Source organism: Sebastes fasciatus, chromosome 7 (genome assembly GCF_043250625.1).
Source record: "Sebastes fasciatus isolate fSebFas1 chromosome 7, fSebFas1.pri, whole genome shotgun sequence".
NCBI lineage: Eukaryota > Metazoa > Chordata > Actinopteri > Perciformes > Sebastidae > Sebastes > Sebastes fasciatus.
The window spans coordinates 8,005,653-8,127,954 of record NC_133801.1 but is presented as its reverse complement, the minus strand read 5'-3'; the positions used below and the strand labels follow the sequence as shown (position 1 = coordinate 8,127,954).

Sequence of the window (122,302 nt, the reverse complement as noted above, 5' to 3'; positions counted from 1 at the left end):
GAATAAACTGGGACACATTTAGAATGTTTACATTTAAAATTATGTCCAGGGTCTAAATATTGTACATTTGTGACATCAGGAATGGGCAGAAATCCTGACAGATTGTTTCAAATGAAGAGTGTCTGAATGAAAATGAAAATCTCACTTTTTTATAATATGGGACCTTTAAGACAAAAAAATTAAAAAAAGTATAGAAAAGTATATTTCTTTCTGTCTTTATTTATTTGTTCTTTATTTTTAGAGGGCGACCAACGCCCCCAGAAGGTGGCGCCCTAGGCGAGCGCCTATATGGCCTGTGCCTTAAGCCGGCCCTGGTTTTGGGACTGTTAGAAGTGGAGGGGGTCCAACAATACTGCTTTCTGAAAAAGTATGTGAGACATTGTCCATCAGTGTGAAACAATGTTTGTCACGCAATGTTATGCCTTAAGCTAATTTTATATAAGAGCCATTTAGCGATCTGTAAAGGTTACTGGTACCACTGCAAGTCTATTTTAGTAGTATTGTAGCAGCATGAAATATGTTGTTGGGTCCACGTTGTGATGCTCTGTTTCTACACAGGAGGGCGCTAGATGAGCAGAGATATTGTAGCTGCACTATAGTAAATTATCCATGAGACCACCTACTGTTAACTGTCCGGGGTGAGTCCCAGCAGGGGATTTTTACTATAAAGCTGTCCTATTTCGGAAGTCAGAAATTTGCATCCTCTCTGCCACTAAGTTATTCATGTTTCAAGAAGCTCATCTTCATTAGCAGAGCCGGAATGACAAAGATGCTGCAGAAGAATGTATTAAACTACAGCTGTAATGCACATGAGTCACAGGGTAAGCCAGCAGAGGTCTGTGTATGATTACATACATGTAAGTCATAATGCATCATCACCATCATATACTTATAGGAGCTTTACATGATTACATAAGTATAAACAGTATTAATACAGTTTAATCAGAGCCCTACTCAGTGTAGCATGATTTAATAGACAGACATATTGTATATTAGATATTATGTGTGATGCCAAACAGTGAGTGAGCAAGTGATCACGCTTGTGACTAAGAACCCGAATGACTTAATTTTCAAGACTTGTCATCTCCCTCTCATTTAGGCTTATTATAGGTATAACACACTGCATACAGGATGTTTCTGTGCTGTAGTAAATAGATGATTTACATCTCTGCTTGAATGATTTGAGCGAATCAAACAATGGCTGAGTGAGAGCAGACTGACTCTGGTCCTCTCTGGCACCCAGCGCTGTTGAGTGACAGCTGCTGGCAGGGGGTGGTAGACGCTGACACTGTGTGTGAGTACACACACACACACACACACACTGCACTGCAGTTCTGGGCAGAGATGGAAGTCTCGCCTACGTTCTTCCCACACCAAACCTTAACCAACCATCTGTAATCTTACATTTTTTTTTTTTTTTTTATCTTTAAACCTTAATATAATTATTTCATGTGTCTTCTATCTTAAAGGGATAGTTCAGGTGTTTTTGAAGTGGGGTTGTATGAGCTACTTGTCCATAGTCAGTGTATTACCTACAGTACATGACGCTCGGCACGCCCCCAGTTTGGAGAAGCAGACAGGAGTTACCACACGGAAACAAAGTAATGTACTGCTGTGGACGGGGCCGGCAGCAAAACGTATTTTAACCACCTTGAAGAAACAATATCAGTTTAAGTGTACGCTATATTTAGATTATTTTCACCGGTTTACCTTGCCGTCAGACAGCTATACAGTCTATGTTTCAGACGGAGAACTGAAGCCGTTATCTATGCTCTCGCCAAAGCAACCAGACGCCATTGAAAAAAAGTATCTACACGGAGGCAATGCAATGTACTACAGTGTTAATTACAGCAAAACGTATTTTAGCGACCTAAAAGAAAGGCCCAATAAAAAAAATCAATATCAGTTTAAGTGTACGCTATATTTAGAATATTTTCACCACTTTAACTTGCGGTCAGACAGCCCTTTCCAACAGGGAACTGAAGCTGTTGTATCCATCAATGCTCTCGCCAAAGCCACCAGACTCCATTGAAAAAAACAATAATTTGACCTCGCAGAACACAGCAGGAGTTGCTGGTCGTGCTTTAACCACAAGGTTAGGCGGTTCGATCTCCGGTTCCTACTGCCTGCATGTCGACGTGTCCTTGAGCGAGACACTGAACCTCAAGTTGCTCCCCGGGCGCTTCACAGCAGCCCACTGCTCCTACAATGCTTAGGATGGGTTAAATGCAGAGCTCAAATTTCATGTATGTACCTCTATGTATATGAGGAATATAATAAAGGTTTTTTTTGTTTATTTGTGCTATTGTGTGATTTTGGTGAATCCAAACTAATCAAAGTCAAATGATAAACACAAACAAATTCAACGATCAAGGCAGCAGTAGACCAGCAACTCCTGTGTTCTGCAAGGTAAAATTACTGTTTTTTTCAATGGCGTCTGGTTGCTTTGGCGAGAGCATAGATAACGGCTTCAGTTCTCCGTCTGAAACATAGACTGTATAGCTGTCTGACGGCAAGGTAAACCGGTGAAAATAATCTAAATATAGCGTACACTTAAACTGATATTGTTTCTTCAAGGTGGTTAAAATACGTTTTGCTGCCGGCCCCGTCCACAGCAGTACATTACTTTGTTTCCGTGTGGTAACTCCTGTCTGCTTCTCCAAACTGGGGGCGTGCCGACCGTCATCTACTGTAGGTAATACACTGACTATGGATAAGTACCTCATACAACCCCACTTCTAAACACCTGAACTATCCCTTTAATATCTGCCGGGCCAATCACAGCGTTTATGCCCACAACTCTGATGGGATTCATCATTTTGCGATGTGCCTACCATCTCATAAGAGACAGCAACGGTGCCAACATTTTGTCTGTGATAAATACCAAAGACGGACACAGTTAGGATCGTGTATTTGTGTGTGTATGTGTGTGACCTTGCCCTGCCATTTGAGGTTGCTTCAAACCCCGAGGGCCAAAGTCAGTATTTCTTGACGTATGTGCATATTTCTACACACACTCACTCACACACAAACACACACTGCATGCAGCCCCTTCATAGAAGCCTGTCATGGCCTGTTTGCTCCGTACACACAAGCATTGAAATGGCTCACGTCTCTCGAGCATTATCCTTAAGATTTACATTACCTCCCGTGTCATTGCTGCTGGAGCCAGCTGTGAACTAAACAAAAGGCAAGCTGCTGCTCTAATCAATAGCAAACACATACAATTAATCAATGTAATTACTTCCTTCTATAGCTTCAAGACCTGCAAGGTCACGTTGCCAACATTTTATTCATTGCAATTAGCAGCATTAAACCAGTGTGTGTGTGTGAGTGTATGCATGTGTGTGTGTGAGACAGAGAAATAGTGCTTATATCACTTAAAATGCAGATGTCAGGGTAAAAGGGTATAGTATGTACAATGCAGTGTGCATGTGTCTGCAACTAACGATTATTTTCATTTTGGATTATTTTCTTGATTAATTGATTAGTTGTTTGGTCTATAAAATATCAGAAAATGTGTTTGAAAAATGTGCTTCCCAAAGTCCAAGATGCCGTCCTCAAATCATATTTTTTCCACAACTCAAAGATATTCAGTTTACTGTCATAGAGGAGTAAAGAAACCAGAAAATATTCACATTTAAGAAGCTGGAATCAGAATAAAGACCTATTTTTTTCTTTAAAAAATGATTCAAACCGATTAATTATCAAAAATAGTTGGCAATTAATTTAATAGTTGACAACTAATTGATTAATTTATTTGCCTGGCAGCACTACAACTGGGATAAGAAGACAAAGTGTGGCTGTACAGGATCCTAGACCTCCAAAGTGGATTTATTTAAGTTTACTGAGGCAGTAAATCAATGTCAGTCTGGGAGTTAAGAATTTAAACCTGCTAAAAAGCATTAATTTGGTGAGAAAAAGAAGATTTTTACATAACGTAATTATAAAACCAGACCATCGAGGTCAAATTCATGCAAAAAAGACTTAAATTGAGTCAGCTTGTGGTCAGGTTTGTCTCATAACTAGGGCTGTAACTAATGAATATTTTCTCGATTAATCGATTAGTTGTTTGGTTTATAAAATGTCAGAAAATGGTGAAAATGTTGATCAGTGTTTCTTAAAGTCCAAGATGACGTCCTCAAATGTCTTGTTTTATCCACATCTCAAAGATATTCAGTTTACTGTCATAGATTGATTATTAAAATAGTTGCCGATTCATTTAATAGTTGACAACTAATCGATGAATCAATGCAGCTCTCGTGTACCTTTGTGTGATGAAGTAGCGATAAGAAGCATAAGTGTGTGTGTGTGTGTGTTGCATAGATGCATTATCCAGTGCTGATCTGACAATCTAGGCATGGCCCATTACACAAACACCATTACTGAGTCTACTACGCTCATCATACTGCTATCAGACGTTGCCATCACACACACACACACACACATATCCTTCGTTTCCATCTCTATTTAATTACATACATATATAAACAGTGATGCAAAGAGTTGAAAGCGGCAACAACCTTCATTTTGCAGACATCCACTAAAAGCAGTGGATGTACATTGAAGAGAGAGAGAGAGAGAGAGAGAGAGAGAGAGAGAGAGAGAGAGAGAGAGAGAGAGAGAGAGAGAGAGAGAGAGAGAGAGAGAGAGAGAGAGAGAGAGAGAGAGAGAACTAATTGGAAGTGAGACAATACAGTGATGTTTTCCATCTCTGCCTCGCTTCGTCTAGCTTTATTACTGTGGTTGCAATAAGTCACAAAGATCACACACACCCTCCTGGTATGATTAGCTTGAAGTAATCTGTTCTGAGTGATCATAACACACACACACACACACACACTTTCACGCTGTATGTGCAAAAAAAATGGGCTTTTTAAAACACAAATAAAGAGCAGGGGACGTCCTCCTGCCTTGAGAATCCATTAGGATGATATTGCAATTTCAGCTGCTATCATTTCTTCTGGCACTTTAATTTTTACATGTAGGAGGCAGTTTTTGCCGACTACGGCACTTTTTCTTTTCAGCCTTTTTAAATTAATCTTTCACTGTGTAGCCATGACAACCAAGCATCTCCATCTCCTATACGTAGACTGCTTCAACTCAATTGACTTTAGAGTACGATGCACGGTGCACCGGTAGGTGGAGGAACTGTGGTTGTGCAGTGGAACAGCAAGGTGTTGTGGTGGTAGTAAATATAATTAAATATAACTCAAGTTTTGTATAAGTTAGTTGTGTTTCTATGGTATATTTTCGTTGAGAAGATCAACCATGTCACATTGAAAGTATAATTATATGTGTATAATAAGGAGGATAAAAAGGAAGAGTTCATTTTTTAAGTATTATGTAGTTTTGCTCCATAATATGACGATAAGATCATTGATGAGGAACGTTCTTGGTTTATTTATATAACAGAAACTGTATTCGCTGATTTTTAATGGTGTTGCTGTTGTTTTTGAGTTGTATCAAATGTTTTTATGGTGTGGGTACTTGTTGTTTTTGTCATTGTTTCTTGTAGTTTGTTTGTTTTTTGTTCCCATTTTGACTAGTGATCATTTGTTATCATTGTCATTGGTAGTTTTATTTTTTTGTTTTGTTAAGTTTGTTTTTTTTGTTCCCTTTTTTTTGCTTTGAATTTTAATTAGGTGTTTGTTTTTACACCGTGATGTAGTGTTTTTGTGCCGACCACAGGAAGAGTAGTATGTACCTTGGTAGTTAATAAATAAATACATTTAAATTGCTTAAAGCTGAAGTAGGCGAGATTGGAGCAAATATGATTAAAAAAAGTTATTTTTATAAAACGGTCGTTATATCGTCACAGTAGTACATGAAACAGGTAACCTGAAAAAAATCATGTGCCTCTGTGTCCTAATGGCATCGCGGATGTCCTACGGATTTCACTTACCAGAGGAAAACAAGCAGTCAGAGCTGATCTGAGGTCTGCTCTCCACTGTCACTAAAATAACCCTTTGTTGTTGCTTAAATCAAGACACTCAGATGTCAAAGCTCAGACACTAACATGTGTTTCTTTTAGTAATTTCTCACTGAGACTTACTGAATAAACTCATGTCATACAAACGTAAACTACCTATTCACAGGTTTTTCGTTGTCAATGTTCATGTTTCTGCTAATAAATGTAAAGAAAAAACCTCAATACAAGAAGGATTTCACATCCTCCCTCCTGATCAAAGAACCTTCATGTCTTTTGATTTAACGTTATAAGCAGCACGGTGCTCAATGAGCGAATTACAGAAAACAAGTGTCCGTCCACAGGAGTTTTACAACCGTTATAAAGCTCTGCTGATCGTCCCTCTTTGACTCCTCAGCAGCTCACACTCACTGACTGTCCTCAGATCAGAGGACAATGGCCGGGTGAGAGTTACTGCTACCACCGCTCAAGAGCTCAGTGTGTGTGTGTGCATCCGCCTCGTTTCTCACGGCCCTTAAGAAGAAAAGAGGCCTTGTCTGCCTCCATTAGTGACCTGAGCTGCAGCAGCAGCAGCAACGATCAGCCCGGCCGACTGGAAGACAGCGCTGGTTAGACAGCAGATACATCCAGGAGCTGGGAGGGTGGGGGAGAGAGACAATAACGTATACACAAATAAGGTGATGTACAAGTATGATAAGGTTATAAGGTGTCAACTGTTTCAATCTGTCATCACGACCATGTCTTTGTTCCTGTCTTTGGATGTACGTATGGTAAATGGCCACAGTAGCTGACACAAAACTGTAATTTTACCTTGCAGAACACGGGGGGTTGCTGGTCTACCGCTGCCTCGATCGGTTAGTTTGTTTGTGTTATCGTTTGACTTTGGTTAGTTTGGATTCATCAAAGCCACACAATAGCACAAACAAACCAACTGATGGAGGCAGCGTTAGACCAGCATCCTCTGTGTTCTGTGAGGTAAAATCACAGGTTTTTTAAACGGAGTCTGGTGGCTTTGGCGAGAGCACAGATGGATACAATGGCTTCAGTTCCCCGTCGGAAAGGGCTGTCTGACGGCAAGGTAAAGCGGTGAAAATATTCTACAAATAGCGTATATTTAAACCGATATTGATGTTTTTAGGTGGGTTTTTCTTTTATGTGTCCAAAATCCGTTTCGCTCCCGGCCCCGTCCACAGCAGTACATTACTTTGCCTCCGTACAGTAACTCCTGTCTGCTTCTCCAAACTGGGGGCGTGCCGACCGTCCTCTACTGTAGGTAATGCACTGACTATGGACGAGTACCTCATACAACCCCACTTCAAAACACCCAAACTATCCCTTTAATCTGTTGTACTGAAGGTTTCATGTCCATCCAAGCAGTAGAAAAGCTGGGGGAAAAAGAATTGGACGTTTACTTCTGGAAACAGGGGCGTCCAAAATAGTGTCTCCCACTCTATTGCTTTACACCAATTAGCTTTTAAAGCGTTCCACCGTGTTTTAAAGACATTCAGGAAGATGTTTAACCTGCATCAATCCAGTTGATGGCAATGCACCTGTGCACGGATCAATAACAAAAGAGAGCAGTTGAGATCCCAGAAGGCTGAAATGAAAAGAAAATGAAGGTGATAGTCCAGGATAGAGAGATAGATTGAAAGAAAAGGTCATAAAAGAATGGATGGAAAAGAAAAAAACTTCAGTGTGAAAAGCTAAAAAGCCACCACCTACCAAACATGAACAGGAGTAATATTATATTACTTTATTTATCTTTTGTACAATGTAATTACAATACAAATATGTAGGTTTAAATACAAAAATTCTGTAAATAAAGATTACAAATAAATCCCACTGGTTTGCTTTGTTACCATCACTAAACTATGGTTTTACAATCAAGTTTATGAGGTCATTTAGTTTGCTTTAACGCGGAACACAATTAACCTACATTTATAATTTTGGAGGGCTAAAATATACTTTGAATGAAATAAAAGCATCGGTTTTATGAGTGAACCAGTCTGGTCTTGTAGAGAGAGGAGGGCAGAGAGAGGAATTTGTGTTTGGTGAGGGATGAAATATTGATTCGTCCTAAAACAAAGGACAAAAACCCTGGGAGGATGGTATAAATTAATAAATTGAAGTTCTCAGAGACGGCAGACGGGTGGGCTGCCACAGGAAGAGACCTAATAAGCTAATTAAACTGTGGGGAGTTAATGAGCAGGAAACCTAATCAGTGGAGGTCCACATCCATACAATTCAATTCCCCAGGAACATAACCGGAGCGTCTCTGGTCAGATTACAGTTTTTATATAACATACAGGACCCACCTGTTTGCTACACGTCACGTTGGAGAAGCCCTTCTTTAAAGAACGTTTCTGCTTCCTAATGTTGCATCAAGTTAAAACACAGAAAGCTGCAATTATATAATAAGCAAACGTCTTTTTAAAATATGATCCAAAGTGTTGATTGTGAGGTTTTTAGGAGCCGAGGAACATGATGCTGAAATGGATGTTTTTGACACAAAAACATGTAAAAACAGCAGACAGTGCTCGAGTTTGGGGGCGACGTGATGAATATGTCTTTGTTCTCTCTATTTTTTTTTCATATCTTATCTCCTTTTCCTTTCTTCAGACTTCCTCCATCTCTTTTGCTTTAAAGGTATGACTCCATTCTCTCCTTCAGTCTCTCACATACTGGTTCCTTTTTTTCCTCTAGCGAACTATTCTTCTTTTTCTGCTCTTCCTGTTTATCTCTCAATCAAATTCTGCATCCAACATATATCTTTTATTTCTCTCAGTTCTTTCATTTGCCACGCCTCCTTTTATGTCTCTCATGTTCCTCTTCTCTTTTAACCTCCATTCATCAATCCAGCCCTGTCTCCTGTAAATAAAGTTCCTATACAACTAAAGAGCATTATCAATTATGTTTGGAAAGAATCGTAATACGTTTGTCTTTGACGTATCACAAATACGTTTGTAAGTCCGTGGACGGCCGCAGCAAGTGACGTAGTACGAGCCAAAACGAGCAGGTGGCGCAGTATATCGAGCGACCGTTAATGAAAGTGGAATAACAGGGAATGAGAATGTGAGGTCACTGACAGCAAGTTGGCCATTTTTGGAGGATAAAGGGTGAGACTGCCATCCGCTGGCTGTTTAGTGTCAAAAGATAACATCAAACACTGCACAGCGAATAAGACTCAAAAGCTGAATTGTAGTATATAAAGTACACAAAGGTAGACTAATGTTATGGGTTAAATTTTGCAAGATACCGGTAGATTAAATATGAAGTCTAAGCCGTCATTTTCTTAGTATTCAGTTAGCATAACATTAGATAGCTCATCTTTGTCCAGATGATTGAGTAGTTGGCATTTGGCTTGTAGATCTTAATGTCATATATCTACTTGTTTGTAAACTGGACTATCGGCCTCTAAAGATTATCATATTCTGAACTGCTGACGGGTGTTCACTAACGCCAAAACACAACAACGTTAACCACGTGTTTAAAACTGTTTAAAACCGCGACAGTAATCCAGGAGAAAATATGTTTCCCTTGAAACGTAATTGATAATGCAGTTTAGTTGTATGAGAACGTAATTTTGTTGGAGACAGGGTTGATCAATCCCATATTCTGTAATGAGTGCAGTACTACTGCATACAGTATACAGTAGAGCAGGTGAATACACAATCATACCGTGCGTGATGAGGCTATACCCTGTTTGTGTGTTCGAACACGTTAAAGGATGATGAATGCTGGAATGTAGTGCATCGTTTTTTTTAACCAGTTCCACAGTGTTGTTTCGTGTTTCCACTGAGTTGTTAAAGTCCAACGGGTTTGTCTGGAGAAGATGTTGTGCTGTATTGTCCAGAGTGTCTGTGTGCTGGATATCCTGAAGTGGTCTCTCATGTCCCAGTAAAACCTTGAGGGTTGGCGTTAGCAATAGAAATGGACCGCAGAGTCAAAGTGACGCCATATTTGACTCCTCAGCAGCAGAGCGAATATACGTGAGGGCTAACGGGTGGAAGAAACATGCCGCTATGTACACTTACTGTCTCACATGTCGCGCTACACACTGCTGCACTGTCAGCTCGGGCTATTTGGTTCCTGTTAGTTTCCCACAATGCTTTTCCTCTGATACCTGTCGTTTCCCTCCTCATTACGGTTCAACAAAAATAAATATAGGGGATAAAAAACAACTTTAAAAATTTGATTTTTAAGTATATATAACTTGTTAAAATAAAAATGAAGTACAATAAATAAAATAATTTGGCCATAAATCTCTACTATTAGTCAGTAAGTCCTTTTGGGTCGGTAGAGTCGGGTCTTACATCATTGGCTCGTCCTTTCTGGGATCCAAACTTTTGCTGTGCTTGGCTTGGATCAGCATCGGTCTGATCATCACTCAACGAAATCACTTCTCTGCTTCTCTTGTGATGACGCCATATCCGCTAACTTCTCCACCAGAAAAACAAAACATCTCATGGGTTTGGAATGCATCTGAGTGGAGTCCCTTTTTAAAGAAAGAAACCACTGAGCTGTGTCCCCCGCTCCACCATGTCCACAGGGGGGCACATACAGTACATCCAGGGACTTGCAGCAAGTAAAGTAAAGCCAGAGTGGAGAAGTGAAAGCAGGGAAGAAGAGGTGGGTAGCGGGTGGAGTGGAAAGATTCAGTCCATCAAGTCTAGTGAGCTCGAGACCTGATCCTCCAATGGCAGCCCAGCAATCTGCCTACTTCCTCCTAAGCTCTCACGGGAGTGTAAAGAAAGCAATTAAGATCATTATAACTCCTATGAGAGCTTTTAGCATGTTGCTGGGCCGCCACAGGTCGGATGCGAGGCTAACTTTAAGGACCTGCATCCTGTTCTAAGCCCGCCTTTCTCGGGCTTTAACTCCAGGGCGAGAGCTACAGCTTTGGGAGGCCAACTCCGGCTTAAAGCTCAATTTCAAAAGTCTTTTGAAGATTGTTGGAGAACGGGTTGGCTGCTGCAGCTGGCGTCTTATTCCCCGGCTGCTGAGGAGCTGGTTTGGCCTCCAGCGCCGCCCACTTGGCCTCAAATCGATCGTCTTCTTGGAAGTCGCCGGCTGCCGGCGCTGTCAACTGGCTGCCCTCTGGCGGCCAGCTGCTACTGCCAACACCGCTGTTGGAGGTCCCATTCTGGAGGGCCATCGTGGCGCTGCTGTGCGGTGGGAGGCCGTTAATGGCGTTTGATAATGCCGGAAGGGGAGAGAATGGCGGCGTGGAAAATCCTCCGGGGTGCCCGACTGCACTAGGTACTCCTGGGTAAGAGTGGTGCTGCCCGGCTGGTCCAAGCACCCCCACTTTGGGTCCTCCTATAACCGAGCCCATGGCTCCGCCTGCACCAGATGAACCTGTGGCGGTGCAGAAGACGTTAGCCACCATTTGCGATGGTGTGATGCCTACGACGGGCACGCTGGCGTTGGGATATGTCATACTGCTGGCCAGGCCGGGCATGTAGGTCTGCATGGGCACGAATGCCGGTTGGACAGGCTGGCTGGCGAACATTCCCACAGGAGCAGGGGCGGTGTCAAAAGCCAAGGGGAAGGGTTGCATGGTGCTAGGAAGGGAGCCCGGGGGTCCAGGGAGGGAGGCCTGGATCATGGAGGCCCCGGACATACTCGGACCGGACATGGTGGGAATGGACATGGAAGGTAGAGACATAGGGGGGCCTGACACCGGAGGGCCTGGTATTAGGGGAACTGATGATATTGACATGGGCGGGAGGGGCATCTGCGCCTGACCTGAGAGAGCACAGGGGCCCGAGAGGAGAGGTTTGGACATGGTGACGAGGGACAGAGGGACAGCGGACACTGGGGCAGCTGATATGACTGCCTGACTGGACATGGATGGCGGTCCAGGGATGCAGGGGATGGCGGGGCCTGGGGGAGGGGTCTGCTGAGCCATGACAGCCTTGGAGACCTCCTCCAGCCATCTCTCGGCCTCGGAGGGCGTGCGCCTGTGTCCACAGTGCATGTGCATCTGCATCGCCACGGAGACCGGCGGAGGAGAGTGGAGTGCCGCTTCCGGCTGCACCCAGGAAGGATTACCTAGAGGGATAAAGTTAAAGATTTAGAGTATGCACTATAAAAACTTAAGGTCCTTTAAAAACGGACCTTAAGTGGGCAGCCGCAGAAGATCGTTGTTTGGGTGATCCTGTTAAATCAATCTTAAATAAAAACCATAATAGCTAGACCATTCATTCTCTCTACAGCGGAAAGCTAAGGCTTCTGTCTTTCGCATAAATTTAGGTAGTTTTCTTTAGGTAGTACAATGTAGGCACTGGGATACCATTTGTATTGCAGAGTTCAAAAGGTTAAAAAAGATTGATCCGATGCAGTCGTTCTTACCATGCATTGGTCCAGGTGGTGGAGGCAGAGCAGGTACAGTGCAGGTTGGAGGTCCATTTGCAGACAAAGACGGGTTGCAGTAGAGCTCCTCTGAGGGATTGGTAAAGGAGTTGTTGATCTGGCTGCACAGGGCGTTGATACTACAGTCTTCCTCATCTGGCAACCCCATATCCATATCTGGTACTAGCAAGAAGGGGACACACAGAGGGGAGGCGAGGTGGGAAAAGAGAGAAAGACGAGATGAGATGAGGAAAATAATGAAAAGAAGAGGAATGGGAGATGAAGAGGACAGGAAAATGAAAAAAGGGAGAAAAATATTTATTCATTTGTGAAACGGAGCCAGTTAGCTTCAAAAGCACAGAAACTGGAGCTGCTATTGACCTAAAAAGCATCAAAAACACAAACATGGCATTGTGCTAATCCGGACCTTCTTACTATACAACTATATGTAGCGTTATATTCTCTGTACATTTCAGCCTGTGTGTGTCTTGTGCTTTGGGACGACTCAGACAGAGGTGAATTTACCTCATCCATGTTTTTTAAACCAACTGTAACTGATCCGACCAGTGAGGGATTAGACGTCATAATGTTCCTGTCTGACTTTGGTTTGGACTACAGCTTTAAACCTCTCCTGCACAGACCGCAGATATAAATAGATATAATATCTAATTCCCTGTTCCTTGTCCCCTGGTCCCTCCCTTCACAACGAAGGCATCAGAGACGGAGGAATTTTGGTTTCTTCCTTCTTTTCTCCATCCTTCCTGTTTTTGCTGCCCCCATCCAGGCTCTACAACACTCGACAAAGAGGAGTCTGATGATGACATTTATGACATTGTGGTTTTATAACATGTAGAGGAAAGAATGTATAGAGGAGTGGGATTAAAGTGAAGTAGATTGTGGGTCAAACCCTAAACTTTTACAAGCCCACTCTCTTAATACATGTATATCTCTCTCATCTGTGGGCATTGTGCAGCTACAGGCCTTGAATTATACTGGAGGGAGCAGAGGGCGCTGGAGGCATGGGTAAGGTCTCCCATTAAAGGTTTCTCTGTGATCCTCCTCTTTCCCTGTTCTTGTTAATGTCCCGCAGAGTTCAGAAGCACTCTAAGCACGTCACATGTGTGTCTATACGGCTACATTCACATTACAAGGCTTAAAACACAATTCAGATTTTTTTGCCCAGATCTGATCTTTCTGCCTCGACTGTTCACATCCTCACAAACGCCTCACACGCAACCAATAACGTCACACACATTGCCATACGACAACCCATTGTTCTGAAAATACACACTGGAGTTGTTGGGAGTCCAGTCACTGCCAGACTCCATTAACATATTGCTCAATTTAACAGATCTGGGTTCCCTGTTACACAGATGTTACTCCTAAATCATAACGTATGACTTCATATGACTCCGCTATATCGTGACAGTAGTTCATGAAACAGGTAACCTGAAAAAAAATCATGTGCCTCTGTGTCCTCCGGTGCTCCTAACAGCATCTGCAAGATTTCACAGACCGGAGGAAAACAAGCAGTAAGAGCTGATCTGAGGTCCGCTGTGCAGCTGCTGTCTATGAGAGCCGGCTGTCAATCACTCGCGAACTCCGACCAAACGGTCAAACTAGGCAGCGCTGATCAAATATGAATCAATATTATGTTACGTTAATGCCCATTTCTTGCCTCTAATGTTTTCAGGATCATCTTGTAGTGCACGGTTTAGCTGTAAAATGAGAAAGTTTGTGACGCCGCCAACATTGTGAAATCTGGTGAAGGAACGCCAAGCTCTGGTCACATGACCGGAGCACAGCCAATAGCAACGCTCTCTCAATGAAATGACCTGTGATTGGTCAAAGTCTCCCGTCACAGACTAGATTTTCTAAAGCCTGAAAACAGAGCCATGAGGAGGTGCAGAAGTCTAGTTATCTCTCAGAACACTTGAATTACAATATGCTGAAAGGTTATTATGGAATTTTTGCCCAATGATGCCCAAAATATACTGCCTACTGCCACTTTAACTAAGTTAAATGAACTAAAGTAAGAGGAGTAATGTTACTGTTTGACATTCTGAAACACCTCCAGTCAGCAAGTCCACGCAATTTTTTATAACATATGACTTCATTAAATCAGAGTTCTGCTTTGTGAAACATGATGAATTCATGAGAAGAAGTGAGTGAATTCTGAAACATCTGTTTGATAAGTTAATTTACATTTTAAATGACTGACGAGGCCAATAAAATCTTCAGCTGTTGCCTACTGTCAGAGGAAAACCTTCGAGCTCACCGGTAAACATCTACTCCTTCTAAAAGATCATTTATGATTTATTACGACTCATAAACAGACACTAACTCATTTGTCGAACATGATTTAACTAAAGTGTGCCACATTTATTTATTTGTAATGTGAACGTAGCCTAAGTGTATGTGTGTATAAGTGTGTGAGTGTGTTTGTCTCGATGCAGTTGCAGGTTAAGGGCTGCCAGAGGGCTTTCTGAAGGCTAACCAGGACAGCTGATTGACCGCACAAATCAATACACACATTGTTCAGAGAGTCACAAGGGAGCAGGGAGGCTGTGTGCATCCGTGTGTGTGTGTGTCTGTGTGTGTGTGTGTGTGTGTGTGTGTGTAGAGGTAGAGAGACAGCATATAGGATTCAAACTGCATCAAATTTACCACCACCGGATGTATACACACACTTACCATCCCGGGAGAATAAGAGACGGAAATGAAAGTGAATATGAGTGAGCGAGGGAGTTGAATGTTGTGGTTTAGTATTCCAGTCAGAGGAGTACCCCAGTCAACTCTCTCATCCCTCCTAATGACTATAATCAGCTGCTGAGCGATCTGATCCTGTGGCACCACACTGAGTGGGTGTGTCTATGTGTATGTGTGTGTGTGTGTGTGTGTGCATACCTGTGAGGGGTAAGTCAGTTATTATTAATTGTCCTTAGTAAAAAAGAGCTCACACAGGCAACGCTGGCGCTGATAGCAATAATAACAGCACTTCACATAACTGCTTCTTATCTTGTCTTGTATTCAACGGAGCGTCGGGATTAAAGTGAAGAACATTGTCTGCATGAAGACATGAATAAAAACACATCTGACATGAGCTGAAGGTTTATTCTGTAATATGTTTGCTCAGACCTTTTTCAGATTGAGGTCAGTGATGCCAAATGGAAAATGTAATAATGTCTCCGATCTACAAACAACCATGACGCCAGCGGAATAGAGAGTCCCACATGTGTACTCTCTGTTTGTGTGCAGAGGCAGCAGCAAATGTTCCTTGACGTCTTTGAAATGCCAAATAACAATTTGGGGATTTGAGTTTGCAAATATCCTTGTTGTCATGTGTTGTTGTTTTTTTGCATTTGCATTTGCCAGGGAGAGATCCCATCTGATTTCACTGAGTACCGGAGAGGCATTTTGACACCAAGTGTAAATTAAATGTGGATCAATCACCTCTAGAAACAAAGCCAGTGTTAATGAATGTTAGTTGATGTCATGGCTTATTATTAGTCTTTTGCGTCTGCCAGTTAATATCATCAACCTCCCATATTTAGGTTCCTCTCTGATTGCAGCTAGTAAAAGTGCTTTCATTTATTTTAGACAAGGCTGTCAAAGTAAATGCGCTAATGCGTTAATGTAATTTCATTTTCACACCACTAATTTCTTTAACGCATTAACTTGTGATTTTTAGGTTGTAGCAGGCTCAGAGTGAAGATACAGGCATCATCTAAAACTAGAAAAACCTAAGGAATCCATCGGTACCAACCATGTCATACTAGCTTGTCGCGAAGGAGGTTAAATAACGCTCCAAACTTACGCAAAATTTTGGCGAGGAAAAACTGGCATGGCCATTTTCAAAGGGGTCCCTTGACCTCTGACCTCAAGATATGTGAATGAAAATGGGTTCTATAGGTACCCACGAGTCTCCCCTTTACAGACATGCCCACTTTATGATAATCACATGCAGTTTGGGGCAAGTCATAGTCAAGTCAGCACACTGACACACTGACAGCTGTTGTTACCTGTTGGGCTGCAGTTTGCCATGTTATGATTTGAGCATATTTTGTATGCTAAATGCAGTACCTGTGATGGTTTCTGGATAATATCTGTCATTGTTTTGTGTTGTTAATTGATTTCCAGTAATAAATATATACATACATTTACATAAAGCAGCATGCTTGTCCACTCCCATGTTGATAAGAGTATTAAATACTTGACAAATCTCCCTTTAAGGTACATTTTGAACAGATTCCTACAGTCCCTCCTAACCCCAGCTCTTTTGAAAACCAGCTGAATCTAAAGTAAGTAAACTAAGTCGCAGCAGCAAAAGTTTGGGACCTTCTGACCCTAGTAAACAGAAGTTGCTAGGGTCAGCAGGTCAGCAGGTCAGCAGGTCAGCAGGTCCTGTCACCAGCAGTTATGAGTATAACTTTCTCAACTCACCAGGGTTCTTGTCCTGGAAGTCAGTCTTGCGTTGCAGTGTGGATGGCAGGTCGTTGAGGCGGAGTGACAGCTGCCTCTTGAAGGGGGAGTTCTTCTGGCTGAGGGCCGGGAATCCCCGGAACGAGCCCTGACGCACCAGCTGCTCGATGGGAGCGTGGCGGCGAGGAATGGCGTGAGGCCCGCCAGGCTCTGGCCGCTCCATGGGGGACGCCGCACCCTCGGGTGGGGAGGCAGAGCCAGGTGGGAGGGCTGGGATGGCAGAAGGTTGGTCTGGAGGAGGAAGTGCGCTCATGGTCATATCTATTCAAATGCTCAGTATGTGATTGACTTAACATGTTGACATTTCCCACTCTATGAGCAGTACTTGAAATGCCCTCCTACCTTTCTTCTTGTCCTGCATCTTGTCATCTCGGTCGCTGCTGCTGCTCTGCTGGCAGGCAGGGTTGGAGCGGAAGGAGCCCTCACGCACAAATGAGGTGCGACTGGCGTCAAAGGAAGCCGTCACGCCGCACTCCTTCTCCCTGCGCTGCTTCCTCTCCAGACAGGCGGCGAAGGCACAGCCAACTGCATGGCTCAGTCTCTCCCCCTGGTGGAGCAAAAAACACACATCACAGGTCACATCTACACTTGACCTGGATTGATCTTTTTCAACAAAATCAGAATTAGCTTTTACACACTTTAACAGTCTTCATTGTCAGCTGTCTTAACTGTGACATTGCTTTTTTTAATGTTTATGTGCATCAAGTGTGATTGTTGTTCAAGTTAACCTTCAAATCAAGCTCATACATCACATTAAATACAGCCGTCACCGTGAAGGTCGGATTAGGGCGCAATTATCAGCCTCAAATCTCTTCTGTTGTCAAACGTCAACATGAGTTCATGCTCCGTGGCTCTGATTAATTCCTGCCTGCCTTTTGTAATTTATTCCTACTTTCCCCCCACCTCTCCCTCCTACCGTCACTCCTTCTCTCTTTACAGACAGCCATGACTGCAATGGGAGAGACAGATGAGCAGATAGAGATATGGAGAGTGCGGTGGAAATAGAGACAGACAGAGATGGACAGATAACTCCACAGGCTTCTGTCTAATCCCCTCTCCTAATCCCGCAGGTCTGTGCTGCGCTCTCTTCTGTCCACATGAATAATCCAACTCACAGTCTAAGCTGATGAAACCGCCATGGGATTGAAACCACAACGCACCACGGCGGCATTGTTTCTATTGCAGTTGTCTTCAAAGTACAACCTCCTCATCCCAAGGTCAGTCAAATGAAAACACGAGGGGTTAGAAATCACGGTAACTCCAACGGATAAACACAACTGTGCTTGAACGATCGGTGCTACAGAACGGGTTGATGTGGCTGAATGATAAAACCTAAAAGTAAACACTTTATAATCATAGAAATGTCACAAAATCCTCACATTTTAGAAGCGTAAACAAGAAAATACTGAGATTTTCATAAATCATAAATTGACAATTAGTGTTGATTATTTTTTTTAATCAACTTATCATTTCGGCCTGATCTGAAACAAACCCACAATTTTAGGTAACTAAAACTACAGCCTTGAAAGAGTGCCTCACTCAATACTATGTGTGTAGATAATGACAGTAATTTAAAAAAATATATATAATCTTAATTTTTCATTCAGTAGTTCTGTTTTGAGTAGCCTTAGCCTTTGCTCTGCGTTCATGAGAGCTCTTCCCGAGGCAAAGTGCAGTGCAGGTAATATGTCATCAAAAAGTGTGCAAGGAACGCCATTGACTGTTTCTGGGCAACAACAACAGTTGTAGCTGTTCTCATTGGTTGCGCTTTGAAAGGTCAGCTGTAACCCAGGTCAAAGTTGCCATAATTTGAAGTTTGACGCAGCACTCGGTAGCGCTTCTGCCTAATCGCATGGCCCAGCTCTCCCCATAGGAAAACAATGGCAAAGCCAGCAGCGCGATTTCACCGCTGATCATGTGTGGGCGGCTGTAAACGAACACCGTTACCCATAATACCTGCTGTAGACCAGGGGTCTCCAACAAGTAGCTCACAAGCTTAAAGGTTCAAAGAATATGTATACACATTTGATGACACAAAGTCACTTTTTAATCCTGTTTAAACGCTGAATTGATTTAGAAGAAAATCCCTGAGGGGCAGATGGGAGGTTAACTCACCGAGTCTTTGAGAGCCATGAAGCAGTGGCACATCCACCGTCTGGTAGTACCGTCTCGGCAGATGTAGGAGAAGGCCTTGTCATAGTTACGATCGGGGGCGCAGAATGAAACCTTCTCTATGGTCTGGTCCACAATGAGGTCCTGAGAGAGAGAAACAGAGACAGAGAGGTCAGAGAGAATCCGATTTGACAGCAAAGTCAATCGAATTGTTCCAGCAGGTAGATTGCATCAAATCACATCCGACATGGTTTAGTATATTGCTTCAGTGCTGAGCGTACCAGCATGTAGACTGATCCAATACTTGACACACTGCTTTCGACCTCAGCTAACCCCATGAAACCCCTCTCACTCTGACCTATTCACACATCCAGAAAGAAAGTGACTACAGACTAATGACACTGAACCCTCTTTTCATCTCCGGGATGTTTCCACCACTTGCCCTTCCTCCTATAAAAGGGTTATTCAGCCTGTGTCAGTGTCTATAGTCACTACAGAGGAAACTGAAAGGGGGCCCTTCTCTTTCTCTGTGTACATTAAGGGGCCCCCGGCTCACCTCTTTGACTCACCGAAAAACAGAAAGAGAAGGAAAACAAGGAGGCGAGAGGGAGAAGAAAGGGAGGAGAGGCGAAGAGGGTTCACACACTCATCCACGCACTTCCTCCCTCTCCTCCAGTGTCGCCGAAAACAAAGAGAGGGGAGGATGAGGAGAGAGGAAGAGGGAGGACGAGGACGGGAAAGGAGGAGAAAAGAAGGAGAAAGACAGTCCATTCATTGTGGGCCAATTAGTGAATGAAGGAGGATGCTGGTACCGAGGTGAAAGGCTGAGCAGAGAGCGTCTTGGTACAGAAAGTTGCTCTGTGTTCCTAGAAACACGTATTACTGTATGTATGATTCTGTTTGCTCGTTTGAGGTGTATTTTTTGACGCAAAGTGCAAGAAGAAAGTGTGTGTTTCTGGGTAAAGATGACTCAGCTCTTGTCCCTTTACATCACTGACAGGAAGAATACCACGCAGCAGCAGCAGCAGCAGCATGTGACTCAGAGTGACTCCGTCTATGCAGACAAATCTCTGCCTTCAACACAAAAAAGACTTCACCGTTTCTTTCTTTTGATGCATTATGAAGGTCATGCGGAACTGTGCCTCTATTGTGCATTCACACATACATACAGTACATTCACTGGTGGTGGGAAAGTGTCTGAATAGCCGCGTGGGCGTTATTAGGTGATGACAAAAGGTGATGAAGAGGCGAGAAAGAAAGAAGGACTGTAAGGGTTATCGCTGCTGGGTTTCTAATCTAATCTTAATATGTTAAACCTGTTCACAGCTAGTCACCAGCTGTGTCTGTCTGTCGTTTGGTGCCGTACGGTGGGTTTAGAAGAGCTCTTTTGCTGAAAACAACGGGGTGCATTTGGACATTATGCTGATGAGAGCAGTGAGAATGAATCAAAACAGTAGAGTTGCTGAACATAAAACCAAATCAAAGAGATAAAAGACGTTAAAGCCCAGAGGGAGCGAGCCAAAACTTTTTTGGCAGTCATTTAAACACAGTTTTTGTGGTATAAAGAGAATCTGATGATGCTGAAGACATTCATGGCACGTTATAGTGAATGTCTTGCTGACACCTGCCTCCTAAATTTGTATAAGCACGTCACCGCGGCACTGAATCAAAACAAGACCGGCCAGGCAAGCCGGAATACTAGCATCAGTTTGTCACGTTCACGATTAAAATGACCGAGCCAATTAGATTTAAACAAAAACGAGGATCAGTCCAAATTGTGACTTTAATTTGTAAATTTAAACTTGTTAGAACTCAATAAGGATCTTTATTACTACGGAGTATTAGGGCCATATTGAGGGAAAAAAATCTGAGATTTAGAGAATAAAATTGTAATTTTTACGAGAAAAGAAGTTGTAATATTAGAAAAACATATTACCAGCAACCAACAAAAGGAGGACAACGCAGTTTCTTGCAAAATCTATTTAAGGTCCTGATACTGATGATAATGTGGTGCTGATGTGCCAAAAGATTAAGTATTTCCTTATTTGTGAAACCTAAACTTAAGTATAAATTCACAAGATGCTCCACGTTCCTCATTTTCACACAGGCGGCATGCTGCTGTACTTCCCCTCTAAAATAACACATTCAACTTATGACTTTATTCTCGTAATAATACAGCTTTTTTTCTCGGAAAATTACGAGAATAAAATCTTTTTTTCCAGCGTCTGAAGTCCGCCTTGCTGAGAAAAACTGCAGCTCTCTGTGGATTTGTCATTATGAGTGATACTTTTCACATTACACAGTTATTTCATCTATTGTTTATGTAAAAATATGAATCATAGCAGCTTTAACCTTGATACACTGAATAGACCCTTTTATAACCAACGTCATCAAAAATATGCGCACATACGTTGGCAACAGAAGTGGTGTTTTGCCTAAGCCATCCAGACGAGTTGGCAAGCTTTAAACATTGAATTACAGCTGTTACCAGCATCAAAACGTCTGGTTGTTGTTGCGAGTTTGGTTGTCAGAATCGATATTCCAAGTCATTGTTGGTTTGGGAATTTAAAATATAATATATTGTCAGCCTTATCCTTTAATATGTATAGATGATACACATCACTGAGGGGAAGAAAGGAGGGAGATTAAAGTGGGGGGATGTGACAGGAGGAGTGGGAGAGGTGGGGTCATGTGTGTGGCCTCGAAACATAAAAAGAGGCTGCTCCATTGGTCTCGCTCTCTCCTCTTTTCTCGGCTGCTCTTTATTCTGCTCGGCTTTCAATAGAGCTGCACTCACTCTGCAGGAGTGTATGTGTGTGTGTGTTTACTTGATATCCCCCACCCCCCATGAAGCACCTTCAGCCATGAGTCACATATGTCTCACACACACACACACACACGCCCAAACTAGCCTGGGAGCATCAAGATAGTAGATGCATGGTAGATCCTTCTGTTGTCAGCCTTAAGGTGGTGTCATCAAACTGGGACAGAATGAGACTTTTGTGGGTCTCTGTGTGTTAAAGGTGCAGTGTGTAGGATATGGCAGCATCTAGCGGTGAGGTTGCAGATTAATACTGATACTTCTTGTATATTTGATACTTGATACTTCTTCTTGGAGAACTACAGTGGCCGACGCGAAAAGATAAAAACGCGAACGACCCTATCTAGAGCCAGTGTCTAGTTTGTCTGTTCTGGGCTACTGTAGAAACTGGGGCTGTCAAAGTTAATATTTGTTTCTGCGCTACTAATTTCTTTAACGCATTAACGCAACTTGCGATTTTCAGGTTGTAGCGGGCTCGGTTTGAAAGCTAGTGTGAAGATACTATCATCATATGAAACTAGAAAACCTAAGAAATCAATCAGTACCAACCATGTCACACTAGGGGGAAAAAGGCTAAATAAAGCTGACTTTTGGCGAGGAAAAACTGACATGGCCATTTTCAAAGCCGTCACTTGACCTATGACCTTCAGATATGTGAATGAAAATGGGTTCTATGGGTACCCACGAGTCTCCCCTTTACAGACATGCCCACTTTATGATAATCACATGCAGTTTGGGGCAAGTCATAGTCAAGTCAGCACACTGACACATTGACAGCTGTTGTTGCCTGTTGCATAAATGCAGTACCTGTGAGGGTTTCTGGACAATATCTGTCATTGTTTTGTGTTGTTAATTGATTTCCAATAATAAATATACACATACATTTGCATAAAGCAGCATATTTGTCCACTCCCATGTTGATAAGAGTATTAAATACTTGACAAATCTCACTTTAAGGTACATTTTGAACAGATAAAAACAGTGTGATTATTTTGTTATTAATTATGATTAATCATGGACAATCATGCAATTAATCGCGATTAAATATTTTAATCGATTGACAGACAGTAGAAATATAGGTGCCGCCTCCCTGAAGAGGACTCGCTCCATATGTAGATATAAACAGCAAATTCAAAGGTAACAAAAACACAACTATTCTTATTTTCAGGTGATTATACACAAAAGAAAACATACTTATTAGCTAATAGGTCCCCCTAAATGTTACACTGTTCCTTTAACTGAATATGAGAATATAAAAGAAAGAAGATGCTGCAAAGATGGATGTTTGTTTTGCTATCTTGCTATCGTCAGAGACTGAGATTCAAGCCATAGATAGATAGAATACCTGTGTGGAGTTTATTGTACATGACTGTAGGACACACACTTCCCTCCTTGTCCTTGTTGCCGGGTGAGTAATGAGGTAGATAGAAAGAGAAGACAGAGGGGATGATGGTACAAGGAGACGGACCACAACACACACACAAAAAAAATGTGTTGCCTTACCTTAGTTTTGTCATCCACCACCCTGAGTCCATCTGCTGAAACCCACAATACTGCCTTCACTGTCTTTTTCCCGCTCTGGAAAGACAGAAAAGTAGCAGAGTACATCATTTATAACTCAAGAGGCAAGTTGCATAGTAAATGTATTTTGCCAGATGTTCCTATATTCTTGCAGAGGTGCGATCAACAAGCAACTAGCATGTAAAAACCCCTTTTACTACTACTCATGGTTATGTAAAGTGATCATTACATCCTCACAGCGGATGAGGTAGTGGTGGGTTAAGACCGGAGAGGCGGGCAGAGGTAAAAACTGTGCCAGCTGGCACTAAGAATCATTTCTCCAGAGGAGGGCACCAGGCAGAGCTAATAACACACACAGCAATGGCCGGGCTAAAAATACACGGGCTAAAAAAGCTCCATGTGAGTGTGTGTGTCCATGTGCACATGAGTCTGCATACGAGTGTGTGTGAGTGAGTAAGGGAAACAGAGAGCCAGAGCACTGCAGGAAATGGCTTTGAAACCCACAGCGAAGCGACAAGGAGCCCCGATTTTTGCATAATCCTATTGAGAGCAAAACAGCGGGAGTGAGAGTAGAGGTGAAGAAACTGAGGAGGGGAAAAAGCTAAATTAGGAGGTGGAGCGGGGGAAATCAAAAGAAAGAGATAACTTTGGTAGAAAGTTTTCAGTGTGAACAACTGTGGAGAGGCGCTAAAGAAAGATGCTGATATAGATGGAAGATGGAAAAGAAAACAGAGATGATCCAGCGCGGAGAATCAAAAGAGAAAATGAAAGGAAACGGTGGTGAGAGGAGAGGGAGACGAGAATAAATGCATGAAACGTTTCTCCTGTATGCATTAAACTGTCTGTGATTCAGTTAACTCTCTGAGCAAAGCGGTGCTTTTTGTTAGATAAAGTTACATTTGTGGAATCAGGTTTAGGATGAATGTACACCGAATACGCTGATCGGCAGTTTTGTCAGGCAGCCTGATTTTTAAATTAAAGTTTAATTCCAGCCTCATCAAAAAAGCGAAAGCCGAGCTCACAGATGTGAAGACACACACTCCTGTTTTCTTCTCTGTCGAATGTGTGTGTGTGTCTGTCTGACACCGGCCGGTCTGTGTCACTCTGTTCACACGCTCCCTGTCCGAACCAGCTTCCCAGGAGGGCGAACTGTGTGTGTGTGTGTTTGTGTGTGTTTGTCAGTGTCATAGAAATAGATTTAGAAGTAGAACAGACATTCCCATTCAAACGTAGCAGGATGGTCAGAGCTACAACTAAAGCTGGGCATACACTGTACGATTTTAGAAATGTTGTGTAATTCCTACTCCTACTGTACGAGTAGATCGTGTGCGATGTAAAGCCAAAGCTCACGATTTATGCGTCATGACCTGAGTGCTCACACTGTACATATAAAAACACGTCTGCGGCCCATTCAGGCTGTTGACAGCTGTCAATAAAGATTGGTTTAAAAGCTCCGAGGCAGGTAAAGTTTGTTTGCTGGCAGAGGACTGTACGGGTCACAATGCTTGCTGCTGAAACGTCTAAACAAAAGAGGCAGCGGCATTTATGGACTCGCAGGTGGCGAGGAAGACGTGGACAGTATGGCTTGTCCATTTTGCAGAGAGAATAGGAGGTAAGATAGCTACGTTTTACTATATCTATTGTACATTGTTATCTTGATAGCTGCGCTCTGATTACTAAATAAATAAAAGTAGAAAAAAGGCACTGACGTTGCGGAATCGGCTCGTGGCTCTGCTTCAACTGCGCGAGAACCTGTGGTCGGCCGCCCAAAATTTCTGATATGTCAGAAATTCATCCGACACTGTACACTGTACAATGTACACTGCGCAGCAAATGACGCTCCACGAAGCTGAAATTCAGTCTGACTCTATGAGTCGTGTGGCACAAAATTCGAGCCAGAAACGGGCTAAAATCGTACAGTGTATGCTCAGCTTAAACCAACTTGCGTCAAGTCGTGGACTCATTGAGAAGGTTTTACAGTAACGACTACAACCAGCAGTGGAGTAGTAACGTTACGAAGCATAGAGAGCAAGAGTAAATTAGTCAAATTTAACAGCTTGATGCTTCATCCACACACTCTCGTCACATCTGCTATCACCAGATGAGTGACAACTTTGCTCCACTGATTACGGAAAATGAGCCGAACAGCGGGCTGGTGGCCAGCGGCAGCGCGGGGTCTAAACGGTCCTTCCGCCAGCTGTCTCCGGGAGCTGCGTCGGTTCTCTTTCTGGCGAGCTGCGACCACACACTTTACGGCCCCACTGACGTGTGTTCTGTTGACACCATTTACTAGTCAAATTACCACAGTAAACAGTTCAATAACCATTCTACCATGATTTTATTTCTATGGTCAGAGTGCCTTTGCATGTGTTTATGTTCTCATTTTCTGCTCTCTTGGGCGTAGTGGGGTCAGACAGATAGAAAGACTGATGAGCAGACAGCCAGATATGGAATAAGACCCACCAGGGAGGGCGATGAGGGAGATGAAAGTGGTAAAGAAGAGAAAATAACAAGAAGAGAAGGTGCAGTATTGAACGTGTGTGTGTTTGTGTGTGTGTGCTCCTTTGGTCGATACTTTATTGCATGAGCTTTGCGCAACTGGGTCTGTAATGAGCTCCAGTGAAGATCCTTGGGGTGAGTATTTGTAACTGCCTCAACACAACAAAATGAACCTCCAGTGCTGCAGCAGGGGAGGTGTGTGAGTGTGTGTGTGTCTCCATTTGTGTGGTGGGATACTTACAACTTTTAGCTTCTTCACCGCTTCCTCGCATACGTGCATCCCTCTCGACTCCTCCACCTCCACCAACCCCAGGTACTGCACAGAGAAGAGAGAGGAGACATATTAAAAAACCACAAAGATGCTGTTATGAAGTTTCACTGTATTTTCATGGTGGAGTAATACTCATCATACTCATACTTCATCTAACCTTCATGCTGATGAAGCAGACTGAGCTGAACTGAAACTATGTCAAAACAAAAGAAAAGAGACAAAGTGACATAAAAGCCTCATTAGTCCCCATCAGTATTTCTCTGAGAGCTATAAAATTGACAGCTATTAAGCACCCATACTGGATTTACAGCCGCATGTTGCTAATAAAAAGGACAGGAAAGAGAAAGGGACTCTAATAATTTATAGCCTCACATCCCCTTTTTGTTGTCTCTCCAGTGTTCTGCTCTGTGGTGTACGAAGAGCCCCACAGGGACACAATTAAAGCTCCCCACAGCTCCAGTCTGAAGCCAGGTGGTGAAGCAAGAGGAAGACACGTTTTTAAGAGCTCTGAGTTTTGGGGATATTGGTCCCTGAACTAAAATACCTGTTGTAAACAATATGTGAACAAGTGCGGCAGAACACGAATAGTCACGAATAGACAGCGGGGAGTATAAAACAAACCAGAATTAATGACAGAGAGCTTGTGAGGATGATCAACATGCTCAAATCGCAAAAGCAATGGGTGGAAAATGTTCAGATTGCATGATTAGCAATTAAGATCTAGCGATATGGTCAGCTGTTACTGTGTGTTTCTGACTGTTAAATAAATATTGCATGAATATCACTATGATCAAGGCTTTTTGATCAGTTCAACGTATCCTCATACAGCAGTTCTTATGATATCTTACTAAAAGTTACTCCTCATTTTTGTGCATTTTCCTATAAATGTCCAGCAACACGTGTCAATATCCGCTCCTAACATGCATACAATCTTTACAAAATAAACTTCCGCCTTCACAGGAAACAACTTAGGTTTAGGAAAAGATCAACTTGATTAGGATTAGGCAACAAAACTACTTGGTTAGGTTTAGAAAAACATCATGGTTTGGGAAGTGGAAGTGGTGTTACTTTAGTATGGAAGTAACGTTACTCACACGGGGTATGAACAGCGGTCTCCTGGGTGAAAGTCTGATGTTTTTTGACCCACTCATCCACCCCAACCTCCTCCCTACGCAGCATTTGTTGCTTTTCATACTTCCTGGTTCACAATAACGTGGATTAGATTCGGATTAATTTCGTGGGGTATATATATATGAATTACAATGCATTACTTTTCATAGTTATAGCTATGAACGGTGTATGAGAACAGCCTCATCAGTTTGACGTCTTGGTGACAGCTGATAGAGGTTAAGACTGATGGTTTTCACTTATAATTTTTCAGAGAAACATGGCTGTGAATAATACTTATAAACTTCTGTACTGACACAGGCTGTTGAGTGAAGTTTTGCCTGTATACACTGCAGTCATCTAGTATGAGTTTTTGCTCTAAAGTAGACATCTACAGTATATCTAGTGTCATATATGCTAACGTCACGAATATAACATCCAGAATAACAGGACTTCTATATGCTCTTAAAACAGCAGGAATCTCTCATCACCTGCAAGAGCTAACTTGCAGCTGCTGTTTCTCACTTGTATTTCAAGTGTCAATGTTTGCTATGTAAGAGTTTATTCTGCTAAAACTTTTTTTGTGCAATTGAGGAAGTTTTATAAAATTTTGCAGTTTCCATACAGCTTTAGTAGCTTTTACAAAATGTGCATAAAAATATGTGAATTGAAACACGGCTAGTGAAACATACAAATTCAAGTTGGTAAATGGAGAAACCCGTCTGAGGCCCACTACTTTCTATATCCAGAGGAAGCGGAGGTGTGAAGTGCGAGCTAGAGAGACAGTGAACATGTAATATCGGTGTCTGTTTGCTTCAAACTTTCCAGCAGGACATTTTCCCCGAACTTTCCAAACTTTCTAAAAGTCAACTTTTCTCTTAGTATTGAACTCAAGAACTCTGTTTTCTTTCCTCTGGTACAGTTCAGCAGCTCTCGGAGAGGCATTAATTGTGCATGACTCGTGAATACATTTGGAGAGGAGGCAGAGATGAACGGGGGGAACGAGGAGGAAAGAAAAGCTACAATAAAGAGACTGAGAGGTTTTTTAGTGCTACCATCCCTCGCTGTAAAGCTCTAAGCTCCACTTGGCTGCCCATCTCATCGCGGAGTCTGCGGAGCATTACCATCAGGACCATTTTCCATTAGCTCGCCACTCACGCTGCCTTTTCTTACACTCTTCTCTTCCTTTTTTTTTTATCTCTCTCTGCTTCTGGTTTCTCTATTCAGTCTGCAGCCTCTCTTATCCAGCTCTCTCTCGCTCTCTCATTTCATATCTCGCCATGTCTCCCGGTCCCCTCCGTGCGCCATCATCCCTCACCCTGTCATTTCCTGTGGTGTCCCTAATCTACAACATCACCTCCATGTCATTCCTCCCTCTCTGTCCTCCATCTCTTACCGTCATTGTCTCTTCAGCCCTTCAACAAATCATTTCGGCTCTCAGCGATAGTCGTTCAGCACACACTCAGACTGAGACAGGTTATCAGTAAATTGGGCCATCAATAACGCTTCTTATTTGCACTTATTGCATCTGAGAGCTAAGAGTCTGTGCTTTGCTAAAGGCACTTTAATTACCACACAGTTTCTATACCCATTTAAACCCATTAAAAGCTTCAAAATCAAATCAATTGTCTTGTGTTTTTAAAGGAACAGCTCAACATTTTGAAAAATACGCGTATTGGCCGAGTGTAAGATGAGACGATTGATACCTAGCTAGTTTATTGTCTCTTGAATCCAACAAACAGAGCATCCAGTGCATCGTTAAGCGTCCTTAAACAGGATGCACTGACATGAGTTGTGATAAACGTACTGTGTTCTAGGCTGCCCTCAACTCAGGACACTTTCATTTGCCCTCTTGCGTTGCCCTCTGACTTATTTAGCCGAGGATCATGTCACTATATACGTAGAGTAAAGTTACTCCTCACCTAAAATAGGAGATTACATTCATGACCTCGTGACATTTTGACACTTATGTTCAGTCAAACCTATATACACCTTTTCATAACATAATGTTATTACCATTTTTATGCTGACAACTCTTCATGATGCAGATTTATAGTGTTTATCATGGTTATGTCAGACGTATGCTGTGGGTTTATAGTAAATGATTCCCTACTGGGGAAGAAACACATTAAAATATGTTTTGTTTAGGGCTGCCCCCTCTTAGCCGATTAGTCTACTAATCGGTTGTTTTGGTCTTAGTTGACTAAGATTTCTTTCGTCACTTTCGTTATTTTTCATGCTGAATGACTTAGTTCTAAGAACCTTATGAGCACATCCCTGGTAAACACAAGTTTAAAGTTTAAAGTGGTGCTTTTGTGAGATTATTTGTGGAGAAACTCGGTTTCACAGATCTGTCGATTAAATCAACTAATCGTTTAATCGACAAAATCGTATGAGTGTTAGTCGACTTAGAGTTTCTTTGTTCGAGGACAGCCCTAGTAATGTTATACTGTTGCAAGAATGGACCAGTGCTGTGGTGGTTTTGGATACTCACCCGAACAGGGAAGTTACATTTGCCCTTACGTACAGCCTCCTCGTCAGCCTGCCACTGATGCGGTCTGCTGGCCTCTGGCACGTAGGTGGGCTTCTTCCTCCTCAGGCTCTGACGAAGCTTGTTCATCTCCGGGGTCACGTGCTCCCTGGTACTGTGGACACAGGAAGGGTTGGTTTAGTGGCGTAGCACAGCCTAGAGGGCCTCTTTTCCTGAATCTAACTAAATAATTTTGTTGCCTAAATCTAACCAAGACTGTATATCATACGAACTGTTGTATGACGATACGTTGATCACAACCAACTGACTCCCTTTAACGCACACAAACAAACAGCATTCATTTACTCTCCATTTAACAATAATGCTCATTAAAGGCTAATTAAATGCAACAAACAACTATAATTTAAAGAAATGCCGCTTGAGAGCTTTGAACAGAAACTGTAGTCCTATGTCTCATACCGGATTATGAGTGAAGTGGGATGGATTTCATTGATTAGCTCAAGCTCATTATGCAGTAATCGTCCCTAACAAGGCAGTCAGTGCATTAGCGTCATGAACACTTCCCGCCATGATGCTCCATTGATTCTCCATTCAGACACATGCTGTACAAATCACACAGGTAGACTGTTAGCGCTAATGATCACAAAGCATAGGGTGTGCTTTCATCTCTCCAAGAAGCATCAGGAACGCTGAGCGAATGTTGATCACCCCACACACACACACACACACACACACACACACACACACACACACACAATCCTCTCTGCGCTGCTTAATTAGACCATTCAGCCCGCTGGCCTGTTTAGCGATGCTAATTTCCCAGCACAATGAAACGTGACGCCATCGAAACATGACCTGCTTAAAAATGATAATTACTGTTTTCATTCCTCCACAGTCACATCCCCCCTCAACAGAAGTACAACAAAAACATCTCTACTGGCGTGCGTCCTCTGTCTTTATCAAGACTGAATTAACTGCAGCGCCAGCTCCTGTTAAAAAGGTTGAAAGTCGACTTTACCGTCCCTTTTCCTCCCTTTTTCCTACGTCCACTTCATCCACACCAGTCTCTTTTATGTCTCTCTACATGTTCTTTAGTTTTAAGGTATTTTTCTGGTCTGATAAATAAGAGATACATCAGCAAGCTTCAATTCCTTTTGTAAAATTCTTCTTTTGAAATAAAATAACAACCGTGGAAGGATATAAGTAATGTTTCTCTTCAACCGTGTCGCCCACAAAATTACGTTCCCATACAACTAAAACTGCATCATATTTTATGTAGCGTAACTTTCATTTACGGTCGCTCCAAATATTACATCACCAACGCTCAGTGTACTTCGTCACACGCTGCGACAAAATTAGTTTCCTTCCAAACATAACTGAGAACAATTTAGTTGTATGGGAACGTAATTTTTAGGAGACAGGGCTGTTCTCTTTGTCCCTCTCTGCGTTCAGTCTTCCATATCTCTTATGTTCATCTGAATAAAGAGTGTTATTTTCTTACCGTCTGGTTGCCCCATGAGTCGGCATCCAGGCTAAAACAGGGCGTGAACACGTACAAATATTACACTGAAGATAAGTAATGTCCATGTGTAAGCAGTGATCTGTACACTGAAGGGAAGAAATCTTCTCTCTGCTCTGCCACACACTGAGTTTACAAGCAAATATATATACACACAGACACATCACTTCTCATAATCACTGCTATGCTGCTGGTAATCTGGGGGCCAAAGGCAGTTAGGCGTTCCTGTCTGTTTCTCACACACACACACACACACACACACACGCACACACACACACTCAGGCGTGTGTGTAATGCAGAGTATTCAAATGAAACAGCTCGAGTGGCTTTACTCATTTCTGGCATGTGAGGCACGCGTCCTCTGCCAGGCAAACGCACACACACAAAAACACACATACAAGCCCCTCTGCAGCTCGACGCACCCACACATGTCGAGGCTTGCGCCAGTCATTTCTGGGCAGAGCGCCACCTGACTGGCACCTGGCGGACAGCAGGTGTGAACGTGTGTGAAGGGGCAAAAGCTAGCCGGTGTGTAATATCCCACAAGGGAGGTGGAGGGTCGTGTTATACGGGACGGGGTGCTGGTTGGGGAATACAGGATGCCCTGTAACTGCCCTCATATGGTTTGGGACAGCAGGGGAGGAGGAGTGAGCGAATAAGCATCTGATGCCAAGCCACAGGGGAACAACGCAGAAATGAAATGATGTCAACGGAGGGTAAGGGGGACAAGAAAACTGACTGGAAGAAGTGGACGAATGAAGGAAATTAGTATATAACCATAGACTGTATATAAGATGTGGACGTAGTCATCATGACGTCACCCATTGGTTTGTGGACTGCCGTTTTGAAGCCTCGAGTTCTGCATTTTGACCGTCGTCATCTTGGTTTTTTGAAAACCAGAAGTGACACGAGAGGATAGAGCTAAGTACAACCGAACGCTGAATAAGAAATTTTTTTTAGGCAACCAAAAATTTTATGATTAACTTTCATGAACTGAAAACACAGACAACTCCCAGACCGGACAACGCCATGGTAGCGACCTGTCAACCACAATGCAGCAACGCCCTAAAGCATCCCCTGCTTTATGGTCTACTTGACTCTAAATGGGACCATAATTTACTAAATGAACATCATGCTGTATTGAAGAAGACTTGAAACTAGCGATTGAGACCATAAACTCATGTTTACAATGTTTACTGAGGTTATAAATCAAGTGAGAAGTAGCCCCCTGCTGGCTATTAGAGAGAATGACAGTTTAAGGCACTTCAGCATTGGCTTCACTTTTAAGACCCGGAGGTTAACCACTGTTGAAAACTGACTGGAAGAAGTGGACGGATGAAGAAATGACGTGAGAAAATTAATCAATTATCTTGTTGATCCTCCATTAGTCATCCAGTTCTAATATAATAGAAATGTGAGGGGGTTGTGTGGTTTGGCAGCAAAGTTTAACAGGCCAAAAGACCAGAAGGATAGAACAGAAAGAAAGAAAGAAAGAAAGAGTAACAAACCAGCAATATCGAGAATAAAGAAACTAAAAAATCCACTTCATGCTGAACAGCCAAAAGGAGAACGTTTCTATTAAATCAACAAACTCAGATGATCCATTTACATCAATTTGAAGATCCTTTATCCTTTTATTGAGTAAATCGAATTACTTTAGAGCATATTTTCACGAGAGAGAGAGAGATTTATCTGTACTGTAGGTTGACACTGAGATTAATATAGAGTGTAATTACATTTATCGGACACATTTTCCATTTTGGAAAGTGACAAGAGAGGTCGAGCACTTAAATGTTTCAGGTTAAATATAGAATTGTAAATCGGTTTGGATGTTCAAGACAAATGTCTCTTTCACTGTAAGATTACATTTTCCATTCAACGCTACGGACCGAGTCAGAAAAACAGAACCTAAATTAATCACCACACCAACCACTTCAGCACCACAACACACACATTCACAGGTATTTATTTAGTGATTGTAAAATGTTGTTCCACATCACCACAAACTATGGATGTAAAGCCTGAAGAGTATATCCTCTATAACCCTTATTAAATCATTACCTATGTTGATTAATGTTCTTAGTGCCTTTGTGAAAAGCATTAACCTCGACTTTATTTTACAAGGTAGTGTTTATGCTAATGTTCCTCCATAATTACTACCCTATATTAAACGGTTATGCTAATGTGGTTATTAACTCGGCAAGACACACCAGTTAGTCCATTAGCAACTCATATTTTTAACTCTAGTGTCAAAGTTTCCAAAGATTTTAAAAATACATGGTGTAAAATATGTATATATTGAATGCTTTACTCAGTGTAGGTAATGCGTAGCTTCAATGAAGTGTTGGAACAAGTGGATATAAAGAGGGGAGAGAAGTGGAGGAGTGAAATGAGGAAAAAGAAAAAAGGAAATGAGGTGAGAAAATTAGTATTGTGACACACTCAATTAACCTGTTCCACAGCCATCAGTCATTCTGCTTTAATTAAATGGAAATATAACGGGGTTAAGTGGTTTGACACAAAGTTTAACAAAGCAGCAATGTGAAGTTACTGGACATACTCTACTGCCCCACAATGCATCGCAGCTCTTCAGACTAATGTACTAATGTACAGATAATGACAAATGATGGTGAGTGACGTTAAGGTGGAGTTAAGAGGAAAAGTGCCAGAACTCACGTATATAATGTACTGTAGCCCGGGGCCCACTGACAGGCCTCATTTTTAAAGCTAGAGTGAAGGTACTGGCATCATATGAAATTAGAAAACGTAAGGAATCCATTGGTATCAATCATGTAATAATAGCTTGTCGCGAAGCAGGTTAAATAACGATCCAAACTTGCGCAAGATTTTGGTGAGGAAACACTGGCTTGGCCATTTTCAAAGGGGTCCCTTGACCTCTGACCTCAAGATATGTGAATGAAAATGGGTTCTATGGATACCCACAAGTCTCCCCTTTACAGACATGCCCACTTTATGATAATCACATGCAGTTTGGGGCAAGTCAGAATCAAGTCAGCACACTGACACACTGACAGCTGCTGTTGCCTGTTGGGCTGCAGTTTGCCATGTTATGATTTGAGCATATTTTTTTATGCTAAATACAGTACCTGTGAGGGTTTCTGGACAATAAAAGTCATTGTTTTGTGTTGTTAATTAATTTCCAATAATAAATATATACATTCATTTGGATAAAGTAGCATATTTGCCCACTCCCATGTTAATAAGAGTATTGAATACTTGATAAATCTCCCTTTAAGGTACATTTTGAACATAAAAAATGTGAGATTAATTTGAGATTAATTTCCAATTAATCATGGACAATCATGCGATTAATCGTGATTAAATACTGTAATCGATTGACAGGTGTAGAAGATACCTGTGGAAAGTGTTTCGTTCATTTGCACAGACAACATTAAGTCCATAAGAGGACATAAGAATGTGACCTGAGCCAGACTGAAGTGAAAACAAGTTGATAATCCTTCTCTTGCTGAGCAGCACAGTGTGAAATGAACAGAAATGTGGTAGTAAACACTATTTGATGAAGAGACACATTAGGGTGGAGACATTACCCAGCATGCAACGAGTAAAGGCCTTGCATGGCTGTGACCTCACCACGCACAACAAGAACCATCTGCACGAGTAAAAAAAAAAAAGAAAAAGACAAGAGGCAGACCGAGGGGGTGGACTGGCAGGCACGCAACATCAAAATAAATCTATAAATCAACGGCACAAATGAAGTCCCGCTCTCGTCATAAACCCACGCAAAAGCACTTCAGAGCAGACTACACAAACAGGAGGCCCACCGCCAAAAAAACACATAGTTGTTTCGCATCCAGCGTTTGAGTTAGCAGCCATCTGGAATGCATTGTTGCAGAGGAGATGGCAGGAGAGACGACTTACGATCATACGATGTTATGTCGTAGACTTTCAAGTCTGCTCACCCGAGCTGACCTCCCTTCATCGCCGCTTCCTCCCTATTCCTCCTCTTCACTGGTGTTTATACTCCGGATCTCCTCTTTTGCTCTGTTCTTGTCGGACGCAAGAATGGCTCCTGAAGCTGAATGTCTGCAGCGCTGGCCATGTGAGGAAATGGGTTTCACAGGGATGGATTTTAGCGAGAAAGGTTCGCCTACGCGTACAGACTAATAAAATGTGGGGGAAAGTATCCAACATTTTGCTGCGGCTTGTTAAGTTCGTATTAACTGTTAGTTGGTTGAGACAATTATCATTAACAATGTGTGTGTTTAATATCAGTAACATCACTTTCTTAGTTTGTATTTAAAGTGTTTCACAGTTAATATTGATGTCATTCTGCGTTCGTACGTGTGTCTGTGTGTCACCTCCACATAATCTATGTTAAGACTGCATGAACTCATGTGTGTCCAGCTGTGTTGTGTGCTTGCCAGATGTGAGTCTGATTGATATCTTTGGCACTCTCCCACTCTTTCACACACACTAATGTACGCACACACACACACACACACAGACATATACACAGTGTTCCTCCCTGATCCAGATGTTCTGTGTTCAACGGCGGCTCAGAGATTTTGGCAAAACGGGACACACTCCTCCCTCGCACTTCTTCTCAACCAGATGCTCGCAGGACACACCTCGTACACGGAGGGAGGAGGAGTGATGTTGCCTCACACACACACACACACACACACACACACACACACTTGCACTCTCACGTAACACAAACACACACAATGAGTCATTGCCACCTCGCATTACGGTAAGCCATATGTCTGTGGAGCTCCGGAGAGACTAGGAGGGGACAGCGAGAGGCAGAGCAAGTGTTCAACAGTGTGTGTGTGTGTGTGTGTGTGTGTGTGTGTGTGCGTGTGTGTGTGTGTGTGTGTATGTGTGTGTGTGCAGGGGATTGTCTGGGCTTAGTCATTGAGCTGACCACTTTATATGGACACGATGTACCTCTCTCCGTTTCCTTCTCTCTGTTCTGTTGTGACTTATTGGCTAAACAGCTGAGGAGCTGTTGTGTTTTGCCAAAACCTTCAGTGTGACTGACGGTCAGTAAATTTAAAGTGGAGAAAAAAGCCTTGAAGTTCGGTATTACTACAGTTACGTACAGTGCAAAGTGATTGTTCGGCATACAGCTTTATGGCTTTGGCTAATTTAAACCATTTATAAACAACCATCTGACAAGCATCAACACATTTAGCAGCAAACCAAGTGAATTATTTCTCTATTTTAGAGTTTTTGCTCCAGACAGAAGCAAAGGAAATATAGTGACATCGTTTTTATTCTTGACATTTCTTCAGCATATTGGCGACACACACTGCTGCTGACATGTCACCAACTTTGTGGCCATGAAACTGAATTTCTCCACCCTACGATCAGATGAGAGTTCTTCTTTCTGTAATATTGTTCACTTTTCTGGGGTAGTGTGAAAAAGTTACAATAATTTGGCAGTAGTATTTTTAGGGTTTTGAATGTTACATCAGTACTTAAATATAAAGCCTGGACTAGGTTTGCTGTGGCAGTTGGTGTTACCGGTACATACACCAATTACATTTCTTGCCCACCGCCCGCACCGTTTTTTTGCTTTTTTTTTAGAAAGACATAAAACCCCTTTAGTTAATTTTTGTATATCAGTGTCCACATTCATCAAATAAAAAAATCTAATTTGTTAAATACTTAGCGGTTATCAATACATAGCTGACAACGAAGGCTACAAACTGAAAGTGAAAGTGTCTGCTACATACGGCGTCTCGGCTCAGAGTAGCAGGAGTCAGACTTCACACACTTCTTGACAGACAAGACGATGGTGGAGGATTTTGTGACAAAGCAAAAAGCAAAAGTATTTGGGCATATTTCAGATTCAAACCCAATGCTATTAGGGAAGCATTAATCTGAAATCTTTTGGTAAGAAGCCGTGAGGAGGACGGAGCGGTCACAGCCGGTGTGCGTGGCGCAGCGGCGGCAGGTGGAAACCTGAAGCCCCGCAGCAAAAGCTGGACCGGAGAGGCCAGACACACAGTCATCCAACGTCAAAGTATGCGCTCTACACATATTGAGCGTCGATTTCCTCACCGTAAGGTGCTGATTGTACTTCTGTTTTGAGCATTTGTTGCTGGTTCTGGTGTTTTTCTAGAATAAAAGTCTATGAAATTCATTAATTTGTTCAAAGTTCACTTTTCTTCACATTTTCAGCTTCATTAACTTCTCGATAGATTATCTTTCATACTCGCCACGTTACAGACAAAAGAAGCATGTGCTCAAATAAACACACACAAATTTTCTCCATTTTACAAACAGCTTTAAATGTCACTTCAATAGTGACTCATCTCTGGGCTAATCTGAACAAACATCATTAACATCAACATTAATGGAATTAAATCAAAACCACACAGACACAGGCACATTATGCTGACACACACACACACACACACACACACACACACAGTAAACTGACCCAGTTTCTGAGCCCCGCAGACTACAACTGACACTGAGTGACCCGAATAGGGACACGACTCTTACTATCATCCCACACAGTCTCATCCTCTTCCTCTCTCTCTCCCACACACACACTCGACAAGTGACAGGTGGTCTCTGTTTGTGTGTGTGTGATTAAAAAATAAAGGAGTGTGACGTAGCGGAGATAAACCAGGGCACTTGTGTTTAGACTGAAGCCTGACCCAGGACAGGATGGCCTTATTCGTTGCAGTGGTTTATGAGACTGTATAGGACAAAGTATGAAAGTGAGAGAGCGTGTCCCTTCCTGGAAATAACTTTAATATATACTATAGGGTGTTTTTTTGGCAGTCAGAATGCACCACAGCAGAACCATTGCTACATACACAGATGTTCACATAACCCACATGCATAATTCAGTGTGGATTGAAACCCTTTCTTTCTTATCGCCAGAAGAGAATATTGATATCAGTTGTATTAGTGTTCAGCAGAACTGTAGACTTGAGTCAGACTAGAAAATAAGAAGTTGCGCCTTGACTTGGACTCAACTACTGTGAGATTTGAGAATCGCTAAAGACTTGACTTGATTGTGCAAAAATACATAAGACAGCTTCAAGCAAGCCTTGTAGCACTGAATATTTGATTATTAGCTAAATAATTATTCAGCAATATAAAAATGCTTTTGACACAGCTTTGAAAGGAAAATGAAGGCTGGCCCACACTAAAAGATTCTCCAGATCTTACGTTAAATAAACACTCATGTTGTTGCAACAAATCAACATTGGTCCTCCATTTCTGAGGTTTATCTTACTACTACTTTATGCTTCACGTTTTGCATTAGCTCATGCATTAGCCGCGGCCGTCATGACGGTGGTTGTTTTCCTTCATTCTTCAGTCAACTTGGTTCTTAATTGGCTATCGTTCTTTCCCACGCGACTGCGTCATCGGGTGTCCTTTGGGTTCCCCACACACAACATATCGATGCGGCCAGGATGGACTTCTGAGCCGATCAGGGATGTAAAAAACACTCTTAACATACCTCACACCACAGGAACATCTGGAAAGATAATCTTTAAGGCCATCAAAAAATTGGGGCTTTACTGACGATTGTCGGGAGGGGGAATCTGGGCCAAAATCGTCTTGATTCTCGTGCAGTGTGTACCCGGCATTAGTCAGTAGTGAGTCATTTTAGCCTTCAGGTTTAGAGATCTGAAATATTTACATCTTTATTTGCAAATTGCCAAAAAAGACCTGCAACTAAATGACTCAGACTTGATTTGGACCTGCCCCCCAAAGGGCTTAGCCTAGCTTAGCAAAAGGTCGTGTCTATATTGTACCCCGCAATTTGCAAAACTCTCACGAGATGGTTAAGATTAGGCATTGACCTGGAGGTTAGGAAAGGTCGTCGGGCAGCAAGTCTCACAAGAGTTTTTGCAATTGATGGGTTAACATCTAGACGCGCCCTGAAAACAGAGGGAAAAAGCTTAGTTCTGTCAAAAGGTGCCTTCCAACAACTTCACAGCTCTCAATGTGTTTATAAGAACGTTTTGGATATGTTGTAAGGTGGATTTTTCTCTTGCAGGCTGCTGGAAGTTGTTAGTGTGCTAAATTATGCTAAAAGCGTTCTGGACCAAACTCTACTGAACACACAAAGATGAAATTGATATCAATGTTTTTCTCTGACCTTTAATAAGACAGCAAATAAGCATATTTGCTAAAATCAAATCTGGTCTAAATCCTGAAACTTATTTCAATCCTAAAAAGTACAATGAGATGCCTCCTGCTAAAAATAACATCAAGACACAACACATTAAAATGTAGTCTGTATCTCTGCTGCTGATCATCAGACGGCCAGACAACCACATCAGACTGGTTACAGAGTAGACGCGCGATGAAATGAAATTTTCCACGTCAATATCACAGCTGGAAAACAACACAATCCCACCAATCATTCAATCACTATGTTAATAAGTTATTTCCAAAGAAACAGGAGGAAACATAACAGGTGAACTAAAGTCATAAAGACAGAAGTGTAAGTCTATGAAACATAAATGCCCTTTGGTGCAGCAGATACAGTGAGCAAATATAAAGAAGAAGCAGCACATAGAGATCAGTGGAGAGCTGTATATGGTAATGTGTAGGTGGCTTATCAAGCAGCATACTTTTCTTTCTGTAAGTGAATAGGCATACAGCTGTATTGCATCAGTAATGGTCCTCTCTGTCAAGACTGATGTACAGTGACAGCTGAAGCAGCGCCATGTGTTTAACCATCAGCCTGGCACCCACTGAGACTATTGTCTGTCTCCCCCTCACACACCCACACACACACACCCACCCACACCCACACACACACACACGCACACACACACACACACGCACACACACGCATGCCTCAGCTTGCTCCATAAAGCAGGTCTACTCTATATAAAAGGGGTCTGTGGGTTCATATATCTCTCTGTCATTGAAAATCAGGACCAATCCACAATCCATAGTCATTTGTAATGCAGTACAGGTCAATACTGTTCAGTACAGTACATAATAAAAAATGTAGGTATGTCCTTGAATGATTTTTCATACTGTAAAATACATTATTTATGAATTCTGTTTGCCAATAGAGCATTTCCTGTAGTGTGTGTGGGGTTAATACTTTCCAAATGTAACAAAGAAAAAGCAGAAATATGACTAGAATAGAAGAGTTACACTTACTGTCTGTGTCTAACTTTATCGTCAGTAAATAATTAAACATCCTGAAGCACACCAGCAATAAGAAATGTCATTTATTTTTTATTATAATGTGAGGAAATGGCATGGCAAAGTCATTTCTCGGTACATTTGACTCAGCAAGGAGGCTGCAAACGTGACAAAAACGTGTCACAACTGAGGCTAAGAACTTGTAATGCATCGGTGACTCAAGAAAACCAAACTAAACACGATTATTTCTTAACTTTATGAATTCATTTCCAACTGCACTGATCCAATTTCCAATGACAGATGGTAGTATTTTCAGGTGGCAACTAACACTCATGATTGATATTTTCTTTTCCTGCCATTTGCTCTGTCCCACCCACCATGTTGGTCATATTGATTGTGCTGTATTTGTCACAGCAGTGTGGGAGCTATGGCTTCTCATCAGTGTCTATGAGGAAGATTAAAGGTTAGATGGATTAAAAGTAAAATGAGAGAGAGTGTGTGTGTGAGTCACATTGCCAACATGGTTACATATAGATGCCCATTACTGTAACTTGACATTGACGGGTCGGGTAGACACATCCTGTCCTTCCTCTGACCCTCTAATGCAATATGATCTTTCAGGGGGGTTCTGGTTCAGGGTGAAGCATTACAGAAAGCAGTCCTAATATAATTATAGTCTGTGTGTGTCTGAGTGTGCAGGCTGCTGGTCATCTTCCATAATGAGATTGAATGGCCCTCTGTGACTCAGGCTGCAATGCAGTGTGGGAATTTAGTGCGTTATCACAGTAACAGGTGGATAGAAGGTGAGAAAGATGACAGCGCGATGATGATCACATGACTGGACGAAGAGGTGACTCAACCTGCTGATCAGGGATCAGTTCTGTCACTGACACTTTGTTCTGAAATCAAAGTTTGTCTGCAACAAGTGACTCAAAAACAGACAGGACGGCGAGTCCGCCTCCCCACAGTGTTCAGGCAGCCTCCCACTGCGGATTCAGACCGTGCCAAAGTTACTAATGATAGTGTTTATCGCTGCGTGTGCGACCACACTCGATCGTAAACAATACAGAATTAAAGCATTTTTGTCAAAGTGTTTTGAGCCCCACTACAATGTGTGTATTTCAGTCAGTCCGTTATGCCTGCCTTCAACAAACGAGCACAAGCTACAGTCCAGTTCAGGAGTGATCAACAGGTCAGAGTATGATGCATTCACACTTCAAAAATCATAAAAGGGGTGTTCATTTGTGAAGATTATCTTGTCGAACAAAACGTGTAAGTATCATAAACGTTTGTTTGCCACAGATCTTATTTTCTGCAATAATCCAAAACCCAATCCGTACCGTATCCGTCAACCAAAACAAACCGCAGCCGGCCTAGCGAGCCGAAACTAGAAAGTAGAAATCGCCGTAGGGTCTGCATGGATCCAACCTGCACCCTCACATTTTAAATCCAAAGTGGTAAACACTACACATACTGTAAAGTATGGAAACACTTTGGGTTTCACACATTGCCAGGAAAAGCAACATTGCGGTCAAGCCAGCTGTCACTGTCATCTCTGTGGTCAAATCAGCCGACGCTACAACTGTAGAGCACCCATATACTGACATTTATGTTAAATACATTCAAACGTCCCCGATGGAGCTGACTATGGATGTATAAAGAGAACGGAGCTGACGGGACAGCTAGTGACAGATTTGGCAAAGTTAGCAGAAGTATACACGTGTGACTACGTCTAGTTTTCAAAATAAGGTGTTAACAAAGGAACTGTTTATACAAATTCATATATGGAAATAAGATTGATTGGAATATATTCACTAGAAGTATAAAACTTTACATGTACCTTATATTCTTATATATTAAAAAGAAAATACCACTAATTTGTGAAGGAAATTTCTTTATTCTTTGATTTTTGGGTTGCTCGAAACTTAATAAATAATGCCTGACAATGACTGATATATTCGACTTCAGGACATCTCTGACTACATACATGCTGAAAATCAAACATTTTACTGTATTAATTTAGATATTTCCCAAAGTAAAAGTCCCAGGAGGTGTATGATTCAACTTTTTCCAGTGGTCTAATGTTAAAAAAGTTTTTTAAAAAATCGCAATAAATCGTAATATCAAATAGCAATACTTTAAAATCGCAAAACATATCAAATCATCACCCAAGTATCATGATAGTATATCAAATCAGGAGATAGGCGTATCTTTCCAGCCCTACTGGATTGCACGGAGCAATGCACGCTGTGTCATGGTGAAGATGATGTCACGGCAGTTACGTGCTATGTCGCTATGACGATCAGGTAAGAATCCTGCCTACATCAACAGGGACCTATCCGCAGTGGAAAACAAAACTGAGAAAAGCACCTAGTACCAAAAGTGGGTGGAGTTGGGGGGAACCATGCAGTGGAAATGAGGCATTAGGCAACCTTGAGACAAGATAAACTCTAAGGAAAGTACTTGGAATGAAATGAGATGTCAACACTATGAAGACGGATTGATCCAGGAAGCAGCACAGGTTTCCAGAGCCGACTCTTGTCATGGTTTGACTGTAGCTAATGGAGATTTAGTGACAATCACACTGTTAAACTGACACTTAATATCATGCTCAAAGACACTAGCACATGTGCACATGTAGGAGCACACTATCCTAATTTTTTTACATACAATTCTCACAGTGGACACATCATGTTCTCGCTCCTCCCGCCTCGCTCATTCAAGGAACAAATCGAATAAGGGGAGCGAGGAGGGCAGTCTGGCAAAGCCGGGAGTCTGAGAAAACATCCTGCAATTAAAATTATCTGCTTCCCGGTCTTTTTCTGCAAATAGGATTTAGCTGGAAAACTTCAAGTGAAATTGTGTTAGCTTTGCAGAAAGAGAGAGAGAGTGTGTTGGTGCAATCACACGTCTATACACACATGCACCGTCACCTCAACACCAGGAGACACACACATACACACACACACAGCTCCCACACCTATTATCCTCTTCCTCCGGGCTTATCACGGCGCTTTGTCACTGCCCCTCCTGCTACTGTTTCAATTCCCGCCCACCCAAGTTAAGCCTGGAGAAGATTGTCTATGTATATGTGTGTGTATTGCTTGTGTTTGTTTCTGCAGGGAAACTTACATCCGCTCTCTTTTTTGTAAGAAAAAGTATTCTTGTCCTTCAGTGTATACATCATGGCATGCATTGCATTTGTGCACAACAGTTTGTGCATGCTTGAATGTGCTCATACCTGTGTGTACATGCTCGTGTGTGTGTGTGTGTTTGTTTGAATGGGTTCCAAGATACAAAAGAGAGGCAGATTAACATAACAATATCCAAATCCCTCTCTGCCCTTGGAATAGCAGACAAACAGGGTACGGACCACGCTTTGGCTTAATGTGTGTGTGTGTTTGTGTGCCTGTATAAGCACTCATGTGTCTGAATCCACGGCCAAAAGCATGTCCATGTTTTTGCATGCAAGCGTGTGTCTGTGATGGGAAAAGTGTGTGTGGAAGCTAATCTCAACACAGTGCAGCCAGGCGTGAAGTGGAGCGGTCTAGTCGATATGCTCCAGTATCATATTGTCATGCTGTGTTCCCACTTTGTATTCCCTCCTATCAGTCTAGACCAGCGCCGAAGGCCGGGCTTATCAGCTGTGCTACGCCGCTGATATGACAGTAAAAGTGCTACGGCACACTTTCATCTCTAGGGTGAGAGATGAGACGCACAAACCAGGGACATTATGGAATAACTTTAAGTTCATTCCAGGCAGGAGGAAATTCACACCAACGCTCCAAAACTCCATATTTGCCGCTAGCCGTCACATCTTTACGGACACTGCTTTAAAACAGGGGATTCTTAAATGTATTACTCAAAGGTCCGCATCAGATTTTCATTCAAGGTCAGAGGTCCGGAACGATTTGCGATGACAAAATAATATTTAATCAACTCGCTTAAGACCCGCCGTACTCTGCCTATCGGTAAGCTACTCGTCGCAGTTAATAAATGTCACATCTCTTGTGATTGGGCCAGCACCAAACCGAGGCATAATTCATGCTTTAGGAGCTGATAGCAAATTCTCCAGTTTATAAGTTAACTCGACATCAACAACAACACTCTCCAGCAGTTAACGTCGTCATGACAACGATATCAAAGATAGATAAATAAGCCACATTAAAACCATGTTCATATGGTGACAGGATGGCTGTGAATGACCTACAGCTACACGGTATATTCAACATCCATAACAATTTATTGATCAATAGAAATTTTATCTCAACATAGAAAACGTTACACTTCATAACCTATTGTATTCATAATTCTTGTTTTCATAATTCGAGGTATGGGCTGGGTCTGGATTCGCTTGCTGTTCGGTCTGGATGCGGACCTTGAACCAGACTTTGAGAAACCCTGCTTTAAAACATAATAAAAACAAATGTGGAACACTGTGGACTTGGACTTAGTGACATTCAAGTTTACTTTAGTGAGCTCACAAACAAAAAAAGACTTTACACCACTTTAAACACAATGCCACTTCAGTCAAATGTTCCCCATCTGAAGAACCTATTGTTGCAGCTGTAATTTCTCAATGTCTTGTCAACCCCACCCTCCAGCTTGAACTGTGCAGATTTTACGTCAGACTCTTGGGTCAGAGAAGAATGCCAAGCGACCCGGTGTGGCTCTGCAGCCTGCATTCAGAAACGCTGAACTCCCACAGTCAAACAAAGCTTTTTTCTGCTTTCTTTCCTGCCTCATTATGCCTGCTTTCTCAGGTCTCTAACCTCTTTCTCTTCCCATTTGATCTCTAATGTTAGCACAAACCTGCAAAGTACATTTGATATTCTAAAAGGCCAGGTGATGATAGAGACCAAGAAACACAATTTTCTTTTTATCTCCTGCTTCCTCTGCTGAAAATGGGAGGAAATTACTATTTTCTCCATAATGAATCTACTTTTCTTTGGCTTTTTTTCTCTCACACGCTCTCCTTCCTCATCCCATTTAGTCACCCTTCCTTTCTCAAACTCAACTTTCACTCTCACACCCCTCCTCTCATCCTCTCCCCCCTGTTGAGTCTCCGTCTTGCTGTTCTTCGTTTGTCCTCATTTCACTCGTTACATCGGTCCCTGTCGTCCTCAGTGTTCTCACACTTTGCCTCGTTCTCTTTCTTTTTTTGCGACACACACACGAGAGATCCGTCCTTCTCAATTATCTAACTATCATGGCAGAGAGAGCAGCGAGCTTGGGAACTCAAATCTTTATGTAAAAAGAGTGCATGGCAGGTGTACATGCACACAACATATCTATATGTGCACACAAAAACACTAACGCTATGCACGAAAACAATGTTGGGTGTTTGTATCAATGCAGCAGGTTTAATCTCTTCCATATGGGCATGGGGGCTAATGCATCTGCTAAGGCTATTAGCCGCTATGAGCCCTGTGGATACAGGCTGGACTGGACCTATTATCACTTTGGCAGTGACTGAAAATACCACCGTAGCCAATAACCCAACAACAACAACAACAACTATCACTATCACAAAAACCCCACATCTCCTGTTGACCTCTATAGAGCTTGCAGATGTCTGCCGTGTTGAAACAGGGTCAACTTGATGGACAGAAAAAGAGGTGAGGCTGAGAAAAACAGCCCGAGGTACTAACAGTCGACCCAGTTTGAAACCAAAATACTCCAAGGTGCACAATCACACACAAAAATGCAGAAAACGGATAAATGTATGCATAAGTACATATGCTTACACATGTAGGAACTGCCAGGTGACATCCAAAACAAACACAACAACCAGCTCACACCCCCTTCTCTGTATTTGACTCACCTGAGTTCGATGGCCTCCCCCATGTCGCCACAAGAACTCATGTCACACAGCAACGACAGCAGATGATGCAGAGATGACAAGCTGAGAGACTAGCGGCCACAGCAATAACAACAGCACAGGAAGAAGAAGATGAGAGGAGCGAGAGGAGAGCATGTGATGATATTGCGCTCAGAGTGAGGGACAGAGAGGAGAGGGAGCGCAGAGCGAGAGAAACTGAACCACACCTCTTCTTAAGGGATTAACTTGGAAAAAAGGAGCTCTGACACATTCGCAAAGACACGCACAGTGATGCACCCAAACACAGTCAAGCTGCCCGGCGTGGACGAGCGTCTGGTACACAGATACACACAAACAAATACGCTGCAGACTCACGCATGTATGCTCACAGCTGCTCTAAAAATAAAGACAAATCAATGTTTGATGCACCAAATCCTGAGAGTGAGGAAAGAAGGGAGTGGGAGGATAGAAAGAGAGAAAAGGGGAGGGGGTGAGTGAGCGAGTCATGGCTGGTGGTGACACAGTTTTCTCTCCATCTGCTATGGGCGCACTGGTCAAGAGTGCACTGGGGGAGAGGGCAAGAAGTGGGGCTGGAGCCTGGGGACAGGCGCTGGAGCTGGAGCTGGAGCTGAAACTGGGGAATAGATGTGTTTAACGTGCGGACTGGAACTCAGCCTAGTAGTATGTTTCCACAGGGGCGTTACTGGACATGAAGGAGAGTGCTGCTTTCCCAGTACTGGATGCTGAAGGGCAGGCCACACAAATACAGCAGTCAATGTTCCCAACAGATGGAAACCTTCACACCACACCCAATGAGCACCTGGTAGTAAGAGCGGACCATGTTTTGAGTATTCTGTTGGTTCCTGTTCCAGATTTCAAAGCTGGGAAACATTTGCTGGCCCAGCTGGAGAAACCAACTTCCTCTGAACATTTTGGAGTAATCTGTGTCTGAAACAACCCGGTCTCCTTCAAAATTACATTCCCATGCAACGGAAACTGCATTCTCAATTACGTTTCGTGGAAAACCTATTTTTTTCTCAGATTGCGGTCGCAGTTTTAAACAGTTTTAAAAGGGACTCAATGTAAGAATCACAACAGTCCTGTTGGTCACGCTTGTGCTCGCACTACGTAGACGCGATCGGTCAAAACAGTGAGGCGACACACACGAGACTGAACGTGATTGACAGAAATCATGTTGATTAACGTTAGCAACATTAGCCAGCTAAAACCACAATATCACGATGTTGATCCTAGTGTTAACTTTTCCTGCTTCAGCCTTCCGACAGTGGTCAGAGGGAGCAGGGGAGACACTGTAGTTTGGTCTCCTGGGCCGGAGTCGATAACGTAACTCGCTCCGGAGTTAAACCCCGTCACTTCACTCAGCAGCAGGGAAACAAGACATGGGAAATCCCCCTTGGTCTTGAGGAGCTGCAGCATTTATTTCTGCGCAAACTGCAACTTCCACTAAACATTCACTTGATATTCTCAGAGCTAAACGAACTCTCTTCTGCTCCGCTGCTCGTAATTTTCAGGAGACAGTGCTGGTCTGAAAACATTGAGGTGTTGTGTTAAGGTGCCTTGCAGTTGCTGAACTGTGATTAATTTTAGAGCTACAGTTACAGTAAATCTAGTTTAAAAGTTTGTTCACGATGGGTTGGGAGTTTCAAGAGGTTTGTGGGTCATGCTGCAAAGCCCAGATTCACACACTGTTTAGGTCAACTCTTCTACTATATATCAGATGTGGAGCACTGTCTCCATCTTGTACCATTACAGGAATGCATTGCACGGCCACAGTGAAATGGGAAATTGTACCCCCGGTAAAAATATATAATTTATGTACATTTTCATCGTGTAGCAAAAGGGGCAAAGTAGCTGATGCTTGGGTAAGAGTTGGGTCGAAGCTAAATCAGGACATCCGGTGCTCGGCCTTAAGGAGGGGCAGAGGTTGGAGGTTGAGGGCTATTGCAGGGATAAAGCTAGAGATAAAGCAAGGACTAGAATAAAGACTAAACCATGTTCTGACAGACAACAGCACTGCATTCGGACAGAAAGGGCACCGAGGCAGGGTAGTCCAGCAAAAACCGCCAAAGCAACTCAACTCAATATCATCCAGCAAGGCGGTTATGTATAGAGGGACACACAGTACTTGGTTAAGGTCTTGATTTGGTACTAAACATGTCAACAGTTATTTGAAGCACAAGACATAAAGTGTTTACAGTATTAACATTAAACTGAAACCATGATCTGTCCTTCACTCTTCACTCTCATGAATCTATATATCAGACTGCACTTTGTGGATCGTATTTCGTATCAACAGTTTCCCACCTACGCAGCCCTTTTGCACAGGTCTTTTTTTTCGTCTGAATACCTGGTAAAGACTGGATGTACAGAAAAGCAACGGCTGCATGAGAGTTGGAACTGAAAGTAAGGTTAGGTTGAGGGCCAAATACTCTTTGGGAAAGGGATGCGCTGAGGCAAGAGGGGAAGACAAGCAGAGGTCATGCAGGTTGAGGACTTGTAATTGAGCTTGAACAAGAGTGGTGGAACTCTGCTTCTAATTGTGAGCAGTTTGGGGATTAAGGGCCAACACAGCTGGAGACATGAAGGAGAAACTGAACTTGGGACTCTAAAGGGTTTTGCATGAAAATGACATTCCTACACTTGACGAGATGGTTGGTGAGGGAGGTTAAAAGGCTGAGTGGGCTTTAGGGGTGGTCGAATATACTCAATGTATTGCGACTTGTTCTACGTGGAGTGTAATAAATGACTATATCGCGAGTATATTGAGTAAAAATATTAATTGTCATGTAATATTTTTAAGTCGCTGACATGAGACTCGCTTTGGCGTTTCGCTTCTCCCGTGGCTCTCTCCCTCTCACAGACACACTCCTGGGCGAGTGTGTGTGGCGTATGAGCATGGATGTGTGTATGAGGGGTGTTTTTTTGTATCTGGAGGGAAGCAGGGAACAGGGAGAGAAGAAGTGAGAGCCTGGAAGAAGTGAAGCACCAAAGTGAGTTTATACGTGTTGAGGTCGGAGAAGGTGATGGAAGATGCCAGCCTCCACTTCGAAAAAGACGGTCAAACTAGCCCCCACGCTGTTTTACGGTATGTGTATATACTAGGCATCGCGGTAAGAGCGTCTAAGAACTGGCTTCAAAAAAAAAGCAACCAAAATAAAAGTGGTCTTCCGATGAATGTGATTTCACTTAAATTCAGTCAGCCAGTCAGTCTGTCAATAACAAATAAAGAAATAAAACAAAATGAATAAATATTAAATAATAAATCAAATTAATGATTAATTTAAAAAGCTAACGCCTGAAAACTGTAAATTAAATTGTGTGAAAAATTAGTCAAACTTATTAAGAATAAATTTCAAAAGAGTTCCTCAGAGTGTTCAGATTAGTTTACGAGAATGATCCCGCTGGTAATGAACATACAAATCAAAAGGTTAAACAAACAGTTGTGGGTACACAACTAACTAACTAGGTAAAGGTGTAAATGTACCTGGATCCAGACATTTTAGCCTTTTATCTTCCAGGCTATAGGAGAGCTGGATGTTGGTAGTTAGAGCTGAGGCTGAGCCCGGAGATGCTGTAACTCAGTGTGGTGTTAATGCTATCTCTCTCTTCTCACACATTCCCAGTCTTCCATGATGCCAGTTCATCCCCTAAGCTGTTTACCCTGTAACACCCAGAGCCAGAGATCAACAATGGATGAGAGGGAGACACGGATCAAAATGTCCTTGTTGTCCTTGTTGTCCTTGTTGTCCTTGTAGCTGACTGGCAACATTCAACCCCCGTCTCTCTTTATGCTTACTGTCGGTTGTTTCCATTTCACCCGTCTGTTGACATGAGTAGTTGACAGGTCTAACATCACTGTGATTGTGATTGTGATTCGGATGTACTTAATTATCCCGGTGGGGAAACGTGTCTGAGCGTTCATCACAGGAGACTTGGTCCAATTATAAAAAGGCACATTACATTCACAAACAACAATGAAGACTGTTACAGCTCTAGAGAGTAGACAACACCCAATGGTATTAAACATGACAAATTTAGATTTAATGAAAAAAAGAAAAGCTGAATAGACTATAAGGAGACTAAAACAAATCGCTTCCTATCACTCGATACTGCCACACAGTCAGCGCATTGTGATTTTCTATTGTTGAAAGGTGCACAGCAGCAGCAAGTGTGACATTTACAAAAACAGATAAAACCCCACACAAATGTCACGGTGGTATTAATGCTGTCAGTCTGTTGTTTTGTAAATCTGATGTCTGTAATTTCAGGCAATCATTTTATGTATCTGAATTAAATATAATTTTCTGCTTTGGCAATTATGTGATTACAAAAACAAGCTTTTAGTAATTAGTCCGACCACACCATCTGACGACCAAAGTCGGCTTATTAAGGAGAGACACCCATTATCTTATTAAATATGTGCTAATGTGCATTCATTTCCAGAACAGAAATCTGAACATTGGATAAAGCCAGGTTCAAAATTCTTGTTTTATTTTGTTGACGTATTAGAGTCAAAGGTTTTTTAAGAGGGGGATTTTGGATATGTCTTTTTATCACTCCATAAATCAGAAAATACTGCCAACAGCCATAAAAATCCATTTTTGCTATGCTTTTAGGAATAAAATGTTCTATAAATCAGGCTATGAATGATGTATGAACAAACCACGCTGTAAAAACCTTCAGAATATAGACAGGAATGAAACTGGAAAGTTTGGTGTACGTAAGTGCAACTGAAGTGGAGATTTCTGGCTCAGAGTCTGAGAAAAAACTAATTTTGAGAAAACGTCCTTTAAAGATATGCATTGTAAAATTCTATACATTTACAAGACACTACAGGTGAATAGGGTAAAATCTTTAACTAATAGCTATCACCATGAAACTTCCCCAGTTGATTACTTATATTACAACAATTAATTTTTGTATTACAAGTTTTCTGAAATGTTATGTTTAAATATGCAAATGAGGCGTTATCTAATGTTAACTTTTGGTAAATTTAGGAGAAATCTGCAGACGCAAATAGACAAAGTAGTAAAATAAACACCTAAATGTGTATTTTGGATGTTTTCTTTCCACTAGTCTGAAAGAAAACATGTTATGGAAGCAAAATAGCCTAAAATCTAAAAATTGACCAGTGTATGAAGAACACTGTTTTTCCCCTTAACATTATGAGTGAAGATAAGAACTCCTCATTTTGAGCTCCACTCCATTTCCATCATTTGTTCTGTAATCAACATTATTAACTAACGTCCTCCTCTTTTCTTTTGCACTCCTCCGGGAGTGAGATGCACAGACAGAAAGAAGAGGAGGGTGAGAAAGAAAGGAACCTAAAAATAAGTGAAGAGACGGGAAGACAAAGCCGCAGAAGAAGAAGAAGACAAAAGGGACAGAGTTTTAAACTGATCAGAGGACGGTACAGTAGATGGTACCTCTATATAGTACTGTAGAATAGCTGGTTGTCCTGTCTGTGTGTGTGCATCCGTCTACTTCACAGACACTAACATAAGCCTATTATAGTTGCTGTGTATGAAATTTGATGATCTCACCAACCAGGTGGAAGCAGACACACTTCCCGTTCACAATAAATAAGCCCTCTGGCACGTGTCTCCAGTGAGCTTTGCCACCGGTACGAACCGAAACACAGAAACCTAATCATGCTGTCTGAGTGTGTGTGTGTGTGTGTAGTGTGTGTAATATGTTTGTGTGTGCGTACATGTTAAATCTGAGACTCTGTGGTTTTACAACCACCATGCCTCAGTGACTCCATAACAGCCTGTTATTTTAACCAACACTGTCTGAATGTAGATGAGGCTCCTTTTGACACACACACAATTAATGCTGTTGCGGGTTACAAACATGCAATAATCTAACCAGTAAGCGATTTTTCAATGCGGCAGTGGCCAGCAGGGCCTCAAGCACAGACCTGCATACAGTAACAAGCAAAAACCTACTTACTGTACCACTGTACTCTCGCTGGAAACTGTAATGACACTAAAATATTCAGGCAAATCTGACTTGAAATTAGGCCAGTTTGACTTCACAACACCAGGAGAAAATCAGGTAGGGCTGCGTATTGGCAAGAATCTGGCAATACGATACGTATCATGATACAGGGGTAACAATTCAATGTTTGCAATATGTTGCAATACTGTAAGCAAGGCAATTTATTGTGATATTTTAAAATAACATTTTTGGAAAACGGTCATAAAGAACGCACCAGAAATACAGCATTTTAGAATAGGCAAAAATAACACATTTACACTGCATGCAAATAACTGCATGTTTTTGCCCCAAACTGCATGTGATTATCATAAAGTGGGCATGTCTGTAAAGGGGAGACTCGTGGGTACCCAGAGAACCCAAATCATTCACATATATTGAGGTCTGAGGTCAAGGGACCCCTTTGAAAATGGCCATGACAGCTTTTCCTCGCCAAAATTTAGCATATCTTTGGGGCATTATTTAGCCTCCTTCTTGACATGCTAGGTACGAGGTTTACAGGTTCTCTAGTTGCATATAATGCCACTACCTTCACTCTAGCTTTAAAACTGAGCTGATCGAATAGCGGTCGGGCCCGACTGATTTTGAAGAGGTTATATAAGAGGTTAATTAAAAATCTAGTGTTTTTTGGAGTATCGCATAACATAATATCGCGATACTCGTGTAGCGATATTTTCTTACACCCCTAATAGCAAGGTGAACAAAATCAAAGAGATCTTTGAAGAGATCAAAAATCGCTATCTATATATATATGCAGTTCATTTACCATTTTTACAAATTATATATATAATAAAATAAAACATAATTATTCTTTAACTAAAAATCCATATGGAAATCATGAATCTGAATCAGAAGAGAATATAATCAGGTTCACACGACCGAGAAACAAAGTTGTGTTTTCTTGTTTTCTTTTCTGTGACTCAGCCAAGTGGAGGAAATTAAAAACCAACCACTTTCTATGACATAACTTCCTGTAACATACCACATGCTTCAGGCATGCACCCAGAGCCTCAACAGTAATGTGTGTGTGTGTGTGTGTGTGTGTGTGTGTAATGACTGGTCTGTAATTCAGCAGTATTAAACAGTGAAGGATGGAGGCTATGTTTAGACTTTAACCTGATGCCAAACCCACATTTCAAACAAAGTACTTTAATACAAATAATACTGTACTTTCAGAAGAAAAAAACGACTTCTTAAACCTGCATTTTTTTGGTTTTTGGTTTTTCGGTTGGCAAATTTGAGGCAGTACATCAAGCTTTAAATACAACATTGACATATTGGAGCGGTAAATCAAAACAATAAAGTCTCAGGCCTTATAAAAAAAACATTCAGCTGAGAGACTCTAAAATGAACCTCACCCTCGTAAAACTGAGAAGAGCCGTGGATCTGTCTATGAGTGGCACTTTTCACATTACAGGTAGTCATTAAAGCTCATTTTCAGGTTCATACATGTATTTTGGGTTTCTACTAGAAGCTCTTTACATGCTTTAATGTTTTAAAAGACACTATTTTTCTCATACGGTCTGTCTGAATATACCTGTATCCACCCTCTGTCTGAAACACTCCGTTTTAGCGCCTGTCTTTTTAAGACCCCCTCCAAAAAAAGCCCAGTCTGCTCTGATTGGCTTGTGAGAAAAACATGGCGCACCTTTGCAAAGGTTGTTCTGAAGTCAGTTTGTGAGTTGGTAGGCACTCCAGCACTGAAAAAGTGACTTTTTCATGATATGTCCTCTTTAAATCCATGTGAAGATATTGATGAGTGCAGCTCCAACCAAAAGATGGTGCAGTCTGCAAAGAAATAGCTGGGTCATCTTGAAGTGGCTTTACTCTACATGCTTCGTTTGGAGATTTCATCATGTTATCTCACCGCCTCGGTGACTTCCACTAAACCAAACACAGGCTATCCAATCATCTGCTGATAAGAATCCATCAAAACTCTCTTTTTCATCCAGTCACGCTCTGTAAAACTGCACTCGGACGGACGGGCTGTCCAATAGCGGCGTGACAGCCAAATCCACTGCCTTATCCTGCACAGGCTGCTCATCGATCTCTGCCTCTGGTCAATACTACTTTCTTTTTCTTCTCTCTCTCTCTCTCTCTCTCTCTCCTCATCCATCTCTTCTCTTCTCAATGACTCTCCATCATCATATGTCTCCATTATACCCGACTTATCTTCCTCTACAGACCAACGCAAAGCCTGTAGTTACAGACAAAGCCTCATTGACCCACTGTAAGATGATGGAGGAGTATGTGAGGCACACACACGCTGGGGGAGTGTCAACTGATCAAGCTTGGGACTAGATTACATGATCAATAGCGTGACGTCCTGTAGTGTGTGTGTGTGTGTGTGTGTGTGTGTTTATATGGGTCAGGTGTTTGGAGCCGACTCGATTGCAGCAGCTAGTTTTCAAACCTCCCATCCTAACTCTCCCTCTACCCAATCAACATGGCATCCCAACTCCGTCACGCTACACTAGACGCGCATACACGCGAGGACCATGTGAATACCTCGCTGCTGCTGCTGCATGGCAACCGGATCCCATGGCAACCGATGGTATGGGTTTTTTTGTGGGCTGGGAGAGAGAGAGAGCGAGAAGGGGAAGAGGAAAAGAGGGGGGGGAAGATATTTGGGAGAAAAGCAGCAACTCTGGAAAAGAACGAAAATAGAAAGAGAGAGGAAGGCAGAGGAAGTAGTAGAGCAGCATGAACACACACTCACTTCTTTCACTGTGCTGAGATCAGACGAGCATGAGAGGAGAGAGACAGACAGTGACAACATTGTGGGTGAAAGGAGACCTCCCTCTGCACCCATCACAGCGAGGTCCTCCTGGTGAGGAGCACAGAGGAAGAGAAGACCGAGATAAACAGATATAGGGAGAAGGAAAAGTTATCCTCTCAATCATTAAGGTAACGTTTTACATTACAGCCCGCAAATTATACCGTATGTAAATACTTTATATATAAATACTTGCTGGTAGTAGTGAGCAGGGGTAACAAATTCAGGAGCAGCATGGAACTTACTTTGTAATTACGATGAAAAAGAGGTGAATAAAGGACTGTTTAATTTTACGGACCGTACAAACTGGAAGAGGAAATCGGAATCGGAAAAGTTAACAGCGTTTGGTTTGTCCGTTCTGGGCTACTGTAGAAACACGGCGGTGCAACATGGCGGAGACGAACTGCTCCATATGTAGATATAAACAGTTCATTCTAAGGTAACGAAAACACAACAATTCTTATTATCATGTGAATATACACTAAAGAAAACATACTTATGAATATTATATTCCATTACTGCCAATAGATCCCCCTAATTGTTACACACTGGTCCTTTAAATAAAAGTGGATAAAAACTGAACAACAATATTTTTTTTGAATGATGAATATCTTATTACATTATTCTTTATATTGTATGTTGTTGTCCAATACATTTCAATAGATTTCATCTGAGTATCATGTATTTACATTCAGCTTTATTATTGTTCCTGATCTGATGATACAGTATAGGACATAAAAGCTAAATGGATCCTAAAACTACATTACTGTTCTCCTGCGTTTCACTAGAACTGCAACGATTAATCGATTCCAACTATTAAATTAATCACCAATTATTTTGATAATCGATTAATCGGGTTGAGTAATTTTTCAAGAAAAAAAAGGTAAAAATTGTCTGATTCCAGCTTCTTAAATGTGAATATTTTCGGGTTTCTTTATTCCTCTATGACAGTAAACTGAAAATCTTCGAGTTGTGGACAAAACAAGTCATTTGAGGACGTCATCTTGTACTTTGGGAAACACTGATCGGCATTTTTCACCATTTTATAGACCAAACAACTAATCGATTAATTGAGAAAATAATCAGCAGATTAATCAACAATGAAAATAATCTTAAAATGCAGCTCTACATTTCACTATTTCATGCTATTATAGCGATTGCAGAACACCATTGTTCCTGGTTTAGCCTAATGCTTTGTTCCAAAGTAACAATAATACTGTACACTGTAGTTAATCAATAAGTCCATATCTAAAAATGTTTTACAATGTCATTTCATAGTTATTTTTTAAGGATATTATAATAAACAAAAAAAAATAATACCATAAAGTTGTTTTCCCCCCTTTTCCTAAATTTATTGTCTTCCTGTATTGTACATATTTATCCATTATAAGTATTTTACTGATGCCCTGTATGACAATTACACTGTAATCTGTGGGCTGTATTCTAAAGGGTTATCTAATATTCATGTACAATGTACAAACACTGATGGATGGTGCTGATAGAAAAATGTCTATAGGTACTATGGCATTAATGTCACCTATTAATGGCAGGAGGGAGAGGAGAGGAGAGGAGAGGAGAGGAGAGGAGAGGAGAGGAGAGGAGAGGAGAGGAGAGGACAGGACAGGACAGGACAGGACAGGACAGGAGAGACCTTCGTTGCCTAGGTAACAGCGCCCCTGCTGGATACTAGGAGTATAACATGCTGTCATGGTAACAGGCCAGCTGCCTGTGTTCATTCATGTTGTGTATTCGTGTGTGTGTGTGTGTGTGTGTGTGTGTGTGTGTGTGTGTGTCAATATCCAGGTCACTCTCTGTGACCTCTGACCTCTGACCTCCTGTCAGATCTGTCCAGACAGGAAGAGATTTTTGCCACATGTGTGCGCTGAATGCATAAAACATGCCGTCTTATACTGTGAACTCCATGTGAAGTCACGTTTCTTCAGCGTTGACTGTCAATACAAAGTAATTATACATAATGCATGTTTATGCATGTAAAGCAAGGAGATACAAAACCAGAACTCTAAAATCAATAAGGCTTTTAAAGCTTTTAACATCTGCCCCATCACTCTCTCTCTGTCTGACTGCCAGTCTGTCTTCGGTCTGTGAATACCTAAACAGGAAACACTTTCAAATGTTGATATAATGGTACGGAATTTAAAATATGGATCCAAAAATTTGAGCTGAAATGACGTGAGTTGCTCCTAAATGTATAAAAGTTTGCTTCAGATATCCATTTGAAACGATTTAAAGTTGTTTCGTTGCTTGTTATGTTGAGCTTGGCCACCTCCTACACACTGCAGACGGTCAAAAGCTTGCTCTGCATATATATGCATCTATTATCTATGTGTCTGTTTATCCATCTGTCTGTCAATATATCTATTTGCCTGTGTGACATCAACCATCTGCCCTCAAATCTGCAAATCTTGCAGTATTTTCTGTGCCACACAAGGAAGCAACATTTACAACAATCCTCCTTATAGCAACATCTGGTGACACTTACACTTTAAAGAAAATTGTCTCTGAAGCGTTTACAGTACGGCACAGAGACATGAGAAGAAAATTACAGTCAGTCAGTGTCATCGTTGTGGTGATAAACAACGCCAGTGGCTGGCTTTACAGTGGTTTGGGAGTTTGGGTTGTTGTGGAGAGGCGAGACTGAATGACCTTCACAGGGTGGTCGTGTCTTATCGACCGGCACTAAAAGCCCTCGCTGGTCATGCAGAAACTCAGGCCGAGGAAATGGGTGTAGAGAGTCAGGCAGACACGCAACGTGGTGGCGCTGCAGCACACGTAGCTGATATTTAGAGTAAATATTCAATAATGATCCACGTATGAATGGTCATTCTAAACATGTGTGGACTATATATGGTGAAGAGTATATAAGCCCTTTAAACTTAGATTCTCTTCACCAAATAATTTATAGATAGATAGATAGATAGATAGATAGATAGATAGATAGATAGATAGATAGATAGATAGATAGATAGATAGATAGATAGATAGATAGATAGATAGATAGATAGATAGATAGATAGATAGATGATTTACAAAAATACAATATAGGCAATATTGGATTGAATATATATGGAAAAAAATACAGCATAGTATCGCGATATTTTTGATACACAAACGTCAAGTATTGATCTTTTATTATATAAACTATTAACCTCTTAACAATCTGACGGTCCACCGGCGAGCCCGGCCGCTATTCTGTCTTTCAGCGGTTGTAGCGAGCACCGTCTTAAAGCTAAAGTGAAACTAAAAAACCTAAAGCATTGATTGGTACCATGTCATGTAAGCTTGTCAGGAAGAACGCTAAATAACGCTCCAAAGGTTAGGCAAAAGTTTTGAGAGGAAAAACTGACATGGCCATTTTCAAAGGGGTCCCTTGACCTCTGACATCAAGATATGTGAATGAAACCTCAGAGATGAACAGAGGGAAAACTGTATCTTATTAGATGAAACAGATGTTGACAAACTGCATAATTTGCAGTTGAAAAACAGGTAATAAATCATAATATATATCACAATATAACTTATCGCAATACTCAACGTATTGTGACTCAAGTATCGTGATAATACCGTATCGTGGGGCCTCTGGTGATTCCCACCCCTATCCTGTAGTATTCCCCACATACATCTCTTTTACTGATGTAAGGATTGGAGGAGAGAAGAAGAAGAAGCAGAAAACAGTAAATCAAAAGAAAGAAAAGAAAAAGGAGAAATGGCAGTCATAGGAACAAACAAGGAGTAGTGAAAGAAAAGGGACTAGAAGGACGAATGGAAAAAGGAAGGAATTAAATACAGAGCAACTTAAGGAGAATAAAGGGACACACATAATGGAAAAGTCAGGAAATGAATGAATGCAGGAATCACAGATGGAGCGAAGTAAAGAAAGATGGGAGGAAGGAAGACGAGAACAAGACATCCACTGGGCAACATGTTAGGAGAGTTATCTCACATTTCAGCTGGGTGAAAACATCCCACAGCGACTTCCAGAAACTCGCCTACAGTTCTGGGAACATCAGTTAACCTCCAGAGAAAGGGGAAGTGGAGGGTAAGCAGGGTAAACACAGCCGAGGTGAAGACCCTCAGGCAGACTGGGTCATCCCAGGCCAGAGAGAGAAACAGAGACGGAGAGAGAGGAAAGACAAGTGGACTGGTGTTTAGGCCTGTTGCTGGAAAACAGGCGCTCAACAATAGTCACTTTGACGTACAGAAGACATGAGAGGATATAGAACATTCTTGCAGTCACAGTAGCTTCACTTCAACCATATCAGCCTCTTTGACACTCTTTCTCTGTCCACACCCCACTTTACAGCGAAACAAAACCACCTCAATAGGCGTCATGCCCCGAGAAAAGTGTGGCGAGACAAAAGAAGGGGATTCTTTTAGAAGTGTGTGTGTTTGTGTGTGTGCAGTCACTACAGATTACAGACACGCACCACAGATGGCCAGCGCGTCTCGTCTTTTCACCGCCACCGCCAGCACCACCGCCGAGAATAATGGCCAGCGGTGGCCCCGCCTCCTCCTCCTCCTGCGCTCCCTTTCTCTTTTGACAGCACGTGTGTCCGTCAAATGGAAGCGTGCGTCTGGGACAATGGCAGCGAGACAAAGAGCCCGCCTACCCCCCACCAGGATGCTGAATAGGGGGGCACGTGGGCCTTGTCATCGAGGGAACAATAGCACTGGAGGGGGGAGGGAGAGGGTGTGGCACCCCACAGCACCCAGTGCTACTGGGGATGGTAGGGTGCAGCCTGGGTGGCCTGAGTTCAGATTTGAACTTGTAGTTCTTTAATGGGGAGCAAATTACAAGTAAAATAGCCAGAAATCAATATGTAGGCGAAGATTAGGTAGATTAGATAGGAAGCTTTAAAAAATCACATCAAACATCCAAAGGAAGACTCAGCATCAGTGCTCCCTCTGGGCTGTGTGCATTTGGTGAGGCTAATAATTAATTTAATTCACTTCTTCACTTTGTCTCCAGATTCAAAGACAGTACTTGTGGTTTTGCATGTTTCAGCTTGTTATTCAGATATAATGTTGTATATGTTACACGAGGGCTGATGTTTTATCAAAGCATGCCATACTCTGTGTTTAAAGACTGACTTCCTACCTTCCAGGAAGTCACTGGATTACATTCATTTCAGAACAGCAAGATAATCAACTTGCAGGGACATAAATCATGCTTTAGATCAGTGATCCATTACAATTAAGTCTAATGTTTTTTTTTGTTGTTTAGTGGCCGAGCAGTTGGAACACTTAACAAGTATACTTCTTTTTGCTTTCAAGGAATTTCCGACATCTATTTTCAGCCATGCTGTTGGCCTATACTAGCTCCAGGGATGTCAGGACTGTCGGCCAGTCCAACCATCACTTTGGTCCAGACTGAAATATCTCAACAACTATTGGATGGACTGCCATGAACTTTTGTACAGACATTTATGTTCCCCAGATGATTAATTAGTCATGTCATCCCCGTCTTTTCCTGTGGTGCCACGGCTACTTGCTTAATAAATCAATAATTTGACACAAAAACGGTCCTCCAGAGTCCAACATCAGAACTGCGCCCATAGCAACGGTCTGTTATACATAGCAACGGTCTTCTATAAAGAAATAACAGACCGTAGAACGCTGTGATTGACCAATCAGAACTGAGTATTCAACAAAGCCGTGTAATAAACAACGATATCCCTCTGAGAATAACAAATAATAATTAAAATTGAATACGAATAAAGTTATTCCTCATTTCATGGGCTATTTTTGGATTGATACTTTATTATTACATACTTACATAGAAAAAACAAAAGCGAATGAAGCATTCAAATACTGATTTGGAGGTCAATTAGGGTCAGCTCTATACTGTATATTCTTGTTCCCACTATGAACAGCCTCACAGAGCTGTAAACTTTTAGTAATTTTAATGTGATAAACCAAATTCAAATGATCCATTTCATGACACTGATCTCTCTTGGTGTTTGCCTCCTGCTTATATTTACTGATAACATAGCCTTTCATCATAATTCAGCACACGTGTCACTTGTAAAAGGCACCAGCGTATGAAAGCATTGTGTGTTTAATCTGCAAAGTTACTGCATCTGATAAGCTATCTTTTGACACGTTTGCTTGCTTTAATTTTAGTTTTCTCTTGACTCTGATTGTAATATAATATAACTAGTGTCCCACATGCCTGGGCAGCTCTTTGGTGTATGACAATAAAGGTATTCATTAATTCACAGCTACTTTTCATCAGAACCACCAAGTTTTCCAGTCCTTTGGCAACACGAAGAAGTACCAACCTCAACTATGTTTCAAGTCTTGGCAAGTTGATTTTCATACTGTAAATGTATCAAAATGAAATTGATGGCTTCGAGGAAAAAGGTCAGCAGTGACGTGATGTATTCATCATTTGCTGTTAATAAGCAGAGAACTATCAGCATGCCTCTTTAAGTAGTGTTTTATGTCAGATGCAGGACCATGCAGTGCAACTGATGCCCATGACCAGGCATTAAGCAGAAACCAAGTCCAGACCCAGCTGGTGGATTTACTCCCGCCTCAGGCTTCTACCCGCTGGTCCAACAGGGGCCTTACAGATACACCACCACTCCTGAGACACCTTTGATGTGACTTAAGGGATTACTGACTCGACTGGGCAAAATGTGCTTATGTGTAAGTGTGCACACTTGTTTGTAAATGCAGGAGGATTTTTTTTTTTACTCCTAAGGGTCAGGGTGCATGGTGGCAGGGGAGGAGAGTAGAAAGCTTGGAACAGCTGGGCTGAGTCTGCAGGGGGACGGAGGGAGGGCTGGGGGAGAAGGAGATGGGCAGTCACGGCCAGGCAGGCAGGCAGGCTGCTGACGGGCTCTTTTGAGGCAGCAGCTGGTTGGAGTGGGGGTCTCACCAGCTGTGCCTCCGCTGACCTCTCCCCACACTTCTCCACCTCCTCTTCCTCCCTCGAACTCTCCACTTCCCATCCCCCCACCAACCAGAAACCTCACCCAAACGTAGGCAGAAGTATACATACACACACACACCACACACGACCATCTGTCAGGAGGAGGAGAGTTTGTCTCTCTGATTGCTCCATAACAGTGTGGAGACACTCGTGGTAAAACACAGCACCACGCCCCAAACAAAAGCCCTGGAGAGATAAAACTATTCTTAACCAGACGTCTCCCAACAAGCCTTCTCTGACGTTTCTAACCCAGAGACGGGTTCCCTGGAAAGATCGCTACATCTCTAAGCCTGTGACTCATCCACGATAGTGAGGCAATGCAGAGAGAATAAATTGCCTTCAGCAGTGAAAAGCGACGAAAGCAGACTGTTTTTCATGTCTTTATGAGACAGTATAACATTACAAAGGTTCTGATAGTAAGAAAGCATAAATAAATATATGTAAGTTTTTGATTATATACTGTTGATGCCTTTTATTATGTCTGTAATAAAAGGCATCTGCCGGTACACACCACTGAGAATCAAGACGATTTTTGGCTCTATTCCCCTCTCCCAACTATCGTCAGCAAAACCCTGATTATTTGATGGATCTAAAGATTATCTATCCAGATATTCCTGTGGTGTGAGGTATGTTAGGAGTGTTTTTACATCCCCCGATCGGCTCGGAAGTCCATCCTGGCCGCACCGATTTCAAATCGTAAATATTGAACATGTTCAACATTTACGATCGGATATCCTGTTGTGTGTGTGTGGGGAACCCTGAGGATAGCCGATGACGCAGTCACATGGGAAAGAACGATAGCCAATTGGGAACCAAGCTGACTGAAGAAGGAAGGACAACCACCGCCATCATGGTGGCCGTGGCTAATGTATGAGCTAATGTAAAAGGCAAAGCATAAAGTAGTAGTAAGATGGACCTCAGAAATCGAGCACCAACTTGTGATTTGTAGCAACAACGCGAGTGTTTATTTAACGTGTCTCCATGACTTCATCCATCCTTCGGGAATTGTCAGTACACAGTAGAGCAAAAACTAAAATCGCTAATTCTTCCTGTCCATCATCCGCCATGTTTGTTTAAACTAAAGTCACATTTGCTCGCGAGAGATTTTGCGAGATTTCCGTTTTTTTTAGTCGGGACTCTTGTTGTTCATGAATGAATCTGTTAGCGTGTGGCGTGCTGTTTTGGCTAAATCGTTCCTCACGACACACTCTAGGAACAAAACTGTTAAATTGAACATAACATGTCGTTATGTGTCGGCTCTCTCACATTTTCAACATCTGTTATGATTTGAAAAAACTTTTAGTGTGGGCCAGCCTTAAGAAATCATAACACATTTATGCCTAATTAACTGGCATAATCATCACAGTTTAGTGAAAGAATCATCATCCACTAGGGTGATTCTCCAAAAAACCTCATGTGATTCCAACAGTGGATCTCATATTTCTCAAATCAATCCTGCAGGAAGAGAGAGGCTGACTCATGGATCTAACCACCTCCCTGTTTGCTGCCTCCTTCATTATGATCTGCATCCATCGGCATCGGCTGACGGCGGATCAGCAGCGAGCGATCAGCTCTGATTTATACAAAAAGAGAAGAAAAGTTGCAGGCAGTATCACTTCTAAAGTGCTTATTCAGAGCACCACTAAATCAAGTGCATACACGGAGTAATTGATTCAAGTTCTGTTCTTGTTTTTCACTTCGTCATGTGTAGCCGGCGGCGTGAATCTGCTGCGTCGGAGAAGAACAACACAACAAAAGAGAAAGCAGAGAGAAGAGAGAGAAAAGACCAAGGCCAGAACTCTGATTGCTTTAGAGAAGCTGAAAGAAGTAATATACTGTATGCTCACACTCAGGCAGCGGAGAAATTGTGCAAAACACTGGCAAAGTGACCTCAGAGCTGCAGTGAATGAGTTGATTTCACTGTTTTAATTAGAAACAGCTTAAAAAAAATATTGAAACCATTTTCTATTTTGTCTTACTTGCCTCACAGGAATTTCTGACTGGTGAAAGGAATAACTACATCCACATGTTTACTCCCTCAACAACAACACAAGCCAACAATATCAGGGTGCAAATTAAATATGAATGGTCCATGCTATGGCGCATCGCAGGACAGATTGATTCTATTAAAGGGAAGCAGTGGTTTTCTGCTCCTGAGCAGTCAATCTATACACGAAAGTACCGGAAGTAAACAAGTCGACATTGCTGCGGTGGTGTCTCCCTCCAATACGTGCGCATTTGAATGCGAGCTGTCCTAAGTAGTGTACAATGTTCTACTTTTACTTTCTATGTAACGTTACTTTTGACAACGATGTCTATGAGTTCGGGAAGAACCTGAGCAGTTATTCTAGAGGCTGCAGTGGTCCCACAGAGTAAACTAACTGTGGCGTTATTGTGAAATATAATGTTAGTTGCTCTAACTAGGGCAACCTAATGACAATTAGGTCTGCATCACAACAGGACACGTACAAAAGGTCTGCTAACCGCGTTAACTGGTGACTCTCAGCCGAATGCGTCGTGATTGCTCATGGTGACGGCAGCTATGTCCTCGTAAAAGCCTTCAATTTTACGTTAATAAACTTTAAATACATCTGTGTTTATCTATGCCAAACATTTATGTAAGTTACTTCGAGCAACCGCAGACACATTCGGCCTAAAGTCACTAGTTAATAGTTAGTAGACAGTAAACACAAAGCGGTCGCCGAATTCCTCTATAAGAGCTTCCTCTGTCCTTCAATCGGTTTTGCTACTCTAATGTTATCCAGGCCTATTCTTAAAGCCACTAAATGCTCTTATCTTTAGTGATTATCTATTCTAATCTGTCTCATGAGAAGCAGGGGCGACGTTTGATCAATTCTGAGGCGAACAACCCCACATCTGTCACATTCTGATTTAAAGTCCTGATGATCCTGAATCCATGAGAAGAGCGCGGACAAAACAAAATACAGGAAGTGATATAACCAAAACTTATCAAGGAAAATGTACGAATGTAGGAAACCATCAGATAGAGTAAGAAGCCGGTTGAGAAAATAGGTTTTCAGGGCGTTTAAAGCTCATAGTAAATGTCATGCCTGGGCATGAGTGTGTGTGAAACCGTCACATTCAAGTGACTTGCACACAACTTATCTTTTAATCCATCTACTGAAGTGTGTGCAGCATTGTGCAGACATACTGGACACTGGCTAACTGAGTGCGTTTGTATTAAATGTGTTTTGTGCAAGATTCCCTTTTAAAGTCAGGAGACTTCCAGGAAGAGTTCCTGTTTATTGCTCTCTTTTCCTCCCTCTCCTCTCCTCCCCTCAGTCTCTTTACCCTCCAGGGTTAGCAGTGTGAATATTGGATATGGACAGATTGTATTAGATAACACAGACCTACATACTGTAGAGCCATGCACAGATTCACACACACACACACACACACACACACACACACGGGAAGCTTTATGAGTTACAAATACACAGATCAGATCTTAAGTCTGGACTCGAGGAACACTTCATGACTGCTTAATAACATGGTACCTGTATACAAAATACATTTTGCTAAATAAATATAAAAAAGTTATTTAATTTGGTGCATCTTGTCCAATTTTCAACCTTTACTGAGTGAATTAATTTTAATACTGTCCTGTTTTTATGTGTCTCGTCTCATTATACCAACAATTAAATATCTTTAAAAAGAGGAACTGTTAAAGGAAACTAATGAAAAGTAGTGTATTTAAAGAAAAAAGTAAGATTTCAAGGCTAAATAGGAGACTAAATGACTTGTACATGCTTTGCAGTATAACACACAAAACTTGTTTTCATAACAATGCATATTTCTGTTTAATATCTTGTAAGACGCGCACACATATCAGTACAGTAGTCTACTGATATACAGCCCACACAACACACTGGGGGGCCTAACAAAATATAACTTTACTTTGTAAAACTGGGGCCTCCGGCGAACACTTAGATATGGTTTTTTTCACATGTTTTTTCAGGCGAGGTTTAAAAACTGTAATGTGCTGAAGAACTTGTGTAGAAAATTGGGTAGAGTGCAGAATGCAGCATAATGGGGACATGACTGTGTATACATAATGCATTTATAGGATGGTTTCTGTATACGCCTCATCTCATCTCATCACTAAATGGGACACGCAACGCACACTAAGCTTTTCATATTATCATAAAGGTAATATCAGGATCAGGTGATTATGGTGTTGCCAGAGAACAAGATCAGAAATCCTCCTCACTATCAGTAGAACCAATGTACCTCATGCCAGAACATTTTCATATTCATGTCTTAACTTTCTCTTACAGCGGGCTCGTTCGGGTGTGCCACGTCAGATTCAGCAAACGCTCCTAACTTCAGATAACTGTGTAAATGACCTGCGTAAACATGATGTATTCTTTGGCCAAATCAACCCATGCAAACACAGCCTGACTAAGCAACACCTCAGCAAGAGAGACATGCCTTCAGTAAATCTTCCATACTGCCTGTCTGCGCCGGGAGTTGGCTGCCAGGATGTAAACAAAATCCATGTGAGGAGAGGAGCTGTGTGGAGACTGTAAGGGTGTGAGAGAAGAGAAAGAGGAAACTTCAAAGCTGGTGTACAGCTGAGAAGGGGGGTTAAAAGGGGTTGAGATTTTCCTCTGGCTCTTAGGAATGCGGAGCAAGAGCAATAACACATTCCCTATGTGGAGCACAGAGAGCAACATGGGACGGGTAGCATGTAAACACACAGGGACAGGGAGTGTGGTGTGTCTCGGCCTGTCCTCTCTGCACATATCAAGCAGCCATCTGGTGAACTGGCTGATCCAGGACCGCGCTGAGTCAGACTGCTGTCCAGCCCTGCAGCCATTTATTTCTATTCTCCTCACAACCCCTTATCATCTTCTTGTAACCCATGCTGCTCTACCGTTACCCTCGTACCATCCTTTGAAAGACAAGAGGTGATGTCGAGGGAGGCTAAAAGAGAATGGTAAATGCACGCTCACCTCTCCTGGCACGTTGACTTCACAGAGAGCGAGGTGTGTAGCACACAGGCTCCACTAATCAAACCATAGTGTTCCTGTTACATCAAATCGTTTCCACGCTGGCTGGGTGTCGCCATGGCATCTCCACAATATCCCTCTGTGATGCGAGGCGAGAGCAGACGCAGCCTCGTGGGAGGACAGTCTATATACTTTCTATTGATCTCCTGGTTAAGGCTCGTTGAAGCCTGGAGCCTCATCCATTAAAATATAACTGAAAAAAAAGCACTTTATTGTAGATTTCATCATGCTTGTAGAGTGATTTCAGAGTGTAGCCAAAGCTGTGATATCAGAAGGATCAAGTTGTACGTAATGATGTAAAGCAGTTTCAGCTTTGAAATATAATAGAAAATCAATGTTACTGGATGTTTTTGGTTTCCTATCCCAAAAGGGCTTGATAGTGGTCGGGAGAAGAAGTTTGGAGCCGTTACTAAAGGAGGAGTGTGATCATATGAGCTGGTACACACAGATAACAAGTAGGGCTGGGACGATTCACCTATCTCCCGATTCAATACTATCATGATACTTGAGCGCCGATTCGATATTTTTTAAATATTGCGATTCGATATTGTGATTTATTGCGATTTTTGTTAATTTTTTTAACACTAGACCATGGGAAAAAGTTGAATCATACACTTCTAGGGCCATTTACTTTGGAAAACATCTAAATTAATACAGTAAGAATGTTTGATTTTTAGCATGTATGTAGTCAGAGATGTCCTGAAGTCAAATATATCAGTAATTGTCAGGAATTATTTATTAAATTTTTTCCAGCAACCCAAAAATCAAAGAATAAAGACATTGCCCTCACAAATTAGTGGTATTTTCTTTTTAATCTATAAGGGACATGTAGTGTTTTATACTTCTGGTGAATATAATCCAATCAATCTTATTTATATATATGTATATGTATTGTTAACACCTTATTTTGAAAACCGGACGTCGTCCGTTGCTTATGGATATGGGCCTGGCGAGGGCCAGCCAGCACCGGGGAGAGGATCCTCCCACACCAAGCGTCCGTCTCTGGCTCGCCGAGTTGAATCCCCCTGACAGACACATCCGTCTGACAAGAACGAGTAATAGACAGTATATACTCTTCTACTCAGGACTGCAGTCGCAGCATTCAGGAAAGTTTCTCAGAGGCTGCTGCTGTGACAGCTCCCCAAAAGTGAAGCCAAATCATCTTGAAGGCTGGCTGGTGGCTGGCTGTTAGTTTAGGAGGCGCTTCATTTGATATGCAGAGAAGTTTTCTATGAGCGGAGCACGCATTTTTAAACGTCAATATCACAAGCGATCATGTTCATTTAATTGCGGGTCTATTTCAGCCAAGAAAAAGTTATTTATACAGATATAAACTACGGTAGTTTACAGGTGTCGGTTTAATTATGAAGCTACAGCCAGACAGGATCTGAGACGGTTAACTTAGCGTTACATTAAATAAGTAGAATAAATTCAACGACATGTGACAGTTCCCACTGGTTGCTCTCACTTTATGGCATGAGGTAATATATTGGCTGCAATAATTTCACACTTTGGAATTGGTCCAAGTAAGAGGGGGGATGGCGGTGCTCCTGTTCAGGATTCAAAGTGCACATTTCGGTTCTGCTTGGAAAACATTTAAGCGAGGTCTGCGGTCTGTCTGCCTGTCTCCGTCTTCACCGTGCTTTCCCATCCATAGTGGAGAGAGCCTAACATAATACCTGACTGACTGGCTAGCTAGCTATACAGACTGGGAAGGCCTTGGCTTGAGTGGCTGGCTGATTTACAGGCGTTCTGGGTGGCTGGCTCGACACAGACAAACCCTGAATCCCTACTGGGCTTGCTGGGCTTACTGGGTGGACCGGCTCCTCGTCCTCCTACAGTGAGGACAGACAAAGGCAGGTCTGTTCCTCTGGGAGCCAGCGGGCAGCGACTGCCACTTCCCCTGACCGGGAGAGGCAGACAGAAAGAGACGGGGGGAAAGTGAGATAGATGAAGAAATAAAGATTTTGAGAGGAAAGGGAGTGGACAGAGGAAGATAAAGAGCAAATAGAGAAAGACAGAGGGAGCTTTTAACAACTGAGGATTGGGAAGAAATTGGAAGAAGACGGGTAGGATTATAAAACATTAGTGTAGAGAACAGGTCTGCAGGTCAGACGCTGCCTATTAGATGCATATAGTCCAATATGGGACTAGGGTAATGACCTACTATCAATCAAAATGTTGCTTCCTATTGCCCTTTTCACAAAGTATTTGCCTCACAGCCTTCTGAGCAGTCACGACAGGAACAATCCACTCTAAATGCTAACACTATCAACAATCTCTACGGCCGTTTCTTTTTTCACAGTGGCTGTGGCATTTTACTGCAGCTCGCCTGCGAAACAAGACACCTCTCCCTCCTCCTCCATCTTCCCTCCTCTCATCTCTCCCTCTCTGCTCTGTCCATCTCTCCGGCGCCTACAATGGCTCCTCACCTCGTTCCTCTTGGCCTCCAGCTTCATCCATCTGCCCCGGCAAATAGCTGCTGTCGTGTGAAAAACCAGTCTGGACGGTTCAGATTCCCCTCGACTCATTTTTCAGATGTCTCCCTCTATAAAATGTCTTACATATCATTCAATTCTCCTTTGAAAAGAGCAGACAACACGTAGTAGTTTATTCCACATTATTTCAGGCAACTACACTTTGGTCGAGGATTGTGAGACCCATGATGGAGGAAATTTTCGGTTGTAAACACACGGTTAAAGGTCTATGTAGGGCTGGACGTAATGGATAAAGTCAAATAGCCTCAGTAATGTGTATATAATGACTAAGTGGGCAGCTACAGTCCAGCAAGTTCAGAAAATGACATCACTTTAATGCAACGCAGCCTTTAAAACCAGGAAAATACAACACTTATGTCATATTACAATCCAAAATCGAAGACGATATCTAGTCACATATCACAATATCGATATCATATCGCAAATTTCCCCACTGCGGGACTAATAAAGGAATATCTTATCTTATCTCACATATTGCCCAGCCTTAGTTCAAAGGAAGTCACAGGTAACTTTGCTAACACTTGTGCCAGTTAGAAGCTACTTTCAGCCAGAAAATGAAATGTAGTGCATGTTTTATACTAATATTGTTGTGACCACACATATATATAAAGAATACTGTATATATACTGTATATTCTTACCATAATAACACTACTTTAGGAGCAATGGAAGTCAGACGACAGATGGCGGTACCACGGTTTTGCACTCTTTGGCTCACATTACCGCAGTTTCACAGGCGTGTCGGAGAACTACGGTGGCCTTCAGGTAACGTAAAAAGGTGAAAGGCTCTCTCTAGAGTCAGTTTAGTTTGTCCGTTCTGGGTTACTGTAGAAACAAGCAACATGGTGGACTTCATGAAGAGGACCCGCTCCCTATGTAGATATAAACGACTCATTCTAAGCTTACAAAAACACAACGATTCTTAGTTTCAGGTGATTATACACTAATGAAAACATAGTTATGAATATTATATTCCATTTCTGCTAATAGATCCTCCGAAATGTCACAAACACTGCCAGGGAGAGAGGAACACAGGCGGTGAAAACTTTCTCCGAGCAATATTATCATTTTAAGTTTCTGAAAGGTTTCTATCTCTCTACTGTGTCTCTGCTCACGACTCAGCCTGTAGTTTCCTTTAGTCTCGTCTTCTTTCTTGTAGTCCTTCTTTACCTCAAACAAAACAAATCGGCCTCATCAAAGTGTTGATTTTACTGAAAACACTATCATATTCTCTTTCTGGGTCGTCGCATACTCCTCTGCATATCTTTCATGTGGTTTCTAATGAATGCGAGCCTCTAATGTGAAAACAGGGACTTACAGTAAAGTCTGTCTGTGGTGCTCAACAGTGACCGTACGCTACTTAATGGCATTTTTATCTGCTGTGGCATCACTATAATGTTCCTATGGGGAATTATGGTCCGTCTGTGGTACTCACTACAGTGTTTTTGATTGCCTTCTTTTAAGTCTTACATGGCTAATCCGTTTTTTAAAGTCTCATACAGTAAGGCAGAATATTACTGTAAAGTCCCTGTGCTAGGTTATTCATAGCTTTGGTGTGTTGTTGTTATATATTTCCTTCCTACTTCCTGCTATTTTTATACCCTTCTCATGTGTACTTTGAGGATTACTACGCCTCATATTTGCAGGAGGGATCATTTCCATCTCAGTCCTCTCTCTTCTTCACGACCATGATGCCAACAGCTGGGAGAGCTGACCACATCTGGCGCACAGCTGGCCACCGTAGAAAGACAGACAGAGGGATGGGACTGAGAGGAGAGCAGGAGAAAAGAGGAGAGAGGAGTAGCAAAGGGCGATGGTGTGATAAGAAAATCTATAGGAGGTATATTCAAGGTTGTTGAGTGTTGCTGCAGAGCTAAAGCGAGGGACGGGAGGAGACGTAAAAGGGGAAAAAAACACAATGAAACAAGGAGGAGTGAAAGAACAAATGGTGACACCTGCATTTCTGACAAAAAGTCAATTTAACACAAAAAGCAGCATACAGAAGAAGAGATGGAAAGATAGCAAGAAAGGAAAAGAGCAATAGACTGATGGAGGCAGAGAGAGAGAGAGGAAAGGAGTACAGTCATGTGGAGTCAGATGCTCCTAATCAGCTGCGTTGCTGTCAGAGCTTCTCGCCATAGCAACCATGAGTCATAGCCCGGGTAAACAGACCGAATGTTTTATAAACCGAGAGACTCGCTGGCACATTCGCTGTGGCATCACTGTACGTTTTACGAGCGTACTGTAGCAGGAGGAGAGCCCACGCACAGAAAATAACACGTGCTGCTTACAAGGAGGTATTCTCTCCCTCAGCCAGTCATATTTTTTACAAGTGGATTTAGTACAGTAAACTTTACAAGAGCAACCTGTAGGAATCTGTGAACCAAAACACAAAGGATTTCTTATTTTCCCCTGGCATCAGTGATGGATTTTAGCAGGGGTGTCAATTCTCCAAAAGTCAATCAACTAAAGAAAAGAAACTACTAGTACTACATACATTTCTTGGGACAAAGGGAAAGCAATGACAGATGTTTAGCAATAGAGTTTTATTTGGTCAGTGAATTCCCCTGATATGATTTTGTTTTTTTGGCAAATGTTGCTTTTCACAATTTCTTTGCTTCATCTTTGCTCTCCATCACTAAGACACAAACTACATGATCACATTAGAGCCGCAAGCTGAAACCTCTGATTGATGGTCGGGAAGAAATAAAAAGACCATAATTTACTTTAGTGACCAAAGGCCAGCTGAAAAACACTACAATTTACTGCTTTTATAAAACTGTGACACTGTCATCATAACACATCAAGGGCACTATATTACATTAATCCTTTTTATTACCTAATGATGCTTATATAGTTAGTAAATTATCCTTTCAACGTGATGTGTGGTTCTTGAACAACAGCTGAACAAAGTAATTGCTACCATATAATTAACAATAAGGATAGAGGACTTTGGTATTGATTTATACGTGTAAGAAGTTACAAACAGTCCCTTTAATGCATTTAACGCAATCGATATTCTGAAGTTGTAGTAGGCTCAGTTTTAAAGCTAGAGTGAAGATACTGGCATCATATGAAACTAGAAAACTTAATGAATCCATTGGTACCAACCATGTCCCAACTTACGCTAAATTTTAACGAGAAAAAAACTGGCATGGCCATTTTCAAAGGGTTCTCTTGACCTCTGACCTCAAGATATGTGAATGAAAATGGGTTCTATGGGTACCCACGAGTCTCCCCTTTACAGACATGCCCACTTTATGATAATCACATGCAGTTTTGGGGAAAGTCATAGTCAAGTCAACACACTGACACACTGACAGCTGTTGTTGCCTGTTGGGCTTGAGTTTGCCATGTTATGATTTAAGAATATCTTTTATGCTAAATGCAGTACCTGTGAGGGTTACTGGACAATATTTGTCATTGTTTTGTGTTGTTAACTGATTTCCAATAATAAATATATGTACATACATTTGCATAAAGCAGCATATTTGCCCACTCCTATGTTGATAAGAGTATTAAATACTCTGCAGCTCTCAGCACAAGTGTAGCCCTCTGAAGGGAGCTTTAATTATTACCTCTTTAAAATGAGGCAGTAAATCTGATTTTTTTGACAAATCTCCCTTTAACCTTAAAGGTAGATTTTGAACATTTTGAACAAATAAAAAATGTGTGATTAATTTGGTTGACAGCCCTAATAATGATAAACGGACGATGTCACAGATGTGGAGAGATATTTTCCAGTTATCTGGATCCCATAAATTGATGAGTCTGTTTACAGTTCTTGGGGAGAATTACTGCATATGTGGGAAAAAAGTATAAAGGCTTTTACGGCTCAAGAGAGAGCTGCACAAAGTCAGATTAATTGCCTCAAGTGAAGTTGCCATATCTGCAGTAAGATAATATCAGCTGATTTATCAGTCTGAGCGATTACTCAGTCTAGTTCTAATAAGCACTGCTTAACTTTACACTTCAATTTATATAAAATATCGCCAGAGCCAACATCACTTTCCAGTTTTGATCTACAGTCCTGTTCCTTGACCTTTAATTTGTAGTGCACCAAAAATAAAGAGCAGACATATACTCGTTTTCTGGTGACTCATTATGTTTTCTGCTAGAGGTAACTTGTGGCTGCTCATCTGTCCCTCTCTTTCTGTCTCAAACACGCACACGCATACAGAGTTTGACTCCTATATGTGTCCTCTAGCAGCAGAAAACTGCCATCAGCTGTCCTCCACCCTTCACTCTGTCTCTGGGTCTCTGACTGCTTCAGACAGGCCTGTGGACCTATAGAGCACACACCACACAGATGCACGCCGTCAACCGTAAAAAACGCTTTAAGTGTTGTCACCCCAACCTCACTTTACTGCCACCTCTTCCTCTCTCTCTCCCTCTCCACTCTTCACGTAGCACATCAGTGAATAGGCCCCTCTGTGCTCTGGAAGATTTAACTTGGGGTTCTGTCTGTCGCTAACAATCTCTCTCTCTCAACGTTACTCTGAAATAGTGCAGCGGGGAAGCCAGCCTCATATTAAATAGTGTGTTTTTTCCACACTGTGAGACCAAAGCTCGGCTGCACACACACTGTACATGCTGGCTTAACAGTGGAAAGTCGTTGTACGTGGCCTGTAGGTACTATAAGTGTAAATAACACAAGATTAGAAACCAACAATGCAAGCGTACTTCCGCTGATGAATAACAGCGCAGACGGGCCATCTGGGCTCATTTACCTCCATGTGTAGATCAAATGGAGAGTCCTGATTATGCAATCACGCTTTCTTTTAATCCAGGCGAAGTTCAAAGCACGTATACGGTTTTACTTGGCCAAGAGCAGCTATAATCTTCTATCAGACAGGACACTTTAATAATGGTTGTGAAGGGAGGAAAAAGCCTTACTCATTCATTTCCTTACCTAAACTTCCCGCAGCTGGATGGAGGATTCATACTGATCGTCACACTTATTCCCCTCTGCTTCCAGTTTTAAAGCTATTTAGCCTACAGACAAGAGAGTGGTATAGATCAGTGGTTCCCAACCTGGGGGTCCCAACCCCCACTAGGGGTCGCCAAAGCTTCACAGCGGGTCGCGAGGCCTTCTTGATTTTATGGGGTGTAACACAACGTTTTAAAAAAAATATACAGTTGGCTTATATCTCACTATGTGTTTTATTTCTGTGAAGAAAACTAAATTATATTGTTATTTTTTAAGTTTGGATTATTAGTTAAGATATACTATATATATATATTATATATTATAATAAATATATATATATATATATATATATATTATAATATATATAAATATATATATATATATATATATATATATATATATATATATTATAATATATATATATATATATATATATATATATATATATATATATTATAAATATATATTATAATATATATATATATATATATATATATATATATATATATATGAAGTAACAGGAAAGCTCATCTCTGATGCAATATTCACAGGAAATAATCTACTCAAAATTCATCCCAATCACTTGTTTTGACACAAACCTCCTGCTGTTATTGCATTCACTATATGGGTTAATACAGTTTATCCTCTGTTCTGTACGGTTATTGTTATGCATTGAATATAATATTAATTATTGTCACTTAGTCAGGGGTCGCCAGTTTACTCAATGATGGAATAGAAAAAGGTTGGGATAGATCTTCTCATCTAACTGACAGCAAGAAATCTACCAAGCATATCTCCCAAAATGTCAAATTATTCCTTTAACCCCCAAATCTACCATCTTCTCCTTTTCAAATGTTACCAGTGTGGAGTCATGGAGGGAAGAGATGATTAATTATTTGGTAATTCTGACATTTTGCCATGAATCTCACACAGAGACGGTGTCAGGCCTCCTTCTCCTCTGTCGGCAGTCAGTACTTTTAGTAGAAATCTTGTAAAGGCAGCACACACGTGTGTTCACACTGCAGAAGGAGGTATCGAGTAAAACGCATTCTGTGTGGGACGTCCACGGTAGGTGCTGGGTGTAATTTGGGTCAAACCATGTGAAAATAATTGACAAGCAGCGGTTGCTAAAAGCTTGGAACGGGGATGCAGATCAGATCAGATCCTGAGTGAGGGATGTGGTGTTTCAGAGGCTTGGTTTTTTTTTCTAGCATTGTAGGTTTTCTGCCTTCGAGCTGTTGCATCTGAGCATCAACAGCTAAACAGGCTGAAATAGGTCATCACCAACAACTAAATCAAGATTTGCAACCCCTCGCAACTCAAAGTGACAGTTATTAGTTGCGATGAGCGCTCCACTCGGAGTTGTGGCTGCTGAGAAATAAAAAAGACCCATTTCCACTTTCCTTGTTATCTGCAGAGAAAAACGTCACTGAAGCAAAGAACTAAACTGCTGATCGCCAGGGAAACACACACACACACACACACACACACACACACACACAAGCCAGCGAGCATCCCTCTACACACACGCACACGCATGGTCAAACACAAACCACTGCCTTCACACATGAGCGTCCACTAGACAGGCATTCAAATCCATTGCTCCGATCATTTATCAGTCCAGATCAACATAATGCGCGGCAATAAGAGCACATCGAATGCACACAAACAGACCCACAGATGGAACAATAGGCCCGTGTGTTTGCAGCGTGAGCATGCCATTAGCGTGTGCAGTAATGGAAGTATATGGGGGGAAAGGAGTGGTTGCATTTAACTAGCCTGCAGAAATCAGATAACTCCACTCAGCACATACTGAAGGCACTTAGACAGCATCAGACAGCAGAGCTGGAAGAGTGTGTGTCACAGACTGTATATAAAGATGGACGACGCGTCTCCACTTCCTCCCACTGTACACAAGTGAAGCCAAAATATCTCAGATACGGGAGCTGACGTCTTAAGATTTTGACATAATTTGGAGCCAGAGTCAGCGCAGTAGTGATCCACGGTATCGAGGTCACCGCCCGAACCAATCGCGAGCCGATCACGGCCGCAGCTTGTCAGCGAGAGAGACTCGCAGCTGTCAATCATGATGTCTCACCCCCTTTTTATAGCATCAAATAACTAATCAAAATAATGGCTGTCATAGCCAGATTGTCCGTAGTTAATCGTGATTAATCGCAAAATAATCACACATTTTTTTATCAACATGGGAGTGGGCAAATATGCTGCTTTATGTATATATATTTATAATTGGAAATCAATTAACAACACAAAACAATGTACTGCATTTAGCATAAAAAATATGCTCAAATCATAATATTGCAAACTGCAGCCCAACAGGCAACAACAGCTGTCAGTGTGTCAGTGTGCTGACTTGATTCTGACTTGCCCCAAACTGCATGTGATTATCATAAAGTGGGCATGTCTGTAAAGGGGAGACTCGTGGGTACCCATAGAACCCATTTACATTCACATATCTTGAGGTCAGAAGTCATTGGACCCCTTTGAAAATGGCCATGCCAATTTTTCCTCGCCAAAATTTGGTGCAAGTTTGGAGCGTTGTTTAGCCTCCTTCGTGACAAGCTAGAATGACATGGTTGGTACTAATGGATTCATTAGATTTTCATATGATACCAGTATCTTCACTCTAGCTTTAAAACTGACTTTGACTTTTTAGTTTGGCTCAGGTTCCATCTGCTAACATGGAGGGGGCGGGCTTTATGACCTATACTGCAGCCAGCCACTAGGAGGACGATCCAGATGTTTTGACTTCACTTTAGGGGAGCTGTCATGTCGTCCATCTTTATATACAGTCTATGGTGTGTGTGAGGGAGGATGACGACGTACATTTCAGAAGAAGACACGTCTGTGTCGGAGATCCAATGAGGGGAGGAGTGTCTGCCTCAAATGAAAGACAGCGACTAAGAGAACAAATGGTTTCCTTGTTGGCTAATTCCCACTTTTTCCTTCTCCCTTCTGTTCACTCCGTCTCTCTCTTGTTCTTTTATATTGTCTCTCTTCTCCAGCCTCAATCTTTCTCTCTGCCTCTCCTAATTTCTCTTATATTGTCTTTCCTTTTCTCTCTCCTCCTCCTCTTCAGCACTCTCTAAAGCTCTTTCCCCCCATTCATCTCTTTCAGTCCCTCCTCTTCACCATCTTTTAAGCACTTCTCATTATCGTTTTCTGTTTTCTTTAATTAATCCCACCCCCAGAAATAGAATTGCGTAGTCAATTTAAGGGTTTTAGTTGCAGGGTTTCATTCATTAACACCCACACACACACATATTACAACCGACAGTGAATCCTCCAAACACTCATCGTCTAATGTGCTACATATCGAAGAAAATAAACCTCAGTGCAGTTGGATACATATTTTATAGTGTACTTTTTGTGTTCAAGTTTTCAAGAAACAGCGACCAGATATCAAGTCATAAACCAATGAAGGACTTCCTCTTCCTCCTCTTCCTCCTAACTGACCTGCAGTAAAGAGTCCAGAGGTTTGGTGTGACTGGCCCTGAGGAAGCCCAGCGTGGCCGCCGGCAGTGGCGGGGCCGGGGCTGGAAGTGGAGCCGCTTCTTTTAGCAGACCCACCCTGACCAGCACAAAGGGGGGCGACGCCCTCCTCCGCCACCAGCCATCCCAGACAGCACCCTGATTGGCCAGCTGGATGACCTTTGATCCCCGCTGTATTGTGGTCTCAGCTGCGCCAACCCTCCCCCTTATGTGTGTGTGTGTGTGTGTGTGTGTGGACAACAAAAGACAGCCAAGTCCTAATGCAGCAATCAGAGCAGTGGAAAAGGGGAAATGGTCTGAGGGGAAATGGAGTGTGTGTGTGTGTGTGTGTGTGTGTGTGTGTGTGTGTGTGTGTGTGTGTGTGTGTGTGTGTGTGTGTGTGTGTGTGTGTGTGTGTGTGTGTGCTGCTGTTTGGATGGGGGTGGTGTAATTATGTTCTAGTTGTGATGACTGAGTTGTAACAGTGATTAGCTACAGATCAGAGCCCATTTATGTCCAGCAGCCCCTCGGTTTGGACTTCAAATTCTGGCACCTCTCTCTTCTATCCACAGCTCCAGACCAAACCTGACCTTTCTCTAGGCGATCTAGTCCTGGACCTGGACCAAACCATGCCACTTTTACCCCCCTGGCGCACCAGACCAAACATATAGCCTTCATCTAGCTCAGCTCTATTAAATAACCTTGTCTTTAGGCCATGACACACCAACACGGGACGGTTTGGGGCCGTCGGTGAGGGTGTGTCGGTCTAGTTTTTGCTCTGAGTCCCACACCGTCGGCTCTAGTCGGCCCATGTCTGAGTTTTTTCGGCTGATTCAGCATGTTGATTCGGTGGCGAAGCTCGTCAGTGAGAGAAATCACTCTGATTGGCCGTTCAGCTTAAACAAATCAGTGCACGAGAAGAGAAACGTAAGTGAGGAAATCAAGCTAACGAATAAAGTCAAGAGGAAAAACACAGAAGGCTCCTCTCATTTTTCATCTTCATCTCATCTGATCATTCCAATACACGGATAATTTCACAGCGATATGGTCATCTGGAATGAAGCTAAGTGGTGAGTGAGTGAGAGTGGTGTTAAAATGGTCGGCAGACGCCGCTTTGTTTCATGTATGCATCATAACAACGGCTGGTATATTATTCGCCGTCCTCGGTCTTCCAGTTTCCCTTTTTCAATGACAAATACAGACTACCACGACCTGCTGGTGCAGAGAGTTATTTCATCTCACACAGGCGCAGAACGTGTGTGCTAGCTGGCCATCGTCTGTAGTCTTTGCGGTGTGTTCAAATGCAACTTGTCAGCCAAGACACAGGCGACGTGAGGCAACAACAGTCGGCCTTCATCACCGCTAGTTCTTTGATGTCGCTTGGTGAGTCTGGGCCTTTACACTAGCCCCAGCTGTAGACCAGACAAAACCTTCCTTTATCCGAAGTGTCCACACCCAACTAGCGTAAAGCTAGACTGGACCTAGCTCATGGTCCAGTCCAAATTCAACTGCCCTCTGGCCTCAGCTTTTAGCCCAAACAGCCAACCTCTAGCCGCAGCTCCAGACCAACTCTGGCCTTCCTTTGGCCCCAGCTCTAGACCAAACCGAGCCTTAAAAAGGAGCTAAATGTGAGGTTCAAGGTTCTTTATTTGTCATTTGTCAATTCCTGCAGAGCAGTCGTTGGCAATGAAAATCTTTGGTCTCAGGTTCCTTCAACAATGCTCATAAAAATATGTATATATAAAAGAGGAAATCACACAAGTGAAAGCAAAATGATAATCTAAGGCATAAAATAGTGCAGTTAAAATAAATATAAGTAAATATAAAATAGTAATGTAAATGCAAATTTGTAATTTTGTTGAGACAATTCTGCGCTTCTGCAACGGCGCTGTGGGTTGGGACTGCGTTATCAGGCTGTAACCGCCGCATGAGCAGCGGCCGTGATGTAGCGAATGGGGCACGAAACGCATGCCCAGCCCGGCTGGACATGTCAAGAAAGCACAGAGAAACTCGGATTACAACACACACAGAGGGAGAGCGACTTCATTCTCTGCTCAGGTAGACATTACTCCTCTATATCTTTACATAGACAGTAGTTGTGTGATGCTATATTAATGCTCTGAATATCGTACAGAGCACCTTTAATGTAGCTCGTGCTTTAGACCGAACCTGGCCATCATCCGGCCAAATGAATGCCCCAATCCTGGACCAAGCTTTACCCTTCAGCCTGACCCAGGAGCCGTCTACGCAGGTGGTCTCGGACTTGTGGGCTGAGACACCCTGAGCCCTGCACCTCTTAATACACCCCATGTGACTCCCTCTCTCTCTCTGGGTCAGGGTAGACCACCCCCTAACAGCATGACTGGCTGTCTGAGGAATGCCATGTCATGGAACAGATGGAGCTCCACAGACAATAGAGCTGCATGCATTTATACTGGGGGCCTATATACCCAGGCATGCGCCAAGTGTGCAAGTGAGTGAGTGCATTATATAGCCACAGTCTACAAGACTTTTTTTTTCCCCTCTATGAATCTCTCATTTGTGTGTCAGCGAGGGAAGAAGAAGAAGAAGTGGGAGAGATCACAGTAAAAAGCTGCAGCACTTCTTTTTTTTTTCAACAAAAAAAGCCCTGAAGAACTTTTGATATAATGATGCAATCAAACCCCCAAAAGACACAATTAACCAGCACACAGTGATGCAACACAGGGAGATTTAGAGAGAGGATCCTGCAGACAGACAGGTATAAAAATTATGTATTCAAACTCAGGGGCGCGTGTTTCAGTGGCCATGCTGTCCTGCAAAAAAAACCTAGAAACACCGCAATTACCCAAGAATCAACACTCAATGTCACATTCCCACGCCAATAATGACGCAATAACCCAAATTCCTTAGAATAAACATCATCACAGGATCATTATAAGGAGGTATAAATCATATTTTGCATATAAAGTTGCAAATTTTCTATCTAATATGGCATCATCAGATAATATTCCTATAATGAAACTATGTAAAAGCAGATCAGAGCTCCACTGTAGGCTACTTCTTGTCTCTCCATCGTTATGCATTAGGGATGTAAACCGCTATCAAAGCCTGGAGCTGCCACATTTCATTCATTTCACGCTCATGGGCCCACTGGCGAGATGCATATCCAAAAAAAAAAAAGCGTTGCAGTTGTATCCAAACATTACAATAACTCATTTATCTGAGTGCATCGCGCACTTCCAATGTAGTGGATTCATTCATTCCTTATAATAAAAGACATTATTGTAGAGTGTAGAGGATAAAAAAGCCTGGAAGTGTCAGTATATAAGCAGACATATAACCAGATTGGACGGTGAACTCACCCAAGAGAACGACGGATGATCCTCCTCTGCGTAAATCCAGCAGGACCCCGGACAGATAAATATATATATTATATATTATTATATATATAGAGGCCAAATAAGCTGTAATTTCACAAAATCTTCTTCATCCGACTCGATGTGTGCAGGCGATGTGCAGAAATCAACCTGGTCCTTGCACATATATATACACACACACACTAAATAATAATAATAATAATAAAAAAGGTTTACAGCAGCGACTGCAGGGAGGTTTCGGTGTATCTGTAGTACTCTCGGATGCTTTGGTTGTTGACTGTGTTACTTACTGGGCTGCTTCCTCTCGGCTCCACCCGCTAACAGCCTCACAGCCTTCACAGCCTTCCCAGTGAGCCCATTGGCACAGCCGGCCGGACATGCAAATCCACGCTTCCCATTGATGTTTTCCAGAGAAGAAAAAGCAGAAGCAGAGCAGAGGAGCTCAGTTACAGGAGCTCCACTGCGCCACCCAGGGGAGGTTTAGTGACACTGTGATATAATGAGTTAGTTCAGTCATCCCCTAAGGGAAACTCTCCTTTTGATTTACGAGAGTAGTTTTATTTTATTTTATTGAATTCAATTTTATATATTTATTTCATTTTTTTATTAATTTATTTTAATTTGATTTAATTTAATTTATTTCATTTTTTTTATTAATTAAATCTTTTTTTAAATTTCATTTCATTTTATTAACACAAGGAAAAATATACCAATACTGTGATAAGGAGTTAGTTCAATTATCCCCCAAAGGGGAATTCTCCTTTTGCTTGAAGAGAGTAGTTTTATTGTATTTTATTTTATTAAATTCAATCCAATTAAATTTTATTTTATTTTATTTATTTCATTTTATTTTATTAATTTAATTTATTTTTAAACTTTTATTTTATTAAATTTTTTAGCAAAAGGGAAAATATACCAATACTGTGATAAGGAGTTATTTAAATCATTCCTGTAGGGACATTCTCCTTTTCCTTGAAGAGAGTAGTTTGATTTAATTTTATTTCATTTCATTTATTATTTCATTTTTTTAATTAATTTATTATTTTTTTTAATTTATTTTTATTTTATTTTATTTTATTAGCAGAAGGAAAAATATAACAATACTGTGATAAGGAGTTATTTAAATCATTCAGGTAGGGAAATTCTCCTTTTCCTTGACGAGAGTAGTTTAATTTCATTTCATTTTCACAAGAAAAATATACAAAACAAGACAGGGAATTAGTATACAAACATGAAGGATTGAGTTCAATCAACAATGGTGGAAATCAACACAATCAGAAAGTAAAAAAATAGAGGTAACATTATACTATAAATCGAGAGAAAAAATAAAACAAGCCAGAAAAAAAGAGAGAAACGATCAGGTCCACAGACGAGGAGCAGAAATAAAGAGCAAGGTAAGAGACATTAAAAAGCAAGGACTGAGATAAAGACGTATACAGTGAGCAGGGAAATGTTTACGCAGGTTAAAGGCACTCTTGAATAATGAAGCTCTTTATGGTCCAGTCAGCCTTGATATCACTCCACGTTGAAGCTATAAATATAATGGAGTCATTTGGAAAATGATATTACATATAATGGAATATTTGAATTGTTCATATTTTTATTTGTTCAGTTAACTGTTCAATTATATTCACTGTCACTTTTATTTCCACATGAAGACCAAAAGGCATTTCAGCTTGGATAATTTGTTTCAAAGCTGTCTCCACGCTCCGGTGGGGAAATGCTGAATTCATTATTTTTTTCATGTTTTGTTGGCCTTAAACAAGTCAAATTTAAATATGTCTTTTTGTTACTTCACTTGGATATCTGAGCTTCACTCTGCAGAATGATGTTTATGCAGAGTCTGTTTTCACATCCGTCTGCTGATGGAAGAAAGTTTCTCTGTGCTCTCCTTAAATTTCTGTTAAACAATTTTTTTTAATCTCAATCAAACATGTGTACGTACGAGCCAGATTTGTTGACGTCACAACTAGTCTGTAAACCAATCACAATCCAGTATTCAACTTATACAAGTGTGATATGGAAACCTAAAACCTCCAGCGTACGTACTGTACACTGAGAATGACCTTTACAGTGAAGTAGGACATGTTGTGTGCAGCAGCAGTGATGTAATGTATTTAAGTACATTTACTCAAGTTACTTAAGTAAAGTACAAATACCTCTAAATTTTACTTGAGTATTTCCATTTTCTACTACTTTATACTTTTACTCCACTCCATCTCAGAGGGAAATATTAAAAAGATTTTCTCCACTATATTAATCTGACAGCTTTAGTTACTTTACAGTTATATTTTGTATTAATAATCTGATTCAATTAATAAATTATGATATATTATTGTCTATTGAGCTGCCCAGCAGTTGCATTATTTAAAAGTTGCCACATCATAACCAGCTGCAATATTAATATGATGTATACAGTAATGCATCAATAATTCTAATCCTCATTGTATATTATTTATATATATAATATAATATAATATATATATATATATATAATATATATATAGAAAATATACAGTATATTCTATATATATATTCCAAATATATATATAGAATATACATATACATATAATATACATACATATATATAATATATATATATTATTTTTATATATATAATATATATATATATATTATATATATAATTATTATATTTTTCTGACATGGGCCATTCTGCATTATCATAAGTTCTTTAGTTTTTGATACTATTGTATATTTTGATTGTAATACTTTTGTATTTTTACTCAAGTAAGATTTTAATGCAGGATTTTTACTTGACACAGAGTATTACTGGTATTACTACTTTTACTTAAGTAAAGGTTCTGTGTACTTCTGCAACAACTATCCAGCAGGTAGTCGTGGTATTTTGTTTTAAAACATGTCTGGTGGGGATCTTTAATGATATATGTCTCGCCTGCAGCTTGTTCAGAACGCTGCAGCTCATCTTTTAACTGGTAAACGTAAACATGAGCACATCTCCTCGATTCTGGCTTCACTTCACTGGCTCTCTGTGTGTTTTAGGAATAATTTTAAGATTTTATTATTAACTTATAAATCGTTAAATGGGCAACCTCCAACGTATCTCTCAGACCTTTTAAAACCACATCTTTTATCGAGGACACTCAGATCCACTGAGCAGTTGCTTCTGACTGTCCCGAGGTCAAAGGTCAAGCTCAGGGGTGACCGAGCCTTTTCAGTTGCAGCTCCAAATCTCTGGAGTGCTCTGCCTCCACATGTTCGGCTGTCCCCCACACTGCCTGTTTTTAAATCAAACCTCAAAACGCACTTTTATTCCTTGGCTTTTGGCTCGGCATGAGAGTTAACTATTTTAATCCCTTTCTCCTTTCCTATTGGTCTTAACGCTTTTATTATTTTAATGTCCTGTTGGTTTTAAGTTGGTCTTAGTTGTTTTATTGTGTTGTTTTTATGTTTTCATGTATAATTGTACAGCACTTTGGTCAACTTTTGTTGTTTTTAAATGTGCTTTATAAATAAATTTGGATTGGATAGAGTATAATAAATATCCTGGAAACTGCCTTGAAAATACTCAGAAAATGGTTTTAAATTGTAGATTGTAAACTACTCTCAGGTCCCCCCCCCCCCCAAAAAAAAACTCAATGGTAGCTCCAGCCCTGCTGATAAATATTATAGTGATCCCATATGAGTTTAAGAAGTCATAAAAATAAAATAAAAATGAAAATCAAGCAAACACAATACGGTTACTGTAAGCAGTAAACATCCCTCTGGAGTCCTAGTGATCATAAAGTAAAGTTCCATTATAATAAAGCCAGTTCAGCCTTTTATAATAGAATCAGTAAAAGCCTACCGTGCAGAGAGACGGTCCCTTAATGTTCACACTGTGGCTCTAACAGCATCAGGTTATCTTTCATTCATTCATTCATTAATTCAACACCAACAACAATGAAACCAGAGATTTAAACATCATGTAAACAAACATTCCTTAGGGATGTGTCTCCTGACGTGCACCATGTTTTAACCTCCAAAATGAACTGGTCCTGGTGGAAATCATCCCTCACCAGTCCAGTGAACAGACTGAGAATGGGGCCAAAGAGAGAGAGAGAGAGAGAGAAGTTGGATTCACCTCCAACAAACTGAAGCCAGCTGCTTCTTACACGCACAGAGAAGCCTCCAACTTTCCGTTGCGTGAAAACTACAAGAGAAGAATGCTCTTTTTCTTCTCTCAACATGTGCTGCAGTTTCTAACTGTGGCCGACTTCCCAAAAAACTCAGAAAAATAAACTCAGCCTCACTGTGCTCAGCAGCTGTACTGTACAGGATGCAGCAAAGCGCTCAATGGAGGGCCGCTAACAGCGAGCGCTAATGGAGATCCAGTAAAAGGCTCCATCTTTCTCCATCAAGGTTTTATGACGCCAGTGAAAGCTTCACGTCTCGGCTCCTGTAGCGTGAACAATAACATTGTGTGAGCAGCTTGCAGACAGTCCTGTATAATGGCTTAACTGGTGACAAAATAAGACGGCACAAAAATAGTTCCTGAGAAAGAAATAGAGCCGTCAATGCCGCCATTAGCTCACATTTCGTTTCATGGTGCTTAATACGGTCAATACAAGAAGAACATGGCCTCCAGTCAATAGTTCCCAAAGAGGTCTAATACAGAAATGGAAAGATCAATACAGAGTGAAATCCTTGGCTTACAGCGTCTTCTTGACACCTGCCAGTAAAGCTCAGTTTGTCAAACACATACATCTTTTTTTATTTCATAAAAAACACAATGAACAGCAAACTGCCTTGTAGGTTACACAACACATCTCTGTCATAAAGAAGTTGACCGTTGCCATGGTAATAGACCTCCAAATCAGTATTTGAATGCTTCTTTTTTAAAACGTTTTTTATATATAAGTATGTAATAAGCAAGGGATAATGTACAGCGAGCCGGTCATTGTTGTGAAATAAACCCCAGCAGTGCGATGCAGTATTGTTATTTCACAACAATGACCCGCTAGCTGTACATTATCCCGCTTATTACACGGCTACTTACTTAAGAAATCAATAATTTGACACAAAAACGGTCCGCTAGGATCCGACATCAGAACTGAACCCATAGTAACGGTCTGTTATACATAGAAACGGTCTGCTATAAAGAAATAACAGACAGTAGAACGCCGTGTTTGACCAATCAGAATCGAGTATTCAACAAAGCCGAGTCATAATAATGTATAAATCCCAAAACAGCCCATGAAATAAGGAATAATCCCACATTATTCATATCCAGCATTAATTATTATTAGTTATTTTCTGTTATACGGATATCGCGGTTTGTTATGTGTAGAGGTGCGTGGGTGTACAGTAGTGCGTCAGCGGCGCTGTCTCGGGCTCTCAAACGGGGGAGATAGAGACAGACGGACAGAAGAACATGTCAGTCTGCTGCACCGTGAAGCAAAGTTCAAAGTTAACGCAATAATAAGGCATTAAGGCTGGCAAGATGTGACGATTGTTTAACCTCGATACCGCGGCTCCATCTGCCAAATCACTACTCTGGCTCCAAATTACATCAAAATCTCAAGATGGCATCTCCTGTATCCGGGATATTTTGGCTTCTCTTCTGTACAGTGGGAGGAAGTGGAGACGCGTCGTCCTTATATACCGTCTATGGCTGTTACAGAGAGATGTAACCATTGGGCCAATAATATCATCAAACACACACACACTCAAAATGAATTAAATAATCCTCTCGTCAATTAACATACAGATTTAATCAATAATATAACCGTTTTGGGGTTCAGCATATTGTTGTTACGGCAAAACTATTACCGTCATCACATTCCATATCATAGTTATTAAGTATCTTATGTTTGTCTTTACATGTCAGTGAGAGCTTAGTCATGATCCTCACACTGACAGACAAGCATAGGAAGTCCAGCACACTCATGGTCCTCTTTAGAGCACGTTGTCATGGTTACATATTGACATGGTGTAAAGTCTTAAGGTAAGTCTGGTCCAGTGTCTCCTCTCCATCTCTTCTGTCCCTTTACTTACTGTAGCAGCTCTGAAAAAGACCCAGTGCATATTTAGGCAGTGACCTCGTCCCTGAGCATTTCATCACTGGCCGGTGCTTCTTGCTCCGCCTGCCTCCTCTGGTTGTAGTGGTTGTACACGTCCATGAACATTTCCTTGCACGAGAAACGTGCTTTCAGTTTGGAGCAGATGAGGAAGGAGCCGGCCATCTTGCGGTGGAGGGAGTACGTCTCCTCGGGTGGAGGGGTGAGGCGGTGTTGGAGCATGACGGGGAGGAGGCTCTGGATGCGCTGGGTGGTGCTCTGGGTGCCGAAGTCGAAGGGATCCGTGGACGCAAAGGCTTCGCCGAGGATCATCACCGCCTCCACGTGGGCTTCCTGGAAGGCCTGAGAGGGAGCATGGAGAGGCGTTACGATGGCTGTTGGGGGAGACCCGTGATAAGCCTTTGAGGCTTTTGTCATCTCTTACATATTCTGTTATTTATATTGCTTTGTCAAATGTTCTTTTTTGATGTGCTATTAAAATCAAATCAAAAACCAATGTGTTTATGATTAAATTGTTTACAAGAGCACAAAGTTCTTCAGAAAATCTAATGTCTTCATTTTGCTTCAAAGTAAACCAGATTGATTCGTTTAACTCTAAAATGTAGAAAAATAGTTATGACTATGATTTGATTATGGTTTATGTGTGCATAATAGCTTTTAAGTAGACAGTATGCTTACACAACACAAACAGACTTTAAGCTGCATTTCTGAGTGAGTCCTCTGAGGCAGCCTGAGATGTTGGAACCTAAAGTGTGCATTATATATCTTATGTAGCCATACTGTATAAACAACTCCATGGTATACAGTATGTACACATTTCGAATCTCCGACTTCGATTAAATTGTGTTTTTTTTATGCATAACAAGTCGTTTTCTCCATTTTCTTAACAATAAGGATCACCAGCTTGCCCGGGGCAAGTAAAATGCCACGTCGGCTAGTAAATATAGCAAATCACTTGCCCAATAGGGCGATTCGTAAAAAATGTAACACATACAAATGTAACTCACTTCCTCTTCATCTCTGTTGCGAGTTGCACATGTGCAGTACGAGCATTTGAGAAAGTGGCGGCAGGTAAAGACAAAGTTTATGAGCTGAAGAGAGCATTTCAGTTATCCTGGAAACAGTTAAGTTGGGTGGCGTTAGAGGATGTGGGAGAAACTCCAGGTTAATTTACCTAAATAAAGATTAAACATAACATTTAACTTTCCTCTTTGTTGTTATTTGATAAGCACTAATAATTAAAACATTTTGTATAAGTGCAAGTAAAAATTGACTTTGTGCAAGTAGATTTCTGCCTGCTGGCCAAGTGAAAAACATATTGACGTTGAACCCTGCCCAAAGCCACATTTTATATAATACTAGGATAAAGATTTCATATAAGGAAAACACCTAGAAAGACCACACTAGACGACATGTAGTGCACAGTTTGGCCAACACTGAAAAACCTACTACAGCAATTCCTGACATTTACACAGTAAATAGAGGGCTGGAAACACGACTTCTTTAGCAAAGATACTAAAAGATGAAGAGAAGAAGGAGGATTATACTCTGTAACTACAGGGAAACCACAGGGAGAGAGACTGAGGGAGGAAGAGACACAAATAAATGGAGAAGACAGAGGAGGATAAACCGTATCAAAAATAAATAAACCCAGCAGCAGAGACCAAAATACCTTACCTTGGCCTCGAAGCCTGTCAGGAATTTCAGCTCCTTCGATTTGGAGAGAACAGTGGCTCGATCACCCACGGAGGCTGCGTGCACCACCTGAACACGCAACACACACACAGACGAGACGATGATATGGATGTGGTAATCATGTTTATTTAAAGAGCTCCATTTTAAGCTGCAAGTAGGGGAATGTGTGCACATCCATGTGACGGTATGATCGACCGCTTTTCCTCAAATTTAGCCAAAGACTCGAGTGCTTAATTATTCAGAGAAGTCTTGTTGCATAAATCATGTTGTGTGGTTCACTGGTGGGCGTCTTATAATTTTAGATTCATCATACCTGTATGTAGTCATCTGTGAAGGTTTCTGGGTAGCCTCTGCACGCTCCGAAGTCCAACAGAATAATCTGCAGATAAGAGGAGACTGTGATGCATCTCATAGCATATCATGATTTCTATTAAAGCATCCCTTTACTGTGTTATTTACAGCTTTAATACCAGACTGACTCCCTTTACCTGGTCGGTGATTGAGTTGTAGAAGAAGTTGGACCAGTTTGGATCCGTCTGCATGAACCTGAACTCAAACACCTCCCGGAGGCACAGCTGGAGGATTCTGTAACAGATCTGGAGACGAGGAGAGAGGAGAGGGTTGTGTTTACTGCCATGCTGGTATTATCAGTACCATTTTCATGCTATAGCTTTGGTACAGTACCCTGCCACACTCACCATGTCTTAAGATGCTGCCTTAAGGCCTTTAACTTTATTACCGTTGTCATATAAATACAGGTACATACATGAAATTTGACCTCTGTATTTAACCCATTCTAAGCTTTTGGGAGCAGTGGAGCAACTTGGGGTTCAGAGTCTCGCTCAAGGACACTTCGACATGCAGACAGTAGGAGCTGGGGATCGAACCGCCAACCTTGAGGTTAAAGGACGACCCGCTCTGAGCTACAGCCGCCCCTTTGCACACCAAGTCCATATCTTTCCTTCGCAATTGTCGTTTGAAGTTTAATAATAAATACAACCTCATGTTGTGTCAATTACATTTGCACAACGAATCCGAAACTTTCCTCCGTCATTAAAGGTTTCAGAACACGTTCGATTTTCTGCGTTTTTTTGCATCCATCAAAAGCCAAAAGAGGGTTGTTTGACCATCATCCAAAATGGCATCTGATAAACTGATTCACATTCCTCTCCCAGCACAAAGCACTTTACAACAAAGAAATAAAAGAATACAGAGATGCAGAATTTAAAGATAGATTGTGGCAGAACAGCTTGGAACCAGGGATAATCAGAAAACAAAAGATGTAGGAAAGATTAAACAGTAGTGATTGTGCTCTAGGCAGCTAAACCATAGCTTCTTGCTAATGTAATTTATTCATTTGCCCCATTTGGGACTAGCGCTATCCATTGCACCCACGTTATTAATTCAGTTTTATTTCACATTGTAAATTTTCACAACGAAGAGAATGATAAAATGCATTAGACTCAGTGTGCAAGGTCTCTGTGTGTAACGATTTTGATCAGATGACGGATTAAAAAATGGATATGAAAAATATGGACTTGGTGTCAGTTTTATTTGTATTGCCCAACACCGGCTGTCCTTTACAGTACGACCGTCTCATCGGATAAGGAAAAGCTCCCCCAAAAAACTTTAATAGGGAAAAAAAATTGAAGAAACCTCAGGAAGAGCAACAGAGGAGGGATCCCTCTTACAGGACGGACAGACGTAGCAATAGAGGTCGTGTGTACAGAGTAACAACATAATGAAAATACAACACAGACAATCCATATGAAAAGAATGGATACATATAACGTGAACATATATGAAGGGATGGATCCTGGAGGATGTGCAAAGATGGTAAGTCATGCTCCAAGTGCAGAAATCTCAATTCAATGCATATTTTGAGTGTCTAATTTTCACCGCTGCTGTCCTCTTCACACTGTTTGAGGTCCTGCTGTTTCATTTGCCAGCAAGTAACTTGTTACCATGAGAGTTAATGAGCAATGCATCAGCTCAGTTCTGCACTTGTCACATTACGGCACGTATGTTACAGATAAATGATCCACACTGTGCTTCCTATTACCGACAAGGGGTGGAATACAGATATATGCAATACATTAAATCTAAAAAAAAGCCCCGAGTGGAGGACCAGAGTTATCCAATCTGCTCCTTCCAGTTGTCATAGAGGTTCAGCTCTAATTGGTTCCTACAATTAGAGGTCCAGACTGTTATGGTCTATGCAGCGTTCGCCTTATGTAAAACTCCATGACTTTTCTTACACTTTCCATAAATTGATAGATACACTTTTATTACTTGAAGGGATAGTTTGGGTGTTTAGAAGTGGGGTTGTATGAGATACTTATCCATAGTCAGTGTATTACCTACAGTAGATGACGGTCAGCACGCCCCCTGTTTGGAGAAGCAGACAGGAGTTACCGCACGGGAGCAAAGCAATGTACTGCTCTGGACGGGGCCGGCAGAAAAACGTATTTTAACCACCTAAAAGAAAGGCATGTGGTAACTCCTGTCTGCTGCTCCAAACTGGGGTCGTGCCGACCGTCATCTACTGTAGGTAATACACTGACTATGAATAAGTACCTCATACAACCCCACTTCAAAACACTCAAACTACTCCTTTAAAAGGTGGTTAATCATTCCTGGTTTCCTGATGTGATAAAGCTTAGGTGAAGAGAAAAGTAAATAGAGCATCACCATCTAATACAACAATATTTGACTATGTTGCCACATCAGGAATGTTCTGCTATAGTCATTTGTCAACTATAGTCAACCCGTACCTGGTCCCTGGTCTCCTGGTCCAGCTCGATGCAGCGGTCCAGTGGCACTCCTTGAACCAGCTCCATGGCCAGCACCCTGTGGCCTGACAGCTCATCAATCACCTCAGGGACTTGGAAAAACTCATTTCCCTCCAGCATGGACCTGGAGGCCAGACACAAATGGCGCGGAAAAAAAACCTCATTAAAGACGAGTCATTCATGACGAGCCTGAAGAATATATGTGAAACCAGTAAGAATACGTGTACATACAGATAGTTAACAATGACTAAATATTGTGACTTAAAGCGGGGGTAGGCAGTTTATTTTTGGCATCATTGGGCAAAAATTCCATAATAACCTTTCAGCATATTGTAATTCAAGAAAAAATTAGACTTCTGCTTCTCCTCATGGCTCTGTTTTCAGGCTTTAGAAAATCTAGCCCGTGACGGGAGACTTCAGAAGGTCATTTCAGAGAGAAAGCGGTCCTATTGGCTGTTCTACAAATGCAGATGCCCGTGTACGTCCCTTCAGATGGTGAAGGCCAACATGGAAATTAGCATCGCCCTGGTTCCCTCCACAAAAAGCCAATTTTTGGGGGATTATTGCAGAAAAATAAACTCTGTGGATAACAAATGTTTATGATACTTATATGTTTTGTTCCGTAAAATAATCTTCACAAATGAACACCACTTTTATGGTTTTTGAAGCGTGAATGCAATCGCCAGAGGTAAAAAGCTAACGTTAGGCTATAAACGAACCACACCATGGTCGCATGAACACGAGTATAAGCTACGAGGCTGTAAAAGAGGACGAGGCGACGTGATGACGTTTAGTAGTCTCATTTAGCCACTTGTTAGCAACCGCCTTTTTTAAGACACATAAAGGCTTTAAAATTCACGAATGGCGTATTTTATGTTGTAGAACAAAAACTAAAATCTCTTCAGCTTGTGTTAACCACAGACCTTATTTCAGGCATCTAACTAAAAACCCATTGACTTCCAGACGAGGGAACCGGAAGTGCTAACATGCTAACTCATTTCTGGGTTTAAGGACTCATTCCTGCAGGAAAAGTTGCAGCACTGGCCAACACCTGCCTGCACTGCAAAGCAACCCAAAAAGACAGTCTGACAATATCTGCAAAGCATTCCAGAGATGGAGAGAAAATGTTGCTAGGAGTGCCTTCAATATTGTTATATAACAACAATATTAATAATATGTAATGATAATATAGTTAGTAACAGTAGCAGAAGAAGAGTACCTCTCAAAACTATATAAATGACTAAAATAAGTAGAGAAATATATACCTATAGTATAAATCCTAGAAGTACAAAGCTTTGAATTTCAATCAAGAAATTATTAAAATCAAAGGAGAGCTATACAGTCTGTGTGATTATATAAATGCAGTTTTGTGGCAGGAGAACAAACGTTTAGGGAACCGTCTATCTAATTATAGAGTAACATCCTGAATCTTTCTGTGGTTTCTATTCTGTGCAGTTAAATGGTGTGTAACGGCCCACTAGTGGGCTTCAGTGTAGGAGGCGTTATGGTTCAATACGCCACAGAAACCTACCTGAACTTCTTGGCACACTCTGCTTCCCTCTTATAGTCGCACTCCCACGCCAGTTCCCTCTGAAGGACCTCTAAGCTGTTGTCTGCGAACAGACCTGTGGAAAAATAAATCAGCAGGGGACAACTCAAGAAGACATATCTGCTGTCATCTTTAAACAACAACGCAGTTTCTGCATAAATAGCTTCAAGCTTTTGACTGAAGGAAACAAGTCATATCTCTTATTAACCCTTTGAGAGCCGCAGGACCACCGGCGATCCTGGCTGACATTACTGTCTTCAAGAGGATGTGGCGGGCTCAGTCTTAAAGCTAGAGTGAAGATACTGATATCACATGAAACTAAAAAACCTGAGGAATTTAGGCAACATTTTTCACTATTCATGTGTGATGATCATGTTTTTGAAATTTGACATCACTGTATAAAATGACCTGTGGTGACCTCTAGGATTATCACAGCCTCGTGAAACTTTACATCCACAAACTAGAGACCTAGAGCATTCAGAGGATGGATGGCTTTCTTAGGTAGATTGACAATAAGGGTGATTTATGAGCAGTTTCCACAACAGAAGTGCTCGCCATCCAATCACCGAAAGATTAAATTCTTGCAGAAATCTCCAAATGTCAAAAGTTTTTAACACAATCTATGGTGTTCCTCAAGGTCTTGGTGTCTTAATTGTGGTATTTTGGAGGGATTCTTGCTAATTTTTTATCAATTCTCGATTGGTAAAAAATTGTTAGATTTCGCACCAAATCTGTTTAACAAAAGGTATCATCCCCAAAATTGCTGCAACAACTTATGAGACATAAAAGAGCATGGGGATGGTCATCAAATACTTCTATCATAATGTTCTAAGCCCTTATACACTTTCAAAATTAATTTAAATATTTGTTTATTTCTGATTAATGACTAGAACAACTTGACACACAGTGCTGAGCTGCTTCTCTTTCAGATGATGTACTCCACTTCTATGTGTCATCTACCGTTGACCTGCTATCTCCCCCTAAAGACCCCCTGTACCCCCCTAAAAAAGACTAAAAACGGGACTAAGTGGACCTCTCAGGGTTAATGATGCAGATATCCTCTTCGCTACTCAGTAATAACTGTGTCACCTAGTTTTGACCTGCAACAATAGCACCACCCTGTGGTCTAAACTGTAATAGTGCTGCAATGGAAGAACAGAAATGAATCAATGGGAGAACAATCTCTAGTCATCACCTCCCAATATAATGATGGGGGCAGACAAAGAAGGATAAGAGCAATAAAAAATACTTGAAATCTCCAGCTTGTTTCAAGATACTAAATAGCTGAATTTCTTATCCTCAATATGTTTGTGTTATCACCAAAAACTAAATAACAAATATTATAATGTGTAGTTGTTACCTCCTGGCAGGATCACGCTCATTTTCAGGACTGACATCAGGTTGTTTATGTCACTGTGGATGCTCTCTGCCACTCCGGGGTACTGGGAGGAATAACAGACCAAATCAATGCAGACAGATATTGATAAAAGGCTGCGAGGGAGACAGAAATAGAGTATGTATGAATACCTGGATCTTCATGGCGATCTCTCTTCCGTCTTTTAACACCGCGTGATGCACCTGGCCGATGGAAGCCGCAGCAAACGGTTTGTCTTCAAAGGACGACAGCTTCTCTCTCCAGCCTTTCCCCAGCTCCTCCTCCAGAACTTTCTACACAATCAGACCCACACAAGAAAAGTTCTTACTCTGAGGCAAGATTTAAAAATACACATCTGAACTTTAAAATCTACATACATCAAACTGCACCTTTGAGTTGCCACACAAATTATTATTATTATTATTATTATTATTATTATTATTATAACCCCACTTTGAGAATCACTGGTCAATACTACTCGGATTACAAACAAAAACCAGAACGCTTCCGATATCAAAACCTGCATTCATCTGCAGATATCCGTTTATAGAGATGAAGTTCATGCTTACATGCATCTGCCAGGCAGGCATGAAGTCTGCGCTCTGACGGACCCTCTCGAAGATCTTCTGCAGCTGCGGGTTGATGAAGGAGTTGTCTGAAGAAAGAAGAAACAGAAATTGTCATAAAAAAATAAAAAAATGTTCACTGCCTAGAAATCTTCTGTGACAACATCTGACTAGTTATGAAGAAATGAAAATTCACCATCTATTGGTCAAAGAGTGCAAAACAGGCAGATATATTACAGATAATCTCAACCATGTGATCTGTGATACTGCATTTTGCAGCAGTAAAGACTCCATGTAAGACTAATCCATTTATATAAATATAATGTGTATTTTCTGCTAAGTATATTATAATTGTATAACATAACTGTATAATAAACTATAATTGTTGTTTGGGTAATGCATCAAATGTGTGTAAATTAATACTTGTGGAGAATATTTGTATCATAATAATGGCAGGAGGCGCAATACTAGTGTTGTAAAACAGGAATGTGGCGGTGGTTTAACTGGTTTAACCGGGCAGAGGGCAATGAATGTGCTTGTGTAACTAGAGGAAAATGATAGAGGGGAGAATTTATTTGTATTTATTCAGGATCAATAATTTCTCAACTGCTTCTTGCATCATCAATACAAGCATCGATACGCGCTTCAGTCTACATCTCTGAGCACCATTTTTGCAGTGATGCCGCTGCTGCTACAGCGTGTACCTTGAAGGCTGAACATCTGTCCGATCTTAAGTGCAGCCCCGCGGACCTTACACAGCGTGTTGACTATTCTCTCGGCATTTGCCTCAGACAGGATAGGAGAGTCTAACAGGGCACCTTCTGCAAAACAAAACAGCACACACAGCATTATTAGCAGTGATGTAAAGCACAACATTTTAGAAGTACAATGGTATGAAAAGCAACATGAGTAATATCTTCAAACTGCTGCATGTACATGATTTAAAGGGATAGTTTGGGTGAAGTTTGGATACAACGGCTTCAGTTCCCCGTTGGAAAGGGCTGTCTGACGGCAAGGTAAAGCGGTAAAAATATTGTAAATATTACACACAGTACACTTCACTGATATTGATTTTTTTAGGTGAGCCTTTCTTTTGGCTGACTAAAATATGTTTTGCTGCCCCCGTCCACAGCAGCACATTACATTGATTTTGTGCGGTATCTCCTGTCTGTTTCTGCAAACTGGGAGATACCAACCGTCATCTACTGTAGGTCATACACTGACTATGGATAAGTACCTCATACTAACCCACTTCAAAACAACTGACATATATACTTTAAGCTCAAGCCCTTACAAGCCAATTATAGAATTCAGCATGTAAAAAACGAGGCCAGTGGTACATCATTAAACACTGTTCATTTCACACATATTAAAGCCTATCTCTTAAGTTCTTGTTAACAGCTTTGATTTAATGTCTGTCCAGTGGCTGGCAGGTGCTGACACATGAGAAGCTTGTCCATGGTCGACCAGCTGTCCATCTGTCTGCTGGATCTGCCAAACGTGCACTGGGCCAAAAGCTCTTGTACAGGATTGGAGGAGAGAACAGCAGAGGAGAATATCTTTACCTTCTTTTGGTTTGCCTGCCAACGACTGCTTTGCCACTTCTGCAATGGCACCAATCCCGAGTCCAACTGCCAGTCCTGCAGCAGGGAGACGGAGGAGGCACAAGTGATTTTAGATTTAGGGCCACTTAGCAGATGCTTGAGGGAAGCGCTGATTTGACACACAGCTGCTGCTGCTAGTTGAAGATTAAAATCCTATTTCATGACTGATATCTTCTACAAAATATTTTGATTTAAAAAAAATCTGACACTTGAGAAATACTGCAAGTTAAAAAAAATCCTTATTGCTGTTGTGAAAAAATGCAAAAGCAAAGGAATGTGTTTTGGCAAGAACTTATAACCAATTTATAATCATAATGCTTTGTAAAGGTATACCAGACTGTATATAAAGATGGACGACATGACAGCTCTCCAAAAGTGAAGCCAAAACATCTGGATCGCCCCCTGGTGGCTGGCTGCAGTACAGCTCATAAAGCCATAAAGTACGTACGAGTGTTAATTTTTCGGATAAGTTTTGTTCTAATTAGTTATTTGATGCTATAAAAAGGGGGTGAGACGTCATGATTGACCGCTGCTCTGAGCGAAGTAGTTGCAGCCGGAGGCTCGGGAATTGGTCGAGAGATGTAATTTAAACTTCAGCTACCGGTGTGCTAACGTAGCAGCTAGCTGGCTCACACTAGCAAGCTGCAGCCGTGCTCGGCTTGTGAATGGCTCAGATGGGACCTTGATACCGCGGCTCCAGCAGATGCTATGAGTTATGTCATTCACCTCACCTTATACAGTATGTTTTTATTGTGCTGTCAGCGTTGGTATAATAACAATAAAACATTGCCATGTAGATAGTCCTGTGATGACTGATGTGGGAGGTCTGAAAATAGGGTTTTATAGTTACACTGCAAGAGTGTAATTACTGCTCTCTGTGCTCTTTCTTGTAGGCTTTTGTGTTTCATACGCTCCCTTTGACATCTTGCCAAATACAGACACAACAATATATATTGTTCTTACCCCCAAAATTAACTAGCCGGCTGATTCTTGTGGCGGGCACCTTCCTCTCTCTGGCACGGTCACTCAGCTGAGAGGAGACAGATCATTAAAAAGATTAATACATGTATTTGAAGTCATGTCTAAAGCTCTTCTTGATTGTTGTTGATTAACTCTTGACTTGTGCTAAAAGGGAAATAAATGGCTAAAACTCTTCAGACAGTAACCTTGAATTACGTCACAAAGGCCAACACACTATAAATGACTATAGACTATATATACAGTCTATGTATATGGCACACTTTAAATAACATGAGTCTACTCAAAATATGGTCCTAGCACCCGTCTGTGAGTTATCTCCTGCACTATGACCGTATAACTACTATATATTTACTCAACTTGTGTGTATAAGAGACAAAATGCATCATCACACAGAGAGAAAACGCCCATTATCTGGCCTTGAGAAAAATATTTGAAACAACTTCTATTGGTCAATAAGAGTCTCTGATAACTTATTATTTCTGGTTATGTATAAATACGTCTCCATTTAAAGCTTCTACCCCAGTCATCTATCTGAACAATTACTCACATGACAAGATAAACATGTATGAATGACCATCTCTTTAGATAATAGTCTGATCATCAAAATAACTCATAAAAAGATTAGATACTGAAAAATAAAATATTCTCTCTGGTGGGCGTTACAGGTATAAACAGCTTCATAGAGAATATACAGTACTAGGGCTGTCAATCCATTACAATATTGAATCATGATTAATCACAAATTGATTGCACATTTTTTAAATCTTTATTGTCAATTATTTAATGCTCTTATCAACATGGCAGTGTGCAAATATGCTGCTTTATGCAAATGTAGTATATATTTATTATTGGAAATCTGTTAACAACACAAAACAATTACAGATTGTCCAGAGACCCTCACAGGTACTGCATTATTTTACTGCAAAAATATGCTCAAATCATAACATGGACTAAATTTAGTGCAAGTTTAGAGCGCTATATACAGTAGCCTCCTTTGCAACAAGCTAGTATGACATGGTTTGTACCAATGGATTCTTTAGGTTTTCTTGTTAAATACGATGCCAGTATCTTCACTCTAGCTTTAACGCTGAGCCCCACTACAACCTCTGAAATATCGAATAGCAGCTGGGCCATACGGTGGCCTGTCGGATTTTGAAGAGGTTAATTAAAAATTGTAAGTTGCGTTGATGCATTAAAGAAATGAATGTTGTTTAAACAAATTTGCGTTAACACATTATTATCGCATTAACTCTGACAGCCCTAGGATATACATAATCTGCAATAACTCATATTACTTTTTTTTAGTATCAAAGTTAGTCTACAGGTCGAGTCCTTCAACCGACCTTCTGTCTGACAGGTTTGACGAGGGCCTGCTTGGCCTCCCTGGCTTTCTTGAGAGCCTCTGGGCTGAGTCTTGCCACCACCGTGTCGTGGACAGACCTGGTCTGGTAGTAGTACCGGTGGGTTGTGTGGAGGAAGCGAGCGCTCTGTCCCGGCCAGCCAGCCCCTGCAGGAGCTGCCCCTGGGGAAGGAGGAACTCCTGTTGTAGAAAGAGGAACATGAGAGAAACATAATGTCACTCTTATCATAGTGGCCTGTGTGTCTGACCTGTGGAAGCACAAGAACAAATATATAATATATGATAAATATGTGAGAATTGAGGTTTTCTTATACACTCTGTTAGGTAACGACAGAACTCTACAGCTTTTCAAGCACTTGACTTTTCAAGGGCAAAATACTGTCAAAAAGTTAGCAGTCAAAGTGGAAATAATAAGGATACATTCACTTTGGGCACATCCTATTAGATTTCCATTATTCACTATCTTTTCCAAAGCCTGAAGATGCTCTGATGATTTAAACATGTTTTCTAAAGAGTACATATTTTGTGCTTAATGACTTGACTTCAAATTGTGTTCTACTGGATTGATTTAGTGATGTAAATTTTCAAAAATGTTCAAAACAATCTTTTCAACAATTCTCGAAAAGGACCAATGCAATTTGCGGTGAATAAAGCATTTGAGTTTGGCATTTTGGAAACTAGGTCGTGTCGTAGTTACTGGTCTGCAGAAAGGATGTGGGCATATCCTGTTGTTCTATGATGCAAATGTTAAGTAAAGCCGACACATGCTAAATGTTAAGCTGTTTCCTGTGTAATTATTTCAGAGTATACCACAGTAACATCGGCGTTGTCATGGGAGTGGAAAAGTCAGGAGTAAAAAGTGTTTGATGAGTCGGCCTACGGCATCGGAGCCGTCATTCAACATAAAATGGCAACAGGTGAAGAGCGCCCCATTGCTTTCGCGTCACGGACGCTACCCCTGCTGAGAAGAAATATTCCAGGATTGAGAAAGAGGGATTGGCACTGATTTTGGAGTTAAAAAGTACCTGTGGGGGAGAAATTTCAAGCTTGTGACGGACCATAAACCCTGCCAATGCTGTTTGGAGAATACAAAATCCTGCCCACCATGGCTGCAGCCCGAATCCAAAGATGGGCAATCAACCTCTCTGTTTATGACTATCACATTGATTACTGTGCCTCAGAGAAAGTTAGTAATGCCGATAATCTTTCGATTGTTCCCCTACCAGACACGAGTGATGCGGAGACCGCAGCCATATCAGAGAGCGTTCACGCGTTGTTAACTGAACACTTTGAGCAGGCTGAACGCTGACCAAGTGGCACAGACATGTTGTTATCCCAAGTTTTGAAGTATGTCATGGGCGGATAGCCAGGTGACGTGGATGAGAGTCTGAAAGCCTTCCACACACGCAGCTGTTGTCAGTTAAGTGAGGAGGTGATGCCTGAGAAATGGAGGACGACTCTGTTAAAAGGAGCTGCATTCTGGTCATGGGGATTGTGAAAATGAAGGCCCTTGCACAGAAGTACGTATGGAAGCCTAAAGTGGATGCAGATGTTGAGCAGATGTGCAGAGCATATGAGTCGTGCCAGGTGGAGGTGTCCAAAATGTCTAGCATCACCTCACAAGCCACCATCGCAGGACTAAGATGGCTATTCGCAGCATATGGTCTTCCATAGCACACTGTCACAGACAATGAAACGTAATTCATGTCGGAGGAGTTCAAAAACTTCATGCAGCAGAACGGGATCCTTCATTACACAAGCGCTCCTGGCAAACCTGCCGCGAACAGCCTTGCAGAAAGGTACAGGCAATAATTAAAAAGTTGGATGAAAAAGCTTGCACAAACCGTACTGGATGTAGAGGACAAGCTGTTTGTTTGTTTTTGATGCAGTATTGCACTACAGGTCAATCGCCAGAACAGTAAGTACTCGTCTGGAATTTATCCGACCAGACACAGCGGTGTCATGATTCGAAGAAAGCAATACATGCAAAAGATCCACCATGACCAACGAGGGTCAAACAGGGTTTTCACTGTGAACAACTCAGTGTATTTGCAAAATACCACTGGGGAAGGAAATAAATGGATTCCAGGAGTGAGAGTGGCACAAGCAGACACAGACATCACATACAGGAGACACGGAAATCCGTCGAGATTCCGAGTCACAATTGATGGACTTGATCAGGATACAGACTGTTCAACCACCAACACCGGCTCAACCCGGCGAACTCTGGCAGTACAGAGGAATCAGCAGCAGCAGCTCAGGGTATACGCCGATCACCAAAACACCCTGACCCTTAACACACATTAAAAATGTGTGTGGCAAAATGGACCAAGGGGTAAAGATAAAGCCGTTTTTTGTTGACACTGTTCCATAAAACAAAGACTGTTCTGTCTCATGAGGGTGTTATGGACGTATGTAGAAGCAAGTACACTATTGTTGTAAGTACTTTATACAGGTTGGTCAAATCGGGGATAAGGCACTAGTTATTTTGAGTTATGGCTTATGGTAAAAGAATACTACTTTCATCTTAAAAAGGAGGGTGATGGGGTTTATTAAACATTTGAGTTTGGTATTTTGGAAACTAGGTTGTGCCGTAGTTGCCGGTTTGCAGAAAGGATGCTGGGATATCGTTTTGTTCTGTGAAGCACATGTTGAGTAAAGGAGTACACCACACAATCAAAATATTCTTCTTCAAAAAAAAAACTCTCTTAGTGCCACATACTTAGTGTATGTCACCTCCTGTACATGTTAACAAGCGAACAATACCTGTTGGCGTCTCTGCTGCAGCTTCAGCGTCTGTCTGGCTTTGCTTTGGAGCATCAGGGGGGAAGTCGGAGTCCACGGACCATTTGGCTGCTTCCTCAGGGCTCACGTTCTCCCAGCCCTCCATGTCCGGAAACTCATCCTCCTTTACTGACTGTTGCTACAGACAAAGCAGAGTTGGACAAGTAATTTAGCCAAATAATTACAATGTGTACTTATAACTTGGGCTGCATCTATTTAACTGCTATTTTTTTTTATTATCAATTATTCTTTTAATTAATCATTTAGTGTGGAAATAATATCAAAGTTCCCAGAGCTGGATGGTTTCCTTACCGAACTGCTGCCACCCATAAAGGTGCCCACCAGTCCTTCCACCACATCCTGAGCAACTTTGACCCCGCCTCCCAGCGTGGAGTTGGCGGCCATAAATCCAAGCTGTTCCCCCTGGGTGGTGATCATGGCAGATCCCACTTTACCTGCCCCACGCAGCACCTGCAGCACTTCTGATAGCATGACTTCAAACAGAGAGGTGGAGAGAAAGAGAGTCAGTGCATGTCACAGCCTAAGAGACAACCACAAAAACAAAACATAATAGATGTAACTCACACTCTACCTTTTATTTACTCCTCTACTTCATGTTTTTTTTTTTTTACATTTATCCTTTGATATTGCAATATATTGTTATTAATTGTTTTGTTAGGTTGTTTGACATCATGTAGACAGACACACAGACAGAGAGAGAGAGACAGACACACAGACAGAGAGAGAGAGAGAGAGAGAGAGAGAGAGAGAGAGAGAGAGAGAGAGAGAGAGAGAGAGAGAGAGAGAGAGAGAGAGAGAGAGAGAGAGAGAGAGAGAGAGAGAGAGAGAGAGAGAGAGAGAGAGAGGGGAAGAAATTAGGAAAAACATCTTCACAAAAATTAAATGTAAACTCCAAGGTTTTGAATAAAATACAACATCTACTTGGAGAAAATAGTGTCATCGCCATAGAAGCTGCAGGATATGTCAGTGCATGTCACAGCCTAAGAGACAACCACAACAAGGCATAATAGATGTAACTCACACTCTGCCTTTTATTTACTCCTCTACCTAGTGTTTCTTTTTTTGTTTGTTTTTTAACATTTATCCTTTGATATTGCAATATATTGTTATACATTTTTTTGTTTGTTTTATTGACACAACAAACATTAATTACTTCTCTATCGTTTTCTTCCATTTACATACATGTCCTTATTAAATATCTATATATTGTAATTAATGATCCTGATGATAATTGTGCTTAATGAATAGTATATGTTTTTGTTTTTATTTTGTCCATTTTTTAAATGTTTTATTTATTATTGAATTGACGCTTTGGCAATATTGTTCACCTGACAGTCATGCCAATAAAGCAAATTGAATTGAAAATTGAGAGAGGTGCATGTCACAGCCTAAGAGACAACCACAATAAACAACACATAATAGATGTAACTCACATTCTGTCTTTTATTTACTCCTCTACTTCATGTTGGGTTTTTTTGTTTGTTTTTTGTTGTTTTTTACATTTATCCTTTGATATTGCAATATATAGTTATTAATTGTTTTTTATTTGTTTGTTTGTTTTATTGACACAACAAACATTACTTTTTTTATTTATATTATTATTTTATTATTTGCTTAATGAATTGTATATATGTATATATATATGTTTTTGTTTTTATTTTGTTCTTTTTTATTATTATTATTATTGAATTGACGCTTTGGCAATATTGTTCACCCGACAGTCATGCCAATAAAGCAAATTGAATTGAATTGAGAGAGAGGAGGGAGTCAAGTTACATGATGTAAGATGGTTAAGAATGGCACTAAGTACACAAAGTACCAGACACACCCACCACTCTCTTTAACCCAAAATAAGCACATGTTTGCAACACAAATACGTCTATGAAGGTATTAGTAACGTGACAGACCAATGTAACGTTAAAGACTCTATGCATTATGTTCTGCTGAATGGTTTAACCTTGGATGTGAGTGGCTACACATGTGTGAAGACATGCTAATGTGTCATGTACACGTGTCATTTACAGTCTTTTAAATACACATTTACAACACATTAACAGGATTAAACACAGCATTACATACTCTTACAAATACAAAATGAAGTGGCTCACTTGTTGTGCAGCTGGTGTACCTCTGCTGTCCTCGGTTGTCTGTCTTCTTCCACTACTGGCAGGTTGGCTAGTCTGTTTGGTTTTGCAATGATTTTACACCCGGAAGTTCAATTTTGACTGACGTGGCCGCGCACCCAATCACAATCCGAGTTTTAAGTACGTAGGCGGGACCTATATGTGAAGGGAGGCTTTAACCAATAGCAGCGCAGAACATCAGATGACGTCAGGACAATTGGTCCAATTACCGTCAACAAAAGGCGGGGTTTAAAAAGAGCAACAGCCAATGAGAATTAAGAGGGCGTCATCGTTTTGGGGCACGTGCAAAGAGGCACTGTTACCAAACTAGAGAGGTGAGGTTACTTATGGAAGATGTTGTTGAATTATTAAATAAATAAATAGATAATAAATCAAATAAATCAAATAAATAGATACATAAATTAATAATAGATTAATAAATAAATAAATAAATAAATACATTAATACATAAATAAATACATAAATAAACAAATAGATGAATAAATGGTTGATGAATGAATAAATAAATAAATAAATACATGAATAAATAAACAAATGGATGAATAAATAAATAAATAAAAAGAAGACACATTTTTTAAAAAATTATATTTTGTAATAATTTCATGATAATCCTAGCAAAAATATTTTATTCATAAATGTAAATTTTGCAACAATAAACATTGTTTTGGTGTTTTCATGAAGGATGTTAGAGTAGGTCTATATGTAAAACTAATTTCTAATTTGATTAACAAAAAGGCTATGGAGAATTCGGTTTGTTTCACAATGTTTTTGTCTAGTGTTTTGTATGTACTACTATGTTAATGTTAATTAAAAAATCTAAATACAGTAAAAATACTACTTAACAAAAAAAACTAAGGCAAATGAATAGCATTAATGCTCAATAAATTAATGCTTACCCTTCATGTTCATGCCTCCGCTGTCCGCAGACAGCGGACAGCGGACAGCGGAGGCCTTTGAGGTCTCCGCTAGCGGCGGACATTTGAAGACTTGCGTCCCTGTCTGCGAGCAGAGCGAGTGGCCTGTCTGTATGCGCGTGGCATTGTCAAAAAACACTTGGTTTTTGATCTGTGACTGATGGGCGTAACGGGGGTTCTATAAGTAAACTTTCGACAACGTTCAACGTTCACTTATGATGTCACAGTTTATGTGACATCATCATTTCTGACACCACAATGGCAACATTCCATGATGTCACTGATGATGTCACAGGAGAGTTAGTTTAATCTGATTGTCAAGACTTTTCTGGCAATGTACTGTCCCATGTGTCTACTACTACTCTGTCAATCTCTGTGAGAAATCATTGAGGAACTATGACTACTACTGTCATACCGTAATGTTCAGCGTTGCATACTGTAATATTTTACCGGAAATAGTATGCAATTTGCATACTATTGGTTTTATGCTAAGGTTTCGGACTTACTAAAATATCTCACATACTGTTTTAGCTGCGGCGTCTCGACGGAGTACGCTACGGCTTGTTTTACCCAGCGGAGCTGCGAATCACGACCACGGAGGAGATCAGACGGAGCTTCAAGGACGCCAAGGTAGCCATGGAGTTTGTGAAGGGGAAGCTAAAGTCATAAAATGAATGGATATTGGTGTACTACATGTTGGCCATTATATAACAGTGAACTACGTTTGAGTAATGTAAATGGCCATACACCGAGGCGACGAAAGAGGGATACAGCTAGTCTAACATAGATGGACAGCTTGGACAGTAGCCTGTTATTTATTTATTTAATTTTTGGGGGGTTTTGAAAGTTTTCTACTCAAAGATGAAGGTAGGCTGTTATTCAACCTTCTCACTTATGTTTGTTTAATTGAGGTTTTGGCATGTTTAAAATAGTGTGAGAAGCATAATCCTATCATAAGTCTGTTCGTTTTTGTTTTATTTGATATACCACCCACAGTTAAGGTGAGGTGATGGATGGGATACCTGGCTAGGGAGTTTTGTACTCCAAAATGATGATAATTTGGTGAAATCCCCATTACTGCTTATGTTTTACATTTTGGAAAGGCTACTTAAAGGGACTGTTTACGGGATAATAAGAGTAACTTTGTTAAAGAGAAATTCATTTTTGAAATAATATTTTCAATGATAGTTTTGGTTGACGCTCAAGCCTGTTGGAGGAGTTGCTTGGGAAGTAGGTTAGGAGTTGTAGCTGTAGGTAGGCTACTGGCAGCCTCCCGTTTGGAGGCCAGCCTAATGTTATATGTATGTTGTTGTTATTATCATTATTATTGTTTTATGGTATGTTTGTATCCCACCCCCACCCCCACCCCAACACTTCACGGAGCCCACAATGCGATACATTTGAAAAGAGCAAGGAATGGTGGATAGAAATAACACTGTTGTGATGAGTTGGAACTGTCGTGGTCTTAACCATCCGATTAAACGAAGTAAAATGGGAGATTTGTGATTGTACAGGGGAAGCTGTTCAATTTACCTGTAGTGTTGGTAAATGTATACGCCCCCAACTGGGACAACGTGAAATTCTTCAGTGACCTCTTTGCATGTCTCCCAGACCCGAATAGTCATCAGCTTATACTAGGTGGAGATTTAAACTGTGTATTACATCCAGTTTTAGACCGATCAAAATCTCTATCTGGGACGCTGAGCAGATCAGCCCGATGTGTAAATGATTTTTTACAATCTTATGGAATGGTAGATGCATGGAAATACAAGAACCCAACATCCAGGCAATATTCTTTTTTTTCTACAGCACACCAGACATACTCTAGAATCGATTTCATTTTCATAGACAAGAGAATGTTGCCCTTGCTAAAATCTTGCGATTACACAGTCATAGTTATTTCTGACCACAGCCCTGTCTCTATGAAACTTAATTTCACAGACAATATACCATCAAGACGTGTATGGAGGCTAAACCCTAGCCTACTGGCAGATAAAGAGTTTGAGTATTTTATGTCAAAGCAAATAGATTTCTTCCTTGAGACTAATCAGACACCAGACATAAGTAAACACACCCTCTGGGAGGCAATGAAGGCCTTTTTACGGGGCCAGATAATTTCATATAACGCTAATGTGAATAAAAAAAGAGTGGAAAGGACCAATCAACTCATCTCCAGAATAAATGCTGTAGATAGAGAACACTCTCAGAATCCCCATACCAACCTCTACATGGAACGAGTGGCATTACAAACAGAACTTGATATATTAACTACAGGGGCAGAAGAGGAGCTGTATCTAAAATCCAGGCAGAGGGAATACGAATATGGAGAGAGAGAGCCAGTAAATTACTCAGCCACCAGTTAAGACAAGCTACTGAAGCTGGATATATAGCAGAGATAGAAACCCCTCATGGTATAACCACGAATCAATTGGATATTAATAATCAATTTAAGAAATTTTATGTGGATTTATATACGTCAGAGTCTTGTGGTGGAGCAGAGACAGAAACTTTTCTTAACAATCTAGAATTATCTCCAATTAGTGAAAAGGAAAAAAAAAATCTTGAACAGCCTATATCAGCTAGGGAAATTGAGCTTGCAATTATAGGAATGAAAAGTGGAAAAGCCCCCGGACCTGATGGGTTTCCCATTGATTTTTATAAAAAATTCGCACTTAAACTGGTCCCCATTTTGAGAGATGTGTTTGCAGAAGTACTTGAAAAGAAGTTATTACCACCCACCATGACACAAGCCATAATTTCAGTTTTACATAAAAAAGACAAGGATCGTTTGAAATGTGACTCATATCGGCCTATAAGTTTGCTCTCAAACGACTATAAGATCTTAACTAAAGCCCTTGCATCACGACTTGACTCCGTCATTCACTCTATAATTCATCCCGACCAGTCAGGGTTTATCTCCGGGCGACAACTTTCTGGTAATTTACGTAGACTCTTTAACATACTCTACTCCCCTAATGGACCGCCCTTACCAGAGGTGCTAATCTCCCTCGACGCCCACAAAGCTTTTGATCGCATTGAATATGAATATTTCTTTGCAGTTTTGAAAAAGTTTGGTTTTGGTCCCACTTTCTGCTCTTGGATCAGGGTCATATATACCTCTCCAAAAGCGTGTATCCGAACTAACAAGATTATATCAGACTATTTTCCTCTTTACAGAGGTACTAGACAGGGCTGTCCATTGTCCCCACTCTTGTTTAATATAGCCATAGAGCCCTTAGCCTTAGCAATAAGACAAGAGGTAAACTTGATGGGGATAAACAGGGGTGGCCACACCCATAAAGTATCATTATATGCGGATGATCTTATTCTTTATATCTCCGAACCCGAGACATCAATCCCTAAAGCCCTGGACATTATATCCAAATTTGGGAAAATATCAGGCTATAAAATAAATCTTTCCAAAAGTATAATATTTCCGATAAATGATCACGTACAGCAGTTCGATTTTGACCGGTTCCCATTCAAAGTAGCTAGAGACAAATTCACATACTTGGGTGTTTCGGTGACACGTAAATATAAGGACATTAGAGAAAGCCAAACAAGACTTAAACCGATGGTCATTACTACCTATTTCCCTAGCGGGTAGGGTAAATTCCGTCAAGATGACCATTCTACCTAGACTTCTCTTCCTGTTTCAGAATGTTCCTGTGTTTATTGCAAAATCTTTTTTTAAGAGTTTGGATAAATACATATCTTCCTTTATTTGGAACAAAAACATTCCTAGAATTAGAAAAGCATATCTAGAGAGACCGAAAGATGCGGGGGGACTGGCACTGCCACATTTTCTGCATTATTACTGGGCTTCCAACATTCATAAAGTTATTCACTGGGTATCAAGTTTCTATGAGGGCACAGGACTATTATGGGCTGAGATGGAACAATTTGTTTGCAATCCAGTATCCTTACCATCAATGCTTTGTGCACCACTACCTCTCAGCAAAAAAAGGCAGACAGTCAACCCCATTGTAAATGGCTCACTGAAAATATGGTCCCAGTTTAGGTCACATTTTAAACATAAACAGGCGCTCACTTTGCTACCTATCGTATCTAACGGGCTATTTCCACCTTCATTAATAGACTCTGCATACCAGTTATGGTTCAGGAAGGGGATACGATGTATAAGGGATCTTTTTCAAAATAATAACTTTATGTCTTTTGGCAACATTCCATGATGTCACTTATGATGTCACAATTTATGTGAAATCATTTATGACATCACAATGGCAACATTCCATGATGTCACTTATGATGACACAATTTATGTGACATCATTTATGACATCACAATGGCAACATTCCATGATGTCACTTATGATGACACAATTTATGTGACATCATTTATGACATCACAATGGCAACATTCCATGATGTCACTTATGATGTCACAATTTATGTGAAATCATTTATGACATCACAATGGCAACATTCCATGATGTCACTTATGATGACACAATTTATGTGACATCATTTATGACATCACAATGGCAACATTCCATGATGTCACTTATGATGACACAATTTATTTGACATAATTTATGACATCACAATGGCAACATTCCATGATGTCACTGATGATGTCACAATTTATTTGACATCATTTATGACATCACAATGGCAACATTCCATGATGTCACAGCAGATGTAGGCTCCCCTGATTTTTCAGAAATGTCATCTATACACTACATACTCAATACGTGTACAATAGTACACAATAGGTGTATCATAGTACAATAGTAAGTTCAACATACTTTTATGTGAATAAATATTAGTATGTATCTTTTCGGAGTGGCCTGTCTGCATGCGCATGGTATTGCAAAACAATTGGTTTTTTATCTGTGTGCATAACGGGGGTTCTATAAGTAAACTTTCGAAAACGTTCCCTGATGTCACTTATGATGTCACAATTTATGTGACATCATTTATGACATCACAATGGCAACATTCCATAATGTCACTTATGATGTCACAATTTATGTGACATCATTTATGACATCACAATGGCAACATTCCATGATGTCACTTATGATGACACAATTTATATGACATCATTTATAACATCACAATGGCAACATTCCATGATGTCACTTATGATGTCACAATTTATGTGACATCATTTATGACATCACAATGGCAACATTCCATGATGTCACTTATGATGTCACAATTTATGTGACATCATTTATGACATCACAATGGCAACATTCCATGATGTCACTGATGATGTCACAATTTATTTGACATAATTTATGACATCACAATGGCAACATTCCATGATGTCACATATGATGTCACAATTTATGTGAAATCATTTATGACATCACAATGGCAACATTCCATGATGTCACTTATGATGACACAATTTATGTGACATCATTTATGACATCACAATGGCAACATTCCATGATGTCACTTATGATGACACAATTTATTTGACATAATTTATGACATCACAATGGCAACATTCCATGATGTCACTTATGATGTCAAAATTTTTGTGACATAATTTATGACATCACAATGGCAACATTCCATGATGTCACTGATGATGTTACAATTTATTTGACATAATTTATGACATCACAATGGCAACATTCCATGATGTCACATATGATGTCACAGCAGATGTAGGCTCCCCTGATTTTTCAGAAATTTCATCTATACACTACATACTCAATAAGTGTACAATAGTACACAATAGGTGTATCATAGTACAATAGTAAGTTCAACATACTTTTATGTGAATAAATATTAGTATGTATCTTTTCGGAGTGGCCTGTCTGCATGCGCATGGTATTGCAAAACACTTGGTTTTTGATCTGTGTGCATAACGGGGGTTCTATAAGTAAACTTTCGAAAACGTTCCCTGATGTCACTTATGATGTCACAATTTATGTGACATCATTTATGACATCACAATGGCAACATTACATGATGTCACTTATGATGTCACAATTTATGTGAAATCATTTATGACATCACAATGGCAACATTCCATGATGTCACTTATGATGACACAATTTATTGACATCATTTATGACATCACAATGGCAACATTCCATGATGTCACTTATGATGACACAATTTATGTGAAATAATTTATGACATCACAATGGCAACATTCCATGATGTCACATATGATGTCACAATTTATGTGACATAATTTATGACATCACAATGGCAACATTCCATGATGTCACAATTTATGTGACATCATTTATGACATCACAATGGCAACATTCCATGATGTCACTTATGATGACACAATTTATTTGACATAATTTATGACATCACAATGGCAACATTCCATGATGTCACTTATGATGTCACAATTTATGTGACATCATTTATGACATCACAATGGCAACATTCCATGATGTCAATTATGATGTCACAATTTATGTGACATCATTTATGACATCACAATGGCAACATTCCATGATGTCACTTATGATGTCACAATTTATGTGACATCATTTATGACATCACAATGGCAACATTCCATGATGTCACTTATGATGACACAATTTATTTGACATCATTTATGACATCACAATGGCAACATTCCATGATGTCACATATGATGTCACAATTTATGTGAAATCATTTATGACATCACAATGGCAACATTCCATGATGTCACTTATGATGACACAATTTATTTGACATAATTTATGACATCACAATGGCAACATTCCATGATGTCACTGATGATGTCACAGCAGATGTAGGCTCCCCTGATTTTTCAGAAATTTCATCTATACACTACATACTCAATACGTGTACAATAGTACACAATAGGTGTATCATAGTACAATAGTAAGTTCAACATACTTTTATGTGAATAAATATTAGTATGTATCTTTTCGGAGTGGCCTGTCTGCATGCGCATGGTATTGCAAAACACTTTGTTTTTGATCTGTTTGCATAACGGGGGTTCTATAAGTAAACTTTCGAAAACGTTCCCTGATGTAACTTATGATATCACAATTTTTCTGACATCATTTATGACATCACAATGGCAACATTACATGATGTCACTTATGATGTCACAATTTATGTGAAATCATTTATGACATCACAATGGCAACATTCCATGATGTCACTTATGATGACAAAATTTATTGACATCATTTATGACATCACAATGGCAACATTCCATGATGTCACTTATGATGACACAATTTATGTGACATCATTTATGACATCACAATGGCAACATTCCATGATGTCACTTATGATGACACAATTTATGTGACATCATTTATGACATCACAATGGCAACATTCCATGATGTCACTTATGATGACACAATTTATTTGACATAATTTATGACATCACAATGGCAACATTCCATGATGTCACTTATGATGTCACAATTTATCTGAAATAATTTATGACATCACAATGGCAACATTCCATGATGTCACTTTTGATGTCACAATTTATGTGAAATCATTTATGACATCACAATGGCAACATTCCATGATGTCACTTATGATGACACAATTTATTTGACATAATTTATGACATCACAATGGCAACATTCCATGATGTCACTTATGATGTCACAATTTATTTGACATAATTTATGACATCACAATGGCAACATTCCATGATGTCACTTATGATGTCACAATTTATTTGACATAATTTATGACATCACAATGGCAACATTCCATGATGTCACTGATGATGTCACAATTTATTTGACATCATTTATGACATCACAATGGCAACATTCCATGATGTCACATATGATGTCACAATTTATGTGAAATCATTTATGACATCACAATGGCAACATTCCATGATGTCACTTATGATGTCACAATTTATGTGACATCATTTATGACATCACAATGGCAACATTCCATGATGTCACTTATGATGACACAATTTATTTGACATAATTTATGACATCACAATGGCAACATTCCATGATGTCACTTATGATGACACAATTTATATGACATAATTTATGACATCACAATGGAAACATTCCATGATGTCACTTATGATGTCACAATTTATGTGACATCATTTATGACATCACAATGGCAACATTCCATGATGTCACTGATGATGTCACAATTTATTTGACATAATTTATGACATCACAATGGCAACATTCCATGATGTCACATATGATCTCACAATTTATGTGAAATCATTTATGACATCACAATGGCAACATTCCATGATGTCACTTATGATGACACAATTTATGTGACATAATTTATGACATCACAATGGCAACATTCCATGATGTCACAATTTATGTGACATCATTTATGACATCACAATGGCAACATTCCATGATGTCACTTATGATGACACAATTTATTTGACATAATTTATGACATCATAATGGCAACATTCCATGATGTCACTTATGATGACACAATTTATGTGACATCATTTATGACATCACAATGGCAACATTCCATGATGTCACTTATGATGACACAATTTATGTGAGATCATTTATGACATAACAATGGCAACATTCCATGATGTCACAATTTATGTGACATCATTTATGACATCACAATGGCAACATTCCATGATGTCACTTATTATGACACAATTTATTTGACATAATTTATGACATCACAATGGCAACATTCCATGATGTCACTGATGATGTCACAATTTATTTGACATAATTTATGACATCACAATGGCAACATTCCATGATGTCACATATGATGTCACAATTTATGTGAAATCATTTATGACATCACAATGGCAACATTCCATGATGTCACTTATGATGACACAATTTATTTGACATAATTTATGACATCACAATGGCAACATTCCATGATGTCACAATTTATGTGACATCATTTATGACATCACAATGGCAACATTCCATGATGTCACTTATGATGACACGATTTATTTGACATAATTTATGACATCATAAGTGACATTCCATGATGTCACTTATGATGTCACAATTTATATGACATCATTTATGACATCGCAATGGCAACATTCCATGATGTCAATTATGATGACACAATTAATGTGACATCATTTATGACATCACAATGGCAACATTCCATGATGTCACTTATGATGACACAATTTATGTGACATAATTTATGACATCACAATGGCAACATTCCATGATGTCACATATGATGTCACAATTTATGTGAAATCATTTATGACATCACAATGGCAACATTCCATGATGTCACATATGATGTCACAATTTATGTGAAATCATTTATGACATCACAATGGCAACATTCCATGATGTCACTTATGATGACACAATTTATTCGACATAATTTATGACATCACAATGGCAACATTCCATGATGTCACTTATGATGTCACAATTTATGTGACATCATTTATGACATCACAATGGCAACATTCCATGATGTCACTGATGATGTCACAATTTATTTGACATAATTTATGACATCACAATGGCAACATTCCATGATGTCACATATGATCTCACAATTTATGTGAAATCATTTATGACATCACAATGGCAACATTCCATGATGTCACTTATGATGACACAATTTATGTGACATAATTTATGACATCACAATGGCAACATTCCATGATGTCACAATTTATGTGACATAATTTATGACATCACAATGGCAACATTCCATGATGTCACTTATTATGACACAATTTATTTGACATAATTTATGACATCACAATGGCAACATTCCATGATGTCACTGATGATGTCACAATTTATTTGACATAATTTATGACATCACAATGGCAACATTCCATGATGTCACTGATGATGTCACAATTTATTTGACATCATTTATGACATCACAATGGCAACATTCCATGATGTCACTTATGATGAAACAATTTATTTGACATAATTTATGACATCACAATGGCAACATTCCATGATGTCACAATTTATATGACATCATTTATGACATCACAATGGCAACATTCCATGATGTCACTTATGATGACACGATTTATTTGACATAATTTATGACATCATAAGTGACATTCCATGATGTCACTTATGATGTCACAATTTATATGACATCATTTATGACATCGCAATGGCAACATTCCATGATGTCACTTTTGATGTCACAATTTATGTGAAATCTTTTATGACATCACAATGGCAACATTCCATGATGTCACTTATGATGACACGATTTATTTGACATAATTTATGACATCATAAGTGACATTCCATGATGTCACTTATGATGTCACAATTTATATGACATCATTTATAACATCACAATGTTAACATTCCATGATGTCACTTTTGATGTCACAATTTATGTGAAATCATTTATGACATCACAATGGCAACATTCCATGATGTCACTTATGATGACACAATTTATTTGACATAATTTATGACATCACAATGGCAACATTCCATGATGTCACTTATGATGTCACAATTTATTTGACATAATTTATGACATCACAATGGCAACATTCCATGATGTCACTGATGATGTCACAATTTATTTGACATCATTTATGACATCACAATGGCAACATTCCATGATGTCACATATGATGTCACAATTTATGTGAAATCATTTATGACATCACAATGGCAACATTCCATGATGTCACTTATGATGACACAATTTATTCGACATAATTTATGACATCACAATGGCAACATTCCATGATGTCACTTATGATGTCACAATTTATGTGACATCATTTATGACATCACAATGGCAACATTCCATGATGTCACTGATGATGTCACAATTTATTTGACATAATTTATGACATCACAATGGCAACATTCCATGATGTCACATATGATCTCACAATTTATGTGAAATCATTTATGACATCACAATGGCAACATTCCATGATGTCACTTATGATGACACAATTTATGTGACATAATTTATGACATCACAATGGCAACATTCCATGATGTCACAATTTATGTGACATAATTTATGACATCACAATGGCAACATTCCATGATGTCACTTATTATGACACAATTTATTTGACATAATTTATGACATCACAATGGCAACATTCCATGATGTCACTGATGATGTCACAATTTATTTGACATAATTTATGACATCACAATGGCAACATTCCATGATGTCACTGATGATGTCACAATTTATTTGACATCATTTATGACATCACAATGGCAACATTCCATGATGTCACTTATGATGAAACAATTTATTTGACATAATTTATGACATCACAATGGCAACATTCCATGATGTCACAATTTATATGACATCATTTATGACATCACAATGGCAACATTCCATGATGTCACTTATGATGACACGATTTATTTGACATAATTTATGACATCATAAGTGACATTCCATGATGTCACTTATGATGTCACAATTTATATGACATCATTTATGACATCGCAATGGCAACATTCCATGATGTCACTTTTGATGTCACAATTTATGTGAAATCTTTTATGACATCACAATGGCAACATTCCATGATGTCACTTATGATGACACGATTTATTTGACATAATTTATGACATCATAAGTGACATTCCATGATGTCACTTATGATGTCACAATTTATATGACATCATTTATAACATCACAATGTTAACATTCCATGATGTCACTTTTGATGTCACAATTTATGTGAAATCATTTATGACATCACAATGGCAACATTCCATGATGTCACTTATGATGACACAATTTATTTGACATAATTTATGACATCACAATGGCAACATTCCATGATGTCACTTATGATGTCACAATTTATTTGACATAATTTATGACATCACAATGGCAACATTCCATGATGTCACTGATGATGTCACAATTTATTTGACATCATTTATGACATCACAATGGCAACATTCCATGATGTCACATATGATGTCACAATTTATGTGAAATCATTTATGACATCACAATGGCAACATTCCATGATGTCACTTATGATGACACGATTTATTTGACATAATTTATGACATCATAAGTGACATTCCATGATGTCACTTATGATGTCACAATTTATGTGAAATCATTTATGACATCACAATGGCAACATTCCATGATGTCATTTATGATGTCACAATTTATGTGACATCTTTTATGACATCACAATGGCAACATTCCATGATGTCACTTATGATGTCACAATTTATGTGACATCATTTATGACATCACAATGGCAACATTCCATGATGTCACTTATGATGACACAATTTATTTGACATAATTTATGACATCACAATGGCAACATTCCATGATGTCACTTATGATGACACAATTTATATGACATAATTTATGACATCACAATGGCAACATTCCATGATGTCACTTATGATGTCACAATTTATGTGACATCATTTATGACATCACAATGGCAACATTCCATGATGTCACTGATGATGTCACAATTTATTTGACATAATTTATGACATCACAATGGCAACATTCCATGATGTCACATATGATCTCACAATTTATGTGAAATCATTTATGACATCACAATGGCAACATTCCATGATGTCACTTATGATGACACAATTTATATGACATAATTTATGACATCACAATGGCAACATTCCATGATGTCACAATTTATGTGACATCATTTATGACATCACAATGGCAACATTCCATGATGTCACTTATGATGACACAATTTATTTGACATAATTTATGACATCATAATGGCAACATTCCATGATGTCACTTATGATGACACAATTTATGTGACATCATTTATGACATCACAATGGCAACATTCCATGATGTCACTTATGATGACACAATTTATGTGAGATCATTTATGACATAACAATGGCAACATTCCATGATGTCACAATTTATGTGACATCATTTATGACATCACAATGGCAACATTCCATGATGTCACTTATTATGACACAATTTATTTGACATAATTTATGACATCACAATGGCAACATTCCATGATGTCACTGATGATGTCACAATTTATTTGACATAATTTATGACATCACAATGGCAACATTCCATGATGTCACATATGATGTCACAATTTATGTGAAATCATTTATGACATCACAATGGCAACATTCCATGATGTCACTTATGATGACACAATTTATTTGACATAATTTATGACATCACAATGGCAACATTCCATGATGTCACAATTTATGTGACATCATTTATGACATCACAATGGCAACATTCCATGATGTCACTTATGATGACACGATTTATTTGACATAATTTATGACATCATAAGTGACATTCCATGATGTCACTTATGATGTCACAATTTATATGACATCATTTATGACATCACAATGGCAACATTCCATGATGTCACTTATGATGACACAATTTATTCGACATAATTTATGACATCACAATGGCAACATTCCATGATGTCACTTATGATGTCACAATTTATGTGACATCATTTATGACATCACAATGGCAACATTCCATGATGTCACTGATGATGTCACAATTTATTTGACATAATTTATGATATCACAATGGCAACATTCCATGATGTCACATATGATCTCACAATTTATGTGAAATCATTTATGACATCACAATGGCAACATTCCATGATGTCACATATGATGTCACAATTTATGTGAAATCATTTATGACATCACAATGGCAACATTCCATGATGTCACTTATGATGACACAATTTATTCGACATAATTTATGACATCACAATGGCAACATTCCATGATGTCACTTATGATGTCACAATTTATGTGACATCATTTATGACATCACAATGGCAACATTCCATGATGTCACTGATGATGTCACAATTTATTTGACATAATTTATGACATCACAATGGCAACATTCCATGATGTCACATATGATCTCACAATTTATGTGAAATCATTTATGACATCACAATGGCAACATTCCATGATGTCACTTATGATGACACAATTTATGTGACATAATTTATGACATCACAATGGCAACATTCCATGATGTCACAATTTATGTGACATAATTTATGACATCACAATGGCAACATTCCATGATGTCACTTATTATGACACAATTTATTTGACATAATTTATGACATCACAATGGCAACATTCCATGATGTCACTGATGATGTCACAATTTATTTGACATCATTTATGACATCACAATGGCAACATTCCATGATGTCACATATGATGTCACAATTAATGTGAAATCATTTATGACATCACAATGGCAACATTCCATGATGTCACTTATGATGAAACAATTTATTTGACATAATTTATGACATCACAATGGCAACATTCCATGATGTCACAATTTATGTGACATCATTTATGACATCACAATGGCAACATTCCATGATGTCACTTATGATGACACGATTTATTTGACATAATTTATGACATCATAAGTGACATTCCATGATGTCACTTATGATGTCACAATTTATATGACATCATTTATGACATCGCAATGGCAACATTCCATGATGTCAATTATGATGACACAATTTATATGACATCATTTATAACATCACAATGTTAACATTCCATGATGTCACTTTTGATGTCACAATTTATGTGAAATCATTTATGACATCACAATGGCAACATTCCATGATGTCACTTATGATGACACAATTTATTTGACATAATTTATGACATCACAATGGCAACATTCCATGATGTCACTTATGATGTCACAATTTATTTGACATAATTTATGACATCACAATGGCAACATTCCATGATGTCACTGATGATGTCACAATTTATTTGACATCATTTATGACATCACAATGGCAACATTCCATGATGTCACATATGATGTCACAATTTATGTGAAATCATTTATGACATCACAATGGCAACATTCCATGATGTCACTTATGATGACACGATTTATTTGACATAATTTATGACATCATAAGTGACATTCCATGATGTCACTTATGATGTCACAATTTATGTGAAATCATTTATGACATCACAATGGCAACATTCCATGATGTCACTTATGATGTCACAATTTATGTGACATCTTTTATGACATCACAATGGCAACATTCCATGATGTCACTTATGATGTCACAATTTATGTGACATCATTTATGACATCACAATGGCAACATTCCATGATGTCACTTATGATGACACAATTTATTTGACATAATTTATGACATCACAATGGCAACATTCCATGATGTCACTTATGATGACACAATTTATATGACATAATTTATGACATCACAATGGCAACATTCCATGATGTCACTTATGATGTCACAATTTATGTGACATCATTTATGACATCACAATGGCAACATTCCATGATGTCACTGATGATGTCACAATTTATTTGACATAATTTATGACATCACAATGGTAACATTCCATGATGTCACATATGATCTCACAATTTATGTGAAATCATTTATGACATCACAATGGCAACATTCCATGATGTCACTTATGATGACACAATTTATGTGACATCATTTATGACATCACAATGGCAACATTCCATGATGTCACAATTTATGTGACATCATTTATGACATCACAATGGCAACATTCCATGATGTCACTTATGATGACACAATTTATTTGACATAATTTATGACATCATAATGGCAACATTCCATGATGTCACTTATGATGACACAATTTATTTGACATCATTTATGACATCACAATGGCAACATTCCATGATGTCACTTATGATGACAAAATTTATGTGAGATCATTTATGACATAACAATGGCAACATTCCATGATGTCACAATTTATGTGACATCATTTATGACATCACAATGGCAACATTCCATGATGTCACTTATTATGACACAATTTATTTGACATAATTTATGACATCACAATGGCAACATTCCATGATGTCACTGATGATGTCACAATTTATTTGACATAATTTATGACATCACAATGGCAACATTCCATGATGTCACATATGATGTCACAATTTATGTGAAATCATTTATGACATCACAATGGCAACATTCCATGATGTCACTTATGATGACACAATTTATTTGACATAATTTATGACATCACAATGGCAACATTCCATGATGTCACAATTTATGTGACATCATTTATGACATCACAATGGCAACATTCCATGATGTCACTTTTGATGACTTGATTTATTTGACATAATTTATGACATCATAAGTGACATTCCATGATGTCACTTATGATGTCACAATTTATATGACATAATTTATGACATCGCAATGGCAACATTCCATGATGTCAATTATGATGACACAATTAATGTGACATCATTTATGACATCACAATGGCAACATTCCATGATGTCACTTATGATGACACAATTTATTTGACATAATTTATGACATCACAATGGCAACATTCCATGATGTCACTTATGATGTCACAATTTATGTGACATCATTTATGACATCACAATGGCAACATTCCATGATGTCACTGATGATGTCACAATTTATTTTACATAATTTATGACATCACAATGGCAACATTCCATGATGTCACATATGATGTCACAATTTATGTGAAATCATTTATGACATCACAATGGCAACATTCCATGATGTCACATATGATGTCACAATTTATGTGAAATCATTTATGACATCACAATGGCAACATTCCATGATGTCACTTATGATGACACAATTTATTCGACATAATTTATGACATCACAATGGCAACATTCCATGATGTCACTTATGATGTCACAATTTATGTGACATCATTTATGACATCACAATGGCAACATTCCATGATGTCACTGATGATGTCACAATTTATTTGACATAATTTATGATATCACAATGGCAACATTCCATGATGTCACATATGATCTCACAATTTATGTGAAATCATTTATGACATCACAATGGCAACATTCCATGATGTCACTTATGATGACACAATTTATATGACATAATTTATGACATCACAATGGCAACATTCCATGATGTCACAATTTATGTGACATAATTTATGACATCACAATGGCAACATTCCATGATGTCACTTATTATGATACAATTTATTTGACATAATTTATGACATCACAATGGCAACATTCCATGATGTCACTGATGATGTCACAATTTATTTGACATAATTTATGACATCACAATGGCAACATTCCATGATGTCACATATGATGTCACAATTTATGTGAAATCATTTATGACATCACAATGGCAACATTCCATGATGTCACTTATGATGACACAATTTATTTGACATAATTTATGACATCACAATGGCAACATTCCATGATGTCACAATTTATGTGACATCATTTATGACATCACAATGGCAACATTCCATGATGTCACTTATGA

At 40.3% G+C, this 122,302-nt stretch overlaps 2 protein-coding genes across 6 annotated transcripts; both read right to left on the bottom strand.

Annotated features, from left to right (window-relative positions):
- Positions 1-7,667: 7,667 nt before the first annotated feature.
- numbl (NUMB like endocytic adaptor protein) lies at positions 7,668-81,506 on the bottom strand. Of its 5 annotated transcripts, XM_074641328.1 has the most exons (10): positions 81,401-81,506; positions 81,096-81,121; positions 29,591-29,741; positions 25,960-26,034; positions 23,202-23,276; positions 18,881-19,021; positions 17,108-17,312; positions 16,727-16,996; positions 12,284-12,466; positions 7,668-11,983 (listed from the first exon to the last, which is right to left on the bottom strand). In XM_074641328.1, exons 3-10 carry the CDS (start codon positions 29,714-29,716, stop codon positions 10,848-10,850), a joined length of 2,211 nt encoding a protein of 736 aa, XP_074497429.1. In that variant the 5' UTR covers positions 29,717-29,741; positions 81,096-81,121; positions 81,401-81,506; the 3' UTR covers positions 7,668-10,847. The 5 variants fall into 5 exon arrangements, with proteins under 5 accessions (XP_074497429.1, XP_074497427.1, XP_074497428.1 ...); XM_074641326.1 differs by lacking the exons at positions 81,096-81,121; positions 81,401-81,506 and adding an exon at positions 46,054-46,440; XM_074641327.1 differs by lacking the exons at positions 81,096-81,121; positions 81,401-81,506 and adding an exon at positions 35,048-35,221.
- Positions 81,507-85,817: 4,311 nt separating this feature from the next.
- Positions 85,818-104,112, bottom strand: coq8b (coenzyme Q8B). Its single transcript, XM_074641323.1, has 16 exons — positions 103,984-104,112; positions 102,167-102,348; positions 101,837-101,993; positions 99,054-99,250; positions 97,693-97,759; positions 96,691-96,765; positions 95,830-95,946; positions 95,129-95,214; positions 94,712-94,852; positions 94,545-94,626; positions 93,167-93,260; positions 91,618-91,759; positions 89,332-89,439; positions 89,157-89,222; positions 88,826-88,912; positions 85,818-87,490 (listed from the first exon to the last, which is right to left on the bottom strand). The coding sequence occupies exons 2-16, from the start codon at positions 102,344-102,346 to the stop codon at positions 87,158-87,160; spliced, it is 1,932 nt and encodes a 643-aa protein (XP_074497424.1). The 5' UTR covers positions 102,347-102,348; positions 103,984-104,112; the 3' UTR covers positions 85,818-87,157.
- Positions 104,113-122,302: the final 18,190 nt, after the last annotated feature.

Coding starts and splice junctions, on each gene's coding strand:
- numbl (XM_074641324.1), bottom strand. CDS start 31,270: ATGTGTCTGTGTGTATATATATTTGCTTGTAAACTCAGTGTGTGGCAG. Junction 29,742..31,088: donor ACTCATGGGGCAACCAGACG/GTAAGAAAATAA, acceptor CTGTGTCCACAG/TACCAGGGAGCACGTGACCC. Junction 23,277..25,959: donor CGGTGAAGAAGCTAAAAGTT/GTAAGTATCCCA, acceptor CTGTCTTTCCAG/AGCGGGAAAAAGACAGTGAA.
- coq8b (XM_074641323.1), bottom strand. CDS start 102,346: ATGCTATCAGAAGTGCTGCAGGTGCTGCGTGGGGCAGGTAAAGTGGGA. Junction 89,440..91,617: donor ACCAGGAGACCAGGGACCAG/GTACGGGTTGAC, acceptor CCTCGTCTCCAG/ATCTGTTACAGAATCCTCCA. Junction 87,491..88,825: donor TGACAGGCTTCGAGGCCAAG/GTAAGGTATTTT, acceptor GCTCCCTCTCAG/GCCTTCCAGGAAGCCCACGT.